Source organism: Candoia aspera, chromosome 7, assembly GCF_035149785.1.
Source record: "Candoia aspera isolate rCanAsp1 chromosome 7, rCanAsp1.hap2, whole genome shotgun sequence".
NCBI lineage: Eukaryota > Metazoa > Chordata > Lepidosauria > Squamata > Boidae > Candoia > Candoia aspera.
The window spans coordinates 9,604,575-9,741,082 of NC_086159.1; the positions used below are offsets into that span (position 1 = coordinate 9,604,575).

Sequence of the window (136,508 nt, forward strand, 5' to 3'; positions counted from 1 at the left end):
AATGGTTTGCATGCTTCTAGTTTAGGTGCAGATATGAAAGCGTACACGGAAAAGGGTGGATTGATGCAGACACAATAGCTTCATTTATGTGTAAAATTAAGTAATAATATAGTTAACCCAGTACATAAGCCCATGGTTTAGCGTTATAGGACAAATTAAGACCTTAGGGCTTGTGCAACAAGACAGGGTTTTAAAAATCTTAGCTTAGTGCAACATTTGAACCTGGCCAGGGTGAGGCAGAGATGGTTCAGCATAGGTTGAACAAATTCTTGGACTTCATTCTTTCGTACAGGTTACTGTGGCATTAATGGTATCTGTCACAACAATTAGCAGCTGGTAATTTATTTTGCTTATAAAAACTGTGACAAAGCAGGGCAGTTTGAGTAGATTGATTGCCATTGGTTTGGGGTTGGGGCAGGGTGGGGCCACCCATTCCAAAGATGAGGTGAGGGGACCAGCCCACAGGACAACTTTGCAGAAGTCATCTATTTGCTTGTCAACTTGGGTACAGACTGACATTTTGGCTTTCAAAGACACCGCCTTTACCTGTCCCCAGTTCACGTCAGACAATGTACACAGCAATGACCTGTAACTACATATTTTCCAAACAAAGTGCAGTCAGGCAAGACAGGATAAACTGAAACATGGGCCTGCTAGATAGTGATTTTCCAGCATCAAGCAATATTAAGAGAGGTGTTTTCAATGTGCAGATCTGAAATCCCTGTAATGAACTACTGGAAATCAGAGTGGATTAAGTCAGTTTTGCTCTCTGTTGCCCCCTTGCGGCTATTTCAAGCAACTTTGCATCGATGGCACCTCCATAGTCCAAGAGCTTGTGTCAAAATATTTGTATAAGACGTTTTTAAAAACGTTCACTATTTAAATCAGGGGTATAACAGCACAGTGCCCATGGCACCAGGGAATCCACAACTTCCTTGGACAACCTCCATAGTCTTCCCAAAGCTGAATGTTTTAGTAGTGGTAACATTTCACATGATCCCACCCCTTGACTCAAATCCCCCAAGGTCACATGAGATCTTGGGGAGGGCAGTCAAATCTTGTGGAATTATGGCAAGCTTGAGAGATTTTATTTGCATTTGGAGAGGCTGCCCAAGGCATTGCATGAGGTCCTAACGATGGTCCTGGAAATCTGAGTATCTTACAAAAGACCTTTAGGGAAAAAAAAATCACAGTCTTGATTATATTGCCAAATTTATGATTTCAGAAGTGACACGAACGTTTCCGGTTCCGTGCAGATGAATTTGCCAATCACTGTGATAGCCAGGAATTCTGGGATTTGAAGTCCAACACATCTAGAAGGCACCAGGTTGGAAAGAAGGTCTAAGCTGTAGGAGCTTTCCCACATGATAATGCTACAGTATCTGCTGAGAAACTGGTCAGGACAAATGATTGGATCGCAGGATGTCCATGGCAACATTTGCAGCTCGTGTGTTTGCTGCGTGGTATCACTCAGGAGAGGAAGCTTCACATGTCATTAATTAGAGCAGATAAACATACACCTACCAAGAATATTAATACTAGGGAGATGTAATAGATATGATTTGATAGATATGCAAGATTTGAGTGGCTCTTAATGCTGGAGATTAGAAATATATCTGTGGGCACACACACAAATTACTTGTCATTCCTGCCCAGGCAGCATCCAAGAAGATTGTGAGCGATAACAACAGGCAGAGAAAATATCCAAAATTATAACAGGGGATATCAACCCTTTTATTTTGTTATTGAACGTATACCCTGCCTGTTTATTCCAACAGGCTAAAACAGCTTGCAGTAAAAAAAAAAAGTATAAAACAACCAAATTGATAGTTAAATTAAATTGAAACCAAAACCAAAATTAAAACCAGTCTTTCAAAAAATTAAAGGTGGGGCCACAGAGATGCTTTTGTGCCATCTACCTAAACGTAGGGGAAGTTGGAGCCAAACACATCTCTTTAGGGAACAAATTCCAGAGCTTGGACACAACAGAGGAAAAGGCCCTTCCCCACATAGCTGGCAGTTTAGCAACTAGACAAGTTCACAAGGGACAGGCTGTTCCCCAGGTTATCAGACCCTAAAAGTGTTGCTTTAAAGGTCAGCACCAACACATTAAAGATGCCCACTGGCATTTTTAATTAATTTAACTTAATGCCCATTTAATGCCCATTAAAGATGCACATAAGGTTCTGGAGTCCAAGTAAGTGATTATGGAAGGGGACAGGTTGTTTACAACTTGATTTTGATGTCAACATTGAGAGAACAGGAATTTTGAGATCAAACTGCGAGAATCTGTTACAAAGCAGTATATTTTTATTTATTTATTTATTATTTAAATTTATATCACTGCCCATCTCCCCCAATGGTGGACTCTGGGCGGTTTACAATAAAAGTCATAATAAAAACATATAAACCTAAGTTACAATCTGAAAACATAAATAATAAATATAAAACCCAAGAGGAGATGAAATCACAATCAGTAGGGGGTGCTATGGCACCAACCACCCCCAGGTGGAGCTGTTACCCTCCCTTCCCCATCTCAAGCAAGGCGGCAGAACCAGGTCTTCAATTTCTTCTGGAGGCCGGGAGCGACGAAACCCGTCTCAACTCCGGGAGCAAGATATTCCAAAGGGTGAGTGCCAGTGCTGAGAAGGCCTGCCTCCTGGACCCCGCTAGATGAAATTCCTTTGCTGATGGGGTCCGTAGCATGCCCTCTCTGCCTGACCAGGTGGGGCAGGACAATGCTATGGGGATGAGATGGTCCCTCAGGTAGCCTGGCCCCATGCCATGTAGGGCTTTAAAGGTGATGACCAACACCTTGAATTGGACCCAGAAGCAAACTGGTACCCAATGCAGCTTGCGTAATGGTGTCACATGCGCCAATTTTACAGCACCAATAACTGTCCGCATAGCCGCATTCTGGACCAGCTGAAGCTTCCGGATACTCTTCAAGGGTAGCCCCATGTAAAGCACATTGCAATAGTCTATGTGGGAGATGACCAGGGCGTGATTTTCCTACTTGATCTCAAAATTCCAAGGTTTTTGGGCTGTTGTGGGTGGGTTTGCAATAGGACCAGGCTAAATAAGTGCTAAGTAGGTTGTTATTCAACGCAGCTTAAAAACCAGCCATTGTCTTAACATGTTGTGTAAACAGGCTACAGCGTTAAACTCTCATATCATTTGTTTGGGCATATTAAGTGAATATAGCAAAGGTGATTTGTTAACCCATCTTTAGATTCTGTGCACACACAGCCCTAATGTCTTTCCTCTGAAAGGTGTGAGCCGTGCCACTGTGTGTCATTTGTTGCTGTTTTGGCATATACACTTACTTTACACCCAGAGTTAAGCAATGCCTTCACTGGGACTCATCAAACAATAGTTAAGGTTTGGAGTTACACAGGCTTCAGCGGTATGGTACCACTTGGAGTGTTTGGAAAGAAAAACCACGCAGCAGGGCTTCAATATTATAGACTTAATGTTTGGTTTTAGATCTAATCTCAACACGACGATTGCAGAAGGAGCAAGTTAGTCTCCTCAGTCAAAGGAAGACCATTTCCTACCTTCCCAGCCTGCAGATTCCAGACTGCGAATTTTTCAAAGCAGAAACTTCCCGAGGAACAAATCAGAACCCATGACAAGCTGGTTTTGAGCTTCAAGCCTATTAGTAGTCACTGTCCCTCGCAGGAGAAAAACATTAACAATTGTTGGAGAACATGAGGACAATTTCTGTTTCCCCAAAGCATCAGATGAGTAGTTGGTTCAGTTCTAGAAGAGGGAAATCATGTAAGAAAAGCTGAATTGCTTGCTCTGTCAGAAGAAAACTACCGTGTTTACCTATGTCTCTCATTGCCCATCTGCATCTGACTCAGTATCTCTTGTTGCACCTATTCTTCCTCATTGAAGAATACCGGTAGTCCTCACTTAACAACCACAATTGGGACCGGAATTTCAGTTGCTAAGCGAAGCGGTCATTAAATGACTCCAACCCGATTTCATGATCTTTTTTGCAGCAGTCATTAAGCAAATCACTGTGGCTGTTAAGAAAACCATGTGGCTGTTAAGTGAATCACGCAGTTCCCCATTGATTTTGCTTGCCAGAAGCTGGCCGGAAGGTCGAAAATGGTGATCATGTGACCATCGGATGCCACGACAGTCATAAATGCGAACCGGTTACAAAGTGCCTAAATCGCAATCATGTGACTGTGGGAACACTGAGATGGTCCTAAGTGTGAGGACCGGTCATAAGTCAGTTTTTTCAGCACTGTCGTAAGTCCGGAGAGTCACTAAATGAATGGTTGTTAAGCAAGGACTGCCTGTACACATACTAACATAATGGATATTAATAATATCACACATGACAAGTGTCTCAAAGTTGGAGTTCATAAAGAGCTCCTTTGGCGAGTATTAGGCTTCCTGCCTTACCCGAGAAAGCTTCAGGATTTTTCCGCACACATACAGACACGCAAACTCCCACATCTCCATCACCTGCCCACACTGAAGCAGATACAAGTTAGAGTTTGCTATCAGTGTTAGGTGTATTAGAATAACGTAAGAACATACGATGATGATGATGCAGGAAAGCAGGCTCCATTTCCCCAAACACCATGTGAGGGTGAGGTGCCAAATACACCCTGCATTTCCGCACTTCCCAAATTAGGAGGTTAAAAGGTTCTTGAAAAACGTTGGGCAGGATTCCAGTTACAAAAGAAAACCAAACATAACCCCACCGGAATGCTATTGGATGGTGTTCACGATACCTGTCCACAGCATCAAAGCAGAGATTTATATGTTGTTGTTTATTCGTTTAGTCGCTTCCGACTCTTCGTGACTTCATGGACCAGCCCACGCCAGAGCTTCCTGTCGGTCGTCAACACCCCCAGCTCCCTCAGGGACGATTCCGTCACCTCTAGAATATCATCCATCCACCTTGCCCTTGGTCGGCCCCTCTTCCTTTTGCCTTCCACTCTCCCTAGCATCAGCATCTTCTCCAGGGTGTCCTGTCTTCTCATTATGTGGCCAAAGTATTTCAGTTTGGCCTTTAATATCATTCCCTCAAGTGAGCAGTCTGGCTTTATTTCCTGGAGGATGGACTGGTTTGATCTTCTTGCAGTCCAAGGCACTCTCAGAATTTTCCTCCAACACCACAGTTCAAAAGCATCGATCTTCCTTCGCTCAGCCTTCCTTATGGTCCAGCTCTCGCAGCCATATGTTACTATTGTTGTTGTTTATTCGTTTAGTCGCTTCCGACTCTTCGTGACTTCATGGACCAGCCCACGCCAGAGCTTCCTGTCGGTCGTCAACACCCCCAGCTCCCCCAGGGACGAGTCCGTCACCTCTAGAATATCATCCATCCATCTTGCCCTTGGTCGGCCCCTCTTCCTTTTGCCTTCCACTCTCCCTAGCATCAGCATCTTCTCCAGGGTGTCCTGTCTTCTCATTATGTGGCCGAAGTATTTCAGTTTTGCCTTTAATATCATTCCCTCAAGTGAGCAGTCTGGCTTGATTTCCTGGAGGATGGACTGGTTGGATCTTCTTGCAGTCCAAGGCACTCTCAGAATTTTCCTCCAACACCACAGTTCAAAAGCATCGATCTTCCTTCGCTCAGCCTTCCTTATGGTCCAGCTCTCGCAGCCATATGTTACTACAGGGAACACCATTGCTTTAACTATGCGGGCCTTTGTTGTCAGTGTGATGTCTCTGCTCTTAACTATTTTATCGAGATTTGTCATTGCTCTTCTTCCAAGGATTAAGCGTCTTCTGATTTCCTGACTGCAGTCAGCATCTGCAGTAATCTTTGCGCCTAGGAATACAAAGTCTTTCACTGCTTCTACATTTTCTCCCTCTATTTGCCAGTTATCAATCAAGCTGGTTGCCATAATCTTGGTTTTTTTGAGGTTTAGCTGCAAACCAGCTTTTGCACTTTCTTCTTTCACCTTCATCATAAGGCTCCTCAGTTCCTCTTCACTTTCAGCCATCAAAGTGGTATCATCTGCATATCTGAGATTGTTAATGTTTCTTCCAGAGATTTTAACTCCAGCCTTGGATTCCTCAAGGCCAGCTTGTCGCATGATGTGTTCTGCATACAAGTTGAATAGGTAGGGTGAGAGTATACAGCCCTGCCGTACTCCTTTCCCAATCTTAAACCAGTCTGTTGTTCCGTGGTCTGTTCTTACTGTTGCTACTTGGTCGTTATACAGATTCTTCAGGAGGCATACAAGATGACTTGGTATCCCCATACCACTAAGGACTTGCCACAATTTGTTATGGTCCACACAGTCAAAGGCTTTAGAATAGTCAATAAAACAGAAATAGATGTTTTTCTGAAACTCCCTGGCTTTTTCCATTATCCAGCGGATATTGGCAATTTGGTCCCTAGTTCCTCTGCCTTTTCTAAACCCAGCTTGTACATCTGGCAATTCTCGCTCCATGAACTGCTGAAGTCTACCTTGCAGGATCTTGAGCATTACCTTACTGGCATGTGAAATGAGTGCCACTGTTCGATAGTTTGAACATTCTTTAGTGTTTCCCTTTTTTGGTATGGGGATATAAGTGGATTTTTTCCAGTCTGATGGCCATTCTTGTGTTTTCCAAATTTGCTGGCATATAGCATGCATTACCTTGACAGCATCATCTTGCAAGATTTTGAACAGTTCAGCTGGGATGCCGTCGTCTCCTGTTGCCTTGTTATTAGCAATGCTTCTTAAGGCCCACTCAACCTCACTCTTCAGGATGTCTGGCTCTAGCTCACCGACCACACTGTCAAAGCTATCCCCGATATTGTTATCCTTCCTATACAGGTCTTCCGTATATTCTTGCCACCTTTTCTTGATCTCTTCTTCTTCTGTTAGGTCCTTGCCATCTTTGTTTTTGATCATACCCATTTTTGCCTGGAATTTACCTCCAATGTTTCTAATTTTCTGGAAGAGGTCTCTTGTCCTTCCTATTCTATTGTCTTCTTCCACTTCTGCGCATTGCTTGTTTAAAAATAATTCCTTATCTCTTCTGGCTAACCTCTGGAATTTTGCATTTAATTGGGCATATCTCCCCCTATCACTGTTGCCTTTTGCTTTCCTTCTTTCTTGGGCTACTTCTAGTGTCTCAGCAGACAGCCATTTTGCCTTCTTGGTTTTCTCTTTCTTTGGGATGTATTTTGTTGCCGCCTCCTGAACAATGCTGCCAACTTCTGTCCAGAGTTCTTCCGGGACCCTATCTACTAAGTCCAGTCCCTTAAATCTATTCTTCACCTCCACTGCATATTCCTTAGGAATATTAGTGAGCTCATATCTAGCTGATCTGTGGGTCTTCCCTAATCTCTTTAGTCTGATCCTAAATTGTGCAAGAAGAAGTTCGTGATCTGAACTACAGTCAGCTCCAGGCCTTGTTTTTACTGACTGTACAGATGTCCGCCACCTTTGGCTGCAAAGGATGTAATCAATCTGATTTCGGTGTTGTCCATCTGGTGAAGTCCATGTATAAAGCCGTCTCTTAGGTTGTTGGAAGAGAGTGTTTGTTATGCAGAGTGAATTGTCTTGGCAAAATTCTATCAGCCTGCGTCCTGCTTCGTTTTGTTCTCCCAGGCCATACTTACCTGTAATTCGAGGTGTCATTTGACTGCCCACCTTAGCATTCCAGTCTCCTGTGATGAAAATAACATCTCTTTTAGGCGTGTTGTCCAGTAGGTGCTGCAGATCCTCATAGAACTGCTCTACTTCAGCTTCTTCAGCATTTGTGGTTGGGGCGTATATTTGGATCACTGTGATGTTAGATGGCTTGCCCTGAATTCGAATTGAGATCATTCTGTCGTTTTTTGGGTTGTATCCGAGCACTGCTTTAGCCACTTTACTATTAATTATGAAGGCTACTCCATTTCTTCTGTGGTCCTCTTGTCCGCAGTAGTAGATCTGGTGGTCATTTGATGTGAAGTGGCCCATTCCAGTCCATTTCAGTTCACTGACGCCCAAAATGTCTATCTTTAATCTTGACATCTCACCAATAACCACATCCAATTTGCCCTGGCTCATAGATCTTACATTCCAGGTTCCGATGGTGTGTTGATCCTTAGAACATCGGATTCGCCGTTCACCACCAGCACCGTCGGCCGCTAGCCGTCCTTTCGGCTTTGAGCTAGCTGCGTCATCACGTCTGGGGCTAGTTGAGCTCATCCTCTGTTCCTCCCCAGTAGCATTTTGACCATCTTCCGACCTGGGGGTCTCATCTTCCGATGGTATACCGACATATCTCTGGTTGTACTGATCCATTTAGTTTTCACGGCAAGAATACTGAGGTGGGTTGCCATTACCTTCCCCAGGGATCGCATTTAGTCTGACCTCTCTGTCATGACCTTCCCGTCTTGGGTGGCCCTTCACGGTTTAGCTCATGGCATCATTGAGGTGCTCAAGCTCCAGCACCACGACAAGGTAACGATCCTTTGCTGAAGATATGTTACTATGGGGAACACCATTGCTTGAACTATGCGGACCTTTGTTGTCAGTGTGATGTCTCTGCTCTTAACTATTTTATCGAGATTTGTCATTGCTCTTCTTCCAAGGATTAAGCGTCTTCTGATTTCCTGACTGCAGTCAGCATCTGCAGTAATCTTCGCACCTAGGAATACAAAGTCTTTCACTGCTTCTACATTTTCTCCCTCTATTTGCCAGTTATCAATCAAGCTGGTTGCCATAATCTTGGTTTTTTTGAGGTTTAGCTGCAAACCAGCTTTTGCACTTTCTTCTTTCACCTTCATCATAAGGCTCCTCAGTTCCTCTTCACTTTCAGCCATCAAAGTGGTATCATCTGCATATCTGAGATTGTTAATGTTTCTTCCAGAGATTTTAACTCCAGCCTTGGATTCCTCAAGGCCAGCTTGTCGCATGATGTGTTCTGCGTACAAGTTGAATAGGTAGGGTGAGAGGATACAGCCCTGCCGTACTCCTTTCCCAATCTTAAACCAGTCTGTTGTTCCGTGGTCTGTTCTTACTGTTGCTACTTGGTCGTTATACAGATTCTTCAGGAGGCATACAAGATGACTTGGTATCCCCATACCACTAAGAACTTGCCACAATTTGTTATGGTCCACACAGTCAAAGGCTTTAGAATAGTCAATAAAACAGAAATAGATGTTTTTCTGAAACTCCCTGGCTTTTTCCATTATCCAGCGGATATTGGCAATTTGGTCTCTAGTTCCTCTGCCTTTTCTAAACCCAGCTTGTACATCTGGCAATTCTCGCTCCATGAACTGCTGAAGTCTACCTTGCAGGATCTTGAGCATTACCTTACTGGGATGTGAAATGAGTGCCACTGTTCGATAGTTTGAACATTCTTTAGTGTTTCCCTTTTTTGGTATGGGGATATAAGTTGATTTTTTCCAGTCTGATGGCCATTCTTGTGTTTTCCAAATTTGCTGGCATATAGCATGCATTACCTTGACAGCATCATCTTGCAAGATTTTGAACAGTTCAGCTGGGATGCCGTCGTCTCCTGTTGCCTTGTTATTAGCAATGCTAGAGATTTATATAAAGAGGCTTTATTACGTAAATAGGAATGCGACTTTCATCATTCTCCCTTACAAAGAAATCTCTGAATTGGACAAATCGTATAGAAGTTTCTGTACTTTAATTCAATGAATTCTCATGTATTTACATTCAAGTTTACATACGTACTTCAAGTTCCATATTGGAAGCCACTGGAAAATTTCAGCTTGCCCCTTCTTATGCAAGAGTGTGCTGGGCGACAGAGGATGAACACGTAGAAAGGGCTGATGGATATTCTGTCAATGGCCCGCCAGTTGCAAGTGAACCAAGGAGACCATTTTTAAATGAAGGTGACCGCCGCTCTATAGCCATCCAAAACATCTGTGGCTGGATACAAAGTTCTCCCCTATCCACCCAAGTGCCTGTTTAGGGATGCAATTACTCTGGGCAATTTCTTAGATTTTTCTATCAAACCTGCCCAGAGGTATCTGAGCATTCTAGATACAATCCCTATCTGAGTACCATGCTGAATGCTGCTTGGGGAAGGGCAATGGCTTCTGTGGCTTCCCCAGTTTGCTAGCATTTACAATCTGACAAGCTCAGAAGCCCCGATTTTCTCTTCTAATGCAGCTGGGATTTCAGTGTCCCCAGAAATATTTCCCCCCCATCACATTGTTCCAAAAGCAGGATATAGCAATCATATATGAATTGGCTATTTTATCATAATCAGTACTGCAATTCAATTTTTTTAAAAAAAAATAATAGAAAAATAGTCCATAGCTCACCAATATGAAAACAAAACCAAACAAAAAAGAAAACAAACATGCAGCAATATCCAGTCCAGGGATACTTATTATTCTCGCTTATTCCAACAGCTAAGTCCGCTTTTCATGGCCGACCTTTGGCAATATCAACACCGTCTCTTCCTTTACGGATAAGATAGATTTAGCCTTCCCAGTTATATCCCAGTTGCAAAATAAATATCCCCCCTTTCTCATCAAAGAATGAGCGACATCTGTATCTCAAGAGTGCTTCTAAGATGGTGTCCTAAAATGCAGAGCAATATCCTGAGGGATCCTGAGGAACAATGAGTACTCGAGTTCTTTCTTCAGACAGGTGTTCTTTTGTCTGTCCAAAGAGTTATGAGGTGGTTTTTTGGATCTTATGAAATGGGAAAGACAATCTGAACTATTTCAGAATGGAGCTGTCCTTCATATATGGAGTGTAAGAAACAAAACCTGGCCGTCTGAGCCTTTGAAGACATTGACACATGAATAAAGACCTCTCAGCTCTTCACGTTGCTGTCTCTTTCGTGGAACCAGTAGTACAAAACTGGGCAGGCACCCCATCTAATTCAGATTCACGAATAAAGATCACTGCATCTCCACTGACGTTTATTAGACACTGTGCCTGCAGCAACAAAGAAGGGACATCCGGTTATGCATCTGGTAGACTTTAAAACTGGCAGATTCTGGTAACTTATGAACACTTATAAAATGTGACATGGTTTCTGCAACTTCACAAGTTCTTGTCCTTCTCTACGGCACGATGTAGGACTGGGGAAAAATATAGATGACAGCAGCAGCACTACCTGGGACTCTACAGATAGTTACTTTTTTTTTTAAAGGAACCTTTATTCATTTTCAAAGGATAGTTAAAATACAAAAGGTAGAATATAGAAAAGGTAGAAAACAGAACTAAAGAACAAAGAAAAACTATAAAAGTGCAGAATTAGAGAGAAGACAGCAAAAGAAAGTGACTTCTGACCTTCTCCAATACAGATATGATTACATTTAGAAATATAATCTCTTACGATTAGTTAAGCCTCGATAACATTATTTCTATCAAATCAAGCCATTTAATCATCAAAACCCAACATCAAAGCTTCATTTTTTTCCTCACAGAAGCAAATAGTCTAAAAGTGGTTGCCAAATAGACACGGCATTTTCTCTTATCAACGCAGTTGACGTGGCCCATTTGGGCCAGTTCTATCAGTTCAATCATCCATTCCTCCACTGTAGGTATTTGTGGATCTTTCCATCTTTGTGCATATAAAAGTCTTGCTGCTGTAAAAGGTAAAGGTAAAGGTTTTCCTTGACGTAAAGTCCAGTCGTGTCCGACTCTAGGGGGCGGTGCTCATCTCCGTTTCTAAGCCTTGGAGCCGGCGTTGTCATAGACACTTCCGGGTCATGTGGCCAGCATGACGACACGGAACGCCGTTACCTTCCCGCCGAAGCGGTACCTATTGATCTTCTCACATTTGCATGTTTTCGAACTGCTAGGTGAGCAGGAGCTGGGACGAGCAACGGGAGCTCACCCCGCCGCGCGGTTTCGAACCGCCGACCTTCCGATCGACAGCTCAGCGGTTTAACCCGCAGCGCCACTGCTGCTGTAATCATGTATAAAAGCGAAGTCCCACGTTGTTTCTTAAGCTGTTTCTCCATCAGCCCCAAGAGAAACAGTTCTGGTTTTTTTGGTAAGTCCACTTTGAGAATCTTTTGAATAGGACTCTACAGAAAGTTAGAACAGCTACAGGTAGTCCGTGACTTATGACTTTTCAGTTAACGACGGTTCAAAGTTACGTCAGCCTTGGAAAAAGTGCTTTACTTTATTTTAATTTAAAAGCTATATACCTACAGGCAGGGGCTATCTAATGGTTCGGAATTAATTCCAAAAATGTTTTTGGGAGTATGTAGGAGCATGAGCCTAGCACTGATCAGCACCTCTTAAAGCAGCTGCATCTTTTCCCAAGACCATGTGGAGCATATGGACAGCAGCCATGCAATCCTAGACTGACAGTGCTATTTTAAGTGTAGCAACGGTGCTGTGTCCATGCTGCTGCATGCTATGAAGCACCTTTTACATATTATTTCTGAAGCACTGGACATATTGCAAACTCATGGGGGACAAGGGCCTCATCCTTTCGTTTCTGAAAATGTCATGAGTACTGATGGTGAGCAGGAGGGGGCCCCTATCCAGGGGGAAAAACGCATGCGTAGTTTAGAGGCTTTGAACCTTCCTTCGAAGAAGCTCAGAGCAGACCCGCCTTGAGTTTTGGGTTTATCTTTCCCACAGTCTTTCAGTTGGGCAGGATTTTCTGTCTACTAGAGTAGTTCAATAAACACTAGAGACCAAGATACTGTCTCAGCGTGGTTCTTCGCTCTAAGATAGGACAGAGAATTCCAGAAACAAGTCATGAGTGGCTTAACGAGAGGCCGCCATCTTCTCAGCAAAAAGGTGCAGGCTTTCGGGTGAACATAAAGAACCTCCACATGGACACCAAGAGGACTTGCTAATGCTGGCACATTTACCTGGTTTTTGTTTGGGTTCTCCATAAACACGCACTGCTTCATGATGTAGGAGACAACGGCATTTCCCCCAAGTGCTGCCACATGAGCTCTGACCATTGCAAACACTTCGGCTACAAATGCGTGCAGGAAGCCACTCACACCACCTTCCTATAAAAGATGCACAGACAGACACGTTCTTTACTGGAAAGGTCCCACCAAAGTGGCAAATAAGTGGTCCAGACGTAATAATAATAAATAATAAATAAATAAATAAATAATAATAAATAAGTGGCCTTCAAAGTGGTTCTAGCTCATTGGGAGCTACGGGTCTGTTCTCTCAAAAGAAACAACCTTCTCAAATTGAGCTCAGAAAGCATTGCTCAGATATTTACCCTTCAGCTTCCCCATGAGAACAGCCTGATTTATTAGCAACAGAAACCATTAAAAATCACAATGAAGAGATGGGTCTAATTCTTTACTTTTCGGAAACACTCTTGACAGCCAGCTTACAATACTGTTCCTTTTGGAGGAAAGATCGGTAATATTGTTCTGCTACAGAATTCGAAAGCTGACCCCAAGAGATGGACTAATCTCAGGAACGCTTGGACTAACGTGATGGAATGAGAATCATGCAGCACAGTTTAGTCTTAGACTGATAAAGGCGAAAAGCTGTCCAGAGAAAAATAAATTATAAATCACTAGACATGTGGCAAAGGGGAGGCTTTGGTGCTCCCTGAGCTTGGTTGCTGGCTTGCAGACATTTCATGATCCAACTAGGTAACATCATCAGTGCTGGTGAGTGTGGGGGGGTTTGCTCCCTGCTTATATGCAGTAGCTTGCCCTGCCAGTGTTGGTGGGAGGGTGGTTTTGTCCATGATTGGGGTATTGTTTTCTGTTTGACTGTTTGCCTGGTGTTAATCCCCGCTTATCTGGGTGTTGGCTGCTGGAGAGGATGTGTTCTGGTCTTTTTGTTTCCTTCTTAGCTTTTTACCATCTCCTTTCAATGGTGTGTAAATGGGGTTCATCTCTATTGATGGCTGATTTGTCTGAATGCCAAGCTTCCAGGACTTCCCTAGTGTGTTTGGATTTGGCTTGGTCTAGGATTCTCAGTTTCCACACCCTCACCAACACTGGCAGGGCAAGCTACTGTATATAAACAGGGAGCAAACCCCACCCTCCCTCGCACTGATGATGTTACCAGTCAGGTAATGAAACGTTGCTGTGCTACAACACTCGGGAAGAATGGCCAACGGTGAGAGATGGTGGGAGTTCAGCAACATTTGGAGGTTGAAGTTGGCTTTGCCTGCCCTGAACTATTGTTAAGATGGATAGCAGTGTTTTGTCTAACTGGCATTGCTGAACACAGTATCTAACTGCTCGCTGGAATGCATCTGAGCTGAAAGCCACCCTCTTGAATAAACTTACATTCCTGCTCAGTATCTGTGGCGTATGATAGACTTCAAACCTAAACTCAATCCTGCAATTATTCGTTGGAGCAATAAACTTGTCAGCTCACCTCACGCAGCGAAGTGGTTTCTCGTATAAAGAACATGTTGATGATTCCAAGGTATTTAGTTATTTTTGCTCCGGGGATGAAAGAGAGAGGTGTCATCTTCACAACCGGCACAGTGGAATTCATTCCCGAGGGACCCAGACGGTTGCGGCACTGTCCTTCTGTCAGAGGACTTGGCTTGTCAAGGGAGATGGCTGCACAGAGCAGAAAGGGAGAGAGAGAAAGAACACTCAACTCAGCCAACGTGGACTCTGGGCAAAGCGGGTGAAGGCAGCTCCAACATAGTAACCCTTCCACATGGTTGCGAGTGCGCTGGGTGACCACATTCAGCTGCCTGTGATGCTCAGCCAAAGAAAGCAAATTATCATGCAGCACATGCAAGTGAGAGGCCAAAAGCTTGGATGGGATTTATTTTGGGAGAAGAGGAGCATTCCTGCAAAAGGAAACACTGAGGCCAGCAGCTGCACATACAAATGATTGGTTACAAAGTGGATCTACAGAAAAGTGGGGAGGGGAGAGCAGAGGGATTCGAAAGGGTCTCAAAATTTGATGAATGTTTTTCTGCAAGAAGGAACGACAGAAGTCTACAGGAAAGAGTGTGAAAGTTGACATGTTTCTCCATTCCACATTTTTTCAAATTTGTTCTAAACTCTTCACGGTTGCCAGCTTCCATCTTAATCGTCATCTTGAGCGAAGAAAGCAAAACCGTTACCCCCGCAGCTATGGAAGTAATTAAGTAAGAATTTAAAAACTCACCATTGATTGACTCAGTAATTACAGCCATGCAGGTCATGCAGGGAATCCTTGCATGTTATGAATAATTTCACTGATGTATACATACATTTTCTGCCACGCAGAGTATGTATACTCTTTGGGAGGTCTACAATTCACAAGCCTATTTGCCACCTATACGTGTACTGGCAATTCTTTTGGGAGCAACGTGCTCCAGAATTAAGTTTTAGGACAGACTCAGTGGGTCTGCAGCTTTCACACTCGGACACTGATTTTTGCAACGTCACTACTGGATACGAAGCTCCACCCTTTGCCATTGAGAGATCAGAGTCTAGGCTTCCAATGATCAGAATGGGGTAGAAATGGCTGCCTACTTGTCTTAATTGATCCACGCCTTATGGTCTGAGCTTTCAGTCTAATGAATTCTATCCAGCTGTTGCATCTGTCTGCAAAGGAACTGTAATCAACTGAAGTGGCTGGAAACACAGACAGAGAAACAAAAGGAAAAAAAAACAAAGAAAAATATGGATGATGCCCCTTTGCCTGTAGAAGTGTTCCTCCTGATGAACCCGTTATCTGCATCCAACAGTGATTGGTTTTCCCAAATCTTTCAATGAATTTTGAATGGCGCTAATACTTTCCACTATTTGCCTGGTGGGTCATGGATCAGCTTCGTGCTATGATTCTCTACCATTTCCCTATAAGCATGACCAAATTCGCAGGAGTACGTGCCCATTATGAAACTATTTTGCAATCATTTGCAATAATTCAGAGTCTCCTGCTTTCCCAGAAGCCTTCTGCCAATTCTGAAGATTCTCCAACCTGGCCTGAGATTTCCACAAGGTGGTATCACTGAGGTCAGCATAGAGCCTTCTGAAGCCACTTTTAATTCAATGGTCTGCCATAAGTTGATGCCAGGAGGAGTTTCTGTCCATACACACATATAGTCAATTTTTAGGCACTGACCCAGAGCACATATTAGACAAGTTCCGCACAACTAATTATGAGAATTGAAAGGACATAGAGTTTCTGGAATTTATGTGACTACAGCAGCACCCCAGAAAGCACTGTAACTGTGCAGATAGTGGTTTAGACTCCACCTAGGACATGCTGTTTATGTCTCTCCAACCTGGTGCCCTCTTGAAGTTCTGGCCACAGTTGGTTGGGGGTTGTAATGTAGTTCATGTGGACGTCACCAGGTTGGGAAGGTGATTTTTATGATGCCAGTTAGATGCTGGCTAGCTTAGAGGACTCTTTAGTGATTTAAAGCACTCCTATGAAAGATTGTATTTATTTGTCAAATTTTATCACTGCCCATCTCCCCACTAAGGAGGGTAGGGGTGGGGGAACTGCTGAATTTCTGAGCAAGGGTTAAACACCCTGTATCAACTCAGACTTAGTAAATAGGTTAATCATGAAATGTGTTGTGCTAGACTAATTTAAAACAGGTGATATGAAATACCCAAGAAAGTTAATTCAGATGTAGTAGTGGTCACCGTAATTTGGCAAATGGAAGAGTCGTTCAGCTCAATCCTCATCACCAAGTAAAAATCTAAAGCAAAATATAATATAATTGGCACCAGCTGGACCAATGAAGAAACTCCAACACTACTCTGACAATTCTTAGGATTCAGGGTAAGTATTCCTGATAACATTCATATTTAAGATTATTGATCTTGTAATAAAATCAATTACAGGTAGCCCTCGATTTACAACCACAATAGGGACCGGATAATTCATCATTAAGCAGTGCAGTCATTAAGTGTGGCATCATATGACTGTACCTGATTTTACATTTTTGTAGTGGCCATTAAGCTAATCACCATGGCCGTTAAGTGAACCGCATGGTTGTTAAGCGAATCATGTGGTTCCCCACTGATTTTGCTTGTCAGAAGTGGGCTGGGAAGGTCACAAAGGGTGATCATGTGACCCTGGGATGCTGCAACCGTTGTAAATACAAGTTGGTTGCCAAGCGCCCAAATATTGATCATGTGACTGCGGGGACACTGCGATGGTCCTAAATGCAAGGACGGCTGTAAGCCCCTTTTTTCAGTGCTGTCGTAACTTCAAATGGTTGCTAAATGAACGGTCATAAGTCAAGGACTACCTGTAATGGACCTTTGGTCATCATTTGGCACCTTCTCCCAGCAATGCCTAGCCAACCAACAGGGCAACAGTTCTAATGCACGAAGTGGGGGCCTGAACAAAACATCTCTTGCAGATCCATACAAAAATAGGTTTATGATTTTACTCAGCCAACTCAATAGATCATAGCATTTTCCAAATCTATTTAAAATGTTCTATTTAAAATGTAGCTTAAAATCCTATTATTACCTTGGAAAGGGCTGGTTCAGAAATACTGTATAATAGCTTTTTTTGTCAGACTGGAGTACCTTATTTTTTCCATATAGTTATTTTCAAATAAGAACTGTCTAGACAACTGTTTATAGGCAGGCACCAAAACTGCTAACAAGAACTCCATGACAGAAAGTCATATTGATGTGTTAACAGCTCTTTCGTTATACCCATTACCGTCTTCTGTTAAAAAAAAAAATCCAGGGGAATTCAAAATTATAATAAGGTAAGATGAAAACCAACAACCAATAGTGCAGAAAATTTCAGAAAATTAAGCTGGAAAACAATACTATCAGCTGAAACTCATTGTTGTTTTCAGTACAACCTGTCCTTAGTTTTATGTAGATATATCTGAAGAACATATTTTGGATACCGATAAGCCACATCAGAGAATGCTTTTCAAGGCAACTGGTGAATACCTTCTGAATGTTTAGCATTATATCTCAAATGTATTCCCAACAGACCCAGGAATGCATCCCCTGCTCTGGCATACAGCTAAATCAAGTCAACTCACCTCTTTGCACAGCTGGTATACCTGTGTGGGAACTTGCACTCTCCAGGTCCTCTAATAAGACAAAACGAAGTCCACCAATGTAATATAGGCAGCAACAGCTCCATTAATACAGATTTCTTTTAATGTAAATTTTCAGTGGCGATCTGCTCAAAACACCCCTCTAATCAATTTTGGATTCACCGAACATCAATTTTCAGGACTTACTAACCACAACATAGTGCAGTGAACACTGTATTATATTGAAGATCAATTTGGCAGTGAACATGTTTGAAAATTCATCTGCAGGCCATTTTTATGGAGAAAAGCAAGGATTTTTTTTCTGCAGGCTTGGGAGCCATCTTCGATCCTGATCCTGACCCTGATTACACCGCAGTTTTCTGCCTTTTTTATTTTGTAAAAAATATCTAAGTTTTGAGGTGGAAAGGAGATGAAAACTGAAGTGTAAGCTCTAAAATAGGCACATCACAGTAAAATAATAAACAATGAAAATACTGAATATTCTATCCAAAACTCAGCCCTGCTCATATATGCAACGGGATTATGCTGTATCAGGTATGATATGGCCTACTATATATAATAAATCAAAGAGTGCCTGTTTGGGGTTATATCCTGGCCTGAAGCCTCCTCAAGCTGTCAGCCCCTGTTCTAAACTTGAACAAGACCAATGATACACAAGCCAGCTGATACTGGAAATTGCACACTTCCCTTTGTTGCTAGCTAGTACAGGTAGTCCTTGAGTTACAACCACAATTGGGACTGGAACTTCCATTGTAAGCTGTTGTGGTCATAAGTCGAGTCCCCATGTGACCAGACCCAATTTTAGGATCATTTTTACAGCAGTCATTAAGCAAATCATGGGTCATTAAACAAATCACTGTGGTCATTAAGCGAATTCAGCTTCCCTAATGGGCGTTTTTTGCTGGAAAATGGTAAAAAAGTTGCAAAACATGATCACATGACTGTGGGACAATGCAATTGGTTGTAAATGTGAGCCAGCTGCCAAGCACCTGAAGTGCGATCATGTGACCGTGAGGGCAGTGATGTGACGTTTTGCGATGCTCAGAAGTGTTTACAGGCTGTAAAGCACCCATTCCGAGGGCGTCATAACTTTGGACTGTTGTTAAATGAATGGTCGTACGTTGAGGACTACCTGTACAGAAACTGCATATTTCTGTTTAGCATGGTTCAAAAAGACCACCTACAATTAATGTGAATAAAGGAAGTAAAATTATCTAGCCTTCTACCTAATTGCTTCTAGTCTTATCTTTCTGCATGAATTCACACTGAATCCTTATTTGGTTGCATCTCTCTGCCTACCAAGAGATGTGCCATTCCTGCCTGCAGGTGTTGAACAAGGTTGAAGATTCCCACAGGTAAAACCTTTCTGGCACCCAGAAAGATATTGTATCTTTGCATTATTATTCCTGAACAACCAGCTTCCCTTGAGCAGGAATTCTGAACTGATCACAGTGGGAGAAACAATGCTAATGGGTTTGGTGGTAAATTTTTCATTTGTGTTTAAATGTTTCAATTTTTTTTTTTTTAAAAATCCTCTAGCATGATGTTGCTCAACCTTAGCAACTTGAAGATGTCTGGACTTCAACTCCCAAAATTCCCCAGCCAGCAATGCTGGCTGGGAAATTCTGGGAGTTGAAGTCCACACAACTTAAAGTTGCCAAGGTTGAGAACCGCTGATCTGATGTTTTCTCTACAAATGTCTCAATATTAAAGCAACGATGAAAGATTCTCTACTAAGTCATAAAGCAAGGACAACAAAATGAACAACAACAAATGCCAGACAGGGCTTTTGTTGTTGTTGCTTTGCTTTTTAAAAGGCACTTTTATGCATTGTTTAGAATCAGCATTTGCCTCTGGGCAAATGGGGTTTTCAGGTTTATTGGAGCTAGTTTTGTATAATTAACTGTACATATGACATTAACAAAGATGCTCAGAGGTGACATTCAACCCTCAAGCAAATCTTTGTCTTCAGCAAAGTCTGCTCTCCAAGGTGCTGATCTTAAAAAGACAACGTAAGTCAAACCCCTAAGCACAAAAAGGCTTCCACTTTAGCTAAGCAGTAATCCTCTGCTAAAAGGCATCCTATCAGTTAGAGGTATTAAGCTTCAGTAACTGTTTTCATCCAGTGTATTCCAACTGAACAGATTTCTCTATTTGAATGAAAAACCCTAGACAGACAGATAGCTGCGTACCTGTGTGCAAATAGTTTCTGCTTAGCCAGAATGACCCCACTGATACAACCCTACATAACAACTATTTCTTCAAGATTCTGGAAACTGGTCTTCAAGAGAAAACCTAGAGTTTACCTTACATAGTCATTACAACACCTGATTAACAAGAAAAGTTTGTTTTCAAAGGTCATCGAAAGATTACCATTTAAATAATCCCAAACAAAAATCAACTTAACTCTGCGTTCAGTTAACAGCCCACACCTATATTTTACTTTCCTGCTGCCCATCATTGATGTACTGTCTCATTATCAATATATCTGAGGTTTCAGAGTTGAACAGAAAATTAACACTGGGAACTCCACTTCCACCATTTATGCTTAACCCTGTTGATGTTTAGAAAAATATATTATGAATAATTATTGTGACTAATGTTGAAGTGAAATCAGTAATCAGGTTTTTCCAAAAACTGCAAATGAGTTGTAAATCGCGTACGTTGTCATGCTGCCAAAATTATCTTTAGACATTGGAAGTTCTTGGGGTCTAGAAGCTAAGAGGTTCACTTGATGAAGTAACTGCCTGAACAAACGTTTCCTGCACTTCATACAGAAATCCAGAGTCAGTGCTTTTTGTTGTTTATTCATTCAGTCGCTTCCGACTCTTCGTGACTTCATGGACCAGCCCACGCCAGAGCTTCCTGTCGGTCGTCAACACCCCCAGCTCCCCCAGGGACGAGTCCGTCACCTCTAGAATGTCATCCATCCACCTTGCCCTTGGTCGGCCCCTCTTCCTTTTGCCCTCCACTCTCCCTAGCATCAGCATCTTCTCCAGGGTGTCCTGTCTTCTCATTATGTGGCCAAAGTACTTCACTTTTGCCTTTAATATCGTTCTAAATGCACCAGTTGCTGACATGAGACCACACGGCTGTCTACTGGCCAACAGCTTTCTCACAAGTACAGTTTTACACAATTCAGAAATTTGTTTAATTCTAACATGTCTTTGGAAAGACAGTAATGGAATGAAACAACAGAGAGGTCAAGAAGATGCCTATTTGATTAAAGGATTCCAGCAAGATTGCTGGAAGGCTAAATGGCAATTTAGTGAGGATGCTAGTGAAAGGAAACCCACCAATTTGACAACAGTGACAGTGTCCAAGTATCAAAGCAGACAGAATCAGGAAGACTTGAATAGTACAAAGACTATAAAAGCATCTTTACAGTATAGGGATTTGCTACACAACTGTTTCATATGGTAATGGCCTACCTTATGTTGTTAAAATCATGCACTGTCAGCCATCTTAATGACAACTTCCTATGTTATTAAGCCGTGTTAGTGTGTTGCAGAAGAAATGTACAGTACTCTATCATCTTAAAGACCAACAAATTTATCATGGTATACACATTCATGGACTCTACCATTAGAAGTGTTCAGTTATTCTCCTTTAGTAGAAAAGTGTACGAATAATAAAAAAAAATAAAGTCAGTGGCAGCTTAATTATTATTGAAATATTTGGAAAAGAGGTACTGTGACAACTCAACAGCATGAAGAAATGATTGAGTCTGAGCTGTTGATTGAGCTTTAATTCAACAATTTCACATTCATTTCTCTCAAAGTTCTTCTGCTGAGAGTGCTGAACTCATCAGAATAGCGCTTCACGTATTGGATAGACTCTAACGTATAAAGCTGATGGTATTAAGTGATTAGATGCTACTCAGAACTGAAAATAAAGCAGACCCAGATATCTAATGAGGATTTAGGACTTAGTTCAAGGTATCCCTATGAGAAAGATACTATTTTGCATAGCAATTCAGTTAGAAAAGCTCGATATATTTGACCATCCTTCAAACATCCACATGAAATTAAGCAATGTATGAACAAGATCAAAGGTGAGGAAAGGGGAGAAGAAGATAATACATTTGTCATTCTGGATCTGCATATCTGGTTCTAGTTACGATTGCAGCAATACATAAACGAATGTATCACTGATGATGTTCTTGAGAATCTCACTTGCTATGGAAAGAAAAGCATTCCTCGTGGATTATTCCTTGGTTCTTACAAACATAAATATTTTGCAAATATGCACTGAGTACGTAGAACCGATGACAGTGCTTAAGTCCCTCCTGTGTTAATCTTGAAGATCACGGAACCAAATTTCATATATAAGATAAATTTTCTAGCTCTTGATTCCTGAAGTAAGCAGTAAGTAGATGGAACAATTCCACTCAACTTCCACTTTAGCTTTCTAGGCTAATAGCCACTGAAAAAATTATCCTACATTTGTTATTGAATGGCTATCACATATTATAAGTTTGAAAACTAAGTTGCAATTTTTTTTTTATGTCCTGGACTTGCTGTCCCCTAGTTGATGACTTTAGCTTCTAATATATTACAACAGGAAGATGTTTTGTCCTACAGCATTTGTAATTTCCTAACCTCTTTTGCGTTTATTTTAGTGTTTTTTCCTGTCCCAAACTAAAAATAATAATAATAATAATAATTAGCCTCTTCAGCATTTTCTTATCAGGAACATTCCCTGGTTGCTGCCTGATTACTTACAAGTTTCCAGGTTCACTTGAAAGTGATAGTTAATACCTATAAAGCCTTTTCTAGGTTGTGCTCTTGTTACCTGTCAACTCCAGATACAATCTGCCCTTCTTAATGTCTGGATCGACAAGTTTTCTGTGCTATTTTTGCTGATAGAATTGAAATCGGCCACCATCCAGGAAAGTCAGATTTTCATTGCAGTAGAAAGCTCATTTAAAATGTTAGCTCAGTTCTGAAAGACATGGAAGAAACTAAAGGGGTGAAGGCTAGAAACTATGCCTTTTTTGCTGCTGTACCATCTTAAATGTGTATCTGAAGTATGATAATTTGAGCCTACTTTATCCTACTTATGCTATTTTGGACACATTATGCCAAGACCTAGGTCTAGGAGAAGCCTCTAATGCTGGGAAAGGTGGAAGGAAGGAGGAGAAGAGGATGATAACCAGCAGCAAGGGGGGTGGACTCAGTTACAGTGGTGGTGGGTGCACCATTGGAAGAGCTGAAGGACCAGGTTAGGGACAGATTGTCATGGAGAAAATCTATCCATGTGGTAATCAGTCGATCACCATCTTAAATAATCTGCCCTTTGAGGTGAGAACAGCCCCCTCTCTGTTCAGGAGGGAGCTCAATCCTCACCTGTGTGGCTTTTGGATCTAAACTTACTGAGGACTGCTGTTACTATATTTTTATTGATTGGGTTTCAGTATTAATTTTATTATTTTATTGCAATTGTACATTTTATGTTTCTGTTTGTTTTAACCAGTGTCATTTGGCTCTGGCAGCATAGAAACAATGTAAAATAAGAACATAGTAACTGATCATTTTTAGCTGCCTTTTTTTGTACTTTCATTCATCCTAGATTTTTTTGTAATATAGAACAATAAAATATGCACACAATATTTGAACGAAAGGGATACTAAGATATGAAAAATGGTACTTTCCATTTTAATTTCTATCCTCTTCCAAGTCTTTCAGAACTGAGCTAACATTTTAAATGAGCTTTCTACTACAATGAAATCTAACTTTCCTAGATGGCCTACTTCAATCCTATCAGCGAAAATTCAAAATATGGAATATTTATTCCAATATTCATCTGCATTAATTCATACTAAATTCATTTTTGGCCCATTCTATCAGGTTTGGAGGAATTATTTTGGAGCTCTTTACACTGAAGGTTCCCATTGAATAAAGAATGGGATGATGGTAGAGGAATACTTAATTCTCTTTGGAGAAACAAAAATCTTTAGCTACAACTCTTTCACCTCTAAAAAATTACATTTTCATGTTTCCAGATATTTTTTATTCAATTTAGCAGATATAATCTTCAGATCACTGAGGAACTGCCTCATCTTTTCCCAAAATACTGCTATCTTAGAGTCAGAATGCATTGACTATTTGGCAGCCTCAAAGCAGCTACAGAAATGCAATAAAAACAAGCAGAAAATCAATTGTTCCTTTTCATTTGCTCCCTCCTAATCTGTAACATTTTAATTAAAGCAATTGTCCCCAAAACACATTGGGCACAGCTTGGTTAGCTCTCCTAAAATATCTGATGGTGGAAAATGCAAATACTCAATTTATACTGGGTAACAGTACTACATCCAAGCTGAGTTTGTTGGCCAGCAGCAAAGGAGCAAGTGAATGAAACATGTAAGGATAAGCATACGCTTTTTAAAAGAAAAAAATAAAAAAACCCCAACCTTTAGCTGGTGAAAATTGCTGAGGCATGTGAAGATCAGAAGAAAGCTCCAGTGGAAATTGCAGCTGTTCTTCATTGTCTGTAGAAGCTTGAAATAATGAAGTGGTATATAAATATTGATTTTTCCATTAAAACACAGATATCTTGAAATCATGACATCCACAGTTAACGAAGAATGAACTTTTACATTCTTGAACATGTTTACCTCTTTGCAGTGTTTTTTCTACAGTTTTAGCTGTTTGTAAAGCCTGGTGTTTGTCAAACGTTATTGCAACAGCTGTAACAGTGACCTGTAATTACACACATTCAGCTGTCAGCTTTTATTTCAGTTTAAGCATTTATTTCAGTTTAACTTAACCTTTGTCTTAGAGATGCATGCCTGCATATACAAACACACACCTTAACACATGGGGGGGGGCACACATGTATACATAGACACACCAGCAGCAAGCTGTCAACCTAATCAACATCCTTTTCTGCTTTATTTAAACTTAACCATTACATTTTTGTTAATTAGCATTAACAAAAGGAGAGCTGCAAGGAAAGATTTCTATGATGAACTAAGAAGTGGATCTTCATTAAGACAAATATACTCCCACTGAAATTAATGAGTCTTAAGTAACCCATGACAATTTTATCCCATTGATTTTGTCTGGATCTTCCAAGAAAAACAGCTTTGCTTAGTGATTGTAGAGATGCCAGTTACTGTGCAAAAGGAGACGATTTTCTGGACAACAATGATTCACACAGCTGACCTGGAAGATGCTGACCATGTGACTCAACTGTGTTTGTGTGCACACGTTCGTGTGCACCTGTGTAAAATGGACAGTAGAACTGATTTTTGTTTTGTTTCTGTAAGTATTTTTTGCAGCAGGTTTAAAAGCAGCAAGAAATATGTATGGACCATAATTGTCACCTAATGTACTGCATCATATAACTGAAGAGTCAAACAGGCAACCATAACTGTAATTTAATACAATTGTTTTTAAAAGTCAACAACAACAACAAACCTAGCAAAAATACAGCAATCACTTGGAACCCTATCAGTAATTTTATGCAGACACAGGTACAACATTGAAGCTTTGCTGCAAGTTGTTGCATACTTGAAATATAGCCCATACACCATCTCAATTTTACAATGAAAAGTTAGCATTCTAACCATAATCATCTCCTTGATAATCTCTTCTGATTAAAATCAGAGATCACTGTGGGTCTACGCAGGTGGAAAGGAGGCTTCCAAATACATACCCAATTTGACCAATGTTACTTTCACAAAGTCCAGTCCTGTTTCAGGATAATGTAAACACTACAGAATGTAAGGAGAAATAAGGATTGGTTTACCTGAATTAATTCATCTTCTGGAAGAGCAACAGTAAAATTGACATGGCACAGGCAGCAAGGAATCATAGAGCGAAGTTTAAAATAAAGGCTCTGTGGAATATAAGAAATTACTAGTAACTCCCATCTTCTTTTGAGGCAACTGGCAACATTTATGAACTTAAGAAGTATCTTCAGCACAGAAGCAAGATGACTATCGTTCACAAAAGTCTATTCAATCCGTGGGCATCAGGAATGACTTTGTCAGTCATAAATTAGTGAGAATGGCAAGTTAGCAAAGCTAGAAGCCCCCAAACTGCATATTGTATATTGTTTTTCTGGTTTCTTTGTAGTTTCTAAATGTGTTGTTAGCTGCCCAGAGTCATGAGAATGAGATGGGTGGCTACATAAACTGTTTAATAAATAAAAACAAATACAAACCCATTTCTTTGAACCTCCAGGCTTCTGCTCAATAAAGCCTTTCACAAAAAGATAAATGGAAGTAGCTAAAAGTGGTGTCTCGGATCTAAAATATGCAATTTTGCTCATTTTACCCCTTAAAGACCAGGCAATCTTCTCTAAAATCTTCTCTGTTTTAATGATATTTCAATCTTTTATTTTTAATTGCTTGTAAACCACCCAGAGTCGTTGCAATAGGTGGTGAAGAAATATAATAAACAAACAAACAAACAAACAAATTGTAAGGCACCAATTTTATTGCTTTGAACAATTCACTCCCTAAAAAAATGGGCTGAAAACTCACTGTTGGCCTTGCTATTCAGGAGACCTCACCACATCCCATGTGGCCCTCAGTGGCATCAAACTGTTTTTTTAAAAAAACGTATTCTCTGGCTGCAGGCAAGTTGCCCAGTCAACACAAGTATTCCTTCTGCCCAGCCACCCATATCACTTTTGGTGTTTGTGTGTGCCTTTGAGATACTGTTGACTCCTGGCAACTGCCTGGACTAGTTCCTTCAGTTTTCTTGGCAAGGTTTTTCGGAGGTGGTTTGCTATTGCCTACTTCCTAGGGCTGAGAGAAAGTGACTGGCCCAAGGTCACCCAGCTGGCTTCATGTCCAAGGCAGGACTTGAACCACAGTCTCCTGGTTTCTAGCCTGGTACCCTAACCACTTCACACTGACAACAAAGGTCCGCATAGTTAAAGCAATGCTGTTCCCTGTAGTAACGTATGGCTGCGAAAACTGGACCATAAGGAAGGCTGAGAGAAGGAAGATCGATGCTTTTGAACTGTGGTGTTGGAGGAAAATTCTGAGAGTGCCTTGGACTGCAAGAAGATCAAACCAGTCCATCCTCCAGGAAATAAAGCCAGACTGCTCACTTGAGGGAATGATATTCAAGGCAAAACTGAAATACTTTGGCCACATAATGAGAAGACAGGACACCCTGGAGAAGATGCTGATGCTAGGGAGAGTGGAAGGCAAAAGGAAGAGGGGCCGACCAAGGGCAAGGTGGATGGATGATATTCTAGAGGTGACGGACTCGTCCCTGGGGGAGCTGGGGGTGTTGACGGCCGACAGGAAGCTCTGGCGTGGGCTGGTCCATGAAGTCACGAAGAGTCAGAAGCGACTGAATGAATAAACAACAACACCCTAACCACTACACCAAACTGGCTCTCTATCCCACCAAAACTCTCAGGTTTATTAGATAGCAACATTCTCTTAAATAAAGGTGTTGGGGTTGCTGGGAAGGAACATCTTCTGAAGATTGTTCTGAGACAACATGAACTTGTGAGTCATGTTGGAAGTAGAAATAAGTCAACTGGAGTTTGGAGCTCTGATATATATTTGTGTGTGGGTCTATATAAAAAATGCAAGTGGGTAGTTGAGTAATTGGCAAGAACGAAGGGTAATTTTAAGGTACCTACAGGTTACCACATTGTTGACCCCAAGTTTATTTTCAACATGCTCTGAAAAGGGGAAAAGATGGATTTCATTTCTTTATAACCCACTCCTAAACTGCCTTTTTAAAAAGCTGTTCCTGCCATATGGACCCAGATTTGTTATTCCTAGTAGATCTGTTGAAAATGTATAGATCTTTCATAACACATAGTCTAAATAGGTAGATGAGAAAGAAAACGTTGTTTCCTTCATGTAGCTGGAAACTCTTGTAACTGAGCAAATGGACCTTGAATGTGTTCAACCTTCAAATGTAGGCAAATAAAATGTCCCTGATGTCTGCCTGAGCACTTTGACACTGATCTGGGTTTTTTCAGGTAGCTTTACAGTAACTAATTTCAGAAAGGACATCCATACGTTTTTAAATAAAATACAGATCACAGACATGTATCGTTTTATCAGATCCAGAGCTATTACAGATAGCAAATCTGGTAAATCAAATTTTATCTGATTTACAATGAGAGCGCTGATCAGTACTATGAATGGTGTATCTACTGAATACATCATTTTGACTCTGATTTACTTTAGACTGGAAAGTAATTTAAAACTTTTTAGTACTTTTTTTTAAGAGATGTAAATTGGAAGAAATTATCCAGTATAATGCAGTATTTTGGAATTGCCTTCCACTTGAACTGAGGTTGGTCCCTAAAAACTTGCTTTTCCCAAGGCTCTTGAAAACTGCTGTTCCAGAGGGGCTCTAGTGATACGGGATGCTGAGGATGGATGACTGTACTATAGCCTTTGGTTTTAACAGTTCTATAATTTTGTAGTTTTAATTTTTTACCATGTATATTTAATTTTTTTATGTTCCTTGACTCAGTCAGTCAGTCATTTTAAGAATTTGGGGCGTAAAAATAACTGTGAATTGCCACAAGTCTTGCAGCATGTAAATTGCCAAAGGTGATAAATGTAATAAATATGTGGCCATAGACAGTGGATGGCCTGCAAAGGTAGCTTCTGGTTTTGGGGAGGATAGGAAGATAATGTAGTAATAATAAAATACATTTGGCGTACATCTTACACAGCATATTTGACGTCATCTATTATTATTTCTAATAGATGTAATCTTTATCTATTATTATTCACAATGTAATTTCCTTCCCAAAGATGTTTGTGTAATATAACACCCTCCAAATTTTGAAAATGGCACCTTGGAAAGACATTTTGGTCTAGTGGTCTAGATAGTTTGGTCTAGTGGTTATGGCTCCAGGCTAGAAACCAGGAGACTGAGAATTCTAGTCCCGCCTTAGGCATGAAAGCCAGCTGGATGGCCTTGGGCCAGTCACTCTCTCTCAGCCCAAGAGCCAATCAGGCGTGGTATGAGAGTTCTAGTCCCGCCTTAGGCACAAAAGCGGGCTAGGTGACCTTGGGCCAGTCCCCCTCTCTCAGCCCAACTCACCCCACAGGGTTGTTGTTGTGTGGAAAACAGGAGGAGGAAGGAGTATTAGGTATGTTTGCTGCATTGAGTCACTTATAAAAATAAAAAAGGTGGGTGGGTAAACAAACAAACAAACAAGCAGTGTGATTTTTGCCCATTCAGCATTTAGAACATGGGGATCCAAAAAGAAACTAGTAGCTTTTAACTGGTCTGTGCGATGGTCTGCAAAAGCACATGATGGGGTAGTCATCTGCATAAAGGATGCAATTGGAAATCCCCCCCTTATTCAAAAAGCTGTACCTGTCTAGTGCTAAAAGTCTGCCACTAGTGCCATCCCCCGCTGAACTTACAACTTACAACTGAAAAGTGCTGGAAAAGCAAGCAAACACCTAGAGCAAATGATTAATTAAACCAATAATTCCAATAACTAGATTAATTCATAATCTTGCATTATCTTACCTTTAGCAGATTCTCACAGAGATCATTAAAGGTCTTGTTGAGAGTTTGGTTTGTTAGGGTAATATTGGTAAGTCTGGAGACTCTTACAGATGTAAACATCTGAAGCAGGAAAGGAAGATCATGAATTGCCATCCTTAACTTTACATAAGAGTCTTATTACTGTCTGAATTATAACTGAGATTGAAAGAGGTATGAGACAAAAGAAAAAGAAAAATCGTTTTAGGATAATTTAATGCAAACTAGACCAGGTGTGATGCATTTTATGCGAATGATGACCAACCTATGTGGATGGGAATGAATAAATTTCGCTGAAACAAATGAAAAATAAACCGAGTGTTGTAGGTTTACATTCATTTAAGAGAGAAGAAAAACGAATTGGGAGCATAACTTCTGGATCAAACTTCAGGATTGGACATTTATTATAAGAAAGCTTTCTGGCAAGCTCTGGGAGATAATAGTCTATATATCTGAGATACTCAAACTCTTCCAGATGAAACTGCGTCCCCTGGACCATCAGTTCCTTCTAGGCCCAGATTTTTTGCTCAAGTTAAGTGACATTCCAACCAGTGTTTCAAGCAGCTTAAGCTGATACGCCATCTGCAACTTTTCTTAAACCACAGTTATATGACTATATTATCCAAGTCCCCTTCCATAATATATGGTGAGTTGTCTCTGAAAGCAGCTTAAAATGTCATTGGGGTATATTCAGCTTCTAGAACATTAGTTTCTCTAGCTCAGCCTTTCTCAACTTTTTGACTCTGGAGGAACCCTTGAAATATTTTCCAGGCTTCGGGGAACCCACGTCAGATAAAACTTGCTTGGGCCTATAGTAGATGATTTATGTGGGGAAAAAAAAACATTTTTGATAATGCCAAGAACTGAATCTGAGAAAGGTGAAAGTAACTCTGAGCAAATTAATATGAAGTGAAAGAAAAGCATTTTTGCACACTTTATCTATCACTCTGAAAATTTATCTGTATTTATTTATCAAATTTTTATTACCGCCCATCTCCCCCGCAAAGGAGGGACTCTATCTTACCTGTATATCTATTAATACTATCTTACCTGTATATCAGAAGTCCAATTATTTATTCCAGGCATAATTTCTGTGTTGCAGCTATAAAAGCCTGACAAAGAGCAAATTCAGTTTTTTAGTATTAAAAAAAGATATAGTGGTGTTCTTTCATTTGCTCAGGTTTTCAGCACAGCTGATTTCGGAGCCACTATGTTTTCTATTTGTGGTATTTGAGAAAGAGGCAATCTAGTAATATTCTAAAGAAATATGTATACATATTTAGGAATGAATCAGTACAATTCAGTTGGAACATAACTGATGTTCTAGTATATTGAGATGCTGAAAGCCTTTATTGAGTGAACAAATCTACAGTAAAGTATGTCACACTCACAAACATACAAGCACAGAGCCAACCATGATTCTGTGCCTACTAAGCCTGCCAATTACATAGCTTTTCTAGCTATCCAATTATAAATTATCTTGTTTTTTGTGGAATCCTTGGTGCTCTCTGAGCTTGGTTGTTTGCTTGCAGACATTTCATTTATTTATTTATTATTTTATTTTATTTTTTTATTCTTCAAACTTCTATTACTGCCCATCTCCCCCAAGAAAGGGGGACTCTGGGCAGTTTACAATAAAACTGAGATTAAAATCATAAAATATAAATTACAATTCATTACCTGGCTGGTAACATCATCAGTGCGAGGGAGGATGGGGTTTGCTCCCTGTTTATGTACAGTGGCTTGCCCTGCCAGCATTGGTGAGGGTGTGGAAACTGTGAGCATCCTAGACCATGCTAAATCCAAAAGCACTAGGGAATTCCGGGAAGCTTGGCATTCAGACAAATCAGCCATTGACAGAAACATTTACACACATCGATAAACTACATTTACACACCATTCAAATGAGACAATAAGAAAAGCTAAGAGGGAAACAAAAAGACCAGGACACATCCTCTCCAGCAGCCAACACCCAGATAAGCAGGGATAAACACCAGGCAAACAATCAAGCAGAAAACAATATCCTAATCAAGGAACTACCAAGGAGAAAACCACACTCCCACCAACACTGGCAGGGCAAGCAACTGTATATAAGCAGGGAGCAAATCCCCCACACTCACCAGCTCTGATGATGTTGCCTAGCTGGGTAGTGAAATGTCTGCAAGCAAACAATCAACTCAGACAGTATCAAGGACTCCACAGTTCAACCCTGAGCTACAGATATTCTCTTCTACTGGATCTTATTTTTTATAAGATCAAATCTAAGAAACCTAAAAGTATGACCTTTTCTAATAGAAAACATACATGGAATTATTCTGCATGCTGTGAAAAGAGTATTGTATATTGTCAGACCTTCAGGGGGTATTTTATGACATGATCAGAATAAAAAAAAAAAATCCACTATACCTGAAGGTGGGGGGACATCTGTCAACAAAGAGTGAACATCTTCCATTGCATCTGTATCATCAATCTGAGAAAAAATTAACTATATCAAGTAATTTGGTCTCTGAAATGTTCTTTGTCAAGGCATATTCTATGTGGAAAGCATATTTAATATAAAGATGTAAAGATAGAAAGATAAAGGCATTATCAGCCAATATGAGGATTGCAACCCTTAATCCCAGAGTTTTAAAAGCAAACTCTTGGGGACTTGTTAACAGATTTGAACATTTTAGTGTATTAAAATGAAATCTCAATATTAGTGAATTATTTTTCATTTCTTTGTTTAAACATTTGTAGACTGCTTATTTTTAAAAATCCAAAGTGGTTTACAATAATTATGTTTTTAGTCTCAATATTAAATGTCAGTCGATATAATCAACATATGACTGATGAACTCTTATTGCGGCAGACTGGCACACTTAACATTTTGGTTGAACAAATCTGTTGTAGGTTAGAAATTCTAGGATCACCTGTCCTAGAGCTGAATTAAAAGGTAAAGGTAAAGGTTTCCCTTGACGTAAAGTCCAGTCGTGTCCGACTCTAGGGGGCGGTGCTCATCTCCGTTTCAAAGCCTTGGAGCCGGCGTTGTCCATAGGACACTTCCGGGTCATGTGGCCAGCATGACTCACGGAACGCCGTTAGCTGAATTAGCAGAGTATATATTTTGGATTCCTGCACCTTTTTAATCTCTCTCTCTCTCTCTCTCTCTCTCTCTCACACACACACACACACACACACACACACACGAATTTAGATATGCTATCTGCAATGAATGCAAGAATATTTTCTTACTGTGAAAGGCACAGTTCTGTAACTAACAAATGATAGCATTTTCTTTCATTTCTTTAAAAGTCAGGTAGAACATGAACTTTTCAGAAGAAGAACATACCTCCAACACAAAGGCGTCTTTCTTGCCATGGGAGAGATCCAATTCTGCAATTTCATCAGAACTTTCAGACTGGGATCTTAGCAACCTCGTACGGTGTCTTGGTTCTGGAATGGGAGAACCTATAATTTCTTCAGATGTCTCCTAAGCAGAACAACAATATGCCATCATGTATGCATCTTACATTTATTAAATCTCACAAAAGTACTTTAAAGCTTTCACTGCTATCACCAGAAATTTTGCCCAAATGAAGAAAAACGGGCACAAGATCTCTTAGCTGTTTCTATCCTCACCAAAATGAGTATTTTTCTTCCTTTTATTTTTGAACCTATTTAGATTTTATAGCTACCTTCTCTCTCTTTACTTATTTTTATAGGGTTCTGTCTCCTGAACATCGGTCAGCTTTATATTTTCAGAAGTCAACTATATTTAGGTTGTCACATGTAATAATTAAAGGGATAAATGCTCCTGCCTTTTGGAGGAGCACCCCCTACCCCAAGGCTCAGTCAGCCTGCCTGCCTTTGAAAATCTGGTTTTTTCCCTCTTTAAAAAGTGTGGGAGTGGGTGACCTGCTGGGTGAGATTTTTTTTCTCCTTTTCTTCCAGCACTTATGTGTATCTATGCTGTTATTCTGCATTGTGGGCTTTCTGCATTTTGTTTTACTATATGGCCCTTATTGATTTTTAGAAAGCAAGTAAATAAATAAATAAAGTAGTTAACTCAGCACCATACTTGTTCCCTTTGCTTTGCGTGGCACAGTGTAGAACATGCATGGAATTCTGCAGCCTCTTTCAGCTGCACTTTTACAGTAACTGCAGTAACCTCATTTCTTTATTTAGATGTTATATTTCCCCTTGGAAGAAGGAAAAGACAAAGATTGTGTAGTCTGTGTGGAACTCTTCCTTGGGTGGGTTTTGGTGGGATGGGCAGGAAGGGAAGAAACTTTGTGTCTCTCCGCTAAATTTAGCATAATCCTGTTCTGCAAAATTTTCTATACCATATAGCTCAGATTTTCAGTCTTCCCCTTCTACAGAGTAAGTCATTCCAGGCTTGTAATACATCGGGGTAAAGTCAGGAAAAGAAAACCTTTAGAGATCCTTCCTTCTGTAATCTGACTTCTATGTTGAAAACCAGCCTTGGTGTCTGGCTTCTTTCCTTGCTTATTTAGATCTATCTATCTATCTATCTATCTATCTATCTATCTATCTATCTATCTATCTATCTATCTATCTATCTATCTATCTATCTATCTATCAAATTTCTATCACCGTCCATCTCTCCCCAAAAGGGGACTCTGGGCGGTTTATAAGATGGTTTATTCTTCACTAGCTCACACAATGTAGATCAGGTAGGAGGAGCGTTTGACTCAGATTGTGTCGGTACTTATACAACATTGCTTACCGGAGGGTTAATCTCATACAGCTCTTTATTTTTGGCTATGGTGTCATTGATTTTCTTCTGCATATGAGATATATGCTGTTCATAAGTGGCATCGTTGGGGGTTTTTCCAGCAATCTGAATACCGCCAGGAGTAGGTAAAGCAGCCAGATAAACCCCTGTAGCAGACTTTAAAAAATACACCAGTAAGAAAATGCATACCAGGCATTATTGGAACCCACAGTCTAAGTATTACACGTTCCTCCTATAGTTATACAAACATAAGGGTTTAAAACATGCTATTGACTATGTCTCTCAATCAGTGTTTCTCAGTCTCAGAGCCTTTTAAGATGTGTGGACTTCAACATGCTGGCTGGGGAATCCTGGGAGTTGAAGTCCACACATCTTAAAAGGCTCTGAGACTGAGAAACACTGATCTAGACTGTGCAATGTAGGTATGCATGGATGGGAATGTGTGAGCGAGTAGAATTTTTGTCCAGAAAGCAAACAAGCTGGAAACCTGCATGTCAAAATCTCTGGATAAAAAGAGTAAGAAGCACCGAGGGGTGTTTCAGTGTGACAATGCAGCTTGTTCAAAGATTATAAACCTGAATTAGCAGAAATCTTGGGCCTCTCAGCTCACGGATCATCTCCGTGCATTTTATGCCAAACACAACAGCCATCGTTAGATGCTGCAGGTACACCACCACAGAAATCAGTGAGGAGGGATAACATCTGATCTTTAAAGAGCTCTTCATTAGTAGCCTTCCTCAGAATGGAAGGCCCAATTCAAAATGACTTCTCTTTTAACTTTAAACAGCTTGATGAGGCCCTAGGAATTCTGTCCTTTTCAACCAAACCTTTACATAAAGAAACCATGTTATGAAACAAGTAATTAAAAATATCTCCATATTCCGAATCTGAAGTCCTGCTAGAAAATTATGGAGTATTTTGCTGAATGAGCAAAATAATCAAGTTGGTTCCATTCTGGGGCCATACGACAACTGAAACTCTTTACCTTTTATATCAAACAGTGGAATTATATTTTATGCTGACTTGATGAGAAGAGATACACGGGAGGAGGGTGTTATTCCTGAGTACGTTACAAAGGAGGGGAGAAAATGGACAAAACCAAGTTTGAGAAAAGCGAGTTTGTAGATTGGGGATATGGGAAATGAGGTATTATGCACCTTTTGCACTCCATCTTCAGAGACCCTCTTAATTTCTTTCCCAAAATTTCTTTCCCAAAAGAGCCAGTTTTCTAACCTGCCCAGCCTAATCAATTTTATAGTGTCGGAAACCTTTAAATTGGACTGACACTTCAGAAACTGCAGCCCAGTTACGGCAAGCTTGGAAGAGGCACTTTCAGTATTACAAGACTGTCCATTTTGAAAGAATTCATGGTTTATTTTAAAAAGCACACGGCCTCTTCTTTCTTGCAGTGTCTCTTTTTTTAAAAACAGTTTTGACTAAGAGGACAAATCTGACATTCTAGGTGTGGAAGACATGTAAAGTTAATCAAATTTAATTCAATGAGTTAAGTATTTTTCCAGGATGAAAAACTGGAGGAATATTATGCTTCAAGGAATGTTTCTCAACTGTAGCAACTTGAAGGTGTCTGGACTTCAACTCCCAGAATTCCCTAGCCAGCAAAGCTGGATGGGGAATTCTGGGAGTTGAAGTCCTGACACCTTCAAGTTGCTACGGTTGAGAAACACCATGCTAGAGGATTTAAAAAAAAAAAAGGAAACCTTTAAACACGAATGAAAAACTTACTGCCAAGCCCATTAGCATCGTTTCTCCCACTGTGATCTGTATCCGTAGGCCAAAAAGGGCATTCATCCCCTTCAGCTTCAGCTTATTCATCAACTGAGTGTGTACTTCATACTCCATAAATGGCAGCAGATTACTGATGCAGGTCGCATTTGCTTCAGCTTGTGCTTTCTTTTTCAGCCGACACAGCCTGTTTGGGAGCAAACAACAACACTCAAAGCACGTGGCCTTAGAGAAGCTACAACAAGTAGAAAGCAACAGGGGTATAAAAGTGCTTGCAGAGAGCAAACGCCTCCTATGGAGTCCCTAGGCTTTTTGCAGGAGTAACAGAGAGAATGGCATTTTAAACATAAAGGCCACAACGAATTGAACTGTCAGTCAGGCCTGGCAGAGAAGTGTTGTCCTTGGCAAAGGCCAATGCTATCCTACTCAGCAGCACCACTGGATTAAACGGGATCTCCTCCTCTGAATGTATTCCACTCCTAAGGAACGGGCCGGAAAGAGCGGGTGTGCTTATCTGGGCCCAAAACATCTACACTGAAGTGTCTCTCTTCTTCCTGCATCCCCTCCTGTTGAGTACCTGGCTTGAATGAGACATCCTTTCCCAACCAGCACTGCATCCACAGGCAAGTCTATTGTCGTGAAAAGGACATCTGGCACTTTCTGCTTCCTGCAGTTGCAACAGTAGGCGAGGCGAGCAGGGAACGGCATGTTGAGCTCGTCGTAAGGTATGTGGCAGAAGCTACAGCCAGGAGGTAATGTTTCTTCTAGCCTAAAAGACAAGTTGCAAGAAGTCTAAAATTACCATTTGGACACCAGCTTTCTAAACCGGGTCGCTCTGCGGAACGGTGAGTTCGCGCACATCAGTCTGTACATGGCTTACACAGGTACCACATCCATTGCGGGCCAAAGCTTTTCTTTCACAAAGCTTTTTGCACTTGAACAAGTTAATCAACAGCCGTTCCTGCCTCCCAAGAGAGCAAACAGATAATTTCCCCCCCTCCTTTTTAAATCACAGCAACTCCTACCAGACACACATGTATGGGCAGATTAGTAGAAATCTTGTAATTTTTTGTGGATTTGGTTTCAGTGGTTGTATAAGACACAAAACAACAAAACCTCTTATTTCTATTAAAGGTTCTACGACACTATTATCTGGATAGGAATGGAAAAAACGTGTGCCACGAAGGAAAGAGCAATTTTAATGTGTCAGCAGGACAACTGCAACTAGGTTTTGTGGTAAATCTGGCTATGAATGGAATCAGGGACTAAATGTTGCCTGCTAGGGGGATCTATTTTTTTTAACCATTTAAATATGGTAAATATTACCATATTTAATTTTTCTTCTTTTGACAACTATGCATAATCCAAACCCTACCACATAGGGAACTGAGGTTTATCACAACATATTTAATATTCATAGAAAGCTGGACTGTATTTTTGTCCTGTAGTGAAACAACATCGGAAGCTGAATGATCAAACTGCATGTCAGGATCACCGCCAGACAAGGAGCAACCCTATGGACATGTGGTTCGCTTAGCTTCGTTTTCAGACGTACTGTATGTCATGGGGCTTAGAATGTACAGAATGTTTTCATTAGAAACATGGCCTAAGAGCCAGTGGTATTCCTCCACCTTTTTGATGAGCAAGATGTGTCTCATTGAAATAATTATATTTCTCAGCCCCCTCTGAAAACTCTCACACTCTTCTGAAGGATCTCCCAACCATCTCGAGCAGATGGAGGAGAAAGCAACGTGAGAAAGGAGGGGCTGGTAATAATGGACTTTTGCTCTGATCTCTTGAGCAAAGCTTCCACTGAATCGCTGAACTGAAGAGACCACATTTGGGGGAGGTGGGGAGGACAAGCTGGGATACAACTCAGTGTAACAAACTGTTAATGCAAGAGATATGGATAACATAAGCCACTTTAGGCTACCATCCTCCCGTAATTAAGAGTCCTCCAAAAAAACAAAAAAAACAAACTTATATACATATTTTGACTCAAGTGTGAATTTTCAGTATTGTATTAACGTAAGAGGCTCTCATGGACCTGAAGGACAGTCAGATTATGTAACATTGTCTAAAGGCACAAGGAGATTAAGAGATAACAAGCATGATATGATGCTGCTGATCCTTTAGCTACCAAGTAAATCAGGATGGAGCTTATTTAAATTAATCTGGCTCCATTAACTCTTGTAAATAAGAGAATAAAAAACCAAGGGATAGATATGGAGATGTAGCAAATCATTGAAAATTGCAGGTCTCCACTCATCCATGCTGGAGGCAGAGGAAATACCAAAGTTTTCTTCAAATGAATCTGCCTTCCACGGATTTCACAGGGAACATCACAGCATGCTGAACCACTGGGTGGCAGTGCGGCAAAAGAATGACGCAGCAGCATCGCAGCTAAGCAAGACTCCAGTGATTCTTCTTCGCCTTCCTGGCACTTAACATTCAATACATTGGAGTGGGTTTTTTTTCCCCCCAAAGAGCTCAACTCACTCATTTTCAATTGAAAGATGATATTCGGTGAAACCTCGATTTAACAGGCAAGCAGGGAGGAGGTGCCTGTTACACCCGAAGGTCTGTTAAATCGCACATGATGTCCTTTGGGACCATTTAAGTCATTTGAGACAAATCATGTCAGCTTGATGCTCTTATGCAGGAATGTAAATGGTCACAGCTGACCCAAAGTAATGTAAACTCAGCTCCCTCGTCCACATTTGTACATGATGTTGGGGGGATGAGGAGACAGGAATTAGGTCCCCTGACTGGGGATCCGTGAATCGAGGTTTCACTGTAACTTTAAAAGGAGAGGCAAGCGGCTATGCGTGACAGCTTGCTATAAAACTTTGGAGCTTTAAGAATGACATGAAATGAAGAGTCAGTTGCATACAGTGTGTTACGAGAGGGACAGTTCAAAACAGGGGGAGAAGATTTGCATTCTGTGGTTAGTAGCCAAATGGTTACCTTATTCAGGCGGTTAGAAATTTTAAAGCAGGAGGACTAGTGATTGGGGGAGTCTCACAACGTCTGCTGTTGTTAGTGAAAAATCAGTAAAGTAGCCGGCCCCCGCATTCTGTGCTGTAACACTGGTAACCTACCCTAATAGAGAAGAACTATCCTGGTTTTGAGGAAAAAAATCAACCTCTCCCTTGTCTGACCCTATGGAAAAGTAGCCAGGCTGCCATGACAACCTTTGTTCCAAACAGACTTCCATGTTTCCATCCTGGAGAAACTTGGGGTTCAGCACAGCTGCTGTGCCCGATGCAGATAAAATGCAGACCTCTTCGCTGTGAAAGAAAGAAAGAAAGAAAGAAAGAAAGAAAGAAAGAAAGAAAGAAAGAAAGAAAGTCATGTGTTCAGTGGTATGCATTGCCAGATCTCTTCCCAAAAGTGAAAAAGCAACAACCTAAATCCATTTTGAAAGTGAGCATTTTGTTTTGAAAAATAAGCTGCCCATCGTAAGGTGGATATTTTGACTGTGGTAAGGACAACCCCTTTTCAGAAGTACAATGGTACACCTGGTCAAGGCTGAGGGCCACATCTGGCTCCTGCATGGCTTGCTGGATGCTCTGCTCCAAAATTGAAAAGGTAGCCAAGGTGCATGACTTCTTCCAGGCTGAGAACCTGGAAGTAGAGTACCCTTACACATAAATCAAATACTTCCTAATGTGATGAATTTCCCATCAGGTAGTGGATCATCCCCTCCTCCCATCCCTCCCCCCCCCATTTTCTTGTTTTCAGTTTTCTTGGCAAGGTTTTTTGGAAGTGGTTTGGGCAAACAAAAGCCCCTTTTCTCTTTTCTCTGCAATAAATTCCACATAATTTCAGAGCCCTCAAAACACTGGCATAAGAAAGCAAGGGGCAGGGAAGTTGATCATATCTCTTTTGTGAATTTCACTTTCCAGTGACATACAGCATTGGAAGGAAAATCAGTTGAAGATCCCTAAGCACATTATTTTTCCATTCTATATTGTCTGTATCCTGAAAGGTCAGACAGGGGAAAAGCTAAAAGTCAACAGGCTTTATAGCTTTGCAGGTAGCCCTAGTTTAGCGACCACAATTGGGATCAGCAACTGAGCTGTTAAGCAAAGCGGTCACTAAGTGAAACCATAACTCTGCTTATCTTCTTACTTCCGCTTTCCTTTGCTTTACAGACCTGAAAAGGCCATATATGTGAGAATTGGCCGCAGTTACTTTATCATCACCGTCGTAACTGTGAACAGTTGCTAAACGAGGCATTCACTAAATGAGGACTACCTGTACCTGAATATGCATCACTCCATCTTCATGTCCCCAAATGGAATCTCCTCTTGTTAGCTTCGTGATAACACTGATCAATAAAGGCTACAAAGTTACAGGAAAGATGCATTGTACCCCAGATAATAAAAGTAAAGGTTCTGTTGTTTAGAATAATTTGTTGTTCCTTTGTTCACCAAAAGAAACAGCGGCAATGCAGAAATAACATCCTTTCTACAATGCTGCCAAGTCTCAGCAGCTAAGTGGCTATATAGGCAATCATTCGTTTAACCATTTGGATATATTACCGGGCTAAAAAAAGTTACTTATGACCCATCTTCAAAGTTATGACCATTGCACCCCCCTAGTCACATGATTACGATTTGGGTGCTTGGCAACTGGCTCGCATTTACGACCAGTTGCAGTGTCCTGCAGCCACATGATCACAATTTGCAACCTTCCCAGCTGGTTCTGACAAGCCAAATCAATAGGGAACCATTGATTGGCTTAACGACTGCCGCAATTTGCTTAATGGCCACAGTAAAAATGGTTGTACAATCAGGTGTGGTCATGTGATGCCTTGCTTAACAACTGCATTGCTTAGCGGCCAAAATTCTGTTCCCAATTGTGGTCATTAAGTGAGGACTACCTGTATTACTAAGGGACGCGGTGGCGCTGCGGGTTAAACCGCTGAGCTGTCGATCGGAAGGTCGGCGGTTCGAAACCGCGCGGCGGGGTGAGCTCCCGTTGCTCATCCCAGCTTCTGCACACCAAGCAGTTTGAAAACATGCAAATGTGAGTAGATTAATTGGTACCGCTTCGGCGGGAAGGTAACGGCGTTCCGTGAGTCATGCTGGCCACATGACCCGGAAGTGTCCTATGGACAACGCCGGCTCCAAGGCTTTGAAACGGAGATGAGCACCACCCCCTAGAGTCGGATTCGACTGGACTTTACGTCGAGGGAAACCTTTACCTTTTTACCTGTATTACTATGTGCCCCATCACCCTTAGTCCTTCCACTTCCCATTACTTAGGCACAACGTTATGCAGTAGGTCTGTGGTCTTCTCTTTTCAGCCTTTCCTTCTGCTACTTGCAGAGATAAAGTGTTAATTGCTAAGGAGCTAGGAAATCAAGCCAGTGAGTTACCAAATGCTTGTTGATTCACTGTAGCCCACCACAGCATGACAGCCCAATGCTTTTGCATGGGATTTGATTTCTTGTCGAATTTCTGCCCACCAGGCATCCCGTGTTTCTGGGTCATCTGAAAGATACAGAGCACATCAGTTTACTATTCAGCAGAGATGCAAACTGTGTAACACGTGTGGCTAAAGCAAAGACATCAACTAAATGCTGGTTAACCTTTTAAAGCTTGTATAAGACCTTGGGAAATGTCTGTTTCCTCTTCTGGCCAATTAAGATAACTGTGGCTACTTCATGACCATGGTGACTTCATGAAATCATATCTAATCCATTTCCCCTTAATTCTAAGAGAATACAAGAACTGAAGGATACGATTTCTGTAGTTAAAAGTTTTGCTCAAAGTACCATTATTATGCTAAACTCTCCCAAGCCGTGATACAGATTGAAGGCATCTTTGACTTTAAAACAGAACAGCAGCATCTGCAGGAATGCTGCTCCACCTCTCCAACTACAAACGCATTTCCAGTCATCAAATCTCAGTAATAAGGGCCCAGTGGTCACAATTTCTCTCCCTTTGGCCCTCTTTTTAAAAAAGCCATTTGAGGAGTTGGGGAGTAAGATAAATCAACTTAAAGAGTTTTGATTTCTTGAATAGCAGTTTCCATTCTGTCATGATAAAATGCCGATTGAAATTTAGGGATCTAAAAAGCACTGGACAATATTGCCCGCTTGATAGAAAAAGTGGGCAAACTAACATTCTGGCACGAGCGTAAACAATTAGTTACTGGTCCTTGTTTTTGCACTTTTAATTGATTTGATCACCACCACCACCACCACAAGTCCTATTGGATATTCTGTTTATACTTTTAAGCCTGATTTACAAGGAAAAAAATACTGAGTTGTTAGGTTAACGTTGAATAATTTTACTGCTTATTCTTTGAAAATATCTTCTTTGTTGGTAAAGAAAATACGTTTAATAGAAATATTCAAAATATTTATTCAAAATATTTTTTTAAGACTAGTATTGATGCTATAACCATAACTCACTTGTAAGTTGCCACATCAAAGGTAAACCTGGTTGAATTAGCTTGGTGTTAGAATTTCAAACCTGTACTCTAACCTTTTCGGAAACCTACATGGAAGCGTATTTCAATATTTGCAAATAGAACTTGAATTCTATTGAACTTGCAAGAATTACTTGCAGTGATATTGGAGGAAATTGCTTGTAATTTCCAGTGATTACGGAGCCCTGTACAAGCCAACCCTGTTTTTAAATTATTAAGAAAAATCGGCTGTTTAATAGAGGACTTATTAACCTAGAAGAAATAATTTCACAGCAAAACCCAAATTGCACAGTGAAGTACGCTTTAGACAGGGCTTTGGGAACTCTCTTCTTAAAACCTGTAGATCACCAGTCAACACAAAATTCCTTAAATGAAAATATTCATTGTCCCACTCACTCCACAATTACAATTATATCATACAGGTAGTCCTTGCTTAATGACCACAATTGGGACCGGAATTTCGGTTTCTAAGCAAAGGGGTCATTAAGCGAATCTGACCTGATTTTACGACTTTTGTGGCGGTTCTTAAGTGAATCACCACCATGCTAAACAAGCCGTGTGATCGTTAAGCGAATCACGTAGTTCTCCATTGATCTTGCTTGCCAGAAGCTGGCCGGGAGGGTCAAAAATGGTGATCATGTGACCATGGGACGATGCAAAGGTCATGAATGCAAACCGGTTGCCAAGTGCCTGAATCGTGATCACGTGACCATGAGGATGCTTCAATGGTTGTAAGTTGTTTTTTTCAGCACCGTTGTAAGTCTGAACCATCACTAAACAAATGGTTGTTAAGTGAGGACTACATGTATACCCAAATTTATTTTAACTGTCTGAGGCCTTGTCTATTTAAAGCATGGAGCAAATGAATGATAGTGGGAAGGATGTTAGCTAGGAATGAAAAAATGGAGATACATTGGTAAAAATCTGGCTCTCGGAGAGACAGCATCAATTTTCTTCTATCAGGTGCCAATCCAAAGGTCAACACTGGCTGACTTCCTTGTGGTTTCTTTGGTTTTGCATTTACTGTGGTTTATAAATTACAGTTTACGGCTAAGCATTGTGTGTACAAGGATGTTACGGCTTCTTCAACAAATTCTGAGTAAAAAGTACGTGTGAAGAAGGAAATGGTGTAGCTACTGAACTTAATTTGGATCCACTATGGATAACAGTTGGGCCTTTGTTCATTGCCTTCAGAAAAAAAACAAAACAAAACCCTAGCAGCTAAGCACCTAAACTATAATATAATGATACAATTTTCCCTGAAGGCCTAAGTATTGGTGATTATTTTAGTCATTTTGAAAAATAAGAATATCTTATTCATATTTTAAATATAAACATAATCTTCTCATTGTCAGAACCTGATAATACAGCACGTTGTTTATCAGTATTCCAATAGAAATGCTTTTTAATGTGTAAGGATATCTACTCCTAAATAAGACAGAATACAAAGAAGACCAGAAAACTGCATGCTTAACCCTTCCCACAATAAAGGGAACCCAAAACAATGCTGTAAGAGCCAGCAATGATAGTTTGAAGGAATTATTTTGTCCAGATTGACAAATCATTCTAAATGTGTCTATGTAATTGGTATAGTACTTCAAATACTCATGTCGGTGTAGAAAATTAAATATAGTTCTGCAACTTGCATATTACACTGTTGACCTTCTCTAGAGCATTTGCTGGGAGAGCAAGTTTTAGAAGTATGGAAATAATCTTAATCTGTATAACCAAAAAACTAAAACTGTCGGTCCATTCCTAAAACCAACACTCTGCTTCTTTCTATCTCTTCCTGCCAATCACAGGTTGGCAAACAAGTTTACAAACTTGACCCACTTCCTCAATACCAATCTTGTGAACCTCCAGATGACTACACCTTGTATCATCCCTTATGGAAGTCTTGCCGCCTAATGCTATGTATAAATAGTCCAACATCATTTGGGGAACTAAAGATTTCCCCATCCTGCCCTATCCAGAGTTCAGGATCCTCCTATTACCTTTGTAGCTTTATGCTGCTACTTGTTCAAAATGGGAGTCATTCTAAAAACTTAAGACATTATTCAATGTTGGGTTGTTTTCCCTTTTTAGTGCATCTGAATGGTTTATTTTTTGCCTGAGACAGATCAGGGTGGATGTATAGGGTTGTAATCAGACACCTCTACAAACACTGAAAGCTTATTCAAATTATCTGTCTAGGCATGGGGGATGTCTGGTTTTCCCCGCAACCTCACATGCAGTGTGTTGCGGAACAGGGCCATGACCTGCACTGGTAATGAGTTTCTCAGAACGGAGTGGCAAATTTCTTTTAAACAAAATGAATGCAGATAGTCTTCCAATTTATCCTACAGTGTGCAATGAGCTATGCTTAAAAAAATCAAGATCTTATTTTCTGATCATCCTAACCATCAAAATTAAACCAAGAACTTTTTACTGGCCATCTCTTTGGAATTCATTATTTATTAAGAAGACGGTTCTTCTTGTGCTGTTTTTACTGTCTTATTGTTTTATTGTATTTTAACGTTTTACTTCTGTTTTATGTAACTCGCCCAGAGTCACTCTCCTGAGTGACTATGAGTGAGATGGGCGGGGAATAAATTTGATGTATAAATAAATAATAATAATAATAAAATATAAAATCGAAGTGTCAGCAGTGTAGTGGCCCAGCTTTCTCCACTGTATTCCTAAGATTTTTGCTTTTTGCTTTATTTATATAATAAAGGAGAGAGCGAGACAGACAGACAGCAGGGTTGTTTTTCCCTTATGGTTTCCGTTTTTGTTTTTCTTCCTTTTATTTCATCACACATTATTTTTCTTTTATATTTTACTGTTCCTCTTTAATTACTATGCACTTATATTCTTTATCTAATTTGTATTCAGGCAGTGATCAATTATTAATGTGCATCTCTAGAAACAAGATTAATCTTTTTATTAGAGGAATACTTTTTACATACAAAGAAATACTTTAGATCTTATAAAAGACTGGTATTTGAGTGGTATATATTTGTGGGCCAACAGAATACACTTAAATGTACTTAGTCCTAATGTGAAAGGTTTTAGAGAATTTAGAAAACAACATGAAGTTTTAACCCATTTCAGATCTTTAAAACATGTTCCTTTTATACTGGGGACACATCTCCCAGAAGAAGATAAGAGATCTACTGGATTGCGTAGGTATATTTGCTTAATGCTTCAAAGCAAGGTGAAAGGGGTGGCCATTCTGATTCATACACATTTTTCTCTACAGGTTCAACAAGCTGTAACTGGTAATTTTGGGCAGTGGCAAAATTTGAAAAATAAATAAATAAATTTCAATTGGTAAAATCTTTGATATAAATATGGTTATGATCCATGTTTATAGTCCATGAGTACTGATGGCGAGCAGGAGGGGGCCTCTATCCAGGGGGGAAAACGCATGCGTAGTACTGAGGAATTAAGCAGCCGTTCAAAGAGACACAGATCAGACCCGCCTTGACTTTTGGAGTTTATATGTCTGGGTTTTTCCCACGCTTCTTCAGTTTGTTAGGATTCTGTCTTATGTAGCAGCAATAAACACTAGAGACCTACTCCTCGTCTCAGCATGATTTCTGACTGTTAGGACACTAACAGACTCCCTGTTTTTTTTACAGTATGACTGTTTTCATTATTTAAATATTTGTTAATGACCATTATTATCATAACTGGAGATTTTAGTATTAGATTCTGAATTAGATAGGTATATACTCAACTGTAAAAAGACAAACATTAGTTAAGAACTATAGCTACATCGTAATGGATAAATTAAATTTGATCTCTGGCATTTCTTACATCCTAAACAGCGGGAATACGCTTTTTACTCAGCAGTGCATCAGATTTTTTTTAACTTTGATGTTTTGGTTTCTTCAACTGTATTTCAACAAATTCACACATGCATGACTGAAAATTCTGGTTTATCAGTTTACGACCCAATCAGCTTAAATTTACAATAGTTTACAACATCCAGAAGCCGGTATTTCAATGTCTCTCTACTGAATGACAGTGAATGTATAAAACAGACGAATTCTGAGACATTGCAGTACTTTGAACTTAATGCAGGAATGGCTAGTTCCTTAATTTTTGAATGTAAGACTTATACTTGTGGTTGTATTATTGCATACTCATCTCTTTGGACACAGATGGCCAGATGTCCCACTACCATCTTATATACGGAGATACAAGAAACTAAGTTTTATTGTAAACCACCCAGAGTCCCCCTCTTTGGGGGGAGATGGGCGGTAATAGAAATTTGAATGAATGAATGAATGAATGAACAAATAAATGGCTTAAATAATATCTTACCACAGCAAACTGAATGAGTGTTGACATGTTTACATCAAAAATAGTAGGAAAATGGTGAAAATCTTGGCAAGATTTTGGCAAACCACGTGAAGCAAATATATACATATTCTGTGTGTATATATGCATACCTATATCTATCTATATCTATTTTTTTTTTGCATGCTCTCTCCGTATGGCACATGTTTAGCTTCTAAAAGTACTGCCTAAACTTTTAAACTGTGAATAAATGTTCAGAAGGGTAGACTGGACGACCAGCTATTAGAGTATAAGTAAAAAGATAGAACAAGTGTTCAAAAGAATCTTTTTGAGAATTCCCAATCGAAGTATGGGAGAATTTTTGTTACTAAGGAGCAGTATTGTAAAATTACTGAACAAGACCTCTCCTACTCCTGTGATTTTAGAGTGATAAATCCTTATGAATTCCCTTCAAATAGTAACTTTGCATGTGATATTTCACAGTAATATTTCTAGCTAACACTGAATTCTGAAAAGTTACTACAAGATTCAACAGCTAAAGGCCACAGACCTGAAAACCCAAGGACACTGTGGTATCATGTTTATACCAAGTGGCATTCTGCCATATAGGGCCTCTCAAACCCTTAATGTTCTATTCAGAATCCAGCTAAATTGTTAAAACTGAGAAGTGGGAAGACCACGGTAGTTTGGGGGAACAGAGTTAGCTTCACTCTGTTGGAAAACAACATGGAAAGAGGGCAACATCTGAAAAGAAAATATCTCCGAGAGTTAAATATACTTCCTTGGAAATACACTTTCTTCTGCCATGTTATAAACTTTACCGGATTTTAGCTCTGCCTTCGCTCTGCTAATTAATGGAAGGGGGGGAAATCATATATACAGAATGCAGTGCATATTTACATATGATAGACACAAACTTACCTTTGCACGTTAAAAGAGAAATAATGACTTAATAAAAACCAAGACACCACAATATGCCAGGCGTCGTTCATACAAAATACTGGAATGCAATGCAATGCAATGCAGAGCGTTCTCTTTTGTTTTCTGACACAGATATTCACAAGCAGCTTTTCTTTTCTTTCTTTCTTGACACATGAGCCACACAGATCCACAGGGCGATGCTGTCAGAGCATTTACACATTTGAGTAAAGCTAAGGAATTACATATACAGTCTGGGAACTGAGGGGGAACAGCAGGATGGCATGTATCCAGCACACTCCACAGGGGCATCGTTGCCTGTTGTGTTCCAGGCTACAGCAGAAGCTTAAAGGAGGGCTTGCAAAGCAGATTCAGCAGACGGGAGCCAGAAACAGTGGGTAATTTGGCGCATGCTTGGATCAATGACGGTACAGACTGAAAACTATGGCAGCTCACTGAAATGGTTACACAAAGAAATGGCCCTGACGTCTAGGTGAAAGCAAAAGGCAAGCATACATGGCACTCACTCACAAGCTTTTCTAGCAAAAACCTACATCCAGCTAAGTCTAGCCAGGGTTACCGAAAAATGTTTGAGAAGATTTACTTAAACGGCCTGCAAATAGAGGAATTTTTCAAGAGTCGATTGGTACTTTGAATCTTGCCGCCCGGAACGGCACTGGAAGGCACGGTCTAGGTTACTAGAGCTGTGCAAGAGCAGTGCAAATCAGACATTTCTGCTCTGAAAAGTCAGCTGGAGCCATGCTCAACTTTTGTAAGTTTATTTCAAGGACACACCTGTTTCTCCCAATACTGTTTTTAGTATGGCACATTATCTCCCTGACCTGTAGGGCTGAGTTTAATGTTTTTACTGGGACGATCTAAAATAACTGTGTTTAATCACTACATTAAAAAGGCAGATCCTCATCCAAGCACCCCTAAAAATAAACGTGTGAAAAAAGAAAACCTTATTAATACCGAAACATAAGATATATATTGTTAAAACATCACAATTTTGACTTACATTCGTTGTGGCATAGTACAAATTTGAACAGTGAAAGAACAGAAAGCACTTTTTAAATTCTTATTTTAGGGGACAGAGGCTGAAGAGCAAGTAAGATCTAAACTCAGTGCAGTGACCAATCGAAATATGGCATTGTGTTCAAAGCTGAAGTCAAGTACAGGTAGTCCTTGCTTAACGACCACAATTGGGACCAGAATTTTGGCTGCTAAGTGAAGCAGTCATTAAGCGAATCTGGCCCAATTTTACGACCTTTTTGTGGTGGTCGTTAAGTGAACCACGTGGTCCTTAAGTAAATCACAGTTTCCCAGATTTTGTTTGCCAGAACCTGGCCAGGATGGTTGAAAATGGCAATCAAATGACCACAGGATGCTGCGATGGTCATAAATGCGAACTGGTTGCCAAGCGCCCAAATAGTGATCATGTGACCATGGGGATGCTGCGACAGTCATAAATGTGAGAACTGGTTCTAAGTCATTTTTTCCAACACCGTTGTAAGTCTGAACCATCACTAAACAAATTGTTGTTAAATGAGGACTACTTGTATTGCATCATCTAATTTGAAAATCTTTCAAAGAATTAATTATAAGTGAATGTATTGTTGATCCAATGCACAACCGCTCCTCAATGATGGCATTTTATCAGTGTACAGGAAACACTTTTTTTCAAAACCACCATGCACTCAACTTGTATTTTTTTGTGCAAGAAGACGGAGAAGATGGAGAAGTGTCTGTGAAGATATCTTGCAATTTTCCCCTTTAAAGCTAGGTAAATATCCAGATAGGTCAGGTTAATGGGATGCCCTCCTCTGCTTGCTTCAGCATTAAGAAGGATGACCTTTCCCAATCCATTAATGTTCAGGATACTCCTAAGGAAAGCAGCAAAGCTCTGCCTAGGAACCTGGGAAAAAGTAAACTGCATGCTGCTCTTATATAATTACTGTTATATAATAATTGCCACCTGGATACTAATGGGTGGGCTGGGGTGGAGCATACCCTGCACAGGAACCACATGCCATATGCATCACTACCTTGACAGGGGAAGAGCTGCAACTAAATTAAAAAAAAAATCATTTATTTTAAATTGTTTAAAGAATAAAATAAATGACTTGATAAAAGAAAAAAAATAAGAAAAGAGACAGTGATTGGAAAATAAAGTATCAGTGAATAAACAGATAATTTACAATTGTCATAAAATTTAGAATTCATTATTTCATTGATTAAACCATTAATTGAATATATAAAACTAAAATCATTGTATCATCTTGAGAAATAATTGTAAATCCCTACTCAACTCTAAACAGGAATATTTGTATTGATGTCACCCCTACTTATTATTATCTAAAATAAATGCATGTGATCTTATGAAAAGAAAAAACAAAAGAAAACCAACTCCCCCACAAATCCTAAAAACAATCAGTAAAAATTTTAATTTTTTCTAAAAAGTTCTAAATTCCCTCCCATTGTACTCAATTGGTGATGATATCAAATTATTTATAAACATTAAAACTGCTCCTGGTTACTATCTTTACATCAAATATTTCCTGCTTAAAAACCATATTCTAAGCATCAAAGTTTGCCTTGTTGTGTGACATGTAATACAGGGAAGCCATGTATTGTTTAAATTTAGTCAAACTTCTGTTCTAGATGTATACTGTTATTTTTGCCATTGCTGCACATTCCCCAAGTTTGGCTTCCCAGTCTGATATTGTTGGCAGAAGTATCTGTTTCCCAACTATTTTTTCTAGGTTTGCAATCTTGAAGAAGGAAATATACGTCTAATCTGAACTCTGTATTTCTAGGTAAATACTGGAAAAATTAAAAAAGATCACTCAACAAACATCCAGAAATTATAATCAGCATTCAGCATGATTCTGCTACTAGAAGCTAATGAGTTGAATGCCATTAAGCAGTTGAATGCCTATTTTTTATCAGGTTGTTGATACCTCTCAACATTAGGTCAGAGATGCTAAAAAGCAATTGGTGTTTTCTTGGTAGAGATTAATTACTTGGTACAGTAATTAATTTTTTGAACAAGCTACAAATGTTGTAAAAATGAAATTTTTCACAGATGATTACTAAAAGGATTTACATTTATACTTTCATAAGGATTAACAAGTAACATAAGAAAGTTTGAAGAAGCAGGATAGAAAGACTACTGACACTTTTGAACTTTGGTGTGGGAGAAGACTCCTGTGAATACCATAGATAGCGAAGAAAATAAATGGGTCATTGAACAAATCAACCCAGAATTCTCACTCAAGACACAAATGACCAGGCTCAAATTATCGTATTTTCCTGAGAATTAGGGAAGGAAAGAGAAGAAGAAAACAACCAGTAGCAAGGTGTATGGACTCAATTACAGTGCAATGGGTACCTTGCTGGAAGACTTGAAGGGCCAGATCGGGGCCAGATCATCTTGGAGATCTATCTATATAGAGTACATAGATCTACTCTGTCTACTAGGTCATTAAGAGTTGACACTAACTTGAAGGCACATAATCAATCAATCAATCAATATATAATTATACTAAATGCAAGGGAAGTTCTAATGATATGTATCGTTAATAATCCTTAAAAATATCCGTAACAACTATAAATTACTTTCCCTAACCTTTGTCACCGAGAGCCAGTTTGGTGTAATGGTTAAGGCATCAGGCTAGAAACCAGGAGTTTCTAGTCCTGCCTTAGGCACAAAGCCAGCTGGGTGACCTTGGCCAGTCATTCTCTCTCAGCCCTAGGAAGCAGGCAATGGCTAAACACTTCCAAAATCTTGCCAAGAAAACTGCAGGGGCTTGTTCAGGCAGTCGCCGGGAGTCAACACTGACTTGAAGGCACATACATACATACACACAACCTCTGTCACCCCCTAGCTATGTGCACTTCAATTCCTAGAGCTCCCTTCAAGGGCAATGCTGACTGGGGAATTCTCACACAACTGGAATCTATCTAGTAAAGCTTATGGAACATAAGCTGCATTGGAGAATGGTTGCCCTCTCTTTTGTAGTAAGATATCATTCTGCCATTGTCTTTCAACGGATAGTCAAAAAGCCCGACATTTGTAACTGTACCTAGAGAATCAGAAATAAAGAATTTAAACATTTTATCAGAAGTATTATATTCCAAATACAAAATGCCAAACTCTTCAGACATTAGGCATTATGACTACTTACAAGCCCAACCTAAAGTAGCTATTCCACAACAATGAAATATAGATACAACAAGGATAGGGAACCTGTAGCCTTTCAGTATGTCCAGAACAATGGCCAGTGAGCAGATAAAAATCAGTAAGAGTTATGGTTCTACAACATCTCAGGGGCTGTAGATTCTCCATCTGTGAGGTACAGGAACCCAACCCAAATGCAACTGTGTTCCCGTGACTATTTTAGTAGAACCACTGCAGGAACTAAAGTTAGCCAGAACAGAAATGGTTGTAGAGCTCCCCATTTTCCAATGTAACATAGGCCATCATTTTTAGCAGTGTCCCTTGTAGACCACACAATACAAACAGGTCAGTCTCTATGCAAAATCAATCGATCGATCGGTCAATTGAACTGAAAATAAATTGAAACACGTGTATATTGGAAATGGCAATACTCAAGACAAGCGAAGAAGCATTTCACTCTCCAAGCAACACTGATTAGTATACTGGAGGTGCCTCTCTTGAACCAAGGAACTTCAGAGACAAACCAAAGCATATTCATCACAAGTTTCAACTATCTTTTGCAGCTTGAACAGAGTCAAAGAATTTCTGTCTTTATATCAATGCCTAATATCAATCATATTTGCTGATTTTTAATTTCTTTTAACCTACTGTTATTAAATTCTTGGCACATCCAATCCAGGCATGAGATTGCTTACTACTACATGCATTCTGATAAAGTGGATTTACTTTTTTAAACCTGTATTTCTTACTTGTGTTAATCTTTGAGGTTTCACAAGATGGTTTTTCATGCAGGAAGGTATTGTGTTAGGTCTTTAGATGTCATCAAGGAAGTGCCAAGCCCATCCAAGGCCAGCTTTGTGATTCAGAGAGTACTGTACTTCCAGATGGATCACATAATACTCTCGTAGATTTTTTTCATTAAATATGTTGTTTGGTAGGGCTCCTATTTCCTGCTTTAAGTATAACCAATCCATCCAGGCTATGTATAGCATGATCCTGAGCTCAAATGTCAAACTAAGCCCTGCCTCTTAAACTATGGGCAAAAATAAACGTCGGGTCCTGATTTCTATTATAGGACCTAGAGTGGAAATCCCCTTGGTGCAAATGATTAAAGTTTTACACAACTTACACAATTTTGATAGCCATGCTCTTTATTAAGCTATATGGGAAAGCCTAGCAATTTCTAAGATGTCTAAATGGCCAATAAGTAAACAACGAGAACTCTCTAGGCTGTTTTAATCTAAAACTGTATGATTATTGCTGATATTAATCAAGCTTTTCTCATTTCAAATTACATCTCTTGTTGCATTCTGCAGAGTAGTCTACTGAAAAGGTGCCTGCTGTCTGATAGTCGTCAGTGATGTGGTCCAAGCTAAGAAATGATTAATAAACCAGACTTGGCAAGTGCTCAACTGGATGAGAACCAAGCATGAATTTCTCTATTATGAAATTATTACTCCTACCAACAGTCAAGGAGCCCAGAAACAGTATATTCAACATTGTCGTATCAGATATCACTGGTCTGCCATTACCAGTATTAGCTGGAATAAGCAAGCTACCCTACGCAATCCTAAAACTTAACCTACTTCTGCCAAAATTGCTGATGTAAAGACAAATAGTTAACCAATTTAGCATTCCAAAACTCTAATGCTGCACTGAGCCATTAATATCAGAGGCAGATCTCAAATACCATGCATAAAGTCACTCTATAAGGATGCTATTGAGAATGTTGATATTATTTTTATTTTTTAAGTTCTATGAATAATTTTCAGAACATGAAAAACTAGTTATGTGGCTTTGGATACATCTGTTGTTTTTAGTTTTTGTAATCACAGTCTGTTTATAAACATTTCAAAATGTATTCACCTTTCAGTTTCTAATCATTTTTTTACTTAAAAAGAGCATAGGGCCCACTAGCAATTTCAGCAGTGTAAATTAGAAATCAACTGTTAACAACAGGTATTGCCTACTACTTTCTATCTCATACAAAAGGACTTTAACCTCAGAAGCTATGTAAATTATCTACCCAGCAATGAAGTTCTCATTACCATAATTAAACTAAGCATGAATTTTATACACCAGAAGATTTAAGAAATTTTAGCAGTGTAAAATTATAATTGGAACAAAACTATTTTTTTTTCTGCACATGACTAATTTTAAAAGTGCAGACAGCAGCAACTATTCATAAACCTGGAGGAAGACAGAGGTAAATATATTTTTTTAAAAAAGAGTCTTTGAAGTTCTTATGAAAAAAATTATACCAAGATGGTTGGTCAGAGTAAATACATTTAACTTTTTTTTAATGTACTTACTGCAAGTCAACAGGGTTTACTTTTGAGTAATTATAATTAGAGACAGCTTGGTGCAGTTATTAAAGCATCAGGCTAGAAACGGGTAGGCTGTGAGTTCCAGTCCTGCCTTAGGCACAAAGCCAGCTGAGTCACCTCGGGCCAGTCCCTCTCTCTCAGCCCTAGGAAGGAGGCAATGGCAGACTTCTGAAATCTTGCCAAGGAAACTGCAGGGACTAGTCCAGGCAGAAAAAAATCAGTAGAAAAAGAAAAAAAAACCCTATATGAATAATTCAAAGACTGATATTGTAAACATAAAGATATTTTCTCTAATTCTGCTAAGGTCCATTAGACCATGGCTAAATCTAAACACTTAAATTACGTGTTTATCTTATTTTGCATTCAAGAAATCATCTAACATGGTCTCGTGACAAATCAAATCCTTTTACCTGTGACCTGGACCCCTGGATTTCCTGGTCCTTTCAGGCATCCAAGGTGAGAGGGAGGGAGGGCTGGAGGTGATAAACATCTCCTTAACAGAATGAATGACACCTGTCACTTTCAAGAAGGCAATGTTGTGCCCTCTCTTCAGAAGTTCATCTTCTAGATCAGTGTTCCTCAACTTTGAGAACTTTAAGATGTGTGGACTTCAGCTCTGAGAATTCTTCCAGCCAGCCATGCTTTAAGATGTGTGGACTTTAAGAGGTGTGGACTTCAGCTCCCAGAGTTCTCCAGCCAGCTGAAGTCCACAAATCTTAAAGTCCACACATCTTGCTGGCTGGAGAATTCTGAGAGCCGAAGTCCACACCTCTTAAAGTACCCAAGGTTGAGAAACACTGGTCGAGACACCACAGTATTAGACAAATTTCCTATTTTCCCTTTTGGGGGAAGATTTTAGAGAAAATGGTGGGGCTTTAGCTGCAAAGGAACCTGGATGATTATAATATGGATCTTTTTCAGTAAGAATTCAAATCAAGTTATGGGATGTTGACATTATTGGCTGCTATTATGGATGTCCTCTGTCAGGACTGGGATGGTAAGAGTACAGCTCTCTTGATTCTGATTTTTCAGCTGTTTTTGAAACTATTATCAATCCTTATGGCCAACCTACAAGGGTTGGGAATGTGGGGACATTGTTTCACAGAGCCTGTACCAGTTAATCACGGTGGAAGATATATAGTCATGTCTGCCCCCATTTTGTATGTGGTACAGCAGGGTTGATCCTCTCAACGTTATTTAACATTCACATTAAACTTCTGAGACAGCTCATCCATTGATTCAGTATAAAATGTTAATAATATGTTGATGAGATCCAGATCTTAGCTGAAAGCTGACAGAAGATGCTGTGGAGATCCTTACGCAATGTTTGGAGGCTGGATAGGACAAAACAATTCAAGGTTGAATCGCAGCAGGATGAAAGAGCTGTCTGTGGAGCAACCATGTGACGGCTCTGTGTTGGTGGTTCCCTTGAAGGCTCTTCTCTTCTCAAAAGAGCATGTCTGCAACTCAGGCGCATTCTTGGATTCATGGTTCCATCAAACTCAACAACTGGAAGCCATGGCCCAGAGTGCCTTTGCCCAGATTCAGGTGTTACACCAACTGCATTCCTTTTTGCAGTAAGAGACTCTGGCAACAACCATTCACGCTCTCAATTCCTCCAAAATGGATTATTGCAATGCACTCTCCCTGGGCTGCCTTTCAAAACTACTTAGAAATTGCAACTGGTGCAAAGCCCACACACTGTTGACACAAATCAATACAGCACCTATTTTGGAGCAGGGAGGAGCCAAAATGGTGATGAGGCAGCACGCTCCAAAAAATGCTCCTTCAACTTCTCTAGTTTATTCTACTTTGTTTGCTTTTATCCACCTTATTGTGAGAGATAAAACCACTGTGAATACTGTCCCATTGTTAAGTCTGGTTTTAACCTAAATTTTTATTCTTTTTGCTAGAGGGGAGTATCTCCAACAATAGGCTTTCCTGACAAGGCAAAAGTAGAGATAAAAAGAAGGGCATGCCAAAAACTAAACAGGGATGACAGAAAAACTTTTAATTCAAAGGAAGGACATCAACCGTAATCAACTCATGCTAATGCTTCAGTTGGTGAGTCAAACTCTCATGCCTTTATATCCAGTACCCTGTTAGACTTGCAGAGTGAGAAACTTACTTTTCTTGAAGAAAGTTGTGAAGGAAAAGAGGTCTGAAACCCTCTCTCCTGGACTCTGACGTGGAGTTGGTAGCTAAGAACTGTTCGTTCACAGCTCAAACCGTAATTTCCATCTACAGCCAGCTGCTGACAGGTAACAAGATCAACAAATTTTAAGCATCTCTTGGATCAGTATACTTTGGATTAGAGGAGGAGGTTTCATCAAGATCAGTTGCGCGTGGCTACTTTGGGCAGCAGGCAGAGGGCTAATATCACTGCAGATCCGTCCTCTGGTACAAAGACCTTCACTCTTAATGGCCCCATTAAATCAACTCTCTACAGCAGTGTTTCTCAACCTTGGCGTGTTTAAGATGGGTGGACTTCAACTCCCAGAATTCCCCAGCCAGCACAGCAAAGCAGGCTGGGGAATTCTGGGTATTGAAGTCCACCCATCTTAAACTCACCAAAGTTATGAAACACTGTTCTACAGGCTCAGGCGTTTGACCGCAGGCAACCAATTTAATTCTGGCAAGTGGCAAACTAAGAAACCCATACTCCTCTCCCTCTCTTGATTCTTCGCTGCCCAGTACTTCGCTGCGATTCACCGGATATGGACTGGCTACTCTTGCCTGCTTGCTATGCTAGAATGGCGTTTCCTTCAAATTTATATACACTGTCCCCTCACACTTATCAGGATGAAAGACCTTCTGGGCCAATTTCAAATAACTCCAATTTGAGTTTTTAAGGATGTTAACCGTCCGCCTTTATTTGAGCCCAAAAAGGAGCTTCTATTTGGGGTAGTCTTGGACCAAACAAGCTCATAGCCTCTCTGCAACTGATAAAAAGGGCAGGTCTGCTAGATTCAAGGGCAGCTGCGCTTAGACGTTCTTCTCTGAATCAGAGGACTGATGAGCGACCTTTCTCCTGTGCGCCTGAGGATGGATGTGTATCTAGCTTAAATAAAGTCTGGAGCTTCTTTACACCTGCCATATCCTCTCTAGGACCATGTAAAACCTTTGCCCTGGCTTCCGGCAAAGAAACTCAACCACCTACCTCTACATATACCTCTACTGGGACTGGAATTTCGGCTGTAAGTGGAGTGATCATTAAGTGAATCTGACCCGATTTTATGATCTTTTTTGCAGTGGGCATTAGGCAAATCACCATGGGTGTTAAGCAAACCACGTGGTCATTAAGTGAATCATGCAGTTCCCCACTGATTTTGTTTGCCAGAAGCTGGCCGGGAAGGTAAAAAATGATGATCACATGACCGCAGGACACTGTGAAAGTCATAAATGTGAACCGGTTACCAAGTGCCCAAATTGTGATCAGGTGACTGTGGGGACACTGTGAAGTTCAGAAGTGCGAGGACTGGTCATAACTTGTTTTTTTCAGCACTGTCGTAAGTTTGAACCATCATTAAATGAATGGTTGTTGAGTGAGGACTACCTGTAAATGATGATTAAGCCAATCTTTATAACCTAAATAATTCATTCCCCAGTTCTCAGCAGGCAAGTAAGTCCTTATCCTTCCTCTATGGTCCCAGGATGACTTTAGATCACGATCCTCACTTTTTTGACTTGAGCTATATGCACCTGAGAGCCAATCTGGTGCAGTGGTTAAGGCATCAGGCTAGAAACTGGGAGACCATGAGTTCTAGTCCTGCCTTAAGCACAAAGCCAGCTGGTGACCTTGGGCCAGTCACCTTCTCTCAGCCCTAGGAAGGAGGCAATGGCAAAACACTTCTGAAAATCTTGCCAAGAAAACTGCAGGGACTTGTCCAGGCAGTCTCCAAGAATCAGACACAATTGAAGAGATTAAAAAAAAAAAGTGCACCCGGCCATATAGACAAACTATTACAGAGTAAAGATATGTAACAATCTAAATGCTCCCTCAAGGACACTGGATTCTATTCTTGATGACAGAATCTTAGATGCCTCCAATGCTCCTCCAGCCCAGGGTCAAGACATGCACCTTGGGCCCTCTCTTTAACCAATGCTGGATAGGAGCCCTCCTTGATTAATTACTCTGCCATTTCACCCAACAGAACAAATCAAGGTATTTAAGTATTTTCACATCACTAGCAAGTATAAAGCTATGCCAACTATGCTATTTTAGGCATGCGGAAATCAGCCTCAGCTCCACAGCTTCTCCACTTCTCCAAAAGAATGCAGTTTGTACTTGCAATCCTTAAAGTCTTCTCAGCTAAGGTTTGTGCTCAACTCCTTTTCAGAGTCCAGTTGGGCCCTAACAGGTCATTCTTTCCACTTGAAAGGGGACCACTCTAGTTTCTAAGATCCACCTTCCAAGTTCTCTGCTGCATTCCTAATGTGGTGCTGCACCATGAAGCCAGTTTATTTAAAACTGAAACATCTGCCTGGATTCATGTCCTTTCTTACTGGCTTAAGCTACCTTTTTCTCCCAGATGGTCTAGCTCCTCTAAGCTTGACTGTTCACAACTTAATTCTTCCTGGAGTCAGGCACTTTACAAGGAACTAAAATTTTTGGCTTTTCATGGGCTGCAGCCTCCCAGATGAGTTATGAACGTGTGTTAGCCTTTCTTAAGACACAAATGGACCTTTCAGTTTTTCCTAGAAACGTGTTTTTTGAGTTGCTGTCTGTAAATCTGCCACAATCTTTCTTTAAGTAGCTCTGGCTCTGAGGATCACTTATTTTATTTAGTTGATTTATGTATGTGCGTTATGTTTATATGCACTTTTATTGATTTTTTTATTAATGTGTTTGTGTTGGGGAACTGCATTCTATTTGTAATCTGCTTGTGCTGCTCTATAACTATATTAAACCATACTCTCTCTTATCCATTTTGTGGGCACTAGTCTGTCTTTTAATAGGTATACAATTCAAGATTTTGCTTTTAATCTCTAAAAGCCTATAGAGAAAAGGCCAAGGATACCTATATTTCTGAAGATGCTATCCCCAAGATCCAGATAGCTCCCATTTTAATCGCCTTTCAAAAAGTGATGAAAATATGCTTTTCCAACAGGCTTTTGGGACCTAATATCTACTCTGTTTCCTATCCAATCAATAGTGGGCTATATTAAATTTTACTGCTTTTTCATTTATTATTCTTATGGTTTTTATTGGTTTTTGTGATTTGATTTGTAACCTGCACAGAGGTGTGTAATTTTGGTGGTACAGAAGTACTAGGAATAACATAAATAGCAAATAATTCCAGCTCCTTTTCAGTGGATGATTGTAGAGCTTTCCTGAGAATTTAAATCAATATTCAGAGCAAAAGCAAATACAATGAATGAATGATTAAATACAATAACCTGATTTGTTTTGAATGCTTTTATTGACATAAATTTGCCCGAAATAAGGAATATACTAGATGATAGATTTATCAACCATCAATTTAATATAATTGGGGAATTTAACGTGACTCTGAAAATCATGCTTATTGGACAAGAATAAGATGTCTTATTCAACAACAACAACTACTAATTTTGCTTCTAATACAGAGGCAGCGAAAGTGATCTTCAAACGAAACTTCTCCATAACTGAGAACCCACACAGAAGATTCTACTCCTAGTGGAGGTAAAGCTAAATCTTGAACGGAAAGATTTTGGAACATGATTTGACTATATTGACATATAGGGATATACAGACTAGCAAGAAACTTAATGAGATTTAATTTCATAATATAACCTACCATGCTAATCATAAAAGTTATTTAAAATTTTCACAGTGAAAAAGAATGAAATTTGAAACATTCGCTTAGTAGTGAGTTAAGGTATTTCTAAAAAGACTTCACTGAGCTGCCATAATTTTGGTCAGTGTATGTAGTGCTGAATGACTAATAAAATACCTGAATTGAAACTATTCCAGTCTAGTAGTTTGTATGATCTTGTGTTACCCATAATTCCGACAAAGGCTGAGTTCAAAACAGCAAATAAGTAGATCAGTTATGGCAGCAGAATATAGTGAAAGAAAGAAAAAGCACACACACACACACACACACACACACACACCCCAACAAGAACACAACTGAGAGTGTTGCTCCAAAGGAACTGGAAAGATACAGACAGCAAAGTTAATAAGAGAATGGAAACAGAGGAAGACAGAAGGAATATACTGTGTTAATCTAACTATATGCATCAAGTAAAGCAAACAAATAAATAAAATTATTACCAATATCACCTTTTGAAAGTTTGGGCTAAGTTTTCCGATACACAGCTAGTAGTTTATACATTTTAAAGTCTACACTATTTGTGCTAGAAGTGGCTTTTGACAGTTTTTTCCCCTTTTAAAGCAGAAGACTTGGCAGACACAGCATTATACAAAAAATATTAACATTTTATCAGCGTAATCTTTCATCACGTTTCTTGCTACTATCTCACTAACCATTCCTCAGTAAAAAAACAAACGAACAGGGATTTGTAGGAAATTAATTCTAAACAATGTTCTTGTAGAGTTGACTGTATGTTGGGAGGCTGACCCGGGAGGAAGGGTCTACAACCACAAAACCACAAAAGTAGACATACTGACACACACATTTCATGCCAAGGCTGAAACCAAACATGGCCATATGCACACCATTGCCTCTTTGAAAGTCACATTATTTTGATAATAGGGTGTAAACAGTACAAAAACTATGGTTAGACCTCAACTAGACAGAGACAATCTTGTCTTATCTGGCAATTATCCATTCTTGGCAAGAGCAGAGAGGCATTTTGGAAGTGAGAAATCTTCTTCCTTGGGAAACTGGAGGCAAGAAATGTCTTTGGTTGAAGGAAAGGGCTCCCATCCCACATCTAGAAGACAGTCTTAAATTTCTGTACCTTCAACTGAGGGGTGGGAGGAGGCAGAGGATGGGAGGAATAAAATTTATCTATCTAAAAATCCAGTTAAAATGGGTAGAATAAAGTTTCTCTTTGATTCTTGTCAAAACAGAAATTTACCAGGTAAGACAAAACCATTTTTTTCTCCCTCTGCCACACAAATGGGTCTTTGCAAGATTTGAAGCAGCAGCTACGTTGATTGCTGTATTTTGTAAAAAGAAATCTAAAAGGCATTCAGCACAGCAGTGGCCAGAAAGGTTAACAAGGAGAGCTTCCTACATCTATTCAGAAGAGGGTTAATGGAAGGAATGTTAGCTAGCGTATTGTCCCAGAGCAATTTTGCCATATGGTCGCTGCAGTCAATGCCTTGATATTAGCTATCCAAGACAGAGGTTCCTCTGCTGCAGATCATTCTTCTGATATTTTCTTTATCAAAAAACTCATTGTATTCAAAATAATCTTCCAGTGATGCAGACAAGGTGACCACAGAAGCATCCAATTCAGAAACTATCAGATGATTCAATATATCCTAAAGGAGAATAACCTGCTGGTAAATTTGCCTGCTGTTTTTGTTTCCAATGGAGATTTCCATTCAGACCAGAATCTGCTCAAACAGAAGTTGAAAGGGACCTGAGGGAATTATAGGAAAAGTCTAGCCAAGACTACAGGCTGGAATCAGCCTGCCAGGAATCATCTGAATATCTGACACATCACTAAGAAGATTCTGTCAAAACTTCTTGGAGAGAAAATGTCTCTACTATCAAACGTTTATTTGTTCAGTGAGGCCACAACTGAAAGACAAAACCTTCCAATTAAATTCTTTGACCCAGCAGGAGCTAGTCAATTATCACAGTCTGCTTTTATTGGTTAGAAGGACTTCGAGTTTACCCTGTTATTTGAATAGGAGTTGTGGAACGTTGGGATTATTTATTCGTTTATTTAGAAATATGGCATCTAAAAAAAAAAACTGGATAGGCAAGAGAAGGGCAAGGATCTAACCCAGTCTCCTGTAGCACTCCCTAGACCAGACGGTCACTACAGAATAAAAACCTACAAGTAGAGCATTATTTTTGTTTTTGTTTTAATGTTTATAATTAGGTTGGCAGCATTAGCATTTACTGCTTCCAGTTATTGCTCAAAAACACATTCCATTTGGAAGCTTGTTCTGATCAAAGACTGAAGATTTTAAAGATATGTTTATTTCTTCAACTTGTCTACCACTTAGGCTACTCAAAGTGGCTAAAGGATCAAACAAAATAAAGCAAAGGTGGTGGTGGGGGGACTCCAATGCTACCTATCTAAAGAAACAGATCCCTGTTCCAGAGCCAGGGCTGAAGCAACACTCTTTAAACCTATGCTAGGCAAAGCCACGTAGAATATTTTTCAAGGATAATCATTTTCTAGAACTAAAGGATCATTTTCTAGAACTTCCTGCACTAATCCTGTAACTCCCAAATTAATCCTGAGTCAGGAAGACTCGACCAAGAGCAGTCCACACTCTGTTCTATAGGGGAAATTATCAGAGTGGAAAAATGGTTATGAACAGAATGAAAAGGCCAGCATTACAAGGAATACCTTTGTCTAACATGCATTCTCTAGCCTTATCAGAACAGATTGGGCGCTGGGAGCCAACCATCTTTAACGAAGTCATTTCTAATCATTTCCTCATCTAGTTGGAGGAAATTCTCTCCTTCCAAAATGTACTTCTGATTGGGTTAAAAGAATCCGTTAAAGACATGTCATGTCATTTTAAGGACCTTATTTAAATCATCATCATTCATGTCAGTTGGTATTCTTCTGTAACAACTTCTAAAGTTTTAAAAAGAGATAGCGAAGAAGACTTAATAAGCTTGCACTTAGATATTTATTCAAAGTCTTACTCTTACTAGGAATTTTAATTTTAGAATCTGGAAACAAAATGAAAGTAAATTCTGGAGTGGTATCGTATGAGTTATATAGCTCCACGGCACAGAAAATGTTAAAAGGAAGTAGCCTTAAAATGTTTGCTAAACACTGCTTAACCATTAAAGGTTTTCCAAGTTCTTACCTCCAGCAAATGATAAACATAAATACAAGGAAACAAGGTCAGAACAAAATGTATCTAGATTTAGGCTTATAACATACCAGGATTGTGGATACGATCCAAGAGTTTCACAGAGCGAGCACTGACAACACCACCAACGTGGAGAAGGAAGCCTGGAGGAAACGCCGTCAAAGTAAAAAAAGGAAATTCCTGTGCCAATTAAAAGAATAAAATAGCCATTGACCTCATGAACTTGTTCTACTGCTCACCAAATCAACATGCGTGAGGGTCTTATGAAATACAGATGAAAAACAACAACAACTGGAAAAGGGCTGCCTTCAAATATATACCAGGAATAGGCAACCTCTTCAAGTCAACAGACACATGTAGAATTTTGGGCATGTGACATGGACTTTTTTGCAGCATTGCTGCACAGTGAGTATGACCAGTCACAAATACTCAGTCACCCAAAGGTAGCCTGATAAGGTTGCTCCCCTTTTCCCCCCAGGATGCATTCTACCACTGAGTAGGTATTCCCATCATCAAACGAAACACTGGGCTGCAGCCACACACACAACATACACCCCGTTTTTATTTTCTAAGAATGTCTTTGGGGGTTCCATGCGCAAATGATGCTGATGCCAAAAGCTGACATTGTAGCATGTCGCTCCCCCTTTAAAACAATGAAATCATGTAGATATAAAAGGATGTGTCCATGGGTACGCTGCTGCCCATGGTCATCATGTTGCCTATCCCTGGTTTACATTATGTACTGAGCAAGCAAAATGTATGCCATCAAATTTGCTTGGGGCAGCAGACATCTCAAAAGCCATTATGATGCTACTTTCCCCCACAGAATCCTGCTGCTGGACAAAATCATTAACCATACACTGTGACATCATAGAAAGTGGGACTCAAATTTTCCGGTGAGTGCCTTAAAAGGAGAAAGCATTTTAAAGAGCTCTTCAAATGTAGAATATAATCCTATCTGTTTTTATTTTGAAATTTTATGTACTAATCCCACTGACAGCTTGTTATTATGTTTAAGTTATAATCCTATGTATACTTACTTGGGAGAAAGTTACTGAAACCAGCAGAGTTTATTTCTAAATAAGGATTCATACAACATGGTTGTTAAAATCTAATACTACTCCTCATGTTTCTTATGGCAGTCACTTTATTAAAAAAACGAAACAAAATGCTAATGCAGTAACTTTGCAGAAAGATCATCTCAAAGAAACACAGAACTAAAACTTTTCCAAAGGACGTTTTAATAGGAACTAAATAGATTTCTGCTCTGTGGTTGGACACCGGTAATGATACTGACTCTGGGAAACCGTCCAGAGTCCCTTCTTTGAAGGGGAGATGGGCGGCAATAAAATCCGATAAACAAATAAATAAATAAATCATTCTCAATTTTTTCTCTTAATGCTAATTTGGTTGTATCACAGTAATAAGTCATATTCCACATCTGTGCTTAAGTTCAATGTGAAATTTAGTGCCAATGTAACCAAGTACTGCTGTGACTTTGTCACCTTTTCTAGAAACCTTGAGATCAGGCTGCCAGAATATTTGATGTCCTTAAGCATGTATACTTTGGTAAAAATTACCTACTCAAGTAAATCAATCTTGATCATAATTCTTTGCACCATGGCATTAATTTTGCTTCTGGTATGGATTCCTAACAAGGTCTAATATGAAGATAAATCACATTTGTGTAGTAAATATTATTAGGTGATTTCAGGTTACAATTGCTTTTCCCATTGTAACCGAATGAGACCTTGGATGGTATTGCCCCATGCAGACTCTCTCCTTGCTCCAATCCCAGGGTGCACCCTGGTTTTCTGAGCAGTTCTGGGAGATGAAGTGCAAGACGAGAAGCCCAGAGCACCATTGGAGGAAAATGGAAGAGTGAATCTGATCAAACACGGGTAAGAATCTGTATTAAAGCTTACATCATGGTGATAAGGGCAGCGAAACAAGGTTATTTTTCCACCCTTATATTGCATCTGCCAATAGCCACTCAGTGGCCCTGTTTAAGCTGACCTAATCCCTGCTGTGGAGGGATGACTCACAGGATGGTCTCCAGGGCTGCTGCAAGGAATATTCTTGCTATTTGGCAGATAAAGTTACTTGGATTTGCTCAGAGTTGGATTCTGACAGGACAGGTCTAGATGAGGTGCTGAGGTATGGCCTTGTACAGTTATCTGGAGCAAGTTTGACTCTGTGATTCTTGAGGAAGTGGACAGGATCCTCCAGTCTGTGACCTCAGCCACCTATTAAAACCAGACCCCACCTGGGAGATGACTTGCAGTTGGACCCATCTGGCGGTCCCTGCTTCTCTGGAAGAGGGTGATTCCCTCAGCCTTGAAGGAGCTGTGGTGCGCCCTCTCCTCAACAGACCATCACTGGACCCAACCATCCTAGACAATTTCCACTCAGTCTCTAACTTTCCCTTTCTAGGGAAGGTGGTGGAGATGGTGGTTGGGCTTCAACTCTAAAGGACCCTGGAAGAAGCAGATTATCTAGACCAGTTTCAGTTGGATTTCAGACCAGTCTGCAGTATGGAGACAGCATTAGTCTCTCTTGTTGATAACCTGTGGCAGAGCCAGGATTGAGGTGGTGCTCCTTGATCTCTCAGCAGCTTTCACTATCATCAACCACTGCATCCTATTAGGGCTGGGAGTGGGAGGCGCTATTTTGTGGTGGTTCTGCTCCTTTGTGACCAATTTCAATCACTGTGACAGGTCACACCCACAGCCTGTTACTTATGGGGTGCCTTGGGGTTCGACTCTCTCCCCTCTTTTAACATTTACATGAATCCACTGGTACTACTAACTAGATAGAAGGAAAAAAATATTATATCACATGGGAAATGATAAGGACAGTTTCCCCTAATCACAAATCATAAGGTTCACATTCTAGATAATCTATGCCTTCAAGTACAGACCATTCTAGAACAGTTATTTTGTGAAGGGATTTTTTTAAAAATCAACCTAGGAAAAGGAGAAAAGAGAACAGAAACAAGAAAGCAGGTGAAAAAAACATCCCTGCAATACTCCTTGGGTTTAAAAAGTATACCTACTAAGATTCTACAAATACTATCTTAAAATACATTTATTAACAAGATAATACAAAAATTAGTTGCACTTTATGGTTCAAATGTAACCCTAAATTATAAATCTTAAGTGGAATCTTTTGAACCCATCCATGTGGCTGCACTACAGAAAATGATGGGAATGAATAACATCGAGACTTGGTAATCATTTAGCATATACAGTGAAATTTTCTCAATTTTCCAGACCATGATACAAGGGACTGCATGCAACAGACAAAATTTCCACATTATACAGATGTTTTACGTAGTGTCATTTTCAAGATGATATTATCATGCAAATGGCAAATTACTGAGACAATTTACTTTTGTATTTATTTAAAAGATATTAGTGAATAACTGACCTTCTGTTAAAACAAGGTTTCACTGTATTTGCACTGGATAAGCATAAAGACTATCTTGAATTTGACACCTGCATCTTTTAGTTTATGGATCATTTTAGGTAAATACCAACTGGCCAAATTGGCTACGCTGCCCTGTCCCCTGGCAATGCTGATTTTATTTTTATTTACATATGATAACTCATGTGCATTTCCATGACCTGTTTTCATAAAATCTTATTAAAGACCCAGAAGATTAAAAAACTTTTTATGTGAAAAACATATTGAATGAATTAGCCCTGTGGCTTAATATCACAATTCAAAATGTTCCCTTCAGTTTCTCAACCTACTGAAGCAAGCATTTTGTGAAACTATATCACAGTGTAGAAGTTAGGTACATAAGCAGTAGTAAAGTTTACAAATTCCAGTGACACCTGCAGAGTCTCTTTAGGATACAGAGGTTAAATAATGTTTAATATATTTCAGGGTAACTATTACACTATTAATATTTCCAATGGAGGACCACAGAGTCACCATTGGACATGTTGCACTATAAATGCCAAAAAAGGACTTGATTTGACAGGGGAAAGCAGATGCAAGCTTAAAATTGTATGTCCAATATGAAGCTAATTCAAACATGCCATCATGCATATTCTCTATGCGTGTGATTTGTGAAGAAGCTTAATAGTCATTTTAAAGGCATAAACTTTTAAAGATCTCTTAAAAAATAAAATATCAGTTGTATGTGACTTACAAAGAATATACATTTAACTACTCAGATTGCAAAGTCAATACTTTTGAAGAATTAAAACATTTACTGCATATCAACTGAAAGACTAAACCAATTATCCACAAAACATCTAAATTATTAGGATAAGCAGCAAAGTCAACAAAGTCAACACTTCTTCCTTTGCTAGCTTTCAAATTAAATATTACAAAATTAAATCAAATGAGCTATTTAAAACAAAATGAAAAGTTACATGAAACATACAGTCATGCGGAACATTTGAAAAAAAGGACCAACTGGACTATTTAAAAGCTCTTGGAAGCTTTCTTGAATTTTTTTTTATTTTTTTTTTGCAGAGGAACAATTCTAAAAGGAATGTGGAGAAAATAATAACCAACTCCAAATTCCTAAAATAAAAGTTCCAAGGTAGATATAAGATTCTCAAAATAAAATTAACACAAATAGAAAGAGGTGAGGAAAAATGTCACATTGTGATTGGAACATACCCGCCTTCTACAGAACCTATGGGGTGATCCTCCCTTAGCAATAGGTAACACAAGAAATGGAAAGAAAATCATCCACTGATACAATGCTGCTATTTATTTCGAATTAATCCACATTTTGATGGAATGTGACATAAGCATATAATTTTTGGTAGAACCCTCTTCACTGAAGTAAAATTTCACTGCTATAAACAGTTTGAAATTCACCCAGTGAAAGTGAGGTCCTTGTTCCCAAGGTGGTTTTCAGCTCTAATGGTCAGGCTTAAATAGTAGCTCATAAACAATTAAAGACAAAATTAAAGTGTGTACGTGGGTATGAGAAAAGTAGTTTGCCTCTATTCTGAAACAGCTCCTCACATGAAGGTATGCTGTTTAGGTTTTGCTTATGTTCAAAGTTGACTAAAACCGGAATATGAGAAAGGTCAGTTGACGAGAAACAAAAAATACATATCTTATTATACAAGTTTATGAAAATCTTCATTTTCTAAATCTCTTCTTTATATGGATTTACATTTAATCCATCTGTCTGAGCAAAGATGACAGCATATATAATTTACACTGCAGTAGAAAGATAATCATTTAATAACAAAGGAGACAGTACACAGAGGAAAATATACGAATGTTTCTAAAGCGATAGCTATAGGCTGAAATCTTAGACAGATTTTCCAAGAAGTAAATCCTACTGAACTCAGTGGCATTTACTTCTTCTTAGGCATGAACTGTGCTGGTATATATCAAATATAAAATAGGATTTAATGTGTTTCTTACCCTTTGCTCCAGAGCTGACTGAGTTTGTTGTCTTAACAGAGCTTTTAATGGCCCCCCTTCTTTTCCAGCACTACCACTTCCCATTCCTAAAGAACATCAACACGTAAGTCAAAACGAAATCAATCAATCGACATTACACTGAAGTTATATTTTAAAAATGGCACATCTTTGATTACTAGCAAATACAGGCAACACTGTGAACGTCTAATCTGAGATAGTCAAAAAGCCAAAATAGTGTATTAATTAATTTATGAAAAGATGAATTTGGAAGGAAAAAAATAAGCTTCAACTTCATTCAGCAGGCTATTATTTTTAAATTGTAATTAAAATTAGTTGCACACAGCCTACAATTTATGTGTAAAAACTATTAAACATGAACCTGTTAGATGTAAACTTTAGTAAGCCGTTGGCTAAAGATTATGCTCCTCAGTCCAATTTGAACTTTAAAAAACCCAAACAGAATTCAGAAGTTAAATATTTCAGAATATTTAAAAATGACATTACCACATTGCAGTCTGAGACACAAAGGTTTTGACATGATTGATTATGTGCCATCAAGTCGTTTTCGACTTCTAGCGACCACATATACATTTTGACATAGCAAGGGACTGAAATTTGGTACTCTGTGGTAATCTAATGGGCCTATAGAGCTGTTAGAAAAAGGCTATAATCATAGACGTTTAAAGGCATAAAGTAAAATAATATATTTTCAAGGCTGGAATGGTGAAGGAATTCAAGGCTTTGTTTACAATGTTTACAGAGTAATTCCATTTAATTAATCAGGAAAGGTTGTATCTCAGTCATAAGCATATAATTTAAATACAAAGTTCCAAGTGTCAATCTTTGGTATCTCCAATTGGAAGACTTGTGTCCTAAACTCCCAGTGATAATCACCATGAACAGTACTAGGCTGAATGGATTCCTGATCAGACTCAATGTCCACATTTACAACTAATAAGGAAGGAATTCCAACTTCTCTTAATCCACAAACCAGTAAGTGGACGAATTAGTAGGGATACCTTAGTATGATGATGAAGTCCAGGGTTACAATTTAATGTGCTCACACAAGCCAGGATGAAAGCTGATTTTAAATGTTTTGTTGTTGTTGTTGTTGGCTTAAAAATCCTTGTTTCTCTGGCTAGAAACAACAAAACCCCCAGGACTGGACATCATGCTAAACTACTCACCTACTGGCTTATGTGGAAAGAGGAGCAAAGTGGGACAAGGACATTGGGCACATAAATGGATTACTAGTTCACACTGTGGTTTTACAAATGAGAAAATTTGGCCTTTCACAGCCCACATAAGATTGCTTAATATGTTCTTAATCAAATCTACCCTAGTATTCAAGACATGTGTATATTTTAAGGGGACAACCTTGCCCAATGGAACCTTGCTTTCCTTATAACAGTACTGATCAGCTGTACTTAACCTTCTTAAAATGTCCTCTTTCATGGACTCAATTCGCCCCAAACTGCTCAGGGCAAGCCTCAGTGAAGTCAGACTTGCACAGAAGGACACGGATGCTTATAGGCCAGAACATTACGGCCACAATAAGTATCTGAAGTACATATAAGAAGCTTTACCCCTGCAACTAAGTACTATTGAGGGAATTACAGAGGTCTACTTGGTTTAAAAACAAAGGATAAACTGACAAGATTAACGATTAATCTAATGTCAGACACTTCTAAGATTTCCTACTCATTTTCAAATTTTTACAATATTCATTTTGTACAAACCCCTGAAATTACAGCTGATGTTTGGTAAACCCTTGCAACTTTGCAAACGCTAGCAATGTAAAGGGAAACAGATCCTACCACATGATTAAATTTAAGTCTACAGATCACTGGTCATTCCTGTCCTATTAAAACTTCAATTTTTAGCTGTTTTTGGATAAGGAAACAAATATTAGCATCTATATAGTCCCATTCTGTGTTATGTAGTCGATCTAATTTCACTTATTTTTTGCTGTCAAATGTGTCTGACAAGGGACTATACAATACTAAGATCAGAGACAGAAATGGAATGAAGGCTGTTTGGGGAAATGAAACATATTTCATCTAGAAAGAGAACAACCAAAACTACTGGTCAATAGCATCCACCAAGTTTACATTTACTGAAGCAGCCTTGTGAAAGGAGAGGCAAAACTGACATTTTTACTGTGAACATTTAGAATGGTGTTCAAATTGCAGATACAAAAACAAAGCAGGGCTGATGGCCACATGATGGTCAACAGAGTAATACAAATGATCTGAACAACAGGAAGTGATGTCTCTCCCGATTGAAACAGAGGAGCATTGATAAATGGCCAAAAATGGATGGCTATATCGCCAGCTATTAATTAATAAAAAAAGCCCAATTACCTATCTAATAAAGCTTTGGGAAGGAAAAGACTTAGAAAAATGGATTGCAAAAATGATTTTATTTTTAAAGAAATAGTTACAGACTTTGAAAAAAAAAAGGAGGTAACGGAAAACCAATCTCAGCAAAGTAATTGTATAATCCTCATGTAGCCAGCAGTTTTCAGAATTTAAATGGGCCTGTGTGAAGAAACCGTAAGAAGCTTTCGGACTGTGCTTGGTGCCACCACCCAAACTAGCAAGGCGATTTAAGAATCATCCTACCGGAAGCAGCCAGAAGCAGCTCTTCAGTGAAAGAAATACTTTTCCTCAGAACTGGGTTCAAATGGCTAGAGTGGACAGGGTTAGACCTAGACCCAGAGCAGAGGAGGTGGGGCTGTGTAAGTTGTGGGGAACCACAAGATAATGTTGGGGAACTGGGAAACAGGAAAATCTTGGGTCCCCATGGGGAGAGTGCTGCGGAGAAAAGCAGTAGAGAAGAGATGGTAGAGTTCAGAAAACAACTAAAAACAAATCAAGAGGAAAAGAAACAATAAAAGCCAAATGAATCAAGCAAAATCAGGTTTCGAAGAAAAGAACAGACAGCAAGCAGCACATGAACGAACGGTTCCCGACTTGCAATTCATGAGATGACACATACGATGTGATGGAGGAGAACATTCAACGCAACACCTTAATATATTATTCCTGTTTTAGAGGAATGAAAGCGTGCTTCATTTTTTTTTAAATTCCTGGCTTATTCAAAACTGAATGGGTTTCACAGGAGATTAATAGCTATTTTCCATGAGACTAAAAATAATAATTAATAAGTTCCCCTTTTCAGAAGGATTTTGCATTTTCTGATGGAAATGTGAGCAGCTCGCTTTTGAAGCCTTAAATTTTAAAAAGTTACTTTGCATTCTTTTTTAAAAAAAAAATAAAGGTGTTCCTCCCCTCTCAATTTCCTCCACATATATACATTTGGGTAAGTACCAAAATCTTCATTCAGAAAATAGTCAACCTCTGTATTAGATTGTTAATTTAGTAAGTAAAGCACAATTCTCAGTTTTAAGACTCTGAGCTTCCATCAGTGAAAAATTATATATGACACCTCTAAAGCTAAACTTCCCATCTGTAATATGCAGTTATTATTTGCAGTGAATCTCTGACTTTTTAAAAAGCTCAAATAAAAAGCCAGATATAGATTTACAGTGCTTCAGCCTTTCCTATCTTTTATTTTGTAAAAGATATGACAGGGATCCCTGGAAGCAATTCAAAACAGAATTTAAGGTGATTATAGTTTTTTTGCCTATCAAGGGGTGTGCAGATTATGAGTTGAGCTTACTTAAATTCTGTTAAGGCAGTGAGATTTTAGCATTAAAAATGTGTGCAGCATTTAGTCAATCACATCCCATCTTGACAAGCTAAGCTGTAAACAAATCGTTATTTCTTCTCACAGCCACTTCGTTCCTCATTTCAGAGCTGTCATTAGAACTGAGAAACAATAGTTTATTGTGGCGTTTTACTAAGTCAGGAAGTGAAGCTAATATAAACCATGGCTTCATATCCTGGCTTATTTAGAAATACTTGGCTATTGTTTCCCACTTTTGGGACAAAGTGAGAAGCTATGGTTAGCTAAAGACTTTGTTTCATCTAATGGCTTATACAATGGGAAAAGTAGAGTGGATGACAACGGGGACTCAAGATTGACCCATGATTCAGCTTAACAAGCAGTGATATTGCTTGAATTATGTATAGTCTTTACACGTAATTACCTTAGATGTACACTAATTTTAGTACATTCTATCACTAGATACTGCTTTGACCATCTTCTAATAATTTCTCTAACTGAAACAATGGAGAAAAGCTATTCTTTCTAAAGGGACCATACGTTAAAATATCCAATTATATGAATCAACATAAACTGGCATAGTCCTTCTTCAGCTCTAGAAAATTAGCACAACATAAAAAGGTATCTCTTTAAAGAGAGCAAATAAAGTGTTGAAGATCTGAGACATGTAGTAACTTGCTACAAACCACATTGTAGTATTTTGCAAACAAAATAGTTTTTTTTTAAAGTAGGGGGTCGTAAGGAGAGAATGGATTAAAAATAGTAATTGTTCACAACGGAGGCATCTTCTAACATTTATCTAAAAATAAAAAAAATAACCAGCCAAACAACCTTCTTGCAAACTTTTTTTAAAGGAGAAAGAGAAATATGCAATGCACATGTACTGGCTACACATATGATATTGTTCAGACAATGTTTCTCAAAGTTCTTGAACAGGCCTCCGTTCAAATATTGCCTTCTGTACCTTTTCCCTTCCTCCATCACCTTAGTACTGTTTACTATCCAAAGGAGAGTCTTCAAAAATACTTTGAACATTTTAATACATGCTCCTGGTGCATTTAAATACATGTTCAATAGTGCTCCTAGTGCGTAAGACCGAATAATTGAGAAAGAAGCAAAACAGGCTCTACAAACCCTTTATCAACCTTACACAGAACTCATCATAGCCTGAAACCAACAGCAATTTCTCGGTACCGTTTGTTTAAATCAGGCTGGAAAGATGGGATTACTAACATTTGACCCCAACGTGGATTGGTAAGAGTTCTCTCTCAAGAAGCTTGCTAGTGGAAAGGAAGGCAACATCTATTTTAGAGTCCTATGTTCCCTTGGAATTTTTCACACCTCCTTCTCCAGGTTCTCTGTGCCACTCAAGGGAAGCCTGGCTAATAGCTTGAAAATCACTGTGTTTGTAGGCAGAGTAAAACAGCAGTGTGAAAGAGTGACGTTATTCTGCTCCATTTTGTTTCCACTATGGCATGCGTGCACCCCATACATACATAAACGCACTGGATTTGTCGTATCTTGAAGTATGTTCTGATAAAGATAAACATGTAACATGGAATTTTGTTTTCTAAATCAAAAGCAACACCTACTAACAGGACTTGAAGATCGTTTTAACATGAAAGCTATCTTATTCTTATCCCCAAAGCACCCCAAAAGACAGCCAACCAGCCAATATTCAGTTGGTTACAAAGACATGCAGATACAGGAAAAGTTTTAGTTTGTTATATCTATTTGTACATGGTTATAAAGACACGGTAGACTATCTTCCAAACATATTATGGTGACTTTTAATCCCCATAATCTGCAATATAATGTGGAGGAAATGAAAAGACAATTCCTTAGGATAATCTTAGTGTACCTGTTACTGTCAGTTTGCAGAAAACGTCCAGATGCTATATAATTCAATGAACAATTCAAAGGTTTATGCAACTAGATACTATATGCCAAAAACAGAGAAAGGCAGTGAGTGAAAAGCTAAAATAGAAACAACACAAATTAAGCAAAACAAATTACAAACAAATTAAAATAACGTGGGTGGAAGCACCTTACCAGTTTTGGGTGTCAAACTCAAATCTGTATCAGAAGAAGAGGACTGTCGACTGTAGGACTTGGAAGGTGAAAAGGAATAGATTTGGTTTTTCAGAGGGGTGGAGGGTCCTGATGAATGAGGATTGGGATTGGGATCTTCATGGAAAGGAATCCTGCCAGAAGAAGGTGGAAACATATTCAGTGATCCTACGTCAAAGGACCGGGCTGATAGCAGCATGATCCCAAAACCAGGATGTGGGCAGGGATGGGACAGGGCCAGTAGTGTACGTGAAGTGGGATGCTAGATTAGGATGCCCCCAGGCGTTAAAAAAGTGTTCACTGCACGACATCGTGGAGGCAGATGGGTATTGTTTGTCAGCAGAACAAAAACCACAGCTAAAGCATAAAGCATCCAAAAGCAGGAAACTGAACAAGAACATAAAACCCATCAAAACCATGGCTGCAAGAATGCAGTATGTTTTTCTGAACCAGATTATTGCAAAAGAAAACCAAGCGATGGTTGCAGATTATATATCTGTGCGTTTATGTACACACACATATCATTTATATATATATATATATATATATATATATATATATATATATATAAAAATATAAATAAAAACACGCATATATATTTCCAAGAAAAAAAAATGTTTCCTTATCCGTGAGCATCGGCAGGGTGCCACAGCTAAAAACAAAGCAGAAAGAGGGGAATCATACCCATTTGTTGTACTCACAATCTCTGCTACCTTTAGCATTGCCTTACCTGTTCGTCCAGCTTAAGACTTCTTGCACATAACCATTTCTGAGAATATCATGACCAAGCCTGAAGCCCGATCAAAATGTGCATTTCTCCCCCTACTACAAGAGAGACACCTGAGACGCAAATGTCATTATTGGAGGGAGTGGGGGAGGAAGGAAGAAACACATATGCACACACGAACGCCAAAGGGGATCAGAAGATATCCGAGAGGTCTCCTAGTTTCTCTGACTTAGCAGATGAGCATAAAGGGCTTATTTGCAGAAGAAGAACTCGGGGAGGAAAGGTACCTGCCTACACTGCCTGCCTGCCTGTCACTGTCCCTGCCGCCTGTCTCTCCCCAGCTTCTGAATCTGAGCAGTCTCGTACCAGTGTAGATGAGAGTGGGAACAGACACAGAGAAGTTCTGAGTAAGCCGTGAGCCAGTAGCAGTGTGAATTGGACTGTTGTGAGTCGAACGGCATCCATGGTTGGGTGGATGAGCCAGCAGAGACCTGAGAGAATTTGCAGCCAAGGTCGAAGGAAAGGGAAAAATACATACAAAAAATGGCAAAGTTACATTTAAAAATTATTCTAGGGTGTTCTAGTTACTGGAAAGTTGTGGTTTGCTGGTTTGTTAAGAGCAAGCTCTAAAGCAGGGGTGTCAAACGTGAGGTCTTCGGGGATGCCCAGTATGGCCCACAGTACTACTAATGGATTCCACCAAATTCAGTCGGGGGTAAGTGGGAAATTGGGATGCTTCCTGAAAATTCAATCCACTCGTGAAATGGGTCCAGCTTGCCACTTAAGTTAGCTTAACACTTAAGGCAAGGATGCAACTAGTTAATTATCATCACACAGAGAAGATGAAGAAAGAAGTTATTAGATAATCACACATAACTTTCCTCCTCCCCCTCCTCCATGCTTTACATCAAGGAGTTTGGGAGATTGATATTCAGCAAAGTGCAGCCTAATTGATTTTCAAAATATATGATATATGGACATAGCTTCCAGGAATCTACACAGAGGGGTATGTGCCCTTGTTGACTCATTTGAGTTTTACACCCCTGCTCTAAAGGATTGAGACATATCTATCAAAAACAGCTAAGCAATACTTGGTTAAAATGTAATTATAATTGTGGCAAAAGTTTAGCCGGAAAGCTAAAAAGTAGCTCCCGATAATCCTTGAAATCAGAATTCAAAGAAACGAACGGGACCAATTTGATTTTATTTCTAATCAATATAAATGTCTAAATATGCAAAGTGAGATCAATGGAAGATTTATACTATTATGAAAACAATGAGATCATGGTATAATTCAAGTAAAACTTAAAAAGAATTCTTACACTTATACGGACCAAAACAAACAAAAAAAAGATTATTCCTAACCTAAAGAGAGACATCTACAAATAGATTTCACCTGGTTAAATTACAATTTGAAAATTTCAGTAAGCATGACTAAGATAATCTCATATTGCTTTATAGCCATTTTTTCCTGTTTAGATTTCAATTAAAAAAGGCTATATAATTGCAAGACATAAAGTAATACATTCTCATTGGCATTTAGCTAACAAAATACTTTCAGATCGGCTCAGTACTATTTCTATTTCTCTGGCTCGTTCTAAAAGTTGAACTCCATGAACTGCTACTGAACTGGGAGTTGGCCAGTTGCCTACTAACTAAAGTGAAAGGGCAGCAAAACTTTATTTGTTCTAAGTAAGAGAGAGGAAAGTATTACAGACAGCTGTAAAAACCTGATGGCACTCAGTTATGGCATACTCGCTTAGAGCTACACTGAAGACTTTCTCCTCTTATGTCCATGTACAGCAACTGCCTTCAGAATAAACATACTAAAAACCGAAGTCCTGTGGGATTTAATTTTGCAAAATACGTTGCAAAATACAAACATCCTATTGAAGCAATTTAACAATGAGAAGAGAAAGCACCCTGGAATGAAGAACAGGCAAATGCCACCACCAGCATGCTGTGTAGCACTACAAGAATTACATGTAGCTGAGGCATCTGACACACCATGCTTTATTCCTGCAGCATCTGGTCAAAGTGTTCGTTTTAATTATTCAAGTTTCTCAATACAAAACAGTTTATCAACATAAAAGGGAGACAGGTGCATGTATATTTAATCAAAGCAGAGAAACAAAAATAGGCAACACAATATGCGCATGAAAAGAATACACAAAAGAATCTTTCCAGGGAACATTTAACTCATACTTACTCCTTTATTTCCTTGGATGGGGAATTACATGCAGGTAAGAATACGGGTGTGTTACTTAATTTGTCCAAGGTACAGGCTGTTCCTATGGCTCGGACGACTAGTCCAGATTCTCCCTCCAGATCAAAACATTGCAAGTAGCCAACCACTGCGTTTCCTCTCATTTCTAGTACCTTTAAGCCAATCTTCCTTTGCAGTTCCCCTACCAAAGAAATGCAAATCATTTAACTCACAATTAACATAAAGTGATTTTGAATACTGATCATATGAACTTTAATTGAACTGCAGTTAAGATACGGAAAGAAATTTCCTGAAGTTAAGGGCTGTTACCCGGTGAAGTGACATGTTTCCATTCACTGGAGACCTTCAGAGACTGGACATGTTGCCATCTGCCCAACATGCTTTAGCAAATCCTGCACCAAGCAGGAGATTGGACTATATTAACTCTACAGCAGGGTTCCTCAACCTTGGCAACTTCAAGCTGTGTGGACTTCAACTCCCAGAATTCCCCAGCCATGAAGTTGAAGTCCACACAGCTTGAAGTTGCCAAGGTTGAGAAACACCGCTCTACAGTCTCCTCCAACTCTATGATTCTAGGAAATAAAAATGTTTTCTTCACAGTTTTCTGACAAATTACAAAAATAGGGATTACTCGGCTTGTCAGCTTGCTATATTTCTTTTTTTTTCAAAAACAGCAAAGACAAAAAAATCCTTTGAAATAGGACAGCAAGCTGTTTCATACTTTCAGGTTAAGTCTACCATTTCTTTTTTACTTGAGATTCATAAACCTTATTATGTGCCATGAAGTCTTTTTTGACCCCGAGCAACCACATAGATAGATTTTATTTATGAGGTTACTTGCACTAAAATACTGCAGCATCCCCAGTGTGTTCTAAATGTCCCTCACTGTGCCCACTATGTTCCCCCACCCCAATTTTATTAAATTTTTCTTTCCCTCTTCCTCATATCCTACCATGCATATATGGGGTGGGCAACCTGTATCCTTTCAGATGTTCTTTCACAGTTCCTATCATTTCTAACCACCGGCCATGATGGCTGAACAGAATGGAGTCAAAGTCCAACTATGTTGGAGAAAAACAGGTTGCCTGTCTCTGATTTATTTTCTTCTTTCTTCCTCTTAGGGAAACTATTTTTCTTTTAAACAAAAACTTTTATCATTCTCACTTTTGCTATCTGCCTCCCTTTTTGGCATAAAAAGGTAAAGGTAAAGGTTTCCCTTGACGTAAAGTCCAGTCGAATCCGACTCTAGGGGGCGGTGCTCATCTCCGTTTCTAAGCCTTGGAGCCGGCGTTGTCATAGACACTTCCGGGTCATGTGGCCAGCATGACTCACGGAACGCCGTTACCTTCCCGCCGAAGCGGTACCTATTGATCTACTCACATTTGCATGTTTTCGAACTGCTTGGTGTGCAGGAGCTGGGACGAGCAACGGGAGCTCACCCCGCCGCGCGGTTTCGAACCGCCGACCTTCCGATCGACAGCTCAGCGGTTTAACCCGCAGCACCACCGCGTCCCATGGCACAGATGTTAATTATTCATGGGCTACTCTCACTAGATTGCAGACATTTCCTGCACCTGTATGTTCATTGATTTTCAATGAAGAAGAGACCGAAAAATAATATCTGCCTGTTCATCCCTTGCAGTTGCCCCAGATGTGCAGAATCCAATTTAATTTGTGGGTTTTCATACTTTTTCATACAGAGAGTTACTACTAAATATTATAAAGGAAGCAGATCTGTGCACCGTAATGAATCTCAGGCAATCCTTTATCACACTGGCCTTTCTTCACATGGTTTTAAATCCAGCTTCCAAAACTTTTAGAATATTGTGAAACAAATTTTAGTCAGAATCTGTTTAGAATTTAGTGACAAATCCCAGCTCTTTTCCTGTAGCAGCCGTAAGCATATGCTTTGAAACTATAACTCTCACTACTCTAAGTTTAAAAGGGGGCACAGAACAATACCAAGAAATCAGAATGAAGTTAAACTATCTTTCATGTATTGGCAATGATCTAAACTTTTCCTTCAGAAGAACATCTGTGTGCATGTGTGTAAAACTGCTTTATACATGCATATGCCACCAGAAATAAATCATTCAAGTCTCAGGTTGTTCATCAACCCTCAAACATTATATGAAAATAATTTAATAAACATTACTTTAACTAACAGTACTATGAATAATAACGACAACAATAGAGACAACTCAAGGCCACTCTTGCTGGCGGCTGACCACCCAGTCCTGGGTCACACTGTCTCGCTACCAGCCGGGACTAGGAACTGGTGTTGACCTCTACAGAGACCCCAAACGATTAATTGAGCCCAATTGACCCTCCATCGTTTACTGACCACCTACTGACCCCCAGACATTGACGGACCCCCTTACAACCTCCAATCATTTATTGTCCCCTTGGATAGTCCCATCAACCCTTGAGGGTTGATACTGTCATGAGTGAGGATGGCGAGCAGGGGGCTCCCATCCAGACTGTCAAGCGCATGCGTAGCACTGAGGAATTGTTCAGCCATTCAAAGAGACACAGATCGGGACCGCCTTAACCCTTGGGGGTTATATGGCTGGGTTTTCCCCACGCTTCTTCAGTTTGTTAGGATTGATGTCCTAACAACCAGGAAACACGCTGAGACAAGGAACTGGTCTCTAATGTTTATTGCTAGTACTTAACAGGAATCCTAACAAACTGAAGAAGTGTGGGGAAAACCCAGCCATATAACCCCCAAGGGTTAAGGCGGTCCCGATCTGTGTCTCTTTGAATGGCTGAACAATTCATCAGTGCTACGCATGCGCTTGACAGTCTGGATGGGAGCCCCCTGCTCGCCATCCTTACTCATGACAGATACTGACCACTTTGGGGAACCCTGGCCTACTCACTTTCCCTGGATGGAGATAGCCTGCTCACCTTGCTCTTATGCTGGTAATTTCATGTTTAGTTCACTATATGGGACTTCATCTGCGGCCACTTTTGGGCTTAGCCTGGAAACTGCAGCAGCTGCAGAACACAATGGCCGAGCTGCAAAACTGGGCAGCCGCCGCTTACATATTGTATCGGTGTTGAAGCCACTGCATGGCTGGTAATTATTAAGCCAGATTCAAGGTTCTACTTTTGTCATACACAGTTCAAGACAACCTCTGGCTGCGATATCTGGCAAATCTTCTTTCCCTTTCCCTTGACCAGGTTGATGAGGGTCACCTCCAGGGCTTTTCCAAGGGGCTTTTCCAAGTGGCACCTACTTTCTGGAATGCATTCCTCACTGCTCTTCAGAAGCACTTACTGTTACATTTTTTAGGCACCTCCTCATCATCTAAGTGTTCACCCAGGTCTTCCCTGTGGAAATATTATTTTTTTCCTTGCCTCCCTTATGTATATGTTTCTGTATATGCTACCTTAATTCATCATAATTTATTGTGCTGTATTTTAATATTTTTCTTTGTGTACTAGTTCACATAAATGCATTTTTCAATTTGTATAAAGAAGTATTTTTTTTTGGTATGAACTCATGCTTAGCCATCTAACATTCTGGGGCAAATTTTTAAAATAAACAGACTAGTAGACCTGGTAATGCAATGATTCCTATTTTAGAACTATGGACTGGAGTAGCTTCCAGTTATATGAAAAAAAAAATCCATAAAATTAATGGCCGAAGCCAGTTGCTCACACATTCAGTGCCTAAATTTATCATCCAGTAAAGTGCATTTACATACTTCAACAACACAAAGTGACCTTTGAAATTCCAACATGCCAGAGACTATGTGGCTACTTTAAAACTTTAACTACAGTTTCAGATCAGACTAGAAATCACCACAAGTTGTAATCGTTCCTGCCTGTAAATTATTGTTGGATTAAGTTATATGTTAACAGATAAAATTACTGTTTGGGTAGTTTTTCTGTAGGCAAATTCTTAGCTCCCAATGAAAAAGCAATTTCATTGCCTTTACGACATCCATTGTACCTATGGCGGTATATGCAAACAAAATATTGTCTGTCTTTTTAGAATACGGAAGCTGTAACTTGTCCAGTTAGTTTCCAGTGTATTAATTAAATAATATAAACGAAGTCATTAAAATACACAATAATGCAAAGCATTTATTAGTGACACCCCAATTTTTAAAAATAAAAATTAAAACTACCTGACATTAACGAAATAAGCCTCTGCCTGGCCTCGTTTGATGCTCTGGGTGTACGGATTCGGTCTATCCATTGATATTCCGGATCCTCATTAACCACAAGCTCTTCCACAAATCCATGAATAATTACAGCTTTATAGCACTTTGGAATAGACGTTGCTGTTAAAGATATGGTATGACTTATATTTAATTAGTTAAAATAATCATGTTAACACTCTGTAAAGCTTGATTCAAGGAAGCCCCATATCCCTAATATATTTAATACAATCCCTAATACATTTAAAACACGAATATTTAAGTGGTATTGTTGTGAAGTTGTGCACCTCTGCCAAAGGTGATGCTTGGAACAGAAGGCAATCAAGGTAGAGTATCAGAAGATGATCTTAGAGTGAGAATAGCTTGAATCAAAAGTAATCTCACTAACAACCAGCAAAGGCAGCAATTGAGAGAGGATCCAATAAACTACCAGTCAATTCTGGCAGCTATTTTGCACTAATCAAGGTTATCAAAGAATGCATTATATACTACAGTAGAGAAATCTAGGTGGGAAAACCAACAGAAATCTAAAGGGTCTTAAACTTAAGTGGACTGATTTAGTTCACTGGTTCTTTCATTTTTCATATACAAAAACTATGTTTTTTGACTTACTGCAAAAAAATTTCACTCCACATGATGATTGTCTAAAGCGGTTTAAATCATTAAAAAGGTCTACCTTCACCATCACACTGATCTCTCCACGTATACCTGGATGTGAAAAAAAATGCAACAGGTTGAGCATTTCGAACAGGAAATAGCTTCTAAAAATATAATAGTGAGTAGCTGAATGAACAAAAGGAAAAACAAAATTATAAACCAGGTTATCCTTTATTTAGAGTGGTGCTCGTGACATGAAATTAACTTCTGCTGGAAATTAGTCCCTCTTATGATTTCTTTTGTCCAAAGAACAAAACCTTACCTGTACTTTTTCTTGATTTCTTGATCTTATTTTTCAAACTGCCCAATTAATCGTTGGTTTTAATATTTTACCTTTTACTTTACCTTTTACATATTTCTTTTTATGGTATTTATGATGTCCAATGTAAACCATTGTGTGTTTTTAAGGAACAATGATATTGAAATACTCTAACCCTAACCCTTCCAGAAAGAAGGGGGTGAGATGGAGAAAGTAGGCATCAATGGTCATAATTCCTTTTAAAAAAAAAATTCTCCATGAGGGGAGGAGGATGGATACGTCTTAAGTTCAAAGCTATCTTTCTTTCAATAGAGCCAGTGCAGTATAGTAATTAAGTGCAATGGTATATGAGAAAGACCTTGAGAACCTGGGTGTAGAGATGCTAATAAGGGAGGGTACAGCCTGCAGCTGCATAACGGATGGAGAAAGAGGCTCAGGAGGGCCCCTCCCTAACTTTTCAGCCTGTAAAGGAGACAGTGGGAGATTTGTACTTTCAGACTTGCAAGATTCGGTTAAGGTAGCCTTGCAATAAAGAATTAGCTCATCTTGCCTGGTCTACCTGGGAAGGCTGACATCAATCTTGCAAGTCTCATACTCTCTTCCAAAGAGAGGAATTTCAGGAATGGCCTCCAATTCTCAAGGAACCCTGCTGTCCGTTGAGCATCTGGCAGCAGCGTTGTTGCAACACCAGCAGCAAGTGGATGCACAGATAGCCAATTTGCAGAATGCCGTGTCAAAACTAACGCAACAGCTGGGGCAGAATTTGCGTCAACCTGCGGCAGCACAACAGTTGGCAGCTCAGCCAATGCTCCTGCTTTCCCATGGGAGCTTGCCAGAGAAGTTAGGGAGGGTCCCTTCTGACCCTCTTTCTCCTCCCATCATCCAGCTGCAGGCTATGCCCTCCCATTATGCAGCTGCAGGCTATGCCCTTTCTTATTTGACCATTCCCTAGGCAGCATCTCTTCACCCCATTTCTCAATGTCTTTCTCCAGACTGTTACATCGAGATGTTGGATTATGACCCGGGAGACCGAGGTTCAAGTCCACCCTTAGCTATGGAAACTCACTGGGTCAACTCCTCTTTCTAATCTACCTCACAGGGTTGCTACGGTGGGGATAAAATGGAGGGGGATCCCCACATACACTGTGTGGAACACTTGGAGGAAAGGCAGGATATAAATCTAACAGACATAATACATCCATGATCCATTATTGACTTGCTGTGGCATAAAACACCGTATGAAAGACGTGAGTAATAGTTTGTGGCAAATTAGGAAGCTGAACATTTGGTGTATTAAAGCTTCTTGGAAACAACTATCCTGGAAATATAAAGCAATCTCAACCAATAAGTGAAGAATTGGGAGTACAGCAGGAACTTTGTCTTAGCTGCAGGAAAACCCTCCAAAGCTGTGTCCTAACTGCAAGGATAACATAAAGCCTAATGTTATGTTCAACCTACTTCTTTACTGTGTTTGCCCACCAGCCTCTGAACTCTAGATTCGCGAAACATGAGACGGAGTCAAAAGGTGCATCAGGAAGCTGGCTGAGGGACAACATCCTTAATAACCCTGTGTTCTGTGCCGCAAATTCTGGAAAAGAACTGAGCTCATACCATAACTTAGATCTGATGCTACCTGGAGAAATCGACACGTGAGGCTTCCATAAATACATTTTTAAAAGCAAGTCCTCGGAAGAAGGAAGATGTCCTTTTAAGAACACAATTTGAACGATCCTTTTAAGAACCCAGGAATGAATACCTAAAGCACAGTGAACGGAATTCAATGTTTGGTCTGAATTCTCATTTACACTACCAGATGTTTCCTGATAACACGATTATGGATGCCTTTCTAAAAGAAAAGTGCAGCACAATTATAAATAAAATATCTTAAAAATGACCAAGATTTAAAAATCGGACGAAGAACTAAAACAGAAAGTCTCAGGTTGAACCATACAAGTATTTCTATCCCCACCTCATCCCCATTTCCAATTCTGTCAATGAAGCTCATGCATGTTTTGACTAATAAAAATATTTTGTAACAACTGAAAGTCTCACCATGTATTGTGTCATAAATTGGAAACCAGCCAGAAATAACTGTAGCTGCTTCACTGTAGAGGAGAGGATCAATATCGATGTAAACTTTTCCAATGGCATCGTTAGCACTATAAGTATCATGATCTAGCACAGTTATCTGTAGAGGCTCATCTTGTAGATCTTCATCATCCACCTAGAAAATAGAACAATAATGAAGCTTCAGTGTTTTACCAAATAGAGCCAGTTTTTTTAAGAAAAACTGTGCCAAGCTCAATTTATAATTTGTCCAAACAAATAACATCAAACTCTGCTTTCTGATTTTGGCTTGTTCATAAAATACATAGCTTAACCACGGTCCTCTGTTATGATGAAACCACAGACTGTGATTAGTCATGTTGGAGAGGACCTAGGTAACAAGCTAGAAGTTCACAAGCTATTCCCTTGCACTTCTTAAGACATTGCCTTGACCTAAACACAGAGCCTAAACGATGGGTTGATGTTCAGTTCAAACCGGATCTCTCTATGTAGAAGCAACTGAAATGTAAAACTGGAATACTTTTGAAATCCCTGCTGAGTCTACATTAATCGATGCTGCACCTTCTAGTCGCAGTACAAAATAGAAGCTTTTAAAGAAGGTTGTTCCAAGCTCCAAAAGCTACTGGTAAGTTGAAAGCAGAAGATGTTTCTAATCACTTCTGACAATGTCAAAAAACCAGGATGTATAGAGGAAGGGTTTGATTAAGCCTGAGGCTTCTTTACACAACTCTAAATTAACCTTCCCTACAACCTTTTGCTCCTCCGAGGTACCGGTAGCAACTCCAATCTTCCCGAGTGAGCAGGCTCACTGCTGAACCAAATCACTACGAACTGCTCTATTTCATGCATGTCCACCATCCTGTTTTTCTTCCAGATAACAATTTCTACAAAAAGCATCTGGATAGGATTTTCAAAGATAAAATGTTAATCTTTCATAAATAGATACAATTCTCCTTTCATCTTATTCCTCCACATCCTTTTTCTTTTCTTTTAGTAATTTATTTTTCTTTAACCTTCCATACATTTCCTAAATGTTTTTCTTTACCAAACTCTGCAATATTTCCAAATATGGCAGGTGAATTAAAATACAAAATATTTAGACATATGCATGGAAAACAGAAAGTGTTTTTTTTTCAAACCCCAGACACACACACTGGTTCCAGAGGTTCTGCTGAATCGTTCCAGGCAGACTGCAATCTAGTAAAACTAAAACACAAAACACCTGGTTCTTCCAGATTTTGGCAGAGACAAAATCTGGAGAAGACTTATGAGACAAGTGCAGGTAATCCTCAACTTACGACTGTTCGCTTAATGATGGTCCAAAGTTACGATGGCCTCGGAATGGGTACTTTATGGCCTGTAAAGCACTTCCGAGCATTGGAAAACATCGTTCACTTAACGACCACAGAGATAAATTTAATGACTGCCATAAAAATGGTCATAAAATTGGGTCCGGTCACATGGTGACTTGGCTTACGACCACGACTTACAATGGAAATTCTGGTCACAATTGTGGTCGTAAGTCAAGAACTACCCATAGGTCAAGGGTGATACCACCTTGCTCCCCATTTCCATCATATGGCTTGTGTGGTGACCTGCCCATTGAACTTCCACTGCTTTCTTCTCTCTGCCTCTCTTTATGCTGTCCTTAAAACCAAGGGCAGCAATGGTGACAGCTGAGGGGAGGGAGGGTGGCAGGGAAAGGCAAGGCTTAGTAAAATTATAGTTGGGAAGGCTGAAAGCCAGTGACATCAGAGGCAGCAGCTTTGCAACTGACCTTTCCCCATAATCCTCCCAGGGCCTTCCTTTCTCTACCTCTTCTTAGCCACTGCCATGTGCTCATCCTCATTTGACTTCAAGAGCAGAATAAGAGGAGGTAAATCGAAAAGGCAGGCCCTGGGGAGATGGAAGGAGGGTGGTGACAGGACACTCTTGAAGCCCAGGCAACTGGCAGTTATCCAACCAGCCTGCCTGCTCCATCATCCCAGTCCCTTTGTTTCCATACTTCTTAGCCACTGCCATGGATGTCCTTCCCTTTTTCTCACTTTCCCCCATTCCCCAAAACATTTCTGCTCCCTATGTGCATATTTTGGTCCAGAAAAAGACCACCAGAAATTGAGTATTTTTCCCACACCCAAAATACCACAGCAATTTTACCCAGCTTGCATAATTTTCTTGAAAAAATTAGGATAGGATTGTCATGTTCACTGTTTCAATGTGCACTGTAAATCATAACGTTTCACATGCCATGGTGCTGACGCGCGTTTCTGTTGGGAGGGAGCTGCTGTGAGACCTTGTGCCAAGCTCTGTATCTGAGTTCATTTCAATGGAATGTGTTTGGGTTATGTGCTCTGCTCAAGGACTTTTCCTGCAGACCATCAGAAGTCGTTAGGAGCACCTGGGATTGTGAGCCTGGGAAGATTCTATGGGGGGAGGGATCTTGTTTGTACCGAGGATTTTTTAGTTTGCATTTGGCACACTTTTTCCATTCTCAGCTTTCTTTGTGATCCTGCATACTATTCTTTAATAAATCAGATATCTTTATGATCCTGTTTATGAGTCTGATGGCCTATTTTAGAATAGGCAATCCTTACATAAAGCTGAGAATCACCAAAGTTATACCGTTAGCTCCTACCAAGATTAGCTTCTTGTGAGGGAAAACAGTTAACGATGGCCAAATCCAAACCCACGACCGGGAGACTCAAGGAGCTGACTGGCTTGATGCCCAAGTCAACGGTCAGGAGCGAAGAACTGAGCCTCACCCCAGAACCTTCAGGTTCATGGCAGCATTCAAGTTCCAGCCCTGAGGGAGAGGAATCCGAAGATGGGAGAGCACCAGAGCAACCGGCACCCAGCAAATCACCTGCAGAGTTGATCACCTGGGATGAAATGGGAGAACCCCAGCCAGGGACGTCCCAGGCGTCCTGGAAGTATCAGTTCCTGCTGGCCCCAAACGTAGAATCTACCACAGTATCCGAAGGGAGACAGCCTAACGCGCGAGGGAGGGAGGAATCTCAAACCCCTGAAAGGCTAAGAGTGGTAGAGGCCAATTAGAATCGATGAAGTACATGCTAAAAGCCCTGTCTCTGTCATGGGGGGGTGGGGGCAGCTGAGGCGTGAAGGAGATTCAAGCTCCACGCAATCATCCTCTATCCCCTCACCCAGACCACTGGCGGAGTGGGGCCGGAGCCGGGATGAATCTCCACCCCGCAGAGCTCGTCCATCAGTGTCCCCACCCCGAGACAGGAGAACTACTGTAACCTGGGGCCCAACCACTCAAGCAGCTGCTAATTCAGCTCCAACAGGAGCGGGGGTGAAAGACTTTTCTGTCAAGTTTGACGGGGATCCAACTAAGTTGTCTTTCTTCCTCACTAATGCTAAAAGTTATATGAAACAGTTTGGACACTGCTTCCCTTCCGAAGAGGCTAAAATAACTGCCATTGCCACCAAGCTGAAGGGACGAGCGGCTGACTGGTATGTTCAGTTAAGTGAGGCTGACTCCCCTGAGCTTGAGGATTTCGAGGAATTCATGTGGGCGTTAAAGCTGCATTTTGAGGATCCTCTAGCCAAGGCAAGGGCTAAAAAGGCACTGAAGGATTTTATCCAGGGCCAACTGTCTGGTAGCTGATTATGCCCTGGAGTTTAAGGCTTTAGCTGGGAAAATCCCTGACTGGTCTCAGTCAACCTTAATAGAACGATTTAAAAAGGGACTCAACAGGGACGTCCTGCGGTGGGCATTGTGTAGAGACGACCCAGAGACATTGTATGAATGGATCTGTCTGGCCGGCAAGGCTGAGCATGCCCAGCATACCTACATGCAAACCAAACGACCTTAAAAGCAACCAGCCACCATGAGGGGACCCCGAAGTGCCGCAACTGCTGCTCGGCCAGGCTATAGAGCCTGGGAAGAGGAGAGAGATCGGAGCTATGCAAAGGGTCAGTGTCTCCGATGCGGAAAGGAAGGGCACCGAGCAGTTGATTCCCCAAAAGCCAAGGCTGGAGACCGAGCGGGCAAAGTGCCGGCCAAATCGCCACCCTCATCGCGGCGGATGACGGCAGCCAAGGGGGCGGCCGACGCTGAAGAAGTACCCTACTTCTTGGGAGAGGCTGAAGACATCTCTAAGGAGCCAGCGGGAAACGCCAGCCACCTGCCATGAAAAGCGCCTGCGGACAGGTGGAGGAGGATGGGCGCGAGGATGCTATGGTGAGTGCTGACTGTCACACTCTAGCAGTAAAAGTGAAATTGGGCTCCCACACAAAGACTACAGAGGTCTGGGCTTTAGTTGACTCTGTGTGTTCCAGGTGTCTGATTCACCCTGATCTGGTTGCTGCTTTGGACCTGCCTAGCTTTCCCCTCCAGCAGCCTTTGATCTTCACACAGTTGGATGGTTCAATGGCGGGGGGGGGGGGCAGCGACCCATTTCACTGGAACTGTCACAATGCAAATGGGCAGCTACCGTGAGACTTTAAAATTTATAGTAGCACTCGTTGGCAACCCCTTAGTAATTCTGGGAATTCCCTGGTTGACTTATCGAAGCCCCCATATAAATTGGGAACACAGAACTCTGACTTTTAAGGATGGGTTTTACCAAGCCCCTACCGCGGAGAGGGCTTCAAGAGTGGGAGTTGGAAGGGCTGCAATTGCCACGCCGCACCCTAGTTTGGCATGTTTAGAGGGCTTGCCCCATCGATACCAAGATTTTGCAGACGTTTTTGGAGAAATGGAAGATCAGCTACCCCCTCATCGGAAAACTGATTGTGCCATAGAGTTGGTTCCTAATGCTCAATTGCCCAAGCCAAAAATTTATCCAATGACTCAGAAGGACCTTGGAGCATTACGGGACTTTATCGACAAAAATCTGTCAAGGGGGTTTATTGAACCTGCAAATTCCCCACTTGGGGCCCCAGTGCTATTCCGGGAAAAGAAAGATGTACAGACTATCTGGGGTTAAATTCTGTCTCGATCTGCAACAAATATCCTCTACCACTAATGAAAGACATGTTAGCCCATTTGTCAAAGGGCAGGATTTTCTGCAAGCTCGACCTTTGTGAAGCCTATTTTCGCATCCGCATACGAGCTGGAGATGAGTGGAAAATCGCTTTTAATTGCCCACTGGGTTCATTTCAATACAAAGTCCTCCCTTTTGGGTTGGCAGGGGCGCCCGGAGTCTTCATGCAATTGATTAATGAAGTATTACATGATCATTTGTTTAAAGGGGTCCTGGTTTATTTGGACGATGGGCTCATTTACACTGAATCCAAGGAGGAACACGAACGCCTTCTCAAACAGGTGTTAAGTAAGCTTAGAAATGCCAAGCTTTATGCCAAGCTTTCCAAATGTGAATTTCACAAAACCCAACTTGACTATCTAGGCTATAGGGTATCTGACAAAGGCATTGAGATGGACCCTGAAAAAATTCAGGCGATTTTAAGTTGGGAACGTCCCCACACCCGGAGGCAACTACAAAGTTTCCTAGGGTTCAGTAATTATTATCGGCAGTTTATCCAGGGATTTGCTGAGATTGCTTTGCCCCTTACTGACTTGCTACGTACCAAGGGTTTGGGAGAGACATGCAAGGTGAAAAACCCTGGGGCAGTGCTGAATTGGACACCTGAATGCCAGGCGGCATTCGAGAAATTAAAAGCCATCTTCACTGCTGAGCCTATTTTACAGCACCCCGATCCTGAACGCCACTTTGTGGTCCAAGCTGATGCTTCTGACTCCTCAATTGGGGCTATATTGTTACAGAGGGATTCTGACAATCACTTAAAACCCTGTGCTTATTTGTCTAGAAAATTTTCTGAAACTGAATGCCAGTCGCATGTTTGGGAAAAAGAGGCTTTTGCTATAAAAGCCACTTTGGAAGCCTGGCATCACCTCCTGGAAGGCGCTAAATGCCCTTTCGAAGTTTGGACCGATCACAGGAATTTGGAAGCCCTCCGCACCCCCCGGCGTCTCAGTCCTAAACAAATTCGCTGGGCTCAATTTTTCAGTCGCTTTAACTTCCAGTTAAAATTTATTCCGGGAAAGAAAAACTTTCTGGCCGATGCTTTGTCACGTTTACCTCAGGACCTTGACCACGTGGCAGATGTGGTTGGAACTGTTCTCACTGAACCACAACTGGGCTTAGTTGCTGTCACCCAGAGCCAGACCCGTGCGCAGGCATCCCCGCCCCCAGCCCAGTCTGGGAAGCGGAAAGTGCAAGTTCCTTGCCAATTACAGAAAGACTTTCTCCAGGCGCTGAAATCTGACACTTGGTTGCTAGCTAATAAAGACACTGTTTCTTTTGAAAACGGTCTGGCATGGGTGCAACACCGCCTTTATGTACCCGATATATTGATGTATATTCAGAAATTGGTCATACGTATATTTTACTATTGAGTTTCCCAGTCTCATAGTAATTCTGCCTTCGAGCCTATCAATGAATTCTACTTATTTTTTGGGGGGAGGGGTTGTATGTGTCTATTTACCTCAAATTTAAACCACTCTGAGTTCCACTGAGGATTGAGAGATTTGGGATAGACATCTGTCTTAAATGTGGTGTTTCCAAACTTTACCTGAAAAATATAAAATAAAATATTAAAAATTGAAAACAAAGTCATATTTGCCTTTGCATTTTATTCCAAAGTGCCAACTTATAATATTTCTTAAACAATATTATGCAATTATTTTCAAGAAGCTAATTTCTTAAAGGGCATATCACTTTCCCATTCAGTAGAATGGACTAAGTCATTGTTATTACAGTTTTGTTAACAAAATAAAGCAATAACTATTTCTTGAATATTTCATACACTCCCATCTTCTTCCCTCTTATGTTTATCATTAAATTTAGTCCTTAGAAATGTAGCTTCATCAAACTATGCCTTACAGACAACGATGGTATCAACAACATAGGAATGTCCTTATGGTTTGTTTCAAGTATCTGAGTTTTACCCAATTGTATCATTCTGAAAGCAAAATACTTACAGGTAGTCCTTGACTTACGACCACAATGGGAAATGGAACTTCTGTCACAAAGTGATGTGGTTGTTAAGTGAGTCACACCTGATTTTATGACCTTTTTTGCTGTGGGTGTTAAGCAAATCACCCAGGTCATTAAGTGAATCCAGCTTCCCCCACTGACTTTGCTTGTTGGAAGCCCCCTGGGAAGGTTGCAAATGTGACCCAGGAATGCTACAACCATCATAAATTCATGCCGGTTGCCAAGCCCCTGAACTTTGATCACATGACTATGGGGACACGATGACACTTGTAAGTGCGAGGACCAGTTGTAAGTTACTTTTTTCAGCACCATGGTAACTTTGAACAGTCATTAAACAAATGGTCGTAAGTCGAGGACTACCTGTACTTCAAAGGAATTAGCCTAACTTGTCCCATATAGCCTTTAAATCTGTGCTGTAAAGCTCCAGAGAAAATTTGGAAAGCACGGGGAGTGCAAAATTTGGGGTGCATAAAAAACAGTTCATTTAATTTTGAACACAGTTGCTTATACACATCACTTTTATAACTACGGACTAAATTACAAAGGAATGGCACAGCCAAATTGGCTTTGCCCTAATATGTCTTGAATGGGCTGTGCCATAACATAAAGTACAAAAGAGCACCCTGGGATGGTTGCAGAACTGAGACAGTGGTCTATCTCAGTGCCGTTTTCCCTTTAGACAGAACGGACTGTCAGAAATTGAGGCATCTGGAAGAAAGAAATGGTAAGAATGTTTTAGTCCCCCTCTGCTTACTCCCACTTTTTGCATTTTAAAATCATACTGTTACTATGTTACACTACCTGAAGATAGTTGTCCCAACAGCTGTACCTCTGTCACATGAAGTACAATCTCGCATAATGCTAAACCTCAATGCAAATAAAGACCGCTTATTTCAAGACTTTTTATCTATGCAACGCCTAAAATATGTTCTTTGGCTATATTAGCACCTAACCAGCCAAAGAATATTGAATAAATCAAAATCTGATAGGTTGACACAACAGGTTAAGCAGTAAATTGCAGTTTTTAAACCACAATGCCTACCCTTCATACCACACTTGAAGTCAAAATCAAACAAATCATATTCTGCCTTAATACACAGTAATGGACAAGATCAGGGACTCATAAGAATCTCGAACATATTGCTATGCATTTTTGCTTTGCCACACTGCCTAAATTGGAGATTTGCTAAAGCTTAATTCTGTAAGTTCAGCAAAAGCTCCAGGTTCAGCCTAAGAAAGAATATCTGTGCCTCACAGTAAGACTGTAAAGTAGCAGAAGGATATGTTATAATGGTAAATTGCTTTGGGTGTGAGAAACGATTACTTATAGCATATAAGATGAAAATGGAAATGAGTTAATGTGTACAAAAAAATGGCTGAATTCATGAGGGTGAAAGGGGTGCACTCTACACCTTTTGGAAGCCAAGGAATTGCATAAAGTACTACACAGTGAAATAAAGGAAAAACTGAAGGTGATCATTTTCTTTGTGAAAGCACAGACATATCACAAAGCTCCTTCAATCTCCTATTGCAGCCTGATAAACATATACAGTACGTGAATGGTTTGTGAGAGGATTTTCTAAGTTCAGATGCAGTAATGCAGGGTGGGAGGTTCAAAGGCAGTAATGTAGCGCTCTGACTGATTTTGGATTAGATTTAATTCTGAAGCTGTTGGAGGTGCACATCATATTGACCCAAGAAGACTCTGAGTGCGTGTATATGATACTTTTTGGTCACATCAGCTGGTTATCTGAAATCTTCTTTTTAACCTTATCCTTGCACAGCTCACTAAGCACCACTGTTTTCCATCAAATTTTATTTATTTGTTTGTTTATTTTCCATCCCACCTTTATTTTTTTTATAAATAACTCAAGGAGGGGAACATACCTAACACTCCTTCCCCCTCCTATTTTCCCCACAACAGCAACCCTGTGAGGTGGGTTGGGCTGAGAGAGAGGGACTGACCCAAGGTCACCTAGCCTGCTTTTGTGCCTAAGGCGGGACTAGAACTCTCATACCACACCTGATTGGCTCTTGGGCTGAGAGAGAGGGACTGGCCCAAGGTCACCCAGCTGGCTTTCATGCCTAAGGCGGGACTAGAACTCTCATACCACACCTGATTGGCTCTTGGGCTGAGAGAGAGGGACTGGCCCAAAGTGACCTAGCTGGCTTTCATGCCTAAGGTGGGACTAGAACTCTCAGTCTCCTGGATTCTAGCCAGGTGCCTTAACCACTAGATCAAACTGGCTTAAGCATGCTATCTGATTTTAGAATGGCTGTCATTTCTGAATGTCTGCTAAATGACATTCAAAAGTAAGATTTATTCCTCTTTCCAATTCTGGAAATGGTGGCTGCCCTGGGTTTAGATTACACGTGTACCCCTAGATAAACAACAGACCTTGGTTAAAGGGCAATAAGGAATGGGCAGCACATGTGCTCTTGTTAATCAGGTTTGGCTTAAAGGGTCTCCCAAACACACCATTAGGAAATCTCTCTGCTTGAAAAGTGTGTCAAAAACTGACAAAGCAAGGACGCAGTTCGATTCTCTGAGATAAAGAGCAAATAGATCAGCTAGAACACTATTGCTGTCCTAGATTGACCCTAACCTTGTCTCAGTAACTTATCAGTGATCCAGAAGCAAATGAACTGCTACCAGTCCTGTTATATACAGACCAGTCATTTTGAACATAGTCCCAGAAAATGTTGTGGTATCATCCTAAATGGGGTCAGAGCACCAGAAGTGGGTGCATATTCCCCTACATCCTATTTCTGCCAGTAATGTCTCACCCCCATGGACCTGTGGGTGGTTGCATTTGTGAAAAGAAAAAAAAAATCTGTAGAGGTAGTTTGAGTGGAACGGACCCATTTTATAGGGCCACGCTAGGCTCTTGTTTCTTGGTTCTCTACATCCATATGCCAATAGTAGGGGCCATCCGCAAATCAACTCTCCCTTCCAGGTTTGAATGACAAAAAAACCCTGAGTAGGATAAGTTAATTTACAATTATCCGTGGGTTCTCATGTGTTAGCTTGGCAATAATCCCGCTTTGGAAATCACTGAGATGCAGAATTCACATGATAAACTAGGTTATGCAAAAAACAAAAAGCTAGAGCCCAATGTACTTTAAATATTCTCCAAGCTAATTGCTTCTCTTCATTCTACCCGAAACAACATCAATAAACATTAGTGGCATACCTGAGGCCAGAAACTTTCTCACTGCTAAAATCCAGTTCTTTAGTCCCCACCAAATACTCCCTACAGCAATCAATCACAAACACCTTAATCTTTCTAATTTATCTGTATCTGTGAATTCTTAATACACATTTCTGTTACCAGCACAGATCGTTCCCTCAGACGTATCTTAATCCCCCAAACCAACAGAAATAGATTTAGATCACCCTTCCACAATCTTTTCTTCTTCATAAGTGTTGCAACTACAATTCCCAGGTTTCCCAGCCAATGACGGGAATTACTGTTATAACATATCCAGATATCTGATTAAGTTGAATTAAATAAAACTGGGAGCTTGGAATTTACCAGATTCAACACCAACCTGCTATCAAGCTTGGAATAAATAAGAACTATTTTATCCTCAAGCTATTGTGCAAAGTATGTAATATATAGTTCCAAAGCCACCCAGGTACAGCTTTCTGGCTACCCAAAGTAATACCACTGAATTGCATTTTTATTTTACAAAGCAGCACGGCAAATAACAATTCCTCTCAAAATTGCTTCTTATGTAATTCCTGTATCAAAATCACTCCCATGTAAGAACTGTCACTCATATTTACTTTTTGACATTAGCACAGCAAATAAAAGAGACTTGAAAGCTCCCATTTCCACAGTGCAATGCTATAGAACGACTGGTGATATTTAAAGTTCATCCTTTTTCCCAAAGCAACAATTGCAACAAAAATATGAATGTTATCTTTATTTTTGCTCAGTTACCCAAAATCGAAAGCTTCTGCATAATTCTTCCCCTTTTTATTGACATATCAATCATTTGAAATGGAAGTAACAGTCTTGCAACGCTTGAGAATCTTATATATTACTGCAAAAGATTCTGGATCATAGTCCATTTCCAGGGCTGCATACATTTGTTAATGTTTTAACAAGACTCTAACTTATTTTTGCTGCAAAAGAAAAACACCACTATCCCTTTGGAAATTATTTCAACTATTAATGCTAAAACAACTTTTCCCCAATCTGGTGTTCTCCAAGAGCTTTTGCTTTTAAATCACATAATCTCCCCCCGGCATGGCCAGTGTACACTGATGTGCGACCGATTGGAAGGCACCAACAAACCTGGATAAGATGGAAATCACTGGCCCCTGTTCACCAATGCATGCATGTACTTGGACATAAGATGGAAAGCATCCCCCATTTAAGCTATTGTTAAGACCACTGTTTAAAGTATTGAGTAAGCTTTGAAAAGCAAAATCCAATCTCTTTTCTCTCCTAACTGAATCCACAAATATGAACTACTTCAATTGGGACAAGGAGGTTGACTGTTCCAAGTGAGTGATATGATTATTCACTGGTTTAACTGTGGTTTATTGATCCATGACTTATGAATAAAACCACAATAGATGTCTTTGCGTAACCACATGAACTAAAACTCTAGTGTTACCTCTGTGCCGGCTAAGACTGATTAATGTTATCCAAGGTTGGGGTTTAGGGGGGATATTATGTAAACTCAGCTCATTTAGTTAGTGATTCAACTAACTAATGAGTCACAGGTTGTCTAGTATACTACTAAAACTCTTGTGTCAGTTTGTACTGTGTAACCTTTAACTGGCGAAACAGTGCATCATAGGGCAAAACGTTTTGAACCAAAATACCTCGAACAGGCTAACTTAATGAGTCCAAAATCCAGGACTCATGCGTCCCATGGAATAGAAATTTGGCAAATTATCATAAAACATGTTGTCTAGTATACTAGACAACTAGTATACTAGACAACCTGTGACTATTGTGTGAACCCAAAAAATAAGTTACATCACAGAAGCCATTCTAAACCAAACCCAAATCAACCACATAATGGTTTAATAGGAATAAGGTTCACAACACGCTGTTCAACCAGGATTTATTAAGCAAACAATAACTTCCTGAGCACCCATTCCATGCTTAGCTACAGTCAAGCACGCCATGTCCTGGTTTATTTATTTACTAGACAACCCATGACCGGTTGGGTCATCGTTTCAGAGATATTTCTTTACCAGATTCCTCAATGCCTTCAACAATGGCAGAGCTTCTAATGTACTGCCTTCACTGGAAAAATTCTTAAAAATACTGAAAGACAAAGTAGCCAAACTTGAACTGTATATCCCAGTCAAACATCAGGGGCTGACCACAGGAAATGTTTTATGGCATTTTGTATTATGTCATAAAATGTTTTATGATAATTTGCCAAATTTCTATTCCATGGGACACATGAGTCCTGGATTTTGGACTCATTAAGTTAGCCCGTTCGAGGTATTTTGGTTCAAAACGTTTTGCCCTATGATGCACTGTTTCACCCAGTTAAAGGTTACACAGTACAAACTGACACAAGAGTTTTAGTAGTATACTAGACAACCTGTGACTCACTGGGTCATCATTTCAGAGATATTTCCTTACCAGATTCCTCAATGCCTTCAACAATGGCAGAGCTTTTAATGTACTGCCTTCACTGAAAAGTTCTTAAAAATTCAGGGAGATATTCAGAGATGTATTTGCCCTGAAAATAGCCCATGTCATTCATATTGAACTGTATAGCACAGTCAAACATCGAGTTGACCACAGGAAATGTTTTAAGATAATTTTTATGTCATAAAATGTTTTACAAAATTTGCCAAATTTCTATTCCATAGGACTCATGGGTCCTGCATTTTGGAGACATTCTGTAAGTTAGCCCATTTGAGTTACCTTGGTTCAAACACTGTTGCCCTATGACGCACTGTTTCCCCCAATTGAAGGTTACAAAGTACGAACAGAAACAAGAGTTTTAGTAGTATACAGATAAACATTTAAATCCCATCCAGCTCCAAACATTTGGTGCTCTTGTTCCTTTTTTGCCCGCCAAAACATTTTTGCTTGCCAGTGATTTCTGCGTACCAATGTATACTTAGTTGTCTCGCACTTTTTTTCCTGCCTGATCAATTAGGGTTATTGATCAATGGTTGACGGTTACCTCTGTCAATTTATTTACCTACATTCTAATCACAACAGAATAACTCACTAATTGATTATGTCTGCAGCGGACAAAAACTTTTTGGGCATGAGATTTTAACACTAATGGTGGGCAAAAAAGGAACAAGACTCAGTTATGGGCATATAATATTCAAATAAATAAAAACGTATAAAATAATCACATTCATAATAATATATAGTAATAATAATATAAACTAAGGATTGACTATATATATCTGTGTGTGTGTGTGTGTTAGAAATAATCCAGTTAGGTTTCCAAGTAATCTTCAAGGGTAATCCCCAGTAGACTGCATTGCAGTAGTCCATCTTTGAAATAATAAGGCCATGACTAACCATCACTAATGCTTCCCATCCTAAAAAAGGGTGCGGCTGGTATACCAGCCAAAACTGGGCAGTGGAACCCCTAGCTGTTGTAGTGGAGTCTGGAAGTCCTGGATGACCTCAAAAAAGCGAATCTAATCCTTCAGAAGGAAATGCAACTCCATCCAGAATTAGGGTTGAGATACCAGTTCAGTTTTGGACAAACACCGTCTCCATCTTGTTGGGATCCAATTTCTGCCTGTTGCATCCCACCCAGATCATTACAGTCTCCAGGACATCCATTATATCTCCACCAGGCTCAGAGTGGACACTTATAATATGAATTAACTCAACTTTGTAAGCTTCTGACTCTAGGTGGGTTTTAATGTAAGTGATTAAGACATCATAACATCATGTGAGACAAAGCAATCATAACATCTATCCTTCAGAGCAATAAATAATAAAATCATGAAAACATTGGAAATAAACCCATAAGGTTGTTAAAGTCGGTATCCCCTGTATATTCATGCCACCTCACCTCCAACCTGCAGTTTGTTTACTAATATTGGGAGAGAGCCCCGGGTCTTGAGGCATCCCCTCCTCCCAACTGCACTCCAACTGGCACCAACTGCTCCAGGTGGTTGAAACAAGGCCACCCAACCCCAGAGGGACTAATGTATTTGTAATTCCAGCTCCCTCCACTTACAATGCTGAACGAGGTAATCTGCTGAAATAAGATATTGTAAGATAAGAAAGGGATTGTCTATAAGAAATATAAGACATTATACCAGTGTGTCTCAACCTTAGCAACTTCAAGCTGTGTGGACCTGGCTTTGTGCCTGGGCTTGGGGCCCCAAGTATGTGAAGGGACCCATTTCATGGTTGTGCTGACGCTGACGGATTTAATATCTCTTGGCTGTATCTGTATTTAATTTTTTGTATTATTTTAATTTTTTGACTGTTTTTTATGATGGTCAGCTGCCCAGAGTCACTGGTCTGAGATGGGTGGCGGCTATAGAAATGAATAAATAAATAAAAAATAAACTCCCAGAATTCCCCAGCCAGCATGCTGGCTGAGGAATTCTGGGAGTTGAAGTCCACACAGCGTAAAGTTGCCAAGGTTGAGAAACACTGCATTTACACGGTAAGAAAAAGGGTAGTACCAGAGGGGAAACCCAGCACAATTAACCAATAGGAGATCTCAATCTCAGGGATGGGTCCCCACCCGGAAAGAGCCGTGCTCAGAAGGCATCGAGCTCCCGTGGGGGGTTCTAAAAAGGGGAAAAGCTGCTGTCGATGCTGCACGTCCTCCCCGCCTTGGACAGGCTGGGAGGAGGAAGGCAGGACCATGCGCATCCGTGGGACAAGTTTCGCGGGCGTTATGCAAAGGTATGCAAATGCAGGGGGGTGTCGACGTAATACCCCCGCGGCTGTTGCGGAGCATCGTGCAGAGAAACCCCTCCCCGCCAGACCTCCACGAAGGCGTCCGTCAAGTCGCTGGCTCGGTCCATGACGGGCAGGTGCCGCCCCGCCACGATCTTGACCTTCAGCTTCCCCGGCATCTTCCTGGCGCTCCGCCTCTTGCCTCCTTCTCTGGCGGCGGCGGAAACGGGCGAGGCGCTTCTTCCATAGAAGCGGGCAGGAGGAAGGCACCCGGGTCAGCGCCGCAGGGGCGCATGCGCGCGCGAGGACGGCGGCGGCCCGCTGGGGCTTCCTCTGCTCTTTCGCCCCCAGCCCGCGCATGCGCAGCTCTAGGACAACGTCCTCTCCCCCCTCCCCCTCCACTCGCGGCCCGACGAGTCCCTCGTACGCGTGCGCGGCGGCCCCGCCCTCAGGTTCCGTTGCTTGTGCTGGTGTGTCGTTCTCACTCCTTGACTAATTTCTTTTTTTTTTTATGGGTTTTCACGTTCGCTTCCGGACCAGCTTTATCAGTGGGCTTCGGGTGGCTATATCCCGACGGTTCCGATTCTACTGAACAAAGCGGCCCCTCCTCAAACCGTTATCCAAACAGGGAACGGTGAGAGGAATTAAGGCATTGTAATCGAGTGCCGAGTTTTCGATGGGCACCTGTTTGCTGTTGCCAGGGTTACCAGGCTGCGTAGAAGACTCAGAGCGATCGATTTCCGGGCTTCAAGTGCGTTATTTCGTTGCTCCTACTGTAAGGTTTTCTGCCTTCAGTGGGAATTTGGGTCCGACCCCCAGATAAACTTTATTTATATGTATGTATACATACATATATTTATATGGCCGCCCATCTCATGAATAGCGTGAGTCTGGGCGGGACAGAATAAAAACTATGAACATGATAGAAGGTTAAAAATTGTGATTAAAAGGCAAAGAGAGGGCGGTAGATGTTAACAGCAATGGAGCCACCTCAGTAACTCACCGGTCCCTTGGGGCCCCTGGGCCTGATGGCATAACCAAGTTTTGAGGGATTTCCGGAAAATTAACAGGGATGGAGCCAACCTTGCTTGGTGGGTGGGGTGGATGATGTTCCTTAAGGCAGGCGCCAAAGCTGGGTCCAGGTTTGGAAATCTATGGGATAAATTAGTTATGATGGATAGTTTCAGGGTAATTTATTTTAGCTCTTTATTAGATTTTATCCTCCCCTATTATAATAATTATTTTTTATGCAACCTTTGCCCTATGGTATTGAACTACACAGATCCCACAGTTCCCAAGTAAAATATTGAAACTAGCTAGGGTTACCAGATGTCCGGAAAAAGGAGGACTGACCTTTTTGTTCTCATGTCCTTCATCTGGCAGGCATAGCCTTAAAATCAAATATCTGGCTTTCTGAGTGTCCTGGGTTGTTGTTGTTGTTATTATTTTGTACTGTTTCACAACAGTAGTCATTCTGACTTTCACAAATGCGATTTTGTAAATGGTCTGCTTCTTTCTTTTTCTTGTACGACGACAGACTTGACAGCCTGGATTTACATTAGTTAATTTATCTCCTGATTCCAGCAATCAGCTTCAATCCAGCCCCTTCGAATCTATTATCACTAATCTATAGATCACATGACTCATATGTTTCTATGGTGAAATTTGGAAAGTGTTGTCATCAATTCTATATTATAGCTAGCATATGTTCTTAAAAATAAAGCTTTGTTGGAAAAAAATTGCAATTGAAAAAAAGGCTTTCTGATGCTCGAAAAAGTAATTTCATATACATGAAGGCCTAAGTGCATTTTTTGCAGTTTTTCACTGTAATTTTTGTCATGGATTCCAAGAAAGTTAAACAGTTAGTACATCCTCCTTTTCCCCATTTGTCCTCCTTTCCAACTCTCTGTGTCCTCCTTTGCCTGTTCAGATCCCTGGTAACCCTAAGCCTGATACACATCTGTGTTGCAGATGAAGGGCACTTAAAATATTCTTCAGTTCGTTCCCTCCTGTAACATTTTTTGGAAAGTAGAGAAGCAGGACGACTGCAAATGAAGGAGGGCAAGATGTTGGTTTTAAGTCAGGATGGTTAATCCTTAGTCCTTGTTTGGAAGCACCTTAACTTGGCTATAGCTGTTCTATATATAACTAAGCCTGGATCCAACTCATACATGTTAGATGTCATCCTTGTTGCTGTACTATTGAATAGACAGAATAATTGCTTTCGGTTAATAGGAAAGCTACCTTCTGGAGATCAGACACAAGTTTGCTCAAAAGTAAAATCTGTTTTTCTTATTACACACTTCAGGACTGCACCTTTAGTCAGCTATTTCACTGCGTCGGTTTTCTCATTCAGGATTTTTTTTTTTTTTACTTTGCATTTATGCATATGTATCAATGTACAGATAGACCTAATCTGCAGACTGCATGCAGATTCTTGAACATGAAAGCTGACGCTTACAGAAGCATGTCACAAGACTGTTTTTTCTTGCTTCTCGATAGTTCAATACTTTGATCTTTCTCGTCTCTGAAATGTGTTGCTGTTGAACTATTTATTGAGTTGTATCTGTATTGCACTAACAATTGAGCAATTAACCAGATTTAGAGGAATAATATAAAAGTGTTGTTTAATGCTTACACAGTCATCTTGGACTATAATCCTGAAATTCCAACATTCAATTTATTTATATGTTGAAGGGCAAATAAAAGATTTAGCAACTTGAAAGAAGGTTACAGCTGTTTACAGATAAATTATCTTTGATTTTAGATGGGAGAAGAGGTTGTGTAAACAACAGCATGTGAGTTTGGTTGAGTGGTTCATAGAGGTTTTCACAAGACATAATCTAAAATTGTTTGAGTAGAAAGATGTAGGTCTGGAAAATTTTATCATTATATAAAGAGGTTTTAAAAACCAAATATCCTTGTTTTGTCAATGTGTGAAAATGATTATTTTAATATATATAAGTTATGATATTGGCAGTTTATCAATTGGGCTATTAAATGTTGTTTTAAAAAATGAAAAATTACTTCATAATTACAAACCTATGCACATTTAAATCCATTTCCCCCCAGTGCATTTAGTCACTGTTAGTTGTGTATTGGATTATCTGTAGTATTTTCAGCCAAATCCTATTTATGTGAATTCAGAAATAGGTTGTGCTAAATTCAGTGGGATTTAATTCCAAGAAAGATTATGTAGGATTTCAGTTTTGGATTAATAGCCTTGCAGATTCTAGAGTGAATATAATATTTTCATTCATGCCTGCAGCCAGAGTTAAAAAAAAATCAGGGTATTTGCAGCAGAGGGACAGGAAAGAGTGATCCTTTGTAGAGCAGGTATTTCTTAGTGTGCTAAAAGAGTTAGCTAACAAACAGAACAATAGCCATGTATTTCAAAAATGACACTTTATGCTGCCTATTGCCAAATTAGTCAAATTGTTTAGGGGCTAATATGGTTTTGGTGTTTTTATATTTCAACAGTTCTAAGGCATTCATTGTTTCTTAAAACCTTGGCTTTGGCCTATAAACATTCCCTCAATTTAATTTAATTTAATTTATTCTATAGACTCTGGGAGACTTATAAAATCCATTAAAAAGTTAAAAAAAACAGGGAATAGGAGTTTATTCAAAGATAACTCTGTCAGGCAGCTGATTATTTCATTGATGTACCATCCTGCTTTTCAGGAGCTACATTATGGCCTGGAAAGCTAGAGTCACTGCAAAGCTAGAGTCACTGCTGAGCCTGGTATTCTGACAATGGCTAGGATGGGAGAAAGGAGGCTCCCAGATACAGTTCTTGAGAACAGTATGAAACAGTTTCAGCCCCTTCTCAGACTATTGGTCTTTATCCGTGAGGGCAAAAAATCATTGTGCCTAGTAGTTATTATGCTGCTTCTACTATAAAGTCTGCTTCCTTGCTACCCAAGTCTGTATCTAAGACTCAATAATTCATTTACTAGACTTTATCTGATATTGTATCCTGTACAGGGTTAAAATCAGCTATGGCTTGAAGATATAAGTAGTTGTCATAGGTATCAATTCAACTGCACAAGCTTTTCTTTTTGTAATCATTGTATAGGAGATTATCTGGAGTCCCCAAAACTTTATTCCCATCTTCCTCTTCCTATGGTTGATGCAGCTGAGCCCATGGCAAAGTAAACAGAACGCCATGTTTCTGAGCATTGAGTTAAAATTAGATTATTCTATATTTTTAGCCAAATTGCTCTGATAAAATTTACATTGAAATTTTGACTGGGCTGAGTATTTATACATTGCTTTAAAGTTGCAGAACTCACAAGGTGGTTAAAAAAATCCATTGTAATAGTATGGAACTTAATAATCAAACAGAGAACAGCAGAAGCAGAAGGAAGTCTATTTATACAGAGAGTAAATAACTGGCTGAGAGATTGTAAAACTACCTGAATAATTGTTGCAATGTTTGTGGGAAAGAATTAAATTTGTGTATGAGTATGTGTGTGTGTGTGTATGTGTCTATAAATATATAGAGAATGCTAACTCTAATCTTATATATGGTTGAATAACCAGGCTAGTATTGTCGAGACATAGTTTCACATTCCTAGTCAGCCACAAAATTCTTCTGGTAATCTTAATCTAATGACCATATTTTTCAAAGGATTATTCTGAAGATGGATTGGGGCAAGGAGGAGATAAGAGGAAAAGTTATATTTTTCTCTTACATTTCTAGGGATCAGGGGAAAAAAATAGAAGTAATAGAAATAATAAAACAAGTGGTAGTATAGGGAAAAGCACCGAATTGGCCCCTCCCAGCCAGTGGATGCAAACAAAGGGCTATTTCTTCTTATGATTCAGCACGATGCAAAGAAAGCTTTTGATATACACTGCAGTTCTAACACATACATGACCAACTCAAGACAACAAGCATTTGCGCACAGGCAGAGGCAACCGATCCTACAAGCCTGTAGCTTCGGGAGAAGCGTCTTTACCGGCGTTGGAGTCAGCATCTGTGGCCGAAGAGGAACCAGCATTCAAGCTCCACTCTGAAGGTAAATTGAATCCTGCATCTGCTGCCAACAAGGAATCAGCGTCAGCCATGCCCAGCAGCCTTTGCCTTGCTTTCAGCCATGAAACTCTGCGATCTCCTCAGCAGCATGGGCAAGTCTTGAGGTTCCAGCGCCACCATTTGCCTTCAATCCTGCGCACCCGCGCTTCGCATGTTCCATTGTGTTCAGGAATTTCACACCTATCATGTTCAGGATCTGGTTGCCAGCCTAGTCTGGGACTTCTAGCTGAGTCCAGCCTAGTTCCAAGTTCTGAGCCTTGCTCCCAGCCTGGATTCTCCAGTCCAGAGAATCCAGTCTAGTCTGGGGATTCCAGCCGAGTCCAGCTTTGCTCCAGTTTCAAGCCTTGTCTTCAAGTCTTCAGTTCAGAGTACCCAGCCTAGTTTAGAACCCCCAGCCAAGTCTAACCTTGCTCTGAGTTCAAGTTCTGCTCCAAGTCTTCAACCCTGTCTGCTATTCATAGTCCTGATCCCAGATTCAGTGAGTCAAGAGATTCAGCTTCAGGGTCGTTCCAGTACTGTTCCAGTTCGAGAACTGTTGCCTCCAGCCTTCGTGTTCTAATCAGATCCAGTTGGCCCAGTTGGGCTTGCTTAACCCAGTCTCGCATATCAAGGACTTAATTATTGTAAATAGTTATTTAATAAAGAATATTCTTTGAGAACCTGTCTGGTGCTTAGTCTGAACAGGACAAATAGTTCCATTTTTAGTATCCTGAAAATCAACAAGGAGGGTAGTCTGATCTCCACCCAGAGACTATTCTAGAGAACTGACACTGCCATGGGGAAGTAACACCTTCAGGCTTTGGCTCAAAAGTGTGGGACAAGGAGTTTCTCCCTAGATGATCTAGGAGGTCAGGCTGATTCCACTTGGACTGAGTGGTCCTGCAGATACTAAGGGGCCAAGCCTTAAAGTATTTTATAGGCCAAAGCCAGCCCTTTAAATTGTACCCAGAAACTAATTGGCAACCAATGCAGGGCCTGCAGAACTGGTGTTATATGCTCCCAGCCTAGGCTACAGAGAGCACATGGACTGCTACATTTTGGACCAATTGTAGTTTCTGAGTAATCTTTAAAGGTAGCCATGGATACAATGTGTTGCAATAGTCTAATTAGGTAGTAAGGAGGGCATGAATTACTAGCTATGTCAATAATATCTGTATCCTGCCCAGTGGAAATAATATATTCCTGTTCAATATATCTTAAAAGGGAGTGATTAAATGTGGATCGGAGTCACACGCTAATCTAAACAGCAATGTTTGTCATAGCATTATGTGTTGCTTTATTCATTAAACCACAGCTAAAAGAACCTGTTGGTGCAATGTTGTGAATCTTCTGATTGATTGATTATGTGCTATCAAGTCAGTGTTGACTCTTAGTGACATCATAGGTAGATTTTCTCCAAGACAATATGTCCCCAACCTCATCCTTCAGGTCTTTCAACAGCGCACCCATCGCTGCTGTAATTGAGTCCCATCTATCTTGCCGCTAGTCGTCCTGTTTCCTTCCACGTTTCCCACCTTTATAGACTTGTCCAGAGAACTAGGTCTTCATGTGATGTGTCCAAAGTATGATAATTTGAGCCTGGTCACTTGTGCCTCAAGTGGGTTGATTAGTTTGTTTTCTTGGCTGTCCATGGTATCCTCAGGATTCTTCTCCAACACCAGCGTTCAAAAGGGTCATTACTTGTTCTATCATTTTTCAAAGTCCAACCTTCGCTTCCATAGAGTGTCACAAGAAAACCATTGCCTGCATTATTCTGATCTTTGTAGGTATAGATATATCATGGCATCTGAATGTCTTTTCCAAGGCCTCCATGGCTATTGTACCAAGTGTTACCTGTGGTGGATTTCTTGACTGCTGGTTCCTTTACTGTTGATAGTTGATTCTAAAAGGCAGAAGCTATCCACCACTTCATTATCTACATTGTCAGTTTTAAGGCTGGTTGCTATATTTATTGTCATTACGTTGTCCTTCTCTATATTTAATCTTAGACACTTTTTTCACTGTGTTATAGTGAAAACTACTACAGCTTGCAGATCACTTTCAGCTATCAAAGTAGTGTTATCAACATAGTGCAAGTTATTGTTATTTCTTCCTTCCATTTAAAACCTTACTCATCTTCTTCCAATCCATCTTATATATTCTGCAAACAGGTTGCATAAATAAGGGGAAAGCATATAGCCTTTTCTCAGTCCTTTGCTAACCTGGAGCCAGTCTGTTTGCCATGTTCTGTCCAGATTGTGTCTTCCTGACGTGTATAGGTTTCACATGAGGACAATGAGACATTCTGGGATTCCCATTTTTCTAAGCACATTCCACGGTTTGACATGGTCAACACAATCAAAGGCCTTTCTATAATCAATGAAGCATGTGTTGACTTCTCTTTGCTATTCTTTGGCTTAATGTGCATCAGCAATATTTTGTGAACTTAGTCATGAGATAATTAGAAAAGCATCACTAGATTTTTTCTTTAAAAATGTTTAAATAGATAGGAAGCAGGTATGCTTCCAAGCAAAGCACCAGCCTCTGCCATCATATTTATTTGCAGAACTGCCTTTGGACCCCACTGGAATGGTAGAAATTATCCTGGGAGACTAGCTCACCATTTGAGAACTGCTGGTTTAATGACTGATCATTTCCATTGGACAGCCATTTTCTGGCTAGCAATTTTCCCATAGTAGCCATTTTGTCAATATGCTCTCAGAATTCCAAGTGTTTTTCTGACCTAAAAGGTTGCCTACCCCTGGTGTATCAGATTTGCTTGGTTTTTAGTAGAAACTTGAAGAAATTCATTAATTGGAGCCAGATGTAAAGGAATGCTCTTAGCAATAAATAATGTTGATACCAGAACTGGTCAGCAGGGCCCTTGCCTTTTCGCACAGATTGAGTCCCCCCGCCCCATCTTAAGGGTTCTTTATTTCAGTAGTATAACTTAGGGTGTGGAAGAGTTACTCTGTTGCTGCAACTTGCTAGCAGTTCACCTGGATGTCACCCAGTTATCCCACCTGCTTTCTTCCCATACCTGTTTTTTATGACTGGACTCAGTTTGGGGAGAAGGGAATTCCTGCTGTAAATAGGTGTCATGACCTCGTTGCAAGGCACAAAAGAGCCTCACAACGTAGATCATGATCATTAAGGAATAGAGGAAGAAGATAATTAAACCAGGGATTAAAACAAGCACCCAAAGCACCCACACCCATGGACCCATAGACGGCTGAAAAGAAGGACATCGGACGAGCAGAGATAAGCCGCACCTGGTGCCCTGGAGGACACTCCCGATTCGAGGGGACAAAGGAAGACACCGGGAAAACGCCCATGCAGCCATCAAGGATCCCATCAAGAGGGATTGGGACAATGAAGGGTGGAGGAGCCCGGGGCCCTACGAGAGGGTATAAAAGGGGCACCTCCACACCACACACCCCGTTCCCGTTTTTCGTTCTGTCAGCCATCATTCCAATAAACCAGAAATCCTTAATACCCATTAAGTGAGTCTGTGTCTTATTGTGAAGCGAGACTGACCCTGACATAAAAACGGGAACCCCCCAAAATTTTTTACCTAGCACCTATCCAACAAGCTTGTGAGGGACCCAGCTAGGTATGGAAACCCACGGAGCGAGGCAGCGCAACCCTTTGGCACTCGGCGACGAAGCCCCACTCCCCTCGGGCAGGATGTGGCTGAGGTCCGGGCGGTGTAACGCCCCGGTAAGTATGGGATCCAGCTCGGGGGAAGCGGAGGGGGAGGGAACCACCTCGGCACCCCGGAGCCCGCGGGCCACCGGGGGCGAGATGAGGGGACCCTCTCCAGGCTCGCAGGCAACCCCGGAGGAAGCGCGAGACGAACCGCCACCCAGGGCGCACGGAGGTGAGGGAGCACCTGGCACCACAGAGGGACCAAGGGAAGGTCCGTCCTCCACGACGGCCAACAGCGAGGGCGAGCAGAATGGCGAGCACCCCAGTGGGAGTCCGCAGACGGCGGCAAGGCTCGACGCGCTGGAGGAAGGGGTGCAGGCGATACGGCTGATGCTACAACAGCTGACGGCAGCGCAGGGACCCCGCGGCGGCGGCAGTGCGGAGGCACCCCCGGATGAGAGGCGGCGGGGCGAGCGCGGCGGCGGCGACGCCCGGCCCAAGGAGCCCACCCGACGACCGGAGGCGCACCGGGACGAGAGACGGAGCGGATACCCAGCGGACGGTGGTGACTATGGTGGAGCCCGACCCCAGGAGCCCACCCACCGATCGGAGGCGCACCCGGACGAGAGGCGGCGGGACGACCTCGGCGGCGGCGACGGAAGCGGAGCCCGGTCCCAGGAACCCACCCGACTGGAGGCGCACCCGGATGAGAGGCGGAGGGATGACCAGGCGTACGGCAGCGGCGACAGCGGAGCCTGGCTCCAGGAGCCCACCTGAGGGAGAACGTTCTGCCCCCCCCGGGCGACGGGTCGACGGACTTGCGAGGAGACCCAGAGAGAGACACAAACACTGCAAGAGGACTGGAGACAATCCGACGCGCATCAGCCCCCGTGGAGCACGCTGCATGGCCCAGAGGGGACCGGGAGCCAAACCAGAACAGCTGCCAAGGACTTTGGCATAAAGTTTGATGGGGACCCCTCTAAACTCTCCTTTTTCCTGACGAACGCGAGGTACTACCTCGAGGAATGGGGTCCCTGTTTCAGAACTGAAAGGGGCAAAGTGAATGCCCTGGCCATAAAGCTAAAAGGTCGGGCCGCCGATTGGTATGTCCAGCTGTGCCAATCAGGCGCCCGGGCACTGCAGGACAGCACAGAATTCCTGCAGGCGCTGGAGCTGCACTTCAGGGACCCCCTGGAGCAAGAAAAAGCGAAAAGGGCGCTGAAAACACTCAGACAAAGCCAGCGCTCCGTGGCAGAGTATGCCATGGAGTTTCAAGCCCTAGCCGGAAAAGTGGACACCTGGTCTCAATCGACTCTGATTGAGAAATTCAAACAAGGACTCAACTTAAACGTTCTCCGGTGGGCACTCTGCCGCGACAATCCCAACTCCCTGACGGAATGGATCCGGCTGGCGGGGGAAGCAGAGGACGCCCACGACACGTTCCTCCATGCCAAGAGGGAAATGCAGCAGACAGAGGCAGCGAGACCCCCACGCACAGCTGCAAGGCAGGGGAAGGTGAGACCCCAACCATGGAAGGAGGAACGGGACCGGCGCTTCGCCAAAGGGCAGTGCTTCACATGCGGCAAGGAAGACCATAAGGCAGCAGCATGCCCCAAATCGACACCCAGAGAGAGCACGAGGAGGGCACAAACCGCACCAACCCCAGCGCCAAGAAAGCGACCAGCAGCGAAGGGGGAGTACCGACGCAGACACTTCCCCTACAGCTCAGAGGAGGAGGGAAGCAATCCCGACGAGCCGACGGGAAACGACAACCACCTGGCCTAAGGGGCGCCAAAGGACAGGTGGAGGACAGTGACAGGCGCAACAACAAAGGGGTGAGTGAGGAATGCCCCACCCTCTACGTCCGTGTCACCCTCACCCATGGGGATAAGACTGAAAAGGTCTGGGCACTAATTGACTCGGGCTGCTCCAAAAGCCTAATGCACCCAGACCTGGCAGCCGCGCTTAACCTCTGCTGCTATCCACTTCAGCACCAATTGGTGTTCACGCAGCTCGATGGATCTGCAGCGGGAGGGGGCCCGGTCACCCAATACACCGGAGAAACCGCACTAAGGCTCGGCAGCCACGAGGAAAAATTGGCTTTCATCGTGGCACCGGTGGGGCAACCCCTATTCATACTGGGGATCCCATGGCTCATGCAGCAAAACCCAGTCATCAACTGGAAAACCAGAGAGATTAAGTTTGCTGACGGGCGTTATCAAGCACCTTCAGGGAACAGGGTCCCCCGAGCGGCCATGGGGGGGGGCAACGACGACTGCAGAGCACAGAGAGACGGCACTGCCAGAGGGACTGCCAACCAAATACGCGGACTTCGCCGATGTCTTCGGCGAGAAAGAGGCGACAAACTCCCCCCCCCACAGGAAAACGGACTGTACCATTGAACTGGTCCCGGGGGTACCCCTACCCAAACCCAAAATATATGCCATGACCCAGCGGGAGCTGGCAGCATTAAGGGACTTTGCGGACAAAAACTTGGCAAGAGGTTTTATCGAGCCTGCAAACTCTCCAGTAGGAGCGCCAGTCCTCTTTCGTGAGAAAAAGGACGGGTCACTGCAGCTCTGTACAGATTACCGCGGATTAAACGCAGCAAGCATTTCAAATAAATACCCCCTACCCTTAATAAAGGACATCTTGTCCCACCTGGCAAAGGGTAAGGTATTCTCTAAACTGGACATAAGGGAAGCCTATTACCGCATACGGATACGGGAGGGGGATGAGTGGAAAACTGCTTTCAACTGCCCATTGGGGGCATTTCAATATAAGTTGTTCCCATTCGGACTGGCAGGAGCACCGGGGGTATTTATGCAGTTAATTAATGAGGTCTTGCGTGACCACCTTTTTAAGGGGGTTTTGGTTTACCTCGACGATGTATTAATCTACACGGAAACGGAACGTGAGCACGAACGCTTGGTAAAAGAAGTGCTCAGGAAACTCCGCAAGGCAGAGCTGTTTGTCAAGCTCTCCAAGTGCGAGTTTCACAAGAAACAAATTGACTATCTAGGGTATAGGATTTCAGCTAAAGAAATAGAAATGGACCCAAGCAAGGTCCAAGCCATACTGGCGTGGGAGCGCCCACGCACGAGGAGACAACTTCAAAGCCTCCTCGGATTCACTAACTTCTACAGGGGGTTCACGCGAAAGCTGGCAGAGACTATTTTACCCCTAACTAACCTACTCAAGACTAAGGGCTTGGGGGACACGCGCAAATCAAGAAACCCGGGGGTGCTACTAAACTGGACAGCTGATTGTCAAATGGCATTCGAGAGACTAAAAAACCTCTTTACAGCTGAGCCAGTGCTACAACACCCCGACCCCACCAAGCCTTTTGTGGTGCAGGCAGATGCCTCCGACTTTTCCATCGGAGCCATCCTGCTCCAAAGGGACTCCGACAACCACCTAAAACCCTGCGCCTACCTTTCCCACAAATTCTCCGAAACAGAGCGGAGATGGCATGTATGGGAAAAGGAGGCGTTCGCAGTAAAGACAGCTCTGGAAACGTGGAGGCACCTGCTGGAAGGGGCCACTTGCCCCTTCGAGGTTTGGACGGACCACAAGAACCTGGAGGCACTCAGCACGCCAAAACGGCTCAGCCCTAAGCAGGTGCGTTGGGCTCAGTTCTTCAGCCGGTTCAATTTCACGCTGAAATTCATACCGGGCAAGAAGAACTTCCTGGCGGATGCCCTCTCCCGACGGCCACAGGACGACACGCAAGCCTCCGACATCGTGGGGACAGTATGGACTGAGAAACAGCTGGGCTGCCCAGCTGTCACGCGCAGCCAGACAAGGAATCAGTGCACGCCAGCACGAACGACAGGGAACGATTGGAGCCGCCGTTCAATTTCACCGAACTGGCAACAAAGACTCACACAAGCACTACAAACAGATACATGGTTGCAAAACATCCGACACCATGTATCTATCAAGGACAGCATCGCCTGGAAAGAGAAAGCCTTGTACGTGCCAGAATCATTGCGGGGGGAAATCTTACACAGATCGCACGGTGACAAGACTGCGGGACATTTTGGGTTCGTAAAAACCCTTCACCTAACGAGGAGGCAATTTTGGTGGCCAAACCTAAGAAAAGACGTGAAAGACTACGTGGCCAACTGCCCCACATGTGCCACCACCAAACGGAAAGGGGGAAAACCCCAAGGGCTGCTGCAGCCAGTAGCCAGCCCCTCCCGCCCATGGGAAGAAATTTCTATGGATTTTATTGTGGACCTCCCACCCAGCCAAAGGAAAACAGTGATATGGGTGGTAAAAGACTATTTCTCAAAGCAGGCACACTTCATCCCGTGTGCAACCATCCCCTCCGCACAACAACTGGCACGCTTGTTCCTAACACACATATACAGGATTCACAGCGCCCCCTACAGGTTGGTGACCGACAGAGGCACACAGTTCACGTCAAAGTTTTGGCGGGAATTTTTAAAACTAATCGGGACCAAGCAAGCACTGTCCACTGCATGGCATCCACACACGGACGGATCTACAGAGATCCTAAACTCAACATTGGAACAGTTCCTGAGGGCATTCATAAATTACCAACAGGACAACTGGGTAGACCTACTACCTTTCGCAGAGGTAGCCTATAATAATGCGGTACATCAGAGCACTGGCCACACCCCATTTAAGGTGGTCTACAGAAGGGACTTTGTACCGATACCAGAACTGCCGCAACCTGAAACCCCGCCCTGCTCACCAGACGACTGGGCGGCACAGCTGGCAACAACCTGGCCAATCATCCAAACGGCCCTAGCAGACGCACAAACCACGTACAAAAAATATGCGGACAACCACAGGGCAGAGGCACCGAACTACAAAGTGGGAGATAGGGTCTACCTCTCCACTAAGTTCATAAAAACCTCACAACCCTCGAAGAAACTGGCACCGAAATTCATCGGACCCTTCAAAATCACACAGGTAATCAACCCAGTTACTTTCAAACTGGAACTGCCCCACAACTTGAGACGGGTCCACCCAGTATTTCACTGTGCACTACTGAAACCAAGAAGCACATCCAAATGGCATACGGAAGAACCTCCGCCCCCACCCGTAATGATAGACAACCAACAGCATTTTGAAGTAAAAGAGATACTGGACTCAAGAAAGCAAAGAGGTAAGCTGCAATACCTCGTTAAATGGAAACATTTCCCACACCCAGAGTGGGTCCAGGCACAACATGTCATGGCAAGACAACTAGCTAGACAGTTCCACAAGGCATACCCAGAGAAACCAGCACCATAAAGACATCTTTGGGGGGCAGCATGTCATGACCTCATTGCAAGGCACAAAAGAGCCTCACAACGTAGATCATGATCATTAAGGAATAGAGGAAGAAGATAATTAAACCAGGGATTAAACCAAGCACCCAAAGCACCCACACCCATAGACCCATAGACGGCTGAAAAGAAGGACATCGGACGAGCAGAGATAAGCCGCACCTGGTGCCCTGGAGGACACTCCCGATTCGAGGGGACAAAGGAAGACACCGGGAAAACGCCCATGCAGCCATCAAGGATCCCATCAAGAGGGATTGGGACAATGAAGGGTGGAGGAGCCCGGGGCCCTACGAGAGGGTATAAAAGGGGCACCTCCACACCACACCCCCCGTTCCCGTTTTTCGTTCTGTCAGCCATCATTCCAATAAACCAGAAATCCTTAATACCCATTAAGTGAGTCTGTGTCTTATTGTGAAGCGAGACTGACCCTGACAATAGGTCAAGTTCCCTCAAAGCTGCTTTTATTATTTATTGTTGCTGCTATTTTAACCTATAAAGTAGTATTTTCAAAGTACTAAATAAAGATCAGGCGGTCTTTGCCTGCTGGTTCATATGACAAAATGTAAAAAGAACTGCAGGAAAGGAAGGAAGAAACAATGGAGAAGCAACTCCTTCTCCGGCTAGTAGAGAGTCTCCTACTTCTTCCTTGGGGGTAGGAGAGTAACCTTTTCTTGGGCCTCAGTCTGGCCTCAGGCCAGCACATGCCTCCTTTCCACCTAAGGTCCCAGGGCATGAGAAAGTTGAAGAGAAGTTCTTTTGCTGGGAGGGATAAAAGCAATATTCTTCTAGCAGCTTTTCCTCAGTCCCCTCTTTCTTTGCTGTATTTTATAGTGCATGCCACCTTCTTGAGCAACCTGAATTCCATCACTGAAGTCTTTTAGCGTGACATATATCTCATGCTACTCCTTCTCTATGCCCATCAAACACAGAACCTTTAACTAGTCTGTGATGCAAAACTAGTTTAAATGTGGAGATCCACCGTCGTTTGCCCGTGCTTTGCCCTTCCCCTCCTAGTAGTGTTGTGCTTTGTTTCACTTAATTCGTTTCTCTAGTTTTTGCCAACATACATGACCTTTGTAACAATGAATGGTCTGCCACTGAAACCTGTCAATAGCATCCTTAAAGGGTTTGGCGTTTTTTAAAAAGGAGCAATCACGAAGTACACCCGCTTTTGTAGATTAGATAGAATAATTGCAGGCGCAGCCTCAACATACTTGGTATGTATAGGGATGAATTAAGTACTTGTTAGCAAAAAAATCACTTGGAGCTATTTCCTACAACAACACAGATTCAAACAGAACTGTAAAATGTGAGCTAAGAACAGTCCCGCAAGCATGTGCTGTGCCCTGACAGGTGCTTGATAAACATCCAGTTTTTGCTGCTCTGAGCAGATACCAAACACAGAAGGTATTGGAAGCTTCTGATGTGCTGGTTTGGGTTTGATGAGACATTAAGTATTGCAGACTTGAAGGACAGTATCTCTGTGAACCACCTAGAACGTTGTGACCCACTTAAAGGTCTACCAATAGAATGCAGAATAAATATATCCATAAACGAACCATAAGTAAGCGCCAAGCAATCTGCCTATGAGCAGCTATTCATATACAAAACATTGAAGAAGTCATAGAGTTCACCTCTGCAACTCTTAGATCATCTTTCTTAGATACCCAGAGCGCTGGAAAAAAACCCTGTCTCAGTGCATCTATTTATGAGTTTTAATGGTATTATAAATCTGCCAAGTAGCTTAGATGGTAAAGAGATCCTCATAATGCTGTTGCTCATATCAGTTCTATTCCAAATTGCAACAGATAATCTACCTCCTCTTTATTTTTTAGGGCCGCATCTTGTTTCCCATTGTGGCCAACCAGATGGCTGTAGGAAGGCAAAAAATGCAGCGTAAAGACAATAGTCTTATCCTGTTTGCTAGTATGCAGAGATCTATTGTTCTTGATCCTGGAGGTATATAGCTATCATGGCAATTAGCCCGTGATGACTTCCTCCCCTCTGAGTTAATTTATTCCCCTTTCAAAACTGTCCATGTTGTTGTCATTACTGAAGCTCTGGCGTGGGCTGGTCCATGAAGTCACGAAGAGTTGGAAGCAACTGGACGAATAAACAACAAAATACGTCTTGCTTAGTACAGTGTCTGAATCCACCCAGTTTCTTCTAGAAGTGAATCCCACAATCTATGTACAATGCAAGATACTTATTTTGTCTGTTTTAAATCCCCATCATATATTACTGACAGCATTTTCCATTTAAATATAGGTCAGGCATGACTTACTTTCCCCCCCAAGTAAATGCCTTGTAATCATCCCATTAATATAATACTTTTGTGCTTAAGAACACAAGTTTCTGTTGGATGGTGTGGGTAGGTGGAGGAATGTTTAACTCCTTTTGAAATGTTGTGGATGGAACAGCTGTTGTAGTGAACAGGAAGGAAAGAAAAACTTGACTTTTCTAAGGCACATTTAAGGGCACTGTTTTAGCCACTGGTGCTTTGAAGATTGTCCTTGTTTGCATAAGGCAATAAAATCCAGAATGGTCCTTGCTGATCCTGGGTATCTGGTAGATTTTAGAGTGAACATATTCAACAATACATGACAACATGCATGCATGGGAATATTGTCCAGGAAGACTAAATATAGGACATGTTTCTAGGCTGGCTGGATTGATAAGCTATAAATACTTAACCTATTTATGATCCCATAGGGATCTATATGCTTAGATCACAGTATAATTATTCAAGATTATTTCAATGATTGATCCAGTCTGGTCATTGAGAGAGGGTGTCCTGAGAATTTCCTCTCTCCATGAGGTATGCAGGGCATGGATAACATGGCAAGCCTTCTCTGTAGTAGCCCTCACCTTGTGGAATTCTCTTCCATGCAAACCTCCACTTTATTGCTTTTCTGCAAGCAACTTAAAGCTGTCTTATTTGGTCTGTGATGTTGTATACTGCCCAGCGTACTTTGGGATTGGGGTGGCTTATAAGAGGAAGGACAGAAGGACGGTAGGTCTAGAAGTAAGATATATTAAAGATTTGAGCAATGGTAACCAGTGAGGCTTTTACAGTATCACTGTGAAACTCCATTTCTAGAATGCTTTCCAGAAGAAGATTATAGAGAAAAAGGAAAATGACCTTGACAGAAATATGCAAGAGCCATTATGTAGGCAAAAAGAGCTGAAACATTCTTTAAGCCCTGGAAAGCAAGATAATATTCAGAAGTGGCTTAGGCAAATGCCTCCGATTCCCTGGGATTTTAGAAGCGGGGGTGGGGGGGAGTAAAGCACAATCAGATTTGCAAGATTCTGCTACTGTATGTTATCTAAATAAAATGTAGTTCTAGTCTTCCTGTCATGATCACCGTTGCGATGCTTGTGACATCACAACGGCTCACATGACAATACAGGGAAATGGGTCCCTGGCGGATTAAGGCAAAAGGCAATCATGAAACAAAAAGAAAGAAACAGGTGCTGGAAACTAAGTAACAAGCAAAGCCGGCGGCGCGGAAGACAAAGATACAAAGTTGCCAAAAGGTAATTGACAAGACAACAGGAGAGGCGCGCCCGAGCTGTCAAAAGGGATTAAGAGCCTGATCGCCCGGCAATGAATCATTACCGTTCAGGAAGGCGATCGAGGTGACGCCCGGGGCACGGGGGGGCTGAACGACCTCTCACCTGACAAGGACGAAACCGGTGGGACTCGTGGGACGCACCTGGAATAAGGTGGGGTGGAGCGCTGACCGGCGCGGGCTATTTAAATCCCGTTCTGGTGCGTTCCCCTCACTCTCAGCTTTTTAAAGGCATGCACTCTGTTTTCTCAATAAAGCCAGAACCTAAGCCTACGCTAGCATCCGTGTCTTTACTGGTTAGCAGGCAGAGCCTGACATAAAGCTGAGAGTCACAAAAACGAACCTCGCCAGTCTCCACCGGGGAAAATTTTTTTCTGCGGGAGAAAAACACTGGCGATGACAGAACTGGGGAAGACCATGGAGTCGGCGCTTCACACCGGAGGCACGAAGGATGCCACGCAAGAGGAGGAGACGACCCGACAGCTGCTAGAGCCAGTGCACCTGAGATGGGACACGGGCTCCCTCCCTGCCCACACCGCACCCCAGTTCCAGACCTGGAGCTCCAGCCCAGATTGGAGAGCCCCGATGGAAGACGAAGTCGGGGGCCAACAACTCTTCATGTGGGACGGCGGAGCAGGACCCCGGACGGGGACATCCTACACCACCTGGAGACTCCACTACCCCCAAACGCCTGAGTAAGGAGTCGCAGGACTGCCGATCGGGCAGCAACCGGCAGCACCGAGGTCGGACGACCCTGGCATACCAGACAGGGTCAGCACCCTGGAAGCCAAGGTACAAGCCCTGGAACACATGCTCCAGTCCATGGCATCGGTGGTGAGCGAACTCACAAAGACTGCTGCTGCACAGGGGGCAAGAGGGGATCGAGGCACCCTACCCACCCCACCGACAACCACGAGAGGAAGGGGCCAAGCACGGGACTCTTTCGCAGGGCTTTGTGGTCCCAGCCCGGTGGGGGTCATCCCTAACCACCCACAGGTGGGGGTCTCGCAAGTTGGGGGATTCGCCAAGGACTTCCCCGTAAAGTTTGACGGAGACCCCACGAACCTGTCATTCTTCCTCACGAATGCCAGGAACTACATGGCCCAGTACGGACATTGCTTCGGGACGGAAGCGTCCAAAATTTCGGCAGTGGCCACAAAACTCAAAGGCAGAGCTGCGGACTGGTACATCCAGATGTCCGAGTCCGGAGCCCCAGCCCTGGTCACTTTTCACGACTTCCTGGCCACGCTGAAACAATACTTCGAGGACCCCCTGGCAAAGGAAAGGGCCAAGAGTATGTTGGCAGATGCTGGGAAAGCCTTTAGCCCAGGAGAGGTCAAAAAAGTCACACACCAAGCATTTCTATAAAAATAATTTATTTACAGAAAGCAAAAACAAAAGCAAAACATTTAAAGGACTTAGCCCCCTTTGGAGCAAGCCTTACTCGCTACATATCGGCAGAGAGAAAAAAAAAGGAAGTGAGAAGACAAGTCCGGGCAGGATTCCTCCCCTCCCCCCAGGCTATTTGCATGAAGCACGTGAGAGGAGACAATCACTTGCAACCTTTTCACCCGGCCAAATGATTAGGTATAATAGTAGCTTAATCTGTTAGTAGGAAAACCTCAACACTCCCCTTTTTACACTACAGATTAAGATGCATAACCAATCTTCTCTGACACCTTTATATGTCTTTCCATTCACATTACTTTACCATTATCTCCCCTTTGGTTCAACAGAAAGCTACCATTCTTCTTCCTGTGTTTTTCCAAACCTAGGTTATTATAATTCCAAGGCTTCTTAATGTGAAATGGCTTTTCATGCAGGCTTCAAAATCAAGCCTTGCCAATTTTGTGCAATCTCAGGTGGTAAAGCATTCACTTGTTCTAAAGACTCAGGTTCTGTAAATATGTGAAAAGCCTTTACTGTTTCAGCCTGAAAACGTGATGGAGGAACACCTTTATTACTCCTCTGAGATCTGCGAGGTAATACAGGGCTTAAATTTTGACTCCTATCACTTTCCTGAGAAGCATCTATCTCATCAGACAGATCTTCAGTTTGCTTTTCTGGTTTAATGTCCTCATCAGGCAAAAGATCACCATCAGCAAGTCCTTGCTGTTCTCTTGTGGTGGTCAGTTCAACTGGAGAGCTAGAATTTAATCTCCCCCAGTTTTGTTCAGCAAAAGAAGCGCTTTTGCTAATTATTAATTTCTCTCCCATTATGAACCTGTAGCTCCTCTGGCTTTGTTCATAGCCAACAAAGATGGCTTTCTTTGTTGTGGGGCCTCCTTTCCTTCTCTGCTGTTTTGGAATGTGAACCCATGCAGTGCTACCAAACACTCTAAGATGGCTTACCTTTGGTTTCACACCATAAAACAAATGGAATGGAGTGTCCTGAATCATAGAGTTATACAACCTGTTCTGAACATAACAAGCAGTCGATAAAGCTTCTCCCCAGTACTTAAAACATAATCGTGAATCTTTTAACATGCATTCCACCGCATTTTGCAAGGTTCTGCCCTTTCTTTCAGCAACACCATTTTGCTGAGGGGTGTATGGGTTAGAAAGAATTTGTTCTATCCCTTTTTCCACTAGGAACCTTCTGAATTTGTGAGAAAGGTATTCTCCTCCTCTATCACATTGGAGTGCAGATACAGGCCTAGGGAATTTTCCATTTGCCCATGTCACAAAACTTTTAAATTTCTCAAATGCCTCATCTTTATGTTTTAAGATGTAGATAAATGTGTATCTTGAGAAATCATCAATGATGGTCATTGCATACCTTGCTTGTCCAAGACTTGGAGCAAAAGGACCAATAATGTCAGAGTGTACAATTTCCAAAGGTCTAGTTGTAACTCTGTCACTGTGCTTACTCACAGGAGCTTTTAGTGTTTTGCATTCTTTGCAAACTACACAGTCTAAGTATTTATCACAGGGTTTTATCTTTAGGTCAGCACTCAGCTGTGGCATTTGTGCTATATACTTGAAATTAGCATGACCAAATCTCCTGTGCATCAGGTGTACACATTGGTCATGATATGGAGTGTTGCCAACTGCAGCCTTGCAGCTTGGCTTCCTTGCATTTTGCACAATGTACAAGGAGTCTTTTAACATACCAGTAGCACACAATTTCCCATGTTTACGTATCTCACAACCATTTTTCTTAAATGTTATGATATACCCTGTTGCAGCCAATTGTGCCACAGATAAAAGGTTTGATTGTAAATTTGGCACATACAACACACCTTTTATAGTTTCTCCTAAGCAGGATAAATACAAGTCACCTTGTCCCATAATTTTGGTGACAGACCCATCAGCCAAAGATACACTTTGTCTTTCAGTTTTAGACAGTGACACAAAAGAGCTTTTACAATTACATAAATGACAACTGGCCCCAGAATCTAACACCCATACATCAGAATTACCCTTCTCAGCAACCTGTGCAATTTGGGTTGTCTGAAGAGCCTTCTTCTGTGTTGCCCTTGTGTTCTTCTGCTCTGTCTTTCTACCCTTGGGTCTCATGGCACAGTCTCTTTGCAAATGTCCAGCTGAACCACAAGTGAAGCATCTCTGGCTTGCTAGCGCTGTGGCCTCAGGTTCCTTTCCCTTCTTTTCCCTCATTTTCTGGTCTTGCAGCTTTCCAGAAGAGATGGGGGGATCTTTCCTCTCTCTTCTCCCATTCAGCGAGTAAGCGCTGTGTAACATACGATGGGGTGAGGTCTGCTTCAGGCGTAGCCTCCAGGGTACAAATCAGCGTGTCCCACGTTTCATTTAGTGAGGACAGGAGGATATATGATTTTGTGAGAGGTGTAAATTCCATTCCTCTCTCCTGCAACTCAACAAACAGCTGCTGAATAAAATGCAAGTGCTCAGGAAGGCTATCTCCTTCTGCAAGGTAGTCTCTGTACAGCTTTTTCGTCAGAGTAACTTTACTCCCTGCTGTTGCCTTTACATATAAGTCTCTCAAAGCATCCCAAAGTTGCTTTGCAGACTTCATGCCTCGCACGTGGACTAGCTGATTGTCCTCAACTCCCAGGATAATGGTGGCTCTAGCCCACTCATCCTGTCTCAGCCATTCAGCACTGGGATTTTGGGGGTTTTGCTCACCAATTGGCAGCCAAAGATTCTCTCTGCGAAGATACATCTCCATCTTCAGGGCCCAATTCAAATAGTTGGTCTCTGATAGGCGCTCCAGAGGCATCGCTGAGGGCTGGGAGGTAGCCATGGCTTCTTCCTTCTTTTGCAAGTCACCTCAGCTAGCTTCTTTGTCCTGCAGACCGGCAGTTGCTGGAAAATCTCCAGGTGGCTCCAAAGAAAAATCTTCACAGGTCTTTGCTACCTGCCTTTAAATTGTGCATGAGGTGTGGAGCTGACCTCTCTTTTCTCTCTGGGTTTTACTGCATTGCTCATTTACTGGGCACATAGCCTTTTGGCAGATGCTGGGAAAGCCTTTAGCCCAGGAGAGGTCAAAAAAGTCACACACCAAGCATTTCTATAAAAATAATTTATTTACAGAAAGCAAAAACAAAAGCAAAACATTTAAAGGACTTAGCCCCCTTTGGAGCAAGCCTTACTCGCTACATATCGGCAGAGAGAAAAAAAAAGGAAGTGAGAAGACAAGTCCGGGCAGGATTCCTCCCCTCCCCCCAGGCTATTTGCATGAAGCACGTGAGAGGAGACAATCACTTGCAACCTTTTCACCCGGCCAAATGATTAGGTATAATAGTAGCTTAATCTGTTAGTAGGAAAACCTCAACAGAGTACCCTCAAAGGACTTCTCCAAGGGAAAAAAGTGGTTGCTGACTACGCCCTCGAGTTCAAGGTCCTAGCAGGCAAAATCCCAGAATGGTCTGAGGCCACCTTGATCGACATGTTCAAGGATGGCCTCAACCGTGAGATGCTACAATGGGTACTCTATAGGGACGACCCAGACTCCCTACACGGGTGGATTTGTCTGGCCGGAAAGGCAGAGCACGCCCAGCGCACTTTCATGCTAGCAACCGCAAACGACAGGACCCCTCCCAGCGCGAGAGGACCAGTCCCACAGTCGGGCCCGACCTGGGACGCAGAGCGACAATGGAGGTTTGCCCGCGGGCAATGTGCCAGGTGTGGGAGGATGGGTCACCGGGCAGCGGACTGCTTCAAAGACAGGACGACGGATCGCCCGCCCAGACCAACGCAGATGGTGCCGCACAAGCCACCCAACCCTCCCAGATGGCTGACAGGAGCGCTAGTGACCCTGGACGAGGAAGCGGACGCCTACCTTGCAGGGGATGTGGTTGATGCCCAGGAGCAGCCGGTGGGAAACGCCTCCCACCTGCCCTAAGCAGCGCCGCCGGGCAGGTGGTAAAGAAGAGGCGCGACAACCCCAGGGTGAGTGAAGATTGCTCCATCCTGGCAGGGCAAATAGAACTCACTTATGGCTCTAGGGCCATTGCGGTCGAAGCTCTGGTGGACTCTGGGTGTTCCAGAAATCTGATCCACCCAGACATTGTCGCCGCACTCAAACTGCCCTGCTCCCCCCTCCCTAAACCGCTGGTGTTCCAACAACTCGACGGCTCTACAGCGGGGGGGGGGGGGGGGAGACCGGCCACCCAGGGTACAAGAAAGGTCACCCTGAAAATGGGCACCCACAGGGAGTCCATAGACTTTGTGGTAACCCCGGTGGGGAAGCCCATAGTGGTGCTGGGGATCCCCTGGCTAGCACACCACAACCCCTGCATAAATTGGAGGACCCGCTCTATCACGTTCGAAGACGGGGTCTACCAAGCACCAACAAAGGAGAAATCCTCCGCTCTGACTGTGGGGAGGGCAGAGACCGTCGACCAAACCCACGCCCCCCCCCCCAGAAGGACTGCCGGAGCAATACTTAGACTTCGCAGACATCTTCGGAGAAGAGGAGGCAGACCAATTACCCCCCCCCATCGCAAGACGGACTGTGCAATCGAACTGCTCCTGGACGTCCCATTACTCAAGCCCAAAATCTACCCCATGACCAAGAGGGAATTGGCGGCACTGCGAGAATTTTTGGACAAAAACCTCTCCAGGGGCTTCATCGAACTGGCGAACTCGCCGGTTGGAGCACCCGTCCTATTCCAAGAAAAGAAGGACGGTACCCTGAGACTATGCACAGGTTACCGCGGATTAAATTCCGCCTCCCTATCCAACAAATACCCCCTTCCCCTCGTAAAAGACATGCTGGCACACTTGTCAAAGGGAAGGGTATTTTCCAAACTCGACCTCCCAAAGCGTACTACAGAATTCACATCAGGGAGGGGGACGAGTGGAAAAGGGCGTTCAACTGTCCGTTGGGCTCCTTCCAGTACAAGGTACTGCCTTTCGGTCTTGTGGGGGCCTCGGGGGTCTTCATGCAACTCATCGAGGTGCTGCATGAACATCTGTTCAAGGGCGTACTAGTTTACCTGGACGATGTCCTAATCTACACAAGGACTCAGAGGGAACATGAGAGATTAGTGAGACAAGTTCTCACTAAGCTCCGGAAAGCCAAACTCTACGCTAAGATGTCCAAGTGCGAATTCCACAAGTCGCGCTTGGACTACTTAGGGTACAGAATCTCTGACAAGGGCATAGAAATGGACCCTGCGAAGGTTCAGGCAGTTTTGAGCTGGGAACGCCCACGCACCAGGCGCCAGCTTCAAAGCTTCCTTGGGTTCGCGAACTTCTATAGGTCCTTCGCGAGGGGGTTCACGGAAGTTGCCCTGCCCTTAACCAATTTATTAAAGACCAAAGGCGTCGGGGAGACGCGCAAGGTCAAAAACCCAGGGGCCATGCTTAATTGGACTCCCGCCTGTCAAACTGCTTTTGACAGGCTAAAAGCACTGTTCACAGTGGAGCCCATTCTATCCCACCCGGACCCCGAACGGCCTTTTGTGGTGCAGGTGGATGCCTCTGACTTCTCAATTGGGGCCACCCTGCTGCAAAAGGATTCTGCTGGAATCCTGAAGCCATGCGCCTATCTCTCTAGGAAATTCTCAGAGACAGAGAGGCGCTGGCATGTGTGGGAAAAGGAAGCCTTTGCGGTTAAAGCAGCGCTGGAGGCTTGGCGTCACCTTTTGGACGGGGCGACCTGCCTGTTTGAGGTCTGGACAGACCACCGCAATCTCGCGCTCCGTACGCCCCGGCGCCTCAGTCCCAAACAGATACACTGGGCTCAGTTCTTCAGCCGGTTCAAATTCCAGCTGAAGTTCATCCCAGGGAAAAAGAATTTCCTGGCAGACGCACTCTCCCGACTACCCCAGGATGCGGAGCCTATCTCCGACATCGTAGGGACTGTGCTCTCTGATTCCCAGCTGGGTCTAGCAGCTGTCACCTGGGGACGCACTCGGGGACAGCCTGCCCCCCCCTCACAAGCAACTCCGGCGCAACCCGCCCCCAGGCGCAGGCAACCCCAAATGCCAGGTGGGTTATGAGCAGATTTTATAACAGCGATAAAATCTGACCCCTGGCTCCTCGCCAACCCTAACAGTCACTATGGAACAGGACCTCGCATGGGTGGAGGGAAGGTTATAGGTCCCTGACTCACAAAGGCAGACGATCCTCAGCAGATCGCATGACAGCAAACACGCTGGTCACTTTGGGTTCCTGAAAACCCTACACCTAACTCGGAGACAGTTTTGGTGGCCCTCGCTGAGGAAGGACGTCAAGATGTATGTGGCGTCCTGCCCGGTGTGCGCAATGGCCAAGCGACCGGCTGGCAAACCCCAGGGGCTGCTGCAACCTGTGGCTGAACCATCCCGCCCTTGGGATGAAATCTCAATGGATTTCATTGTAGACTTAGCGCCTAGCCAAAAGAAAATGGTCATTTGGGTAGTCAAAGACTACTTCTCAAAACAAGCCCATTTCAACCCCTGCGCCTCGATCCCGTCAGCACAACAGCTGGCGAAATTGTTCCTAGTACACATGTACCACCTACACGGCTGCCCCTCCCGCTTGGTGACCGATAGGGCCACACAATTTACCTCGAGGTTTTGGCGGGCTTTTTTTGAAGCTGATAGGTACCCAGCAAGCCCTGTCAACCTCCTGGCATCCCCAGACGGACGGATCTACAGAGATCCTTAATGCCACACTGGAGCAATTCCTCCGCTCCTACATAAACTACCACCAGGACGACTGGGTGGACCTACTCCCATTTGCAGAGGTCGCATACAACAACGCGATACACCAAAGCACGGGACAAACCCCCTTTGGGGTGGTGTCAGGTCGGGAGTTCATTCCCATCCCTGAACTACCTCAGCCCCCGTCCACAGCAGTGGCCGCCTGTGATTGGGGTGCAAAACTCACAGACTCCTGGCCGGTCATCAAGGACTCGCTTAAAGAGGCAGAAACCGCATACAAACTGCAAGCGGACAAACACCAGTGTCAACAACCAACATTTTGGGTAGGGGACCTGGTCTACCTATCCACCAGATTCATCAAATCACCGCAACCGTCTAAGAAACTGGCCCCCAAATTTATTGGGCCATTCCAGGTGACACAAATCGTGAACCCAGTCACGGTGCGCTTGGACCTGCCCCATAATTTAAAGAGGCTGCACCCGGTGTTCCACTGCAGCTTACTCAAGCCGGCAAGTGACCCCTCCCGGTGGAACCCACACACGCCCCCCCCCACCAGTGATGATAGACGGACAGCAACACTTCGAAGTGAAGGAGGTACTTGACTCCCGCAAGCTGCGGGGCTCCCTCCAATACCTAGTAAAATGGAAACACTTCCCACACCCTGAGTGGGTGGCTGCCCGCGACATCCAGGCTCCTGACCTGGTCCGCAACTTCTATACCGCCTATCCCTCCAAACCCGCGGCTTGACTTTCTAAAGGGGGGCAGTATGTCATGATCACCGTTGCGATGCTTGCGACATCGCAACGGCTCGCATGACAATACAGGGAAATGGGTCCCTGGCGGATTAAGGCAAAAGGCAACCATGAAACAAAAAGAAAGCAACAGGTGCTGGAAACTAAGTAAAAAGCAAAGCCGGCGGCGCGGAAGACAAAGATACAAAGTTGCCAAAAGGTAATTGACAAGACAACAGGAGAGGCGCGCCTGAGCTGTCAAAAGGGATTAAGAGCCTGATCACCCGGCAATGAATCATTACCGTTCAGGAAGGCGATCGAGGTGACGCCCGGGGCACGGGGGCTGAACGACCTCTCACCTGACAAGGACGAAACCGGTGGGACTCGTGGGACGCACCTGGAATAAGGTGGGGTGGAGCGCTGACCGGCGCGGGCTATTTAAATCCTGTTCCGGCGCGCTCCCCTCACTCTCAGCTTTTTAAAGGCATGCACTCTGTTTTCTCAATAAAGCCAGAACCTAAGCCTACGCTAGCGTCTGTGTCTTTACTGGTTAGCAGGCAGAGCCTGACACTTCCTGTGGGGTGAATTTTTTGATCTGGTGTACCAGAGCTGACAAAGATTTATTTAGTCTCAAATTCAATTAGTATTAGAGATGGGCAAGGGCCTTTTTCTTCATCCAGATATTTTGAAATCTTTACAACTACATTGATTTAATTTTATTTATTTATTTATTTATTTTTCAAATTTCAAATTTGATTTTTTAACTTTTTAGTTTTTGCATTACAGTACTTAGTATTTTTCCACTAGTACATTTTTGTAAAGGCTTACCCATTTTTTGTGGGTTTTGTGGGTAAGCACTTGGAAATTGAGACTAAAATTTTAAATATTTAAATGCCATACAAATGAAATTTTGAGGTCAGTTTAAGAGTTTTGATAAGATCTAGTATCATATGAGTAGACTTGATCATTGTGCAGAATTTTCTTTCTGTTGTCCTGCACTATCACCCCCACACCTGAAATCTGTTCTAAAGGGTTCCCTGACTACTGAAAAGGAGGATGGAGAATACGCAAACTTGATTTGAACTTCTATTAAAAGCTCTGCTCAGTAACTTTTAGTAAAGATCATGCCCAGTAATGTAGATTTCCTAACATGGTTACTTTTTTGTTATGCTTTCTTTTGAAAATATAATTAATTATGATATGGGATATACGTTCTTATACAGCAAAGCAACCGATACTGTCAGAACCATGGACAGCCCCAAGGCTTGCAATAAGTTGCTCTGATGAAGCTTAAAACTGGAGTCATACATCTCAAGTTAAACCCTGAGTATTGCTCCAAGTACACCTCCCATCTTAAATTGACTATCATTTATCTCTCCTTCCATCTTCCATCTTCTTGCAAATCCTTTTACACCCATATTTGTAACAGAAGTGTGAGTTCTAGTCCTCCCTTAGGCATGAAAGCCAGCTGGGTGACTTTGGGCCAGTCACTCTCTCTCAGCCCAGCACACCTCACAGGGTTCTTGTTGTGGGGAAAAATAGGAGGTGGGAGCATTAAGTATGTTCACTGCCTGGAGTTGACATACATACATAAGGATAAAAATCTAATAGTAGTGCTAAAGCTTAAATATGGGCAAAAATATCTTTAAGAATACACAAATGCTTAAATTTGGTAGGCCAAGAAAGCTGCTAGAAATGCCAAGACTAAACAGTATCGAATCCATGTTTAAGTTTGAATCTTTGCTTCATTTCAGTGTACTATTTCAAGAACTCAGACCCCTTGCCCTTTCCTAGAGTCCCCTCCTCCATCTTCTGCCCCTGACCAATGCAGTTTGAACTGCCAACTCTAGATGTCCTGGCTAATCACAGAGTCAAGCAGAAACAAGTTGGAACAGAACTGATAAATAATCTGTTAACGGACCTGGAGACTGCTATTTTTAATGGGTTCAAATAGATGTCAGAAAAGCAAGAAATTAAAGGTCACGCTTAAAAAGAAAAAAATGCTGCTGTGAAGAGGAGGATGAAGGTCCAGCTACTTTACCTCTATGAATGTCTGTTTTTCTCTTCAACCTCTTTCCTGCTTCATGTAACCCCATATCTGAATAGATCAACCATGGACTGTAAGAGACATTTCCAGCTATACTGATTCAGGAGGATATTAAGGAACTTTTCCTTTTTTCCTACTTTCTCTCATCATCTTTCCCTATGCCCTCTTTCCTTCCTCATCCCTTCCTTTCTATAGGTTAGGGGTAACCATCTGTTGAACTTCAAACAGAAATCGTAATGGCTGACTTTGTGTAAACCTTTTCAGCATTTATAAAGAAAGCTGCTCTGCTTCTTAAATCTCTGCATACATTCTTTGTAAAAGAGCAAAGATTAATTGTTTGGATGGATGATTTGGATGGATAAGTGGGATATGGCCATGCTGAAATAAGCAGTGACCCAGTCTGAGAATGAGAAACAGCAAATAAATTCAAGAGAGCCCTTATGGGTCAATTTAGTAGAGGTATCCCTGATTTCATAAAGGTTGCCTGGGGAAGCAGAGTGACTTACAGCCCCAGGCTGCTAATGTGGGAAGGCAAGAGGATACTGAGATTTTTTTCCTTTTTATAGGGTAGGGTTTCTCAACCAGGGTTCCGTGGCACCCAAGGGTTCTGTGAGAGGTCACTAGGGGTTCCCTGGGAGATCACTATTTAAAAAATTACTTCAAATTCAGGCAACTTGACATTAATTAGGTAAGTTTCATGTGTTATTTTTAGTTTAAGAGCACTGTCAATGTATATCTACAGACCTACACATGAAACAAATATAATAATGCTGTAACTTCTGGCCTAGATTTGAGCCTGAATGTACAGGGTTTCCCCGAGGCCTGAAATTTTTTTCAAGGGTTCCTGCAGGTCAAAAGGTTGAGAAAGGCTGCTTTAGAGTCATAATGTATTGAATAGAAGTTTAGAGCCTCAGTACAGACCCACAAGGAGAATTTTAGGTGGTATTCCAAGATGTCCAGTAGAACTTTTAAAGAGCCATGACATGGACCCAAATATGGCTGGTAATGACATTCCAAGATACTGGATGACCGACAAAGTCACAGTGCAGACTCACTAAGTGTTGTGAGAATGGAGAGGAAAGAAATTGGACAGATTCATCTTAAGCCTGGGTTCGGGCATAATAACATAATAATTTGATTTAAGTTGACTCACTCATAAACAGTTCATCAGCTTAAAAAGATATGCCAGATCTTTAAATAGCATAGAAGCAAAGGCAACAGAAACTGGAAGAATTGTGACAGGGGTAGTTACAAGGGTACTATCAGCACAACAGAACAAAAGAACTCTAAATTGGAAGATGTTACAAGTGTGTGTGTGTGTGTGTGTGTGTGTGTATAATCATATTAAAGTAAAACAAAATGAAAGGCACCAACTAACAATTACATAACTATGCATGGATTCTGGCAATGATTGAAGGTGTATCCGTTGGCTGTAAATTACTTTGAAACCAGTAATAACTGAATAGGGGTTGATGCTAGTTTGCTTGAATTATCCCTTTAGGATTAATCATTTCCATTCGAATGCACATATTTTCCACCAGATATTGATTACCTTTCATTAATCATTTCCCTAACCTAACCTCGATCATATTTTTTTTCCTGCTTGGGTTCAGCTGAGGAGTAGAAAATAGTATTATATGAAGAACTGAATTTGATTTCTATATTATGATCAGTGCAGAAAAGTAAATTCTAAGCTTTGGAAATAACGTCTACTGAAATATTTATTTATTTATTGGTATGCCACCCATTCCTAAAGGCTGTTGGCAGCTAAAAACCAGAAACATTGCTAAGCAAAAGATTCCTCAAAAATAATAAAGCCACCCAATAACATAAGGCAAATGTAGTATCAAAATTACACAAAAAAAGATGTGCAACATCTGTCCATCAAATTTAAATATTCAGTCATACCACACACCTCCTGCGCTTGATGTATGTCTTAATTAGTGCTAACTTCTGGTTTGAGTAAATTTGTTTAAGATTAACCTACATATCCTTTGCAGGAAAAAAAAGGCTAGCTGGTCTATGTACATCTGAATTCTCTTTTATTTTTACGAACAGCCATGAAAACTTGGCTCTTCAAAGAGGCATTTGGGGATGCTTGAAGATTCTGTCGCCCAATTGATGACATGGCAGGATTTTGTGGTTAATATTTCTGATCTTTTATATTATAATTTATGTTATTTGTAAGCTGCTCAGAGTCTTTGGAAACAGAGCAACATATAAGCTGAAGTAATGAATAAATAAATAATTTTCACAGCTGTAATGAGCTGTTCACATTTTTGCCAATCCATCCATGCAGCCTTAAAACTATGTCACGTTTTCTACAGCATCTGTGGAATAAATTATATCCTGAATTGGAATTCTCCAAAGTTGTTTTGGTACTTTATAGTGTCCGTGCATTCTTTTATATATACACAAGGAGATAACTGTTCAGTAGTCATTTTCAACTTCAGCAAAGGATCGTTACCTTGTCGTGGTGCTGGAGCTTGAGCACCTCAATGATGCCACGAGCTAAACCATGAAGGGCCACCCAAGACGGGAAGGTCATGACAGAGAGGTCAGACTAAATGCGATCCCTGGGGAAGGTAATGGCAACCCACCCCAGTATTCTTGCCGTGAAAACTAAATGGATCAGTACAACCAGAGATATGTCGGTATACCATCGGAAGATGAGACCCCCAGGTCAGAAGACAGTCAAAATGCTACTGGGGAGGAACAGAGGATGAGTTCAATTAGCCCCAGACGTGATGACGCAGCTAGCTCAAAGCCGAAAGGACGGCTAGCGGCCGACGGTGCTGGTGGTGAACGGCAAATCCTGTCATGAGTAAGGATGGTGAGCAGGAGGCTCCCATCCAGGCTGTAAAGCGCATGCGTAGTACTGAGGAATTAGGTAGCCATTCAAAGAGACACAGATCGGGCCTGCCTTAGTCTTTGGGGTTTATATGTCTGGGTTTTTCCCACGCTTCTTCAGTTTGTTAGGATTTTCTGTTATGTAGCAGTAATAAACACTAGAGACCTAATTCCTTGTCTCAGCGTGGTTCCTGGCTGTTAGGACATCAATCCTAACAAACTCCTACTCCCATCGAAAGAGGGAGGAACAAAGAATTTAAAGGGGAGATATTTGGAAATGTCTTCAGAAAACCAAGAAATTTGGCCTGCCATCCAACAATTGGCAGCAGCCCTGCAACAACACCAACAACAGGTAGATCTACAGGTTAACACATTACAAGCTGCCATGCTACAGCAGTTACAACAACCAGCTCCGATTAACCCACAACCGGCGCCAGCAGCAGCAGCAGCAGCTCCGCCAGTAGTCTTGAGATCCCAGGGCAGTCTACCAGAGAAGTTTGGAGGAGAAGCAGGACAGTTGAGAACCTTTCTCACACAGTGCACAATGTTTTTCGACAGCAGGCCGGCAGAGTTTCCCACGGACAGAACCAGAGTCACCTTCATCCTAAGTCTGCTAAAGGGACCAGCAGCCAAATGGGCTATTCCCATGGTGGAGAACAACGACCCGATTCTCAACGACTACCAGAACTTTTTGGCAAGTTTCCGAGCACACTTTGATGACCTGATCAGAGAGGTCACTGCCAGCCAGGAAATTCGGAAGCTCAAGCAAGGTAACAAGAGGGTGGGAATCTACATTGCTGATTTCAAGTTGTTAGCAGGAGATCTGGACTGGAATGAGAGTGCATTAAAAGACCAATTCAAACAGGGGCTGGATGAAGAAATTAAGAATGAATTAGTGCGCCAGGGAACACCAGCTAACCTAGAAGCCTTATATCAGTTGTCTGTGGTCATAGATGCCAGGCTAGAAGAGCTCAGACAGATGGAGCCGGGGAAAAACAGGGCCCTCAGAGCGCTTCCAGGATTTCCAGCTCTCTCCGTAGCATCTACTCAGGACCAGAGGAGCTGATGCAGATCGGGGCGAGCAGGAGGCTTATTTCCGAGGCTGAGAGGCAGAGAAGGAGAGAGAGAGCCCTCTGTTTTTACTGCGGAGCCCAGGGCACATGGTGAGAGCTTGCCCAGCGAGAAGCCAAGCAACTTCAGTAAGACCCCCAGGGCAAGCAGCTGAAACAAGAGCCATCTCCGCTTCTGCTTCCAACCAGGGAAACTCCGTCGGTCTCCCTCCACAGAGCTCAGCAGGGAGACCATCAATCAATTAAGGAGGGCTCATTCCGAGGATTCCAGGCAATCCTTTTACTACTTACCAGTCATAATGCATGTAAACCCAGAGCACCAGGTCAAGCTAGAGGCCATCGTGGATTCCGGAGCTTCAACCAATTTTATTGACGTGCAGACCGTACAAGACTTCAACATCCCGACCATAGAATTGCCACGTCCCATAGAAGTGGAGACCATTGACGGCCAGCCCCTCAAGGCAGGGCTGATTAGAAGGTTCACAGAACCGGTGCAACTGACAACGGGAGACCACACTGAGTGGATCCAGTTTTATGTTACTTCATCGCTTAATGTGCCTGTAATCCTAGGCACGCCTTGGCTGAGGATCCACAACCCATTGCTAAACTGGGCTACGGGAGCAATCTCCTTCCCAGCTAAGGAATGCCAGCACCACAAGATTCAAGCTGCTCTCCACTCTCCAGCAACCAACGCAGTCACGGAAGCAGGGGGGGTCCAGTTGCCAGCCAAGTATGCAGATTTCGCAGACGTTTTCAGCGAACAAGAGGCCACAGCACTACCCCCCCATAGGGACTGTGATTGCGCCATTGAGTTGATACCAGGAGCCAGGATTTCAGCAAGGAAACAATATCCCATGTCTCCCAAGGAACTAGCCACCTTAAAGGATTACTTGGACTCTAATCTCCAAAAGGGGTTCATCCGACCATCTACTTCCCCAGCGTCTGCTCCTACCTTCTTCGTACCAAAGAAGCCTGACCCGTTGGCACCTGCAACCCAGGAGACACCCATGAGAGTGGTCCACGATTTCAGTTTTTTAAATAAACAAACAAAAAAAGAAACTTACCCGCTGCCTCTCATCTCTGATCTGCTGGATCGCTTACAGAAGGCACACATTTTTACCAGGTTGGATCTCAGGAATGCGTACAATCTGATCCGGATGAAAGAGGGGCACAAATATCTAACTGCCTTCAACACCAAGTTTGGTAGATTTGAGTACCTTGTTTTGCCCTTTGGCTTGTCTAATGCAGGAGCCATATTTTCCCGATTTATGAATCAAATTTTCTCTGATTTACTAGATAAGTATCTGGTCATTTATCTAGATGACATATTAATTTTCTCTGAGGATGCTACAACTCATGTAACCCATGTACGTAATGTCTTACAAAGACTGAGAGAGAACAAGCTATTCGCCAAGCTAGAGAAGTGTGCCTTTGATTTAACTGAATTACATTTCCTGGGCTATAAGGTATCAACAGAAGGCATATCCATGGATCCTTCTAAGGTCCAGGCAATTCTCTCTTGGCCACCTCCCCGAAATGTTAAAGAAGTACAAAGATATCTAGGATTTTGCAATTTCTACAGGCGGTTCATAAAAAACTTTAGTGACAGGGCTAGACCCCTCACACAGCTTTTGAAGAAAGGATCAAAATTCATTTGGGGGGAGAGAGAGCAAGCAGCCTTCCAAGAATTTAAGCGACGCTTTGCATCCCAGCCGCTGTTAAGACACCCTGATCCCACAAAGCAATTCATAATGCATTCAGATGCTTCCGATATTGCCATTGGGGCGGTGTTATTGCAATATACAAACTAAACCGAGAATACATTGCTTCTGTGTGCCTTTTTTTCACGCATGCTCTCACCAGCAGAGAGAAACTATGATGTTTTTAACAAGGAGTTGCTGGCAATTAAAGCAGCATTCCAAGAGTGGAGGCACTGGCTAGAAGGTGCAGCCTTTCCTGTGAAAGTTTGCACCGATCACAAGAATTTACAGCTTCTACAAAACACCAGATCCCTCACTCCACGCCAAATCAGATGGAGCCAGTTTTTCTCCCGTTTCAATTTTGTTATTTCTTATATGCCCGGGGCGCAAAACTGCTTGGCAGATGCCCTGTCTTGATCCTTTCAGGCAACCCCCGCCACACACCAGGAGGTACAGGCTACTATATTACAACCTCACAACTTTGATCAGTCTATGAGGGGGAACCAAACAGAGATTTTAGCAGCAGGCAGACAAGCAGAGGACCTATTTACAAGAGTCAGAGCTCAGCAGCAACAGGACCCGTATGCCAGGGCCAAGATGGATGACCTCCAGAGGGGCCCACAAGACACTGCCCCCCCCATTCAGTGTGGAGGCAGGAATCCTCTGGCATAGTGGGCGATTATATATTCCCCCTTCATTGAGGGAAGAAGTACTGAGACTTTGCCATGACCATCAAACGGCAGGCCACGGAGGTGTTTTCAAAACTCTCCATAGAGCTCTGAGAGACTACTGGTGGCCTAAGATGACTGCAGACATAAAGGGTTGCGTTGCTTCTTGTCACACCTGCAGACGAGCCAAGACTCTCCCAGGGAAGCCCACAGGACTCTTGCAACCCCTACCCACCCCCAGTAGGCCTTGGGATACAATCTCCATGGATTTCATCACTGATTTACCCCCGGTCCAGGGGCTGACTTCCATACTAGTGGTGGTGGACCTTTTCACAAAAATGGCGCATTTTATTCCTTGCAAGGGCCTCCCATCTGCACAAGCCACAGCGCAGTTGTTCATGGACCATGTTTTTAGGTATAGAGGCATGGTGAATCACTTGGTGAGTGACAGAGGCCCACAGTTCACTTCCAGGTTCTGGAGGGCCCTTTTCCAGTCATTAGGGGTCCAGATCCACCTGTCATCAGCACATCATCCTGCTAGTAACGGGCAAGCCGAGAAAATTAACCAATGGCTACAGCAGTATCTCAGGTGTTACACCACTTATCAGCAAGACAATTGGCCAGCCCTGCTCCCCATGGCAGAATTTACTTATAACAACTCTGTGCAATCCTCGACCAAGATGTCCCCTTTCCAGGCACTCTACGGGGTTAACCCTCGGGTGTTGCCCACCTCCTCCCAGCAGGGAACTCTTCCAGCCGCGGCTGATTTTCTTAAAGAGCAACAAGCCGCACAGGAGTTGTTAAAGGAGCAGCTGAACAGGGCAAAGAGTGCTTACAAGAGAGCTGCAGATGCTCACAGACAAGAGGGGCCAGCGATTGCAGTAGGAGACAGAGTGTGAACTCTACCAGTCCCTCCAAGAAATTGGACTCTAAGTTTGTGGGCCCTTTCACTGTGGTACAGCAGATAAATCCAGTGGCTTATCGTTTACAGCTACCAGCATCCATGAAAGTCCATCCAGTCTTTCACAGATCATTGCTAGCCAAAGACTCTCCCCCAAGTGCCTTACGATTGCAACTGCCCCCCCCACCTCCAGTAATTGTGGAGGGGGAGGAGGAATACGAAGTTGAGGAAATTCTGGACTCTAGGAGGAGGGGAAGGGGCATCCAATATTTCATACACTGGAAAGGGTACCCTGAGGAAGAGCGCACGTGGGAGAATGCCAGAGATGTACATGCTCCAGCACTGGTTCATCGATTCCATCAGCTTTTCCCTCACAAGCCCAAGCCTCGCACTCTACCAGAGATTCCTCACTTGGATGAGCAGGCAGAGGAATTTGTAAGTTTGCACCTTCCACCCCCGCCTGAAGCCTTGACTCCAGTTACAGAGGAGGGGGGGGGCGCAGCCCTCCACCTCAGGCGTGCATTTCCCAGGAGGGAGGGGGGACGACTCTTCTAATTATCAAGCTATTTTCCAGCAGTGGCCACCTGGGCCAGAAGCGTTATCAGACCTGGAGAGCAGCACTGATTCGTCCTTGGAGGAGTTTTCCTTTGAAGACTTTCCATCGTTGCCCAGTTCCCATGGGACCTTAGAAGGAGACGTCGAATCTTATCAAGACTCTGGAAGGGAGGGGGCTGAAATGGAATGTGCATCTGGAGGGGAGGGTGATGTCATGAGTGAGGATGGCGAGCAGGGGGCTCCCATCCAGGCTGTAAAGCGCATGCGTAGTACTGAGGAATTAGGTGGCCATTCAAAGAGACACAGATCGGGCCCGCCTTAGTCTTTGGGGTTTATATGTCTGGGTTTTTCCTGCGCTTCTTCAGTTTGTTAGGATTTTCTGTTATGTAGCAGTAATAAACACTAGAGACCTATTCCATGTCTCAGCGTGGTTCCTGGCTGTTAGGACAAATCCGATGTTCTAAGGATCAACACACCATTGGAACCTGGAATGTAAGATCTATGAGCCAGGGCAAATTGGATGTGGTTATTGGTGAGATGTCAAGATTAAAGATAGACATTCTGGGTGTCAGTGAACTGAAATGGACTGGAATGGGCCACTTCACATCAAATGACCACCAGATCTACTACTGTGGACAAGAGGACCACAGAAGAAATGGAGTAGCCTTCATAATTAATAGTAAAGTGGCTAAAGCAGTGCTTGGATACAATCCAAAAAACGATAGAATGATCTCAATTCGAATTCAGGGCAAGCCATCTAACATCACAGTGATCCAAATATACGCCCCAACCACAAATGCTGAAGAAGCTGAAGTAGAGCAGTTCTATGAGGATCTGCAGCACCTACTGGACAAGACGCCTAAAAGAGATGTTATTTTCATCACGGGAGACTGGAATGCTAAGGTGGGCAGTCAAATGACACCTGGAATTACAGGTAAGCATGGCCTGGGAGAACAAAACGAAGCAGGACATAGGCTGATAGAATTTTGCCAAGACAACTCAATGTGCATAACAAACACCCTCTTCCAGCAACCTAAGAGACGGCTTTATACACGGACTTCCCCAGATGGACAACACCGAAACCAGATTGACTACATCCTTTGCAGCCAAAGGTGGCGGACATCTATACAGTCGGTAAAAACAAGACCTGGAGCTGACTGTAGTTCAGATCACGGACTTCTTCTTGCACAATTTAGGATCAGACTAAAGAGATTAGGGAAGACCCACAGATCAGCTAGATATGAGCTCACTAA

General features: G+C 41.9%; 1 protein-coding gene across 18 annotated transcripts; it reads right to left on the reverse strand.

The window, feature by feature from the left end:
* Positions 1 to 9,592: 9,592 nt before the first annotated feature.
* C2CD5 (C2 calcium dependent domain containing 5) lies at positions 9,593 to 99,437 on the reverse strand. 18 transcript variants are annotated; one of them, XM_063309019.1, is made up of 28 exons: positions 99,205 to 99,437; positions 90,730 to 90,816; positions 84,244 to 84,415; positions 81,888 to 81,983; positions 81,243 to 81,398; positions 77,086 to 77,284; positions 74,132 to 74,283; positions 71,014 to 71,205; positions 68,390 to 68,475; positions 67,625 to 67,657; positions 63,058 to 63,166; positions 41,252 to 41,366; positions 39,060 to 39,155; positions 36,443 to 36,634; positions 35,866 to 36,052; positions 34,114 to 34,278; positions 32,716 to 32,856; positions 31,791 to 31,854; positions 30,435 to 30,496; positions 29,370 to 29,468; positions 25,642 to 25,731; positions 24,506 to 24,590; positions 24,302 to 24,388; positions 17,872 to 17,922; positions 15,377 to 15,478; positions 14,274 to 14,464; positions 12,779 to 12,925; positions 9,593 to 10,877 (listed from the first exon to the last, which is right to left on the reverse strand). In XM_063309019.1, the coding sequence occupies exons 1-28, from the start codon at positions 99,292 to 99,294 to the stop codon at positions 10,761 to 10,763; spliced, it is 3,363 nt and encodes a 1,120-aa protein (XP_063165089.1). In that variant the 5' UTR covers positions 99,295 to 99,437; the 3' UTR covers positions 9,593 to 10,760. The 18 variants fall into 18 exon arrangements, with proteins under 18 accessions (XP_063165089.1, XP_063165086.1, XP_063165091.1 ...); XM_063309016.1 differs by having other exon boundaries at positions 38,967 to 39,155; XM_063309021.1 differs by lacking the exon at positions 67,625 to 67,657 and having other exon boundaries at positions 99,205 to 99,436.
* Positions 99,438 to 136,508: the final 37,071 nt, after the last annotated feature.

What these genes read in the sequence shown, in the direction of transcription:
- C2CD5 (XM_063309016.1), bottom strand. Translation starts at nt 99,294, where the DNA reads ATGCCGGGGAAGCTGAAGGTCAAGATCGTGGCGGGGCGGCACCTGCCC. An exon ending in GGATGTCTCATTCAAGCCAG is followed by an intron (nt 36,053 to 36,442) that starts GTACTCAACAGG and finishes GCTCCCAAACAG; the next exon opens with GCTGTGTCGGCTGAAAAAGA. An exon ending in TGTATGAGATTAACCCTCCG is followed by an intron (nt 32,857 to 34,113) that starts GTAAGCAATGTT and finishes TGTTCTGCTTAG; the next exon opens with GAGACATCTGAAGAAATTAT.